The sequence below is a fragment of the Chelonoidis abingdonii genome, chromosome 2, assembly GCF_003597395.2.
Source record: "Chelonoidis abingdonii isolate Lonesome George chromosome 2, CheloAbing_2.0, whole genome shotgun sequence".
Lineage (NCBI taxonomy): Eukaryota > Metazoa > Chordata > Testudines > Testudinidae > Chelonoidis > Chelonoidis abingdonii.
In genome coordinates, this window is record NC_133770.1 from 64,508,597 (window position 1) to 64,652,775 (window position 144,179).

General features: G+C 43.2%; 3 protein-coding genes across 12 annotated transcripts; 2 read left to right on the top strand and 1 right to left on the bottom strand.

The window, feature by feature from the left end:
- Positions 1 to 12,112: 12,112 nt before the first annotated feature.
- On the bottom strand, positions 12,113 to 69,679 carry TRA2A (transformer 2 alpha homolog). Of its 4 annotated transcripts, none has more exons than XM_032773877.2 (9): positions 69,504 to 69,679; positions 47,966 to 48,099; positions 42,883 to 43,054; positions 38,291 to 38,353; positions 31,045 to 31,233; positions 14,732 to 14,847; positions 14,103 to 14,219; positions 13,242 to 13,309; positions 12,113 to 13,039 (listed from the first exon to the last, which is right to left on the bottom strand). In XM_032773877.2, the coding sequence occupies exons 1-9, from the start codon at positions 69,537 to 69,539 to the stop codon at positions 13,029 to 13,031; spliced, it is 906 nt and encodes a 301-aa protein (XP_032629768.1). In that variant the 5' UTR covers positions 69,540 to 69,679; the 3' UTR covers positions 12,113 to 13,028. The 4 variants fall into 4 exon arrangements, with proteins under 4 accessions (XP_032629768.1, XP_074918505.1, XP_032629769.1 ...); XM_075062404.1 differs by lacking the exon at positions 38,291 to 38,353 and adding an exon at positions 48,379 to 48,690; XM_032773878.2 differs by lacking the exon at positions 38,291 to 38,353.
- A 26,054-nt stretch (positions 69,680 to 95,733) lies between these two features.
- CCDC126 (coiled-coil domain containing 126) lies at positions 95,734 to 107,244 on the top strand. 4 transcript variants are annotated; one of them, XM_032773873.2, is made up of 5 exons: positions 95,734 to 95,814; positions 96,304 to 96,439; positions 101,920 to 102,060; positions 102,677 to 103,072; positions 105,556 to 107,244. In XM_032773873.2, the coding sequence occupies exons 4-5, from the start codon at positions 102,835 to 102,837 to the stop codon at positions 105,738 to 105,740; spliced, it is 423 nt and encodes a 140-aa protein (XP_032629764.1). In that variant the 5' UTR covers positions 95,734 to 95,814; positions 96,304 to 96,439; positions 101,920 to 102,060; positions 102,677 to 102,834; the 3' UTR covers positions 105,741 to 107,244. The 4 variants fall into 4 exon arrangements, with proteins under 4 accessions (XP_032629764.1, XP_032629765.1, XP_032629766.1 ...); XM_032773874.2 differs by lacking the exon at positions 96,304 to 96,439 and having other exon boundaries at positions 95,741 to 95,814; XM_032773875.2 differs by lacking the exon at positions 96,304 to 96,439 and having other exon boundaries at positions 95,768 to 95,863.
- Positions 107,245 to 117,832: 10,588 nt separating this feature from the next.
- On the top strand, positions 117,833 to 142,998 carry FAM221A (family with sequence similarity 221 member A). Of its 4 annotated transcripts, none has more exons than XM_032773867.2 (7): positions 117,833 to 117,975; positions 121,701 to 121,874; positions 125,828 to 126,018; positions 128,976 to 129,182; positions 132,635 to 132,745; positions 133,498 to 133,586; positions 142,030 to 142,998. In XM_032773867.2, exons 1-7 carry the CDS (start codon positions 117,911 to 117,913, stop codon positions 142,090 to 142,092), a joined length of 900 nt encoding a protein of 299 aa, XP_032629758.1. In that variant the 5' UTR covers positions 117,833 to 117,910; the 3' UTR covers positions 142,093 to 142,998. The 4 variants fall into 4 exon arrangements, with proteins under 4 accessions (XP_032629758.1, XP_032629760.1, XP_032629759.1 ...); XM_032773868.2 differs by lacking the exon at positions 117,833 to 117,975 and adding an exon at positions 118,222 to 118,317; XM_032773870.2 differs by lacking the exon at positions 117,833 to 117,975 and adding an exon at positions 121,192 to 121,439.
- The last annotated feature ends 1,181 nt before the right edge of the window (positions 142,999 to 144,179 follow it).

The window sequence follows — 144,179 nt, forward strand, 5'->3', positions numbered from 1 at the left end:
AACTGTTAGCAATAGGGTGACCAGACAGCAAGTATGAAAAATTGGGACATGGGGTGGGAGGTAATAGGAGCCTATATAAGAAAAAGACCCAAAAATCAGGACTATCCCTATAAAATCAGGACATCTGGTCACCCTAGTTAGCAATTAGAAAGCAGAAAGGAGTGGAGGTCAGATAAGGGGATGAAATAAGGATGTGAAGAAAACATAGCACACTGCAAAATTCAACAAGTGAAAGACATCCACCTTATAGACAGCCATGTTGCTGCTGTCCACATCATGTAATAAAACACTTTCTCATTGCCCATGTGGTAGCCACTGTACTAGCTGAATATGTCCTAATCCCTGATGAAGGAGTTTTACATGATCTTTTGTAAGATTAGCTGATTAAAGAAAAGTTACCTTTTCGTAACTGGTGTTCTTTGAGATGTGTTCCTCATGTCCATTCCACATTAGATGTGTGTGCTTGTCACATGCACTGGTTCTGGAAGTTTTCCTCTCAGCAGTATCCATAGTGGACCAGCTCTGGTGCCCTCTGGAGTGGCGCCCACATGGTATAAGGGGAGCCACCGGCACTCCGAAAGTGGAGAAGAAGGGCGGGTCATGGAATGGACATGAGCAACACATTTTGAAGAACACCGGTTACAGAGAGGTAACTGTCTTTTCTTCTTTCAGTGCTTGCTCATGTCCATTCCACATTAGGTGACTCTCGGCAGTTCCTGTGGAGGTAGGTAGGTGTTCACAGCTGTGCAGATTTTAATACAGCTCTGCTGAACCTAGCGTTATCTCTGGCCTGTTGACTGATGGCATAATGAGACGTGAACGTGTGGACTGAGGACCATGTTGCGGCTCTACAGATGTCCTGGATCGGGATGTGTGCCAGGAATGCCGTCCAAGATGCCTGCGCTCTAGTTGAGTGGGCCGCGACGATTAGTGGCGGCAAGATTTTTGCTAACTCTTAACAGTCTGAATGCAAGAGGTGATCAAGGTGGGAATCCTCTGCAAAGAAACCGGAAGGCCCTTCATCCTATCCGCTGTAGTGATGAAGAGCTGGGTCGATTTACGGAAAGGCTTGGTATGCTCCAAGTAAAAAGCCAAGGCCCTCTGGACATCCAGCGTGTGCGGACGCCTCTCCTCAGCAGTCTTGTGAGGCTTGGGACAGAACACAGGCACGAATACGTCCTGGATCACGCGGAAGGAAGATACCACCTTCGGCAGGAAGGCTGAGTGAGGCCACCGCTGGACCTCGTCCTGATAAAACACTGTGTAAGGCGGTTCCGAGGTCAAGGCCTTTATTTCTGAGACTTGTCTCGCTGACTTCACCACCACCAGGAAAGCGACCTTCCAGGACAAGTACGAAAGGGAGCAGGAGCCCAGTGGCTAAAAAGGCAGGCCGCTGAGCCTGGAGAGGACCAGGTTAAGGTCCCACTGCGGGACAGGGGCCCGTATCTGTGGGTAAAGCCTCTTGAGGTCCCTTCGAACCTGACAGTCATGTCACAAGAAAAGACTGTCCGACCTTGGATTGGCTGATGGAACACAGAGATGGCCACAAGGTGCACTCTGATGAAGAGTGTACCAGATCCTGGGTCCTGAGGTGCAGTAAGTAGTCCAAGATGGACTGCACTAAAGAACGTGAGGGAGAAATGCCGGCTCTGATGCCCAACTGGAAAACCTCATCCACTTGGCCAGGTAAGTTAGTCTCGTGGATGGCTTCCTACCTCCGAGATGGACCTGCTGGACCTCCTTTGAGCAGATACAGTCCTCTGGGTTCAACCACGGAGCATCCACACCACTAGGTGTAGAGACTCAAGGTTGGGGTTTAGAGCTGACTGTGATCCTGAGATAGCAGGTCCGAGCAGTAGGGAGGGGGCCACCGCCATGTTCATGAGCATGCCGAACCAGTCTTGGTGAGGCCATGCAGGGGCGAGTACGATATCCTATGCCTTGTCCCTCTTGATCTTTACTAGGACCCAGCTGACCAGAGGGATCGGAGGGAACACATTCATCAGACCCTCAGCCCATGACAGGAGGAAGGCATCTGAGAAGGAGCCCTTGCTCAGGCCCTGTTGGGAGCAAAACTGATTGCACTTTCTGTTTCACCTGGTGGCAAACAAATCTACTTGGAGTTCCCCATCTTTGGAAGATCATGCAGGCCACCTCCATGTGGAGCGACCACTCATAGCGAGAGGTGAAGTCCCTGCTGAGCTGATGTGCTAGGGCATTCCTGTTGCTGTGGAGGTGACCAGCTTCCAGAGGAATGCCATGGCCGATGCAGAAGTCCCAGAGATGGAGATCCTCTTGGCAGAGAGCCAACGAACATGCTCCTCCTTGCCTGTTGATGTAGAACATTGAGGTCATATTATCAGTCAGGACTCTCACCACTTTGCCCTGAGCTCCTTGACATTTATGTGTAACATTGTGCCCTCTGGGGTACACATCCCCTGGGTCCGGAGATGTCCAAGGTGCACACCCCAGCCAAGGTCCGAAGCGTCCCACACCAGCTCAACAGATGGAGCGTGACAGTCAAACGGGACTCCTTTCAGGACCTTCTTGTGATCGGTCCACCACTGCAGTGAGGTGAAAACTGCTGGGGGAATGATCTTTCCCAGGTGGTCGCTGGATTGAGAATAGGTTGACACCAGCCATTGATGCAGGGGCAGCATGCAGGTCTGGCATGGTGGACCACGTATGTGCAAGCTGCCATTTGGCCTAGTAGGCACAGACACACTCTCGCCGTTGTCAGGGGAAATGCAGACACTTCTGCAATGAGGTCCGTCAAGACCTGAAACTTGTCTAACAGCAGGAATACTCTTGCCCAGGTCAAGTCGAGCACAACCCCGATTATTTCTATCCTTCGAATTGGAACTAATGTGGACTTTTCATGGTTGACCAGTAGTCCCAAGGAGCAACATGTGGCTTGTAGTATAGTGACATTGCATTGGATCTGAGCCTTGGAGCTACCTTTGACCAGCCAGTTGTTGAGGTACAGGTCAATCTGGATACCCCAAAGCCTGAGGTAGACTGTGACTACCACCATACACTTGGTGAACACCCATGGTGCTGTAGCCAGGCCAAACGCAAGGACCGCAAACTGGTAGTGAGCCAAGTCAACTGTAAAATAGAGAAAGCGTCTGCGTCCTGGGAAGATCACTACATGAAAGTATGTGTCTTTCAGGTCAAGGGTGGCATACCAGTATCCCGGATCCAGGGAGGGGATATTGAAGGCCAGGGAGACCATGAGAAACTTTAGCTTCCATAGGTACCTGTTGAGGTCTCACAGGTCTAGGGTGGGATGGAGATCACCCTTGACCTTTGGGGTCAGAAAATACTGGGAATAGAAACCCTTATTTTGGTAAGGAGGCGGGACCTCCTCCACCTCCCTCAGCTGTAAGAACCCCTGAACCTCCTGCTCAAGAAGATTCTCGTGAGAAGAGTCCCTGAACAGGAACGGAGAGGGGGGTGGAAATAAATTGGAGGGTGTAGCCATGCACCACCGTACTGAGGACCCAGCAGTCCAAAGTTATCACTGACCACATTGGAGGAAAAAGGAAAATTGGGTGCAAAAAATTGGGAAAACTGGTAGGTCGCCCTCAGGCACACTCTCGAAACAACTTTTTAGCCCCTTGCATGGAGCAGGTTGAGCCTGACTTGCCAGGGGGTGGGGGCGGGTGGCTCGAGCGCCATCTGTAACCCTTGGGCTTGTGTGTGGTGGGTCCTACCAGAGTTGACTCTCTTGCCCCTGGGGAAGTTGCAGTTTGAACGACTTACGTGCCAAGCCTGGAATGTAGAGCTCCAGAGTTTTTAGGGTGGTTCAGGAGTCCTTCAGCCTATGTATCTTCTTGTCGGTCTGAGCTGGAGAGAGAGCCTGGCCATTGAAGGGGAAGTCCTCAATTGACTGCTGAGCCTCAGAGGACAACCAAGAGAGGAGCAGCCAGGACACTTGCTGCATGGAGATGGCGGACGTCATGGTGTGGGTGGCGGAGTCTGTAATGTTAGATGCTGCTTGAAGGGACGCCCTGGCAACAGCTGTGCCCTCATCGAGGATCGCCCGGAATTCTTTACAGGAACCTTCCAGGAGGGCATTCTCGAACTTGGCCATGGACTGCCACATATTAAAATCATAGCAGCCAAGGAGGGCCTGGTGGTTGGCCATCCTCAAGTGTAAGCTAGATGAGGAATAAATTGTTCATCCTAACAAATCCAGTCTCTTGGAGTCTATTTTTGGTGGTAGTTTCGGGTTGCCTCTGGCATTCCCTGTGGTTAACTGCCTCAACCACCGGGCAATTTGGATCAGGATGGGAGTAAAGGTATTTCTTCCCCTTAGTTGGGACAAAGTACTTACGCTCTGCCAGTTTAGAAATGGGGGGCAGAGAGGAGGAGGTTTGCCACAAGGCGCTGGATATCTTCAATACCCCTTTGTGAAGGGGAATGGCCACCCTAGGAGGGGCCGTGGAGGAGGTGACATCAAACGGAGTTCACTTGCTCCTCTAACTCTTCCGCTTGCAGGCCAAGGTTGGACGTGACCCTCTTCAACAGCTCCTGATGTGCTTTAGCGTCATCCTGAGGAACCGGGTGAGAAGGCTGCGTGATGACCTCATCTGGTGACGAGGAGGAGGCGGCCAGTATCATGGGTTCTACGGCACCCATTGGTAGTCCAGCAGGCTTTTCCCCTTGGTCCACATGGACTTGCGGGAGCTTATCCCCCAGGGACTCAGGCACCGGAGGGGGTTGGGTGGTCAATGCCACAGGCCTGTCCAAGACTCCCGATGCTGAGCAGGCAGGTGGGGCAGGCTGGGTGAACCCCCATGGGTGCCAGGGGTACCACAAGGCCGGGCACTGGGCCTGGGGCCATGGGGCAGGTTTCAGTACCGACGATACAGGCTGCACTGAGGGTCTGGGAGGCTGCCCCACTGATATGGAGCCTTCTTCTATACTGGAGCCATATGCGGAGTGATTGTTACCCAGTAACCTGGATCCACTGGAGCAGCGACCCCATACCTGGCGATAATCATGGTCATGTCTAGAGGAGGACAGGTCCAAGCAGGACATGCGCCTTAGTGGGGACCTCGGTGACCAGTGGCACTCGCCAGATCTGTGATGGGAAACCAGCAATCCACACCTTGTGCTTCGAGACGGGTACCAGGATGAGGAGTGGGACCTGGAGGTATTGCAGGCCAGGCACTGGGGGGATCTCCCACAGTACGGTGACACCCGTCTTGGGGAACATTGGCGGGGCTTGTGGCTGCGGTCCTTTGATTGTTCCTGGGATGTGTAATGGCGTTCTGGTGACACAAAGGGCTGGTCCTGACATTCCTACTGGGAAGCGTGTGCCTCTATGGGTCTGCACCAGGTAACCGGCGAAGTGTGCCTCGAATCCCACTGCCAGTGCCCAAGGTCTGGTGACAGTAGCGAGCTCCGATGCATCTGCCTCTATAACTTCAAGGCATGACAGCTTTGAGCAAGTGAATGGTGGTGGGAGGTCCCCCACGAGGGCGGACGGAAAGGTACCAAGGTGGACTTACCCCAAGGTCTGGGCGCCACCAGGGCTAGTGTTGGCAGCACTGGAAGCATCAGGATTTCCTGTGCAGCCTGGAGCACTTCAGGCATCAATGGCACCTGAAATTGATGAAGGCTTGCCTCTGTGTTTGGGCTTCCAGGCAAAGAACAGGGTGGGCTGCATCGCTTGATGTGAGCTGAGGCCTGACTTCCCAACAGGGGAGATGAGCCACCTGGCACAAGTCTTAGCTCACCCCCAGCCCTGTTCTCCCACTTGCAGGGAGTAGGAGACCGTCCCCTACCAGCCTTCTTTGACATCTTGGCCAGGGCTATGGATGGGGATTGGTGCCAGCCCATCGACGGCAGCAGCAGGACACTACGCACTGATGCCATGGTGCTGGGTGCCAATTCGGATCTTTGCTCCAGGGCTGGAGTGAGCACCGACTCCATCAAGAGCACTTTGAGTCTGATCTCACGCTCTTTCTTGGTCCTAGGTTTAAAGGATTTGCAGATTCAGCTCTTATCACTTGTGTCCTTCACTGAGGCACCAGAGACAGCTACTATGTGGATCGCTCACAAGCATGGACCATTTGCAGCGACTGCAGGGCTTAAAGCGATGAAACAAACTCTAACTACTGCTAACTAACTCAATTACTATGTATACTAACTTTACAAGAACTCTAGTTTGTAAGAACGAAGCCTAAGCAACACTAGTAAGAGCAGCGAATGTTCCGTGCACCATCACTGGCAGGAAAAAGAAACTGAGTGGGGGGGAGCTGGCGGCACCCCTTATGCCATGCCATGCCAGTGCCACTCCAGCAGGTGCCAGGCCACTCCCCAACAGATACTGCTGAGGGAAAAACTTCTGGAACCAGTGCATGTGGCGAGCCCGTACACCTAATGTGGAATGCACATGAACAAGCACTCAAAGAACTACAGTTCTCTCATAGGCAGACAGTGTTTTTCAAACTTAACAAACCAAAGGCCAGACGAGACCACTGAAATCACCTAGTCTGACCACCTGCATGCGCAAGCCTTAAAACTTCCCCAAACTAATTCCTAGAGCATCTCCTTAGGAAAATACATCCAACTTTGATTTAAAAATTGCCAGTGATGAGAATCCACCATGACCTTGGGTAAGTTGTTCCAATGGTTAATGACTCTCACCATTAAAAATGTATGCCTTATTTCCAGTCTGATTTTGTCTAGCTTCAACTTCCAGACAGAGGATAGTGTTGTACTTTTCTCTGCTAGATTAAAGAGCCCACTATTAAAAGTTTGCTCCCCATGGAGGTACTTAGAATGTAGTCAAGTTCTCCCTTAACTTTCTCTTTGTTAAACTAAATACACTGAGCACGTTGAGTCTATCACTGTAAGGTATTTTTTTAATCCTTAGTCATTCTTGTGGCTCTTCGCTGAACCCTCTCCAATTTACCAACATCATTCTTGAATTGTGGACACCAGAACTGGACCATGTTCCAGTAGTGGTCACACCAGTGCCAGAGAAGTGAAATAACCTCTTTACTCCTACTTGAGATTCCTCTGTTCAGGCAGATGAGGGTTGCATTAGACCTTTTGGCCACAGCATCACACTGGAAGCTCATGTTCATCTGATGATTCTTCTCACCACCAGCCAAAAATCTTTTTCAGTCACTGCTTCCTAGGATAGAGTCCCCCAGCCTGTAAGTATGACCTATGTTTTTTTTGTTGGCAGATATATTTACATTTAACCATATTAAAATGTGTATTTTTTGCTTATGGCCAACTTAACCAAGTGGTTCAGATCACAGGATCTCAGTACAAACATATGTCTGATTATTCCCCATTTACAATTACATTTTGAGATCTATCAGGTAGCCAGATTTTAATCAATGTACTTACCAGAGTAGCTCTTGTTCTCTGTATGTATTGCCTCCACAGAACCATCCTGTAGGATTGCATGCCTGGTCTCTCAAACCTTTTGTAACTCGATGGGCAGTTTGAGCACTCACAAATTCCTAAAACTTAAGTGTCTTGACAACAGATATATCCTACACACTCTCCAACTAGCCTTCAGTCCCTTTCTTCCTCCAGGAGCTTTAGGGCTTTAAGAATGAAGCAAAGAGGAGGGTCAGTGTGGATCTGTGGAGGTGATGCTGTTGAAGAACGTGTTGGTGTGGTAGACCTTTTTTGCTGCCATAACATTGCCTCAACAGCACTATGCCATAGAGAACTAGCTAGCAGCGACAGTCAGAAGGTGGGCTGAGACCACCGCTTGTTGAACATTAGTTAAAGCACTGCCCTTGTTGAAACCAGCATCTTGTTCTTTGTGAAAATAGTGATTTGTGAAGGTGTGAACCAAACTCCATGGAGTAGTGGGTTCTTGACCTAAGATAGGGCCCCACCTCAGAAGTTATGTGAGGACTGGGGCTATCCAAGGTAAGCATACAGATATCTCCAGGAAGCAACAAAATCACAACATATGGTGCTGTAACAACAATACACAGCAATAAGAATTCCATGGGCTCAGCCTGCTCTTCTTAGCTAACTCATGCCAACAAAAGACATATCTCAAATAGTCTATTTGAGTGAGAATAGTAGTCTCTATATCCTAGACCTTCGATCAAGAAAAATGCAGTATGATTATTGCTTGAGACAAATAAGTTGATCTGAGCCACCTCCTCCATTTCTCATAGATCTTGATCAGTACTGTATATTTCAACTCAAATTCCCGTGTGGAGAGAGTTTGGTAAATTAACTAGTCAACTTGAAGGCTGACCTTGTACTGGATATGTATATCCGAGACAGGTTTCCCCACACACTGCGGGTTTGCAGAGAGTAAAATTTGATGGAATAGCTGGCTGAGCTGTTGCTCTGAAGCAGGATGAAGCTAAATTTAATTTGAGGGTTAAGGGTCTCCAACAGCACTGCCCTGACTCGTTTTTAATCTTGCTTTGTTTCTTCCTGGTCCATTTACCATGTGTGAAGACCCATTAAAGTGCCTCATCCCAACACTGATGCATCTACAGTTATCTTTGTGGGTAGCATTCTTGTACTTTCCCCGGGGGTAAATCTAGCTTGCTCCACCATCTCAAGGATGATAGTTACTTGTGGAGAGCATTACCTTGTGCCATGGATCTTCTTGACAATCCACTGTTAGGATGGATTACAGGTCTGATGCAGGATGGCTAACTGAATTGTGTCTGCACACATTAGGCAGAGAAGTTTCAGCAGCTGACAAATTGAGGCAGTTGGGATTTTGTACAGAGATCTGCAGCCTAGTTCTTAATCTCCTGCTAAAAGGAATACAATCTGGATCACAAGATGGGTTATCATGCCACCACTCCTCTTCTGTGTCCAACATTCACAACTATTCTGGCTCTCTCTTGTGGCAGGGTCTGAAATGCCAAAAGTTGGAAAACATCCCCTTAAAGTAAGAAAAGGAGGATTTATGTATGAGATGGCTGCTCTTGTGGCTGCCTGAGTAGCACTGTAATCTTCCTTTATACTATACTTAAAGACACAAGGCTTAAGTGCCTACCCTTCCACCGGGATTACTTTGGTATGGGAAAATTTGTAACTTTGTAGCCTTTAGTAATATGACTTTCTATTTTCCTTATTGTTTAGCTGTCACCATTTTTAATGTTGTCCCCAAAGAGGAATGTCTGTTAATTTGGATGTGCAGAGTATCTATTGGGAATGACTGTCAACCATCCATGATACAGCCACAATAGCCTCCAACCAAGTGGCTAGGATGCAATCATTCTGCAGAGGGTAGTGTTCTCTCTATGCGATCCTGTGGTAAAAAGACTCCCTTGTCCAAGCTGATCATGAGGTCTTTTGTTAGCAAGGCCACAGCTGTATCAACCTTAAGCACCTGCAACTTACACAACTTCTAAAATGTTTTTGTTCAGCATTAATGTTTTTCTAAGTGTTCATTTAGATCTCCTGACATTCATAAAGTTGTGGAGGAAAAATCTGCAACCATCCTAGCTTGAACAGGAAACTTACCCTTGGTTTTGAGGCCTTCTTCCTCTATCGCTAGTGTGGCATCAAATTAAGATGGAAAGAATTTGGTTCTGATTTTGTCTTGTCTGATACAGATAACTTGCCTTGTGCAAGGGCAGGTTTTATGTGTGCATAAGAACTACCACCACTTTAGGGTTTTTTCAGTACTCAAAACCTTTCAGTGTGTTTCAGCAATTATTGCTGTCTAAAGAAGCTTGTGTAGCAGTGGGAGAGTAGTATTTTGTGCTGTTCAGAGATTGTTCCCTTAACTGCTCTTAGGTGGGGCAACTGTATGTTGTACGTCCTCAACTGGGGGCAGACCAATCCAATAGAGGCACTGGGCAGTGTTCCTTTGGGGGCAGGAAGAACCACTAGGGAGTCCTGGGATCTGAAAGACACCAGTTTGCTTCCCTAAGCCAGTTAGCTCCCATTTAAGTACTTTACAAGGGACCTAAGTATACTAGGTCCTTTTCAAGTAATCTGTGTTTGGTACATGAAAAGGGTTTTGCACTGTGTTCCTTAGGTGCCCCTGAATGAGAGCTAGAGTCCTTTATGTATATTTTTCTGGGCAGGTCACCCTGAACATTCCCTGTGCTGGGGTAGAAGGGAAGAAAAAAGACTCCTCTCTAGCCTTTGAGACCTTTTGCCAGCTTAAAATGACAGATATACCCCCTCCCTCCTTTCTGATGCAGCCTGAGGACTTTGCAGATATTGTGTAGAGGACAGCATGCCTGACAGAAGGCACTCCAGGAGGGTCTGTGCTTAGGTCATTTGCCTAACATAGAAAATGCTACCCCTTGTAAGGAGCAAGGGAGAATAGGTTTCACTTGTTTTTGTTCCTCCTACCATGTCAGTGGAGAACTTCAAGGTAACACAAGATAGTGCTGTGACCAAGTGGAGTAGATGGTTAAGCAACAGTTTGAGTTTCCTCTGCAGCAAGGCACCAAACCAGTACTGCAGACTAGTGGTGCCATGAAGCAAAAATACTTGAGGTGCTGATCCCCTTTGTTGTTCATATAACATTTTACTAAGAATCAGAAGAGGGGAGATGGACAGGCCCAGCCATTCTCTTTGGTGAAAACCCTGAAACAGAAGGTCTAAGCCAAATATTTTTGAAAGTGTTAAACAGCTGAATGCATCAAGACTGCTTCATAACTCACGTTTCTTCTCTTAAAATTAACAAGTTTAAGCAACTTAGATCACTTGTATGCTTCACATGTAGTGAGACAGGAGATTGAAAACTCATGTTTTCAAGCACAAAGTATGGGTATATGGTATAAATGGCATTTTTAAAATGGTAGCTTCAGTAAAGGTATTTCCTCTCATAGCAAACATTTTTTAGGCCCAAGTACCACCAATTTTCTGAGGATTTCTGTATAACTTACTACAAACAAAATGCCAGTTGCTGTTCTCAGGAAGTACTGAAAAAATCTACATTGGTTTAATACATATTTATGCTATCCTGGGTAATTACAGGTTGTTTTAGACTCAGCCATTTGCAAAACATTTTTCCCAACCAGTACAAAATACACTAATGAACCTTTTCAGACATTAGGTGTCTACATAAAAATGGCACCTTCTATGCCTATTGTGGTCCTGCCTAAAGCCACTTATGCTCCTCATGCTAGGACTGGTAATGCATAAACATTATGCTCAGAAAAACTTACAACCAAAGCTCATAGAAAACATCCAATCCCTGACTGTCAGGTCTGCTTACTTTAGTAACAATACTTATTACAGCTTTCCTCATTAGCCCTGTAGAATTAACATAGCTATTGGATATGGATTTGATTCCTTGCGCGTAAGAATTATTCTATTGTTACACCAATGCAAGTGCAATGAGTGTTTCACAGGTGTCACTAAACACGAATTTCTACTTCCTTTTCCTGTGGGCACCCTCCCTCCTGCCCTCCCCCAATTGCATCAATAAAATGGTCATTTGCCTAACAAAGAATTACTTAATGTAACTAACTTAATTTCTTCATAGTGTTAGGCTTAATTCCATTTTTTTAAAATTCCTTTGAGAGTCTCAGTTAAGGCACTATACACATACAAATAACTTATGGTGGGAAGATTTGATGGCTTGGGAATTAAAAGCAGAGTTAATTTCAGCTCAAAATTTAGAAGTCAAAACCCTAAAAAAATTTAGTTAAAAATGCAATAAAATAATTTTAAACATTCATCCTCCATACTGTTGTGTCCAAAAATTTTGCCAGTGCACAAGCTCATGTAAATGAGGGAAACTATTTTAATTTTCTAAATTTTGTCAATGATTTTCCGATGGTTTCTTTGGAGGCATTTACTTCAAATTGGTAAACCTTTCTGCATGTGACCAGAGCTCCATCTGGGCATATGTTTTACAAATCTAAAACTAAATGAAATGCAAAAAGAAATGAAGTAAATTAACTATTACTACTTAACTATAGAAGTTTAATTAGTTGATTGTGAAAAAATTAGCAAGAAATAGTAAATCAATATAAATAAAGTGTAATCTAAATCTAGTCATGAGAGTTGTATGATTCAGGAGATTCTTGGAATATGGATCTTCTCCATCTCTAACTCACTAGTTAGAATTTAGCCCATAGTAGTAGTACCTTTTTATTTTCCAGATGACAAACAACAGACATGAAAATCCCTTTGTGTAATTAACTTTATTTTGAGGAAGAAGAGGTTAATATGTAACTGTAATTTTTCTATCCATACCAGAAACTTCAAAAGGACTGGAAACTAGAACTTCCTTAACCATCATTGCAATACTAACATGAGTTTGTATGAACAGCAAATTATATAACTAATTGCTATGTTCAATAAATATTTTTTCTCCTGCACTGATTAAGGGGAAACACTACTTTGAGTTCAATTATAAAAATCAGTTAAGATTTTTATGGGTTTAACTTGTGTAGCAGTCTAGAAACTTTTCATCTATAAAACACAACCTTTATCTTCAGTGTATAAGAATCTGTTTTTCCAAAGAAGTTAAACCAAATATGAAAATTTGCTATAGCTCTAATATTCTACACTCAAAGCAGTTTAACCAAAAAACCCGTTGGGTTCATGACTATCTAGTGAAATTCGCCATTACAGAAAAGGTTCAGAGATGTTGCTTATTTTTCAAAATTAACAACCAAGCATTAACAGAAAGATTAACAAATTTTTTTGGAAACACAGGTTTATATTAAAGTAGCTGAACGTGTATATTACACACAACATGCAAGCTTTAAAAAACATCAATACTCTCTTCTCCTCATTAGATTAGCCAGGAGTACAATTGTTTTAAAAACAAAAACAGAATGACTTACAAAATGTAATAACGCTTTGGGATTTCTATTTAGTTTTGCTTAAGATGTTTAACTACACAAAACTACAACAATTACAATTTTAAGAGTATTACAATAAAAGGGGGTGGAAAACAGCAATACTTCAACTGAAAATATGTATCTTCTAAATGAACCAAAGATCTTATAAGAGATTTGAGGGGGAGACCAAAGGGAAGCTAAGGGCAGAACTTTATTTAAAAATCATGTCCACAACTAGAATTCTTCCATTCTTCAGTAGCGTCCTGAAAAAAGATGACAATATTACTATAAAAATCATGTATATTTAAACATTCAAGCATGCAATAGCAGAATTTACACGAAGGCAAATTTTCTGTTGCCACATTCAAAATCTCTCATTCATCATGAGTCTATTTTCCATTAAAACTAACAATCAAGTCCAGATGCACTAGCATGGTTTAATATGAACTATTAACATATACTTACTCGGGCTATAGGAGCGGGATCTTGACCGTGATCGATATCGGCTATAATAAGGTGAAGGTGATCGTCTCCTTTAAAGAGAATATGAAGTTTTTGCTTTGTTATGAAATGTCTTTATACAATCACTTTTTTGTGATAGTTATTCCCCTGATGGTGGATGATTCGACTGTATGGTTGATTTAAATCTGATCTGGCAGAGACTCAATGAAATATTTAAGGCACTCCTAGCTTCTCTATTCCAAGTATTGTGTATTTAAAAACTTACGAATTTAGAATGTTTATTATCCTATATGGTGCTCCAAAAAGTGTACACAGCACTTCTACAGACATGTAGAAACAAGTCCTTTCCCCCAAAGAATTTAGTTTAACTAGACAACTTTGACAAAGGATAAAGATTTTTAAATGGATCTGACCTCATGCTTAACTACCCCTTTAGTGGCTTTATTTTCAATATGACGACATTTTCCATTTCGTTTTAATATTTTCCTATTTTAATTTCATTTGCACCCCTGCCTATTTACATGCATTCTATTAGCTTGGGCTCAGAAATCTTTTTTCTCCTCTCCCTGATTCTGAAACCTCACCTTTCTATTATATTAGCCTTTCCTCCAGTTCCCTACTGACATTATTTCCCTTTCTCCCCCCCTTATTCTCCTAGAAAGGAGTATGTGGACAGCTGAATATGTTATTTAGTTGACATAACTGCATTAGTAAGGCTACAAGGCTTGCTTTTGGTGATCTTTCTCCTAACGGTCACTTGAAATTTAAGGACACCAGATATGTATGAGAGTTGCAAGTCTCCCCCCAGCAACATATTAAAAAAAATTAAAATGAAAGAATCAAAAAATTAATCAAACTGGTTACCTGTACCGGTAGTCATATTCTTCATATCTATCATATCCTCTATCATATCCCCTATCATAGTAGGAATCACGACGACGACCTGCTCCTCCACCACCACCGCCGCCGCCACCCCCACTGCTATTTAAAAAAAAGGAATAAAATAGAAGCATATAAGTCTGCCTTCGTTCTTGTTAATTTTAAGTTCTCTAAAATTATCTTCAGTGTCCTCAAGCGACTACTACTCACTGTACACTTTGTGTCTCAGACTCAGTAGATTCCCCATTTAAAGAATCACTAAGTGCATTAATTAACCAGAGTGGGGTGAGGTTTAGACATTAAAGAGCCCTGGAACAATTTGTTTCCCCCATCTTGTTTATTTTTAATATAGTCTTCACTCGGTAAGCTCTTGGGCTTTAAGTAAAAATACCATACTAAAACAGGGTTTAATAGTGTACCTCAAGATCAACTGCAACAACCCCACCACCTCTGCATGCAAATAGATCAGAGATAAGGAACAGCTTTAAATAGGCAGACGAGAAACCCTCACAAAAATATGCTGCTGGTAGTGTCTACAGTTCAATCAGAGTTAAAACACTTTTAGTTTAACTTGATCTGGGGTCCGTTTACACGGAGTAGAGTAAATTCCTTACTGGGTTGGCCTGCCCATGTAGATGCCCGGGGTGGGCGTGTGCGCTCTCTTAGTGATGGAGTAATCCACGCGGATCCTCCTGCCGTCCAGTTCCATGCCATTTGCATGTTCCATCGCCTGCAGGGGAGACAAGGGCCCGTCCATTAGCTCGCGAGCTGCTACACCAGTTAATGAATAGGCGATAAAATGAGCGCTTCGCTTTTCAGTACGCGGCACAAGCCCTGAACAAACGTGACCTACTGAGGCTGGTAACTAGCGCCCCGCTGTGGCGAGCAACGCGTCCGCCCGCGACATGCCCGTCGCAGGCGGAGTGTTGCAGCGCTGCCTGCACTGGGACGCTGGAGCTACGTAACGCGCGATCCCTGTGCTAGCCATTAACATACTGACGCTTTCCCCACACCACTTCGACATTTAGCCAACAAAAAAGTTAACAGGCAGCAAAGCAGCTTTCCCTGTAAACTGCATCCTTCCGAGCCCCGCGGAGGGGACGGGCGCATTCAGAAGCCGCGCACACAGTGGCTTCCTGCGGGATGCATATGGCCGCATTACTGCTAGTCGGCTGCCATTTCATGCTCTCTCTGCCTCCTGCCATCTCCCTTACAAGGACCTACTCCAGCAGAGCTTAATAAAATGGCGGGTTCAGCCTACATGGATACCTAATTACAACTTTCCTCCCTACGCGCACTCTGTGCAGCTCGCTAAACCAATACACATCAGGGACTGTGCTGGAGGGCTGCGCCCCCAGACAGAGCTGGGACCCGCGCACGCTCTCGTTCACTGGCCCCCTGATACTCTCGGTTTTGAATCAATACAATGGCTCCCTAGCCCTATTCCAAATCATTCAAACTGGAATTCAACGAAGCATAACACACTTTAAACAGTTACGCGAATATAATCTAAGACTTCAGTCAAAGAGATCACAGTTAACCGCTATTATTTAAATATATTTATTAGGTTACGATTAAGTGTTATTTGCAATAAGCAGCAATTTCTGGCCCCTTCCATCTAAGGGCATTCTCAGTTAACAAGTCTTTGACCGATCAGTTCATACTAACAATTAGTTTATCTGATATAGATTGTATTTTCCTTCTCTTACCTTGAGCTAAATAGAGTGTTATTAAAATTAGCACACCAAATTGTGTTCCCATTTTATGGATTTTAAGTTAAATATCACACACCACACTTAAGGCTGTCTTGTAAATGATACACAAAGCATTCTCTTTTACAGACAAAGTAACTAAAACTGTAACCATTAAAACAAAATTAAATTCAGATGATTCCTTTTCAAGTCCCTTTTTTGGCCAACAATAATTTTATAATTTAAATGTTAAATCAATGCAATAGGAATCTACAAGATAACACCACATGGTCACTGTTTATATTCCCTCCAAACTGGAAATCACAATTCTCCACTAATTTATTTAATCCTATTTAGTTTGCTCTTTTATAATGCTGTTTAAATCTAGACAATATCGCCACCTAGTGATATCTATTCAAGCTCAAAAATAGCTAGATTTAGTACAGTGAATAGCAGAGCAAAACTATGAGGAGATAAATAAGCAAGATCTCAATATTTCAACATTACACTTAAACATATAAATACAAGGTTTTGAAGTGTTTGCATACCATAATCTTTTAAACTACTCCTATAATGCCATAAAATAAAAATGCTGTTCAGGAAAGATATACTCAGATATAAAAAAGCAACTGGCTACAGAATACCCTAGAACTCAACAGGATTCTCAAGTGATGTTATTTTGAACATAGGCATCTCAGAAACTCGATAAAGTGAAATAAGGTATAAAAGGTGGGGTTATTTTATATTCAGGTGGAAGATATTTTAACATCTCAGGAACTATGAACCAGCAATTATGGTAAAGTCTTACAAAGCAAATATGGCTGAAGTGACAGCCAGTTCAACAAATACAGACTTGATTGAGGTTTTTGTTTAACTGAAGAACTCACTCTACAGGAAAAGGGACTTCTATTTCAAATGGCCCTGTCCCTTTCAGGGAGAAATCAACCTTGAAGATGACACATTTTGAGAGCTGCTATATACCAACAACACACCTAACTGGCAAATAAGGTGTGTGTGTGTTAACTGGAACAACGTCTTAGAAATACCATTAAGATATGTACCTATGGATCTCAAGACAGTAATTCTTGTGTCTTATTGTGATCCAAAATATTAACAACTGTTTCCCCAAAGAACATTAAGTACATTACACGTTAATATAAAGATTCAAAAGTTTAATTTCTAATTCCACAGCTCTTCAGAAAACCTGACTGGCCTGTTTAGTGTCCCAAATAAATGTTTATCAAAAAACAAAACACAGACACTGTCCTCCCAAAAACCTACCCCCTCCCCCACATAAAACACAAAAATAAAAAAGCTGAACAACTGTCAGCATCATGGCCAGGATATTTAAAGTAACTTTAAAGTGATTTTTTTTTTTACCTATGTGTATTAGGGTTCTTATAAACATCTATTTACTCAATAAGCAAGAACAATGGGGCCTAGATTTTTTTTTAAAGTAGTTAAAGTCAAATTTTCATAACCTGATCCCACCTTCAGCCACTAGAAACTCTTCTTAATGATGCTGTGTACTATTTTTAACAGCACAAAACAACAGAGAAATCCATGCAATGATTGTTCATGGAGTGCTTTTGGCATCTAGGGACTAAGGATCATTGCAAAATGACTAAACAAAGGCCACTTTGAAAATCTGCTTCCATTTCCTGCTTCTAAACGGTCCACAGGTGAAAGTGTCTTAAATTTGCACAGACATTATTGCCAGGGACACATATTAGGAATGGTAACAACTTTTGATAGTTTGCATTTCTGTATCTCAAACACATCAGTTTGTACTGCTATTTTGTATTTGTATGCAAAGCATATTTTTATTAATTACTGTAAAGCGTATAATAAAAAATGTTTAAAATGTTTACTAGCTTAGGGAAAGTTCCCCACAGTTAAGCAAATTCTTTAAAACATTTGTAGCAAATATATTTTCAAATAGGATTGCATATCCATATGGCACAGTTTCAGAAATTCACTTTTTCGTCAAACGGGTGAAAAACAGTATTGATTTGAATGTCTGGAAAATCTATAACAGATGCCCAAATTTAAGAGGAAAATTATTATAATTTAATTTTGGTTTTAAACATCACTGTTTACTACCCTTTCCGAGCCATAATATATTTTCCTCTATTGATTCTGTCCTTTTCTATTTGAACTCTGATTTTCTCCCCAATTTCTGAACATTTCTAGAAGACCTGAAATCACCATGGCTTTTATAAGATGATGTAACAGACAGCTCTTCCACAGAAACAAGTTTTAGTAGTTTACTTGGGTGGATTCCATGGGAAACACTTTAAGTCACTGTCTTCACAGGGGGAGAAAAAGAGTGGAAGTATATGAACATTGGTAATGGCATGTGAATCCTTCAATTCTAAATTGTTAACTTAAACCTGGATCAGCTTAGTACTGTTTATATCCTTACAGCTGTTCAGTGGCCTATTAACTTTAAGTTGGTAGTCTGTGTAGATCCTAGTGGACTGGTATACCACCTTTACCCTAGGTGACAATGGCCAAGGATTCAATAGGTAGAGACTCAATTACTCTTTCATCCTCCTAGAACAGAGGTTTCCAAACAGTGGTATGCATACCCCTGGGGATATATGGGAGAAATTGTGCAACAGTGGATTTTATTTATTTTATTTATTGCATTTTGATAATAAAATGAGTCAAAGCTTTAACAGTGGGAATTTGTTATAATACAGTAGTTGATTTACTCCAGATGTACCAAAGAGAACAGTGAAATATGGACAGATGACTTAAAGACAGGTAGTATTTAGAACACAAAAATTATCAATGATGAAAAGGCTAGAGGTATGCAGACAGCTGGTAGATCCAGAAGGGGGTATGTAATAAGAAGAGTTTGGGAATTTCTGCCTCAGGAAAAAACAACCCAGGGGAGGACTGAGGCACATAGGAGGACTTACGCCATCTGTGTGTGTTGCACTTATTCAGCAGATAGCTCTACAAAGTGAAATCCTCTGTCAATATACTTCATGAGACCTAAAGTCACTAAAAATAATTGTGCCAATTACATGATTGGTTTTGAGAGATAGAACCCAAACTGCAAACAGATCAAACATTAGAGGCCTTTATTTGATAGTGTCTCATTAAGTGCTATGTACAGCTTCAAGAATTTGTGAAATCAATGAAGCAGGCCAAGCATAGTTAGTAATTTACTACGTCAGTTGTAAAAGCAATACCCTTATACACAGTAAAAATGTTTTAAATAAAAAACTTCCAGCTGTAACTTCTAAATAGTAGTTAATGACTTTTGGGACACATTCAAATATTTCTACATATATTTATTTTCAGTATTTCTTAAAGAATTGTGATTACTTACATGGAAAGGATTTCTACTAAGTCATTGGCTTCTGTTGCCTATTTCTTACCTGATGTCCTCCTTATGTCAATCACTTCCACAAAAAACAATTGTGATGCAATGAACAATATTAAAACGTGATAGGACCAGACAGTCACAATGAATGAATTAAACAAGCTTTTGTGAAACCAATATTATTTAATATCTCATTCAGATCAGAATAAAAAATGCAAGCACATTAAGCATATAAAAATAGCTTTTTTATTTACTGTAATCTGTCAAGTCTAACATTCAGGACTACTTCCTTGTAAGAGTCTGCATCAGTTTCCTGCTCTGGTGTAAGTATTTCTAATGTTAAATGTTAGAAATTGAAAGCAAGCCTGCATTTTACATATTTAAACATCCTGCTAAGAATTTGGGATCCTGTTTTTTAAAAAGCTTTAAAGAATTTAAGGGTAGATAAATACAGGATATAAAGCAAAATTATTTCTATTCGGAATACTATTCTAATGTTTCTATGAGTGTGTCAGCAATGTCAGTACATTTTACAATCAGCAAATGTTTTTAAATCGTAATCCCATAGGTCTCAATCTCTGCTGGTTCATTTTGTTCTCAAGAGTGCCTTCTGTATGATTTGTTTTTGTTTTTTTTAAATGTAAACAATTTCTTTAAGCATTCACTGAATAATCCGTATGAGAATTTTTGAAGTCTGTAATAATAAACGATGTAAATTTATTTCTGAACAGACCGATAGGCCAGCACTGTAGAGAGTAATTAGTATTGATAATTAGTAACACAGTTAACAGTGGTCTTAAGTAATGTAAATATTTGGTCAGAATATTTGTGGTCTTTTTGGATTTAAGTTCATGTTTCAGTGCTTGGGAAAGGTGATGAATTGATCACCCTTAAGTTCTCTATCTGCAGAACGGAAACACAAAGTACATCTAGCAACAATGTCAAGTTCATGCTTTATTAATGTGTTATGCTGACCCAGGGAAATTAATTTATAAAGGTCTAAAAAGCAGTGCAGTCTCTATGCCTACACAATCCTTGGTGCCTTTACCTAGACTGCCAATAGTGTAAATTACCACCACTTCTAAAAGTAGTTTTATAAGATTAACGCAACAGGACATTCCATAGAACTGGCATCCATAAAATTGAAAAATCCATATAATTACCAATACCCTGAATTATCCAGTCTCTCACAGTTAGAAGTTTCCTGACACATTACTAAACAAATATACAATGTTCTACTTCCCCACATGTACAGCATTGTTACTGAAAAGTGGTTTAGCTATGAGTGTAGTAGTAGTTTTTCCCCGCTGCTACATATATTATTAGTCAACATAAACAACATTCCTGAGGATGGATTTTTTTAAATAGAAAAGTGAACCCCAAAACGCAAATAGGTGGATAGGTGAGAATGGGCTAGAATTCCATCAAGGTGTTTCAGTGACAATGCGGTAAACAAATGAAGGTAGAATGATTTTTCGTCAGAATTTTATGGTGGAATGCCAATCCTGTGAATTATCTCCAAACGGAGAGGATTGCAAATGTGATAATCCCTTGTAATAAAATGCTATTCCTTAAACATCTCAATCTTTGAGACTGAGTAACTCAGGAAGATCAAACACAAGTGACCACATACTGCAACAGACAAGACACAAAAACAAATACCAAAGTTTCTTAAGAAAAGATAACAAGTGATAAAACGTCTCCTTTCCTCTTAAAAAAAAATCAGACAGAACCTCAAAGATTGTGCCCTCAGAAACAATCCGTGTTTTACAATTGGCCTCCTCAAATAAACATCCTGAAAAGGACAAAAAATACTCTAGCAGGTGGAATAATCTGGGTACCTCTGCTTTGAAAATAGCAACTAATGACCGAACTGGACCCTTAAAGATTCTAAGCAACATTGTTTTGAAAAAGCATGCCAGAAGGACCACATGTAAACTCTGCATATACTTGGAAGAAAAACAGGTCTTAGGTTGGCAAGTGAAACAACTCTGCTTATATAATAGCATGATAGTACAGGACTGCTAAAAGTTTATAGCAGCAAGAAATGCACTCAATATAGCCTTTGTAGTAACAGCAACACCTATTAAATTGGTGTCAGATACAAGAAGCTGGGTGGATTAAGGCTGTTCAACAGCTGATCTTTTGGAAACACTGGAATATAACTGTGAAGTCATGTATTGCATCTGTTGAAAACGAAGATGGATTTGTTAGTTGACCCCATAGCGACTTGTAAGCTCAGCAAGTAGATCTTTACAATACTCTACATGGGAACTTTTTGGGAACAAATTACTCACTTTGTGAAGTAACTGTGGTTCTTTGAGACCTCTCCCCCTTCAGGGGCACATTCAGCCCTCAAAGCCCTTGATCAGAGGCAGTTAGTACTGTCCACTCAGCCCACGCCTCCTCACCCAGTACCAGAGCTACTGAGGGGCCCGCAGGTGAATTGCCCTTTCTTCTCCACCCAGAACAGGAATAGTCTGAAGCAGAAGGGAAGAAGAGTGGGTAGTGGAGCACCCTTAGAGACATACTTCTCAAAGAACTCAGGAATGCTGGAACAAAAGAGGCAAGGGGGCCACGGCCCTATCCCTTTTAAAAGTGCGAGGGCATACCAGCCACATAGGCAAATGACCGGGGGGGGGTGGGGCGGGGGAGAACAGGGTCATGATGGAGAGGCCATAGGGGAAGGGGTCACAGTTTGGGCGCTAGTGGTCCCCATAATTTTACGGTGCTTCTGCCGCTCCTGAAATAACCAGTTACTGCACAAATTCACCAACATCTTCTTCTTTGAGAAGTGTCCCTATGAGTGCTCCACTTCAACTAACTTCTGAGCAGTACCTTCAATGGAGGAAGGAGCTTCAGAAGAGTCCAGAATTGAAGACAGTACTACAGAACCAAGCATGGACAGCATGGAGCAAGGCGTAATATTTTGAAAATGTATGTACTGAAGCCCATGTAGTAGCCCTACAGTATTTCAGATACTAGTACACTCAATCAGTAATGTCGCAGATATTGCCTGCGATCTGGTTGAATGTGCTATTACCCTGGGTGGGGTGGGTGGGGTGTGGATGACCACCCACAGCATCGTAAGTGATAAATACATCTAGATATCCATCTTGATAGCCTGAGTAGAGATTGAGAACTGTGTGGATCTATCAGCAAAGGAAATGAAGAGCCTAGGTGTCTTCCTAAATTGCTTGATTCCATCTAAGTAGAAGACCAATGCTCTTCTAACATCCAGGGTATATAAACAAAAATCCTGTAGAGAACTATAGAGCTTTGGAAAAAACATCCACAGATGAATGGCTTGAATAAGGTGGGACTCTGATAGAAACTTAGATAAGAATTTGAAGTGTGGATGTAAAGAGAACTTACCCTTAAAGACCACCATAAATGGGGGATAGAGAAAGGGAATCTGCCATCCAGGATCCAATCTCCCTGACCTTATGGCTGGTGTGATGGCTACTAAAAAGGCTGTCTTCATAGACCAACGCAACAGAGCAGGTTGCTACTGGTTCGAATGGAGGTCTCATAAGGTACCAGACTGAGGTCTCAGGTTGGGGCAGGGTTTCTTATCTGGAGATAGACATTCCTCAAACCTTTAATAAGCCTAGACCACACTGCTTGAGCAAATATGGAAAATCGTTCTAGTGGAGGATGGAAGGCTGATATTGCCTTAGTATATCTGAACTCCTGTGGTACCGAATAGAGGATCAATACCAACATGATAGCGGAGGCCATGGTTGCCAAAGTTGATGGTACCACCAATGGTAGGCATACTGAAATAAAAGCCAATGGTGTGTGGTGCTGTTGCTTGCTGTTGCTGAATGCATGGGTGCTGACAGATGGGCTGAACTTGATGGTGACAGTTCTGAGTGTCTGTGCTTGCCCTGCTTGCTGGTAAAAGGTACCAAGTCCCGACTGGACCTCTCTCTCTCTCCTTGGTGCTCCAGGACTTTACAGCCCCTCTGGTACTGGATGAGGAGTCCTTTGATTCAGTGGTACTGAGTCAAGAGGTAGCTCCTTCAGAGGCCATAGATCTCACCAAGGTCCTCAACTTGTTTTGGAGCTGGGTCCTTAAGGTGAGAGCCAATGTTCTTTTTAGAAGCATTTCCTGAAGCCTCCAAAGTTTTTCCTTCCTTAGGAGAAGCCTGTGCTGAGGTAAGAGGGGTGCTGGATCTCTCTGGAGACAGTTGTACTGTGTGTGTGTCCGTCTCTCTCTGTCTCCTGACCTGACACAGGAACTGTCTGAAGGGAGTGTTCCATCATTAGCAGACTGAGTTTAACCTCCTTTTTCATTTCCCTGGATTTGAGGGCCAGGCAGAAATTGCACTTCTGGCAGACTTGGAACTTCCCAAGCCCGACACACTAAGGCCTGGTCTACATTACGCCGTTAAATCGATTTAAACAGCGTTAAATCGATTTAATGCTGCACCCGTCCACACTACACTGCTCTGTAAATCGATTTAAAGGGCTCTTTAAATCGATTTCTGTACTCCTTCAAAACGAGTGGAGTAACCCTAAAAATCAATATTACTAATTTGGAATAATTAGTGTGGACGGAAATCGACGTATTGGCCTCCGGGAGGTATCCCACAGTGCACCACTGACCGCTCTGGAACACGTCAGAACTCAGAGGCACTGACCAGGTAAACAGGAAAGCCCGCGAACTTTTGAATTACATTTCCTGTTTGGCCAGCGCGGAGCTCTGATCAGCACAGGTGACCACGCAGAGCTCATCAGCACAGGTAACATGCAGTCTCCTGAGAATCGAAAAGCACCAGCATGGACCGACAAGAGGTACTCAATCTGATCGCTATATGGGAGAGGTCAGTGCTAACAGAACTCCGTTCGACAAGACGAATAAAAATCTTTGAAGAATTTCAAAGTCTATGACGGGAAAAGCCACAGCAGGGACTCAGTGCAGTGCAAAGTAAAAGTTAAGGAGACTCAGACAGTCATACAGAAAACCAGACAAGCAAACGGAAGGTCTGGATCAGGCCGAAAACATGCCACTTCTACTTGTTGTGAGCTGCTTGCAATTTAGGGGCTGCGCAACCAGACCCCACCCTGGCCGTGGATTCAGAGTTCGGGTTGTATATCAACCATGGATGAGGATCCTGTGGAGGGGAAGATGAGGAGGAGGAAGAGCTTGCTGAGAGCACACAGCACTCCATTAGCCCAACAGCCAGAAGCTGTTGTGACCCAGAATTACCCTCCCCGCCCACCACCACTAGCCCAGACAGTGAAGCCATGGAAGCGACCTCGGTGAGTGTACTTTAAATATCCAACATGGTAAAAACAGCGTTTTTATGATGATTTGCAGCAGGGCTTGTATGCTATCACAGCCAGTAAAGGTTACAGGAAAAGTTCATTAAACATGTCTGGGATGGAGCGAAATCCTCCAAAGAAATCTCATGAATCGATCTTGATGGTACTCAAAAGCCTTTGCAGAAGATTTCTGGCAAGGCAGCCTTATGCCGGTCCCCCATTGTAGGACACTTTCCCACGCCATGCATGTTAGCATAATATTCGGAATCACTGCTTCAAAACAAGCACAGCTGCGTAGCTCCTGGTGATTGCTGGCATTCAAGAAACATACGTTCTGCATCTGCGCGGTTATTCTCAGCAGAGTTATATCATCATTGTACCTGTGAAATTCAGAATTTATTAATTAGGAGGGCAATCATGGCCGATTTCCTACTGGGCTGTCCCTCTGAAGATAAAAAACAAAAATCCTTCCTTGCAAGTAGCAAAGGGGGAGGGAGGAAGGACTAGCGCGAGCTTTTCTGCGCATTTTTTTTTTTTTTTTTTTTTTTTTTTTTTTTTTGCAAGAGGAATCTTTCCCAGCTACCAGCCAGCGGGGGGGGGGGGAAAGGAAGGAGGAGATGATTACCATGATCTTCATGATAGCAGCAGCAGTGGGGGAAGAGGAAAGAGGGGGGGTGGGGCTGCTTGGTTCTCTTAACAGCGAACAAAGGCATCATAGGTTCATGGTGTTATATGACGCTGCGTGAGAAGTCAAACAAAGCTTACACATGGCCGCATGGAACTGTATATATAGCTGACTGCATCGTGGGCATTCTGCACACCATAGAGCACAGCCTCCAGATTAAACGATGCAAATCGACCTTGTATGTGAAATCACATTTCTATGTAAGTGATAAGTGTATTCACTGTGAAAGAGGTCAAGCATTTTCTGTAAATGTACTTTTTACACTACTTCTTCCACTTTTCCCTCCCCATGCAGCTGCAACAGTTTCCGTGCTGCGCTCCCTACCCCATCCCGTGAAGCGAGCTCAGATAAGGCGAAGAGAAGAGAACTCGGTAAATTTCTCAGAAATCATAGAAGTACACCGCAATGACAGAGCTCATCAGAACGAGGGAAGATGTCTGGCAAATATCAGGAAAGAGCAGTGAACGGGAGGAATAGGAGATGACACTCGAGCTGAGAGGTGGGGAGGAAGTATCAGAGGTGTAGGCACAGGAAGATCAGCGGTGTGATGCAACGCTGGAGCTGCTGCGTGTCCAAACTAGATATCCTCAGATGCATGGTGGATCATTCAGGAAGAGGCAGCGGGGTTACAGAGTCGCAGCGCAGCCCATGCTTAACCACTCTCGACTCAACAATGTCCCTATCTTCCTCACCCAGACGTGTTAGGAACGCGAGAGGCTTTGCACCCGCCCACTCCACCCCATGGACAGTCGACCAAAAAGGGCTGCATTGACATTGAATGTGCTTAATGGCCTTCTCCCGTTCCCTCAACCTCCTCCCAAACCAACAGCAGGCAGGGGATACCTAGATAATCTCTGCCTCTTTTATAATACTTTTTTAAATAAAGAATAATTCAAAGGGAGGGTGGTTGCTACAGGGAATGACTTTTGAGAAAGATACATGATATTTAAACAAACTAAATGACTTTTAATAAGAACAAATGATTTTAAATGATCTGACTTATTCCTCAGCAGAGCTGTAATAAAGGGAGGTTGGGGTTGCTACAGGGAAGATCGATCGAAGGGGGAGAGGTTCCATCAGGGGAAACACAACACAGTCTACAACCGTACCCTGGCCCGTGCTGAAACTCGTTTTTCAAGGCTCTCTGATGCCACCGCCGCCTGGTGTGCTCTCAATCGCCCTGGTGTCTTGGCTGCTCGTAGTCAGCCGGCCAGGTGATTGCCTCAGCCCCCACCCCGCCATAAAGGTCTCCCCCTTACCTCAACAGAAATTGTGAGCACACAGCAAGCAGCAAATTGAACGAAACGGACCACTGTTTGGCTGAGTCGAGCGAGCGAAGTAATGTTCGCCAGCCCCTTTTAAAACGCCAAATGCTAATTCTACCACCATCTCTGCACTTCTCAGCCTTAGTTGAACAGCTCCTGACCACTGCCAGGCTGCCTGTGTAGGCTTCGAGATGCCAGGGCATCAAGGGTAGCTGGGCACCCAGGATAACAACAGATTCAACATCGCCAACTGTATATTCTGGTCTGGGAAGTAATTCCTTGCTGCAGCCATTAAACAGAGTGGCCTTCTGAAGACGCAGCGTCATGACCTTCCTGCCAACCAGTGATGTGTGAAACGTCCCTTTGATCCCCAGTGCGTGCAGCACCATTGAAAAGTACCCCTTGCAGTTTACGTACTGGGGGCCCGGCCGCTCGGGGCCAAGATAGGGATATTGGGTTCCATCTATCGCCCCACCACAAGTTAGGGAATCCCATTGCAGTCAAAGCCATCCCTAGAACCTGCAGTTCCCAGATACAACCTTTCGTAGCAGCAGCCTTAACGATTTGCTTTGGCTATCTGCATCACAGCAGACCCCACAGTAGATTTCCCACTCTAAATGATCCCTACTGACCGGTAGCTGTTGAGTTGCAGCTTCCAGAGGCTATTGCCACTCGCTTCTCCACTGTGAGGGCTGCCTCTCATCTTAGTATCCCGGCATTCGGGAACAGGGAAAAGGCAAGTCACAAAGTTCAAAGAAACGTGCCTTACGCTTGCGAAAGTGTCAGCCACTGCGAATCGTCCACACCTGCAAAACTAGCGGCTCCCACCATGCGGTGCCTTTTTCCGCGCCCAAAATACGGCAAATTCAATGCGGAGAACCCTGCCCATTACGCCATAGCTTCAAAAGGCAGGGGCCCGCGGTTAGGGAGAAATCAGTGTCCATTCGTCATCGCTCTCCGGTCGCGGGCGCTGCCGTAGCTCATCCTCCCATCCGCCTTGCAGTTCATGGTCACCAATGAACAAGACGAGAATGCGCGAGGTGTTTACAGAACGTCCACGATGGCGTTACTGGAATCTCACGCAGGGTCCATGCATTGCCTGTGCTATTAGCGTTGGCATTCACCCACGAAAAAGGCGGAAATCGGTGGCTGCGGCTATCACAAAGGAAGGGAGTGAGCTGTCCCAGACACCGGCCGACATATGATTTTGCCCGCATCAGCACTGGCTTTCAACCCGGAATCCAAGGGCGGGGCGAGAACGAGGGAACGATAGATTTACGCTACTACAGCTTACCCACAGTGCACCGCTCCAGAAATCGACGCTAGCCTTGGACCATGGACGCACACCATCGAATTAATGTGCCTAGTGTGGACGCGCACAATCGACTTTGTAATATCAGTTTTCTAAAACTGATTTTAGCTAATTCGATATTATCCCGTAGTGTAGACGTGGCCTTAGAGAGGCCATCTTGCACAAATACAGCCTCTCAGCAGGAAAGGCAACGTTTGAAGCCTGGTGAGCCAGATATGCCCTGCCAGGAAAAATAAGTCTTCCAGAAGGTAAAGACAGTAAAACTATTCTCACTACTTATCTAACTAAATCTATACTAACAACTATAAAAACTATACCACTATAGAAATATTAGAAAAGCCAAGGCACACTCAAGGAGGACACACTAAGGCTTCGTCTCAGGCTGAGGCGATTGAGAAGGAACTCAGGGTTGTTGCCCACACCCCCCAATATAGCCTTGGTATCTGGCACAAGGAGGCATAAGCATGGATGAGCAGACTGAATGAACACTGCTAAGTAAAAATCTCCAATCATTGGATCAATAGGTGCATGCGTGCCTAAAGTGGTGCACCCATAGGGACACCACTTGAAAAAAGAGAAGCAGCTTTCTCACACCTCTATCTGGGTCCTGTTCAGTTGGAATGAGTGTAGTGATATGCCATCTACTTTAACTACGTCATGCAATAATAGAATCAAAAACCAAAGTAAGGCTGAGGTTTTGCTTTTATCCCTTGCTGGAGAGTGGCCACTAAATTACTGCTACAAGGACTGCCTCTCTCTCAAGACCTATCTGAAGTCTGACAGAAAAATTCAAGATGTCCACAGACATTAATTATATGTAATTTCATACTGCCTATGAGATGTACTCATGTACCAGGACCCCACTGTGACAGCCGCTTCATAAACACAGAACTAAAAAGAAGGTTCCTGCCCAAGGAGCTTACAATCTAGTTGTACAACAAGAGACAGAGGGTTTCAAAAAAGAGCACAGGGAAGCAATTAAATAATATTGGCCAGCCTCATTGGCTACTGGTGTGCTGAGATCTTAACCCAACTGTTGTCAAGTTTTTTGGGTGCATCATGGCATAGGAGAGTATTAAGGAGGTATCTGAAGGAGAACACTGAAGTGGTTTTGCAGATGTTTACAGGAAGCTTCTCCCAAGCAGGAGGGGCAGCATGGGAGAAAGCATGAAGGTCCTTGTTTGAAAATCTAACATGTGGGTAATGGAGGCTAGTATCATGAGCCAATCAGAGGTGGGAGTCAACATCTTGATACTTAATGAGAAATTATACAGTGGGGCTACTAAGTGATGTGGAGTTTGGTTGTTACCATCTATGATATTTTTACTTAAGTAGAGGGAGACTGGATAGCATATGGAGAGATGGCAGTTATGTGTACTCTGAGACATGCTGAATGGACCCAAATTCTGCAGTGATTCTGGTCTCTGTAACCAGTTACTCAGTAGCAGAAAACACAGCTACTAAATAACTTTAAAGCTGATCAGCTTTGCCAGGGTCACATTAAAAGCCCAAAGGAATCTTAGTGAATTTCAGACATGTCACAGTGCACATGAACCTGATAATGGTCCAAAGAAACACTTGTTTATTCTGGACTAGTTCATGAAAGACTAAAGCATAGCTGTTTACATGGATCACTTTAAGGGACACATGCTGGCATGCATGACTTCTACATATGGCAAGTAATTCCCCAAACCTATGTAAAATAGTGCTCTTCTTCCAGTTACTTCAGCCGAACTGGCGAAGAAGAGGGAGCACGGTCTAGTACAGTGGATATGAACTGTTCCCACCGAAGATCCAATCAAATCACACTTCTTACTGCAATCCAAAATCCCAGAAAAATTTGTGGGCACAAAGAAGTGCAAATATGGGCTCCACAACAAGAAACTGGACCTCAGTTTGGAGACTGGGGGCAATGTGTTAAGGTGCTGATAATAACTATGAATTCCTCCATTCCCCAACTTCCTTCCATCCAACTGTTTCAAGTTATTGTGGAATAACAGAGTGAAGTAACTACAAGAAAAAGAAAGTTTCTCTCTTCCTCACTCCTAAAAGCTGCAGCCTTTGATAGCTTTCTTCCTAGCTCACATTCTTGTCATATGAGTGCTTAACAAAAAAACATTAACTAACTGATGTTATACACCCACGAGGTAGGTTCATTTTACTGCAATTCCTGAATCTATTATCTCCATTTTACAATCAGAAAACTTAACCTGCAAATTACTCATCTGTAGTTACACTAGAAATCTGTGGCAGAACCAGGTACGGAATCCAGATCTCTCAAATCCCAGTCCAATGTTAACCACTAACCCACCCTTCTTCCTCTTTATCAAAATCTCTTCTACCTTAGCAAAGGAATTTTTTTTTTTTTCCTTGGCCCCTGGAGTGCAACCAATCTGGTAGCTACTCCCTCATGACCCACTTGGGGGGAGAGTAGAGGAGGTGTCACATTCCAGCATTTGAGAAACTGATTTAATGGAAGAAGCAATGGCTGCAAACTTGAAACTGCTGATTTGGTGTCTATTTTTCTTCATTTTGACAGAGCACTGTTTAGAAAAACTGGAGATACAGTATCTTTAATTGAGGTGCCCTCACAGCCATAGAAGTTTCAATACAATTTCCTATCTAGGAAGAAGTAACAACACACCTCTTTTTAAAAAAGACACTGCTTTTCTATGGTGTTCTGTACCCCTTGTGCAAAAATCAATTTAGATTCTTGGTTTCCATTCTTTCCTCCTCAATTGACCGTATCATGGATGGAGAATGATCAAACCCAGCAGCAAGGTGCGTCACAAATGTTTTGCATTGATTAGTAACCCACTGACCAATAAAGGTGCACAGTGATGAGTCAAAGTAATCTGTCGAAATCTTGTTCCTTAAAATAATGACGACAGACAAAAGCTCAAGACTATGTGAGAGAAAACAATGGTATTTCTCATGATTCTGACAGATAAGAGACTGCTCAGGGAAGAGAAGTAACTTTTTAAAGGCAGATGTTTAAAAAGTTTCATAACATTAAAAAAATCTATGCCCCTTTAAAGATTTTATTTCCATTTTGTAATAGATGTATTGAGGCAAACAGGGCTTGCACTAGTGGGTAGTTATGGTTGTGTTAATGGACGTATACTGATTGCACTTCACAGCTGTCAAGCCCAATGTTTGCTTAAACAGTATATTTGTATATAAAATTGCAGTTTTATAAACACTAAAACATTACTTCTCATGAATTTGACCAATGTACTATTTAGACAGTGATTTTCAGCATTTATGAGATTCACAAAATAAAGAATTTAAACGTATAAAAATGTGAAGCTTTTTACAAATGTAATAAAAATGAACTACAGTCAAGAGCAATAAACATGAATTTACCTCTTTAGAATCATCTATTCTCTCAAAATAAACAAAAGCGAATCCTCTTGATCGTCCAGTCCGCTGATCATAAACCACATTGACGCCACTCAAAGGTCCATAACGGGAAAAGACTTCACGCAAGTCTCGCTCAGTGGTATACAAACTGAGGCCAAACACTCCAAGGCATGTGTTAGGATCTGGATTAGCCTGTTAAAACAAAAAAGTTCAAAATATATTCCATTAAAATGTTATGACTATCATATCAGCCTACTATTTGTTTTCCTGGTTATTCAAAGCTTAGCACTTCAACCTTAATGAACTAAAAGATATTTTCAAAAATCAAACTTATTTTTTTTGATAAAATCTATTACAGCAAATTAAATATTAGCAAGCGATGCTGAGTTCACAGTACTGGAAACTGAAGCCCTTTGTTCCCCTACAGAACAAGTATAACGTAGACAGCTGCTCCGGAAGCTTTCCGATACTGCCCCTCACTAATATGCTACTGACCTGATTTGGAAGGACAGACACTAGTGGTCAGAGTAGCACTACTCTCCATTCAGATTCCATCCTTGACATCTCTGCAGGGACTGGAATATCATTTAACACTCTATTCATGAATATTTAGCATAGCGGTGCATGAATTCCTAATTTATCTTTGCTAGATATGGACATCTCAAGCATTAGTATATCTGTAATCTTCTCCAAAGATTGTGACTATTGCTGTCATTCCCCCCCAACAATAGTTTTATGTCTGTAAATAAAAGGCTCAATTTAGGTTCCTAAGGTGCATCTCTGTCCTATTCCTCTAAACAGACCAAGATCACAAGCTCATTTTATCTAGATAGTATAGATGTGAACTATTTTAAAGGGACCTTGGCACTCCAAAACCAGTAGGACCACAGTTCTGCAGCAAGATGCCAGGATTCTTACATGGTAGACTGGAAATTCTTTGGCACCTTCATTTCAATTGAATGTTACTACTTTTACTTTACCTACTTTTAAAAAATATAACATTGACCCACACACAATCAGTACAGTACTTTTTATTACATTTATTTTATGTTGTCCCCACATTTTCATTTTTTGATATGCTGGATATTTTAGTTTTAATACAATGCATTGTAGAAACTTTTGGCACATTCGGAACTGTCGGAAGCACTTTAGGACTGTGGGATTAATTGCAGTAGCTGAATGTTTCAGCTACAATTATTAGCAGTGAAAGTTAATAAGGTTGAAATTTATTTAATCATTTTTAGATAGAACAATGAAGTGAATGGGGCAGTTCACACCTTTCAGAACTATGGTTTCAGATTTTCCAGCCACAAAAAGTGCACTGGTTTACATGTTCCTGATCCCTGGAGCTGTGAAGAAAATTACATTCAATTTTTCATTTTGGAGCATAATTCCACAGCCATGGAATAATTCACTGACATTTTCAGTGACCACTAACTTGATGCAAGTCATTGACTTACATAAAAAAGTGTAATTTCATTCCTTAATTCCCTAAGGGATCTCATATCTATCTCTACAATTGGCATGAACCTCTTATTCATGTCAGTTATTCTAAAAGAAACACTCCTTGTGACAATGTGTGGGCCCTGTGCAATTTGAAATGAGGTTTCCATCCTGTTTAAGTGAATAAAGCCACTTTAAATTTAAAAATCAAACATCTGTATGATAATTTTGTTCTTGTCATTGTTAGAATTTAAAATTACTAACTAAAATTTTAGTGAGAACATTCTTTTGTACCTTCAGTTGGTTTACTTTATTCAATAATGTCAAATGCACAGTTTGAATTATTTCTGTTTGTGTAAATCTTATACAATAAAAGTGAAAGTTTAAAAAGAAAAATGTGATTGTACATGCTATAAAAATTGACAGGGGATTCCTGGAAAGATATGAGTTCCAGAACTACTACTTTAATTGACCAGATCACAAACTGATGGTGTTTCTTTAAGCTTCTCATGAATAAAGCATTTTCTACCTGTTTATAATTTACAAAGCTTAAAATTTTCAGTGTCTGAGTGTAAGCTCATTTACAATATTATACCGAAATATTTATAATTCATGTGAGAACTGATACAGACACAGATTTAAAAGCCAGAACGGACCCTCATAATAATCTAATCTTACCACCCGAACATCGCAAACCACAGAATCTCACTCACTCCTGAGTTACTGAAGTCCTCAGATATTCATTTAAAGACTTCAAGTTACAGGGAATCAAACATTTACTCTAGTTCAAATCAGCAAGTGATCCATGCCCCATGCTGCAGATGAAGGCTAAAAATCCTGTCACGCTCACCTGGGGGAAATTCCTTCCTGACCCCAAATATGGCAACTGGTTAGGCCCTGAGGATGTCTACAAGGCCCAACAGCCAGATACCTGGGAAAGAATTCCCTGTAGTAACACAGAACCCTCCCCAGCTAGCGTCCCATCTCAGACTGCTGGGGATAACTGGTACTAGCAATAGCAGAAGGGCCACTGCAGGCTATCGTTATACCATCCCCTCCGTCAACTTATTAAGCCAAGTCTTGAAATAAGTTAGGTTTTTTGCCCCTCACTATTCCCCTTGGAAGGCTGTTCCAGAACTTCACTCTTCTGATGGTTAAAAACCTGTGTCTAATTTCAGACCTAAGCCTATTTATGGCCAGTTTATATCCATTTGTTTCTGTGACAACAATGACCCTTAAAGGCCTCCTCTCCTTCCCCAGTGTTCATCCCTTTGATATATTTACAGAGAGCAATCATAGCTCCCCTCAGCCTTCATTTTGTTAGGCTAAACAAGCCAAGCTCCATAGGTCTCCTCTAGCAAGGCAGTTTCTCCACTTCTCTCATCATACTAGTAGCCCTTCTCTGCATCTGTTTCCAGTCTGAATTCATCTTAAACATCAGAGTCCAAAACTGCACACTGTAACCAGATGGTCTCGCCAGTACCCTTGCACAATGGTAATTCCATAGCTCTACTGGAAATATTTCATCTGATGCAGCCTAGCACTAGCCTTTTTCATGGCCGCATCACACAGATCACAGGATGACTGAGCTGCCAATCAGTATACCCAGGTCTGTCTTCTCCTCAGTTGCTTCCAATGGTAAATCCTCAGTTTACAGCAAAAATTCTTGTAATTAGTCCCTGAAGTGCATGAGCTTGCACTTTGCAATATTAAATTTAATTCCATTTCCATTACTTCAGTTTTCAAGGTCATCCAAATCTTTTTGCATGTCCTCCTCAGTACTGACAATATGTCCCCACTGCATCATTCAGTTTTTATTAGCACTCACTTTTTGTATCAAGGTCATTAACAAAGATGTTAAAATAAGCTTGGTCCCAAAACCAATCCCTGAGGAACTCCACTATAACCTCCCTCCAACCTGCTAGTTCACCTTTCAGCATGTCCTGTTGTAGTTTCCTCTTTATTTAATCAGTTCCTTACCAATCTTTTGATTCTCATATTAATCCCCATTTTCTTCAATTTAACTAATAATTTCCCACCTAGAACTGTAACAAATGTTTTACTGAAATCCAGGTAGATTAGATTACTACATGCCGTCATGTAATGGCAGACAGCTTAAACGGGGACAAGTTTTTAAAGTGCTTTAATAAAATGAGTGAACTGAAGTGCCTTGCATTAAATGAAGATATTAATACAATAAGCATCACAGAAACTTGATGAAATAAGGATAATACGTGGGACACAGTAATACCAGGGTACAAAATATACTGGAAGGCCAGAACAGGTTGTGCCAGTGGGGGAATGGCACTGTGTGTGAAAGCATAGAATGAAGTGCAATCTTAAATGAACCAAACAGTACCACAGAATCTCTATGGCTAGTAAATCCATGCTCAAATAATAGAAGTATAGCAGCAGGGATATATTACCAACCACCTGACCAGAATGGTGATAGTGACTATGAAATTCTCAGGGAGATTAAGAGGCTATTAAAATAAACTCAACAACAGGGGATTTCAACTATCCCCATATTGACTAGGTACATGTCACCTCAGGACAGGATACAGAGATAAAAGTTTCTTGACACTTTAAATCAGGGGTGGGCAAACTTTTTGGCCTGAGGGCCACATCTGAGTATGGAAATTGTATGATGGGCCATGAATGCTCTCAAAATTGGGGGTTGGGATGTGGGAGGGGGTGAAGGCTCTGGGGTGGAGCCAGAAATGAGGAGTTCAGGGTGCAGGAGGGGATTCTGAGCTGGGGCAGAGGGTTGGGGTAAGGTCACTGGCTGGGGGTGCAGGAGAATTTTCTGGGCTGGGACCTAGGGGTTCGGAGGGCAGGACGGGGATCAGGGCTGGGGCAGGGGGTTGGGGCACAGGCTCTGGGCGGCACTTACCTCAAGCAGCTTCTGGAAGCAGCGGCATGACCCCCTCCGGCTCCTAAGCAGAGGTGCGACCAGGCATCTTTGCACGCTGCCAATGGCTGCAGTTACTGGCCAATGGGACCTGTGGGGGCAGCACTTGGGGTCGGGGCAGCATGTGGAGCCCCCTGGCTGCCCATTTGCGTAGGAACTGGAAGTGGGACATACAGCTGCTTCTAGGAGCCACACAGAGGCATAGCAAACGTGGAGCAGGGCAAGCCACAGACTCCACTTCCCAGCAGGAGCTTGACGGCCTGATTAAAACATCTGAAGGGCTGTAGTTTGCCAATCCCTACCTTAAATGACTGGAACCCACCAGAGGAGAAGCAATTCTTGATTTAGTCTTAAGTAGAGCACAGGATCAGGTCCGAGAGGTGAATATAGCTGGACCGCTTGGTAATAGTGACCATAGTATAATTAATTTAACATGCCTATGGTGGGAAAAACACCATAGCAGCCCAACACTGTAGTATTTAATTTCAGAAAGGGGGAGTAAACAAAAATGAGGTTAACAGAAATGAAAAGGTACATCCCCAAAAGTAAAATCCCTGCAAGCTGCATGCAAACTTCTTAAAGATACCATAACACAGACTCAACTTAAATGTATACTCCAAATTAAAACACCTTGTAAGAGAACCAAAAAAGCCACTATAGCTAAAAGATAAAGTAAAAAGCAGTGGGAGGCAAAAAGGCATCCTTTAAAAAGTAGAAGTTAAATCCTAGTGAGGAAAATAAAAAGGAACAAACTCTAGCAAAGGAAGTGTAAAGAAATAATTAGGAAGGCCAAAAAAGAATTTGAAGAACAGCTAGCCAAAGACTCAAAAAGTAATAGTAAAAAAATTTTAAGCACAGCAGAAGCAGGAAGCCTGCTAAACAACCAGTGGGGCCACTGAATGATCAAATGATAAAGGAGCACTCAAGGAGGCAAAAGGCCATTGTGGAGAAACTAAATGAATTCTTTTCATCGGTCTTCACAGCTGAGGATGTGAGAGAGATTCCCAAACATGAACCATTCTTTTTAGGTGACAAATATGAGGAACTGTCCCAGACTGACCTGTCATCAGGAGGTGGTTTTGGAACAAACTGATAAATTAAACAATAAGTTACCAGGACCAGATGGTATTCACCCAAAAATTCTGAAAGAAGTCAAACGTGAAATTGGAGGACTACTAACTGCCATCTGTAACTGGTTAAAAGATAGGAAACAAAGTTAAGAATAAATGGTCAGTTTTCAGAATGAAGAGAGGTAAATAGTGGTGTCCCCCAGGGGGCGATACTGGGCCCAGTCCTATTGAACATATTAATAAATGATCTGGGAAAAGGGGTAAATAGTGAGGTGGCAAAATCTGCAGATTATACAAAACTACTCAAGATAATTAAGTCCCAGGCAGATTGTGAAGAGCTACAAAAGGATCTCTTAAAACTGGGTGACTGGGCAACAAAATGGCAAATGAAATTCAATGTTGATAAATGCAAAGTAATGCACATTGGAAAACATAATCCCAACTATACATATAAAATGTACCACTCAAAAAAGATCTTGGGCGTCATTGTGGATAGTTCTCTGAAAACATCCACTCAATGTGCAGCGGCAGTCAAAAAAGCAAACAGAACATTGGGAATCATTAAGAAAGAGATAGATGACAGAAAATATATATAATCCTTTGTATGCCCACATCTTGAATATTGCGTGCAGGTGTGGTCACCCAGTCTAAAAAGAAAAAAAATATTGGAATTGGAAAAAGATTCAGAAAAGGGCAATAAAAATGATTAGGGGTATGGAACAGCTGCCGCATGAGGAGAGGTCAGTGAGACTGGGACTTTTCAGCCTGGAAACAAGACGACTAAGGAGGAATATGACAGAGGTCTATAAAATCATGATTGGTGTGGACAAAGTAAATAAGCGTTATTTACTCCTCAAAACACACGAACTAGGGCTCACCAAATGAAAACAACAGGCAGCAGGTTTAAAACAAACAAAAGGAAGTATTTCTTCACACAACGCACAGTCAACCTGTGGAACTCTGCCAGAGGATGTTGTGAAGAACAAGACTAACAGGGTTCAAAAAAGAACTAGATAAGTTCATGGAGGACAGGTGAAACAATGGCTGTTAGCCAGGATGGGCAACAAGTGATGGATCACTTGATGATTACCTATTCTGTTCATTCCCTCTGGGACACCTGGCACTGGCCACTGTCAGAAGACAGGATAGTGGGACAGATGGACCTTTGGTCTGACCCAGTATGGCCGTTCTTATGTTCCTTCTATTTAGAAAAACCGGTTATCTTCTCAAAGAAAGATCAGGTTGGTCTGGCCTCAGCTATTATTTGTAAAACTACGTTGCTTTTTTATTCCAATTACCATTTACCTCTATGTCTTTAATTACGCTCTTTCAAAATTTGTTTGAAGACCTTGCATACATTTGAAGTCAAACAGGCCTGTAGTTTCTCAAGTTACTCCGCCCCTCCCCCTTTCTTAAATATAGGCACTTTGTCTATAATTCTCCAGTCACATGGTATGACAGCTGAGCTTATGGATTCATTTAAAATTCTTGCTATTGACTAGCAATTTCAAGAGCCAGTTCCTGTAATATTCTTGGATAGAGATTAGCCTGGCCCCTCGATTTGATCTCATTAAGTTGTTTTGAGTTTGGCCTCCCTCTACAATGTGGTAGTTTCTACTTCCATATCCTCATTCCCATCAGCAACCGTATCCCTCCCCCAAGCACTTCATTATCCTTATTAAAAACTGAGGCAAAGTATTTGTTTAGATTTTGGGCCATACTTAATATTATTTTAACCTCCACCCTGTCATCAGTGTTTAGCAGTCCCACTTGTTTTCTTTTTGTTTATATGGCTAAAGAACCTTTTACTATTGATTTTAATTACCTTTGTAAGGCCCAGCTCTGCTTGACTTTTGGCACGTCTCACTTTATCACTATGGTTTCTGACCTACATTGTTGGATCAAGGAAAATTGTTCATTCTCTCACATAGACAAATAAATGCAAAACAAGTCTATTCAAAGTATTTAATGGGAGATATGAAGAAATATTTAGACCCATTCGTAAAGTTAAACAGAAGAAAAAAATGCGTCAAAAATGCACGTCATGTACAATTACAGGAGTAACTGGTGGTAATCTCTATATTTCCGTTTCTTTACGCTTTCCATTGTATCAGATTCTTGTAATTTTTTCCAGAAGCTATAACACCTACACTGTTCACAGCAGGCTTTTGCAGTTTGGCAACTAGAATGCCCTTGGGTAGAGAAGTCCCTTTAATCCCATGAAATTCCTTTCAGCTTTAGCAGAGTTATAAACAGTTAAAATAATTTCCCTTCTTTCATTAACATTCCTCAGGAAAAGTCTGTCTGCATGCCAAAATATTAACAGAACACATTCTAATGAACCAGGCTGCCACAGCATACGATGTATTAGGAACACCTGGGCCCTACCAGAGCGACTCCAGTAATGGGTTTATAGAAGGAGCTAGACCAGGCCCCCTAATTCTCCAACCACATCACATGGGTAGAGCCCTGCAAATCTGCAGATATCCGCAAACCATGTCTGTGGATTGGACACAGAAACAAACACTGGATTCTGAGGCCATGATCTAGGTCGATTGCCATCAGCCTGCCTTTGCGGCCATCATATTGGGGAGGAGCTCCCTCAGCTCAGGGGGCAATTGGGAAGGGAGTGGAGATAATCAAATCAGGATCCCCCACCTACAGCACTGACTGCACATGGCACCTGCAGCCCATTCCTGCTTTCGGATAACTGTCTCCTCCTGCTGCCGGTTAATATGGTCAGTTCTCAAGTAGTAGAAATTTTGCTGCACTGCTGAGGGTTGAGGTCTCAAACTTTCTTGATTATCCGTTATGGTGATTGTTACAGCCCGCTTTATATTTTTCCCTTTAACAAACCTAGGGAAGTGCAATACAAAAAACTGCTTCAAAAGAAAATTGTTTAGATTACGAAACCAAGAATGCAGAAGTTAAGAATGTCCAGATTTACAGTTGCCTGTGCAATCGCATTTGCACAATCTTTAATCAAATCCTCCCCACATCCCAAGACACCTACCTCATTTAGTCCACACACTGTATGCACAAGGGGGAAAAATTTAGGTTGCATGGGCAACTGTGAATCTGACACTCCCCAACTTTCAAGTTCTTTGCTTTGTAATCTAAATAATTAAGTGCAGATTTTTTTAAAATGTAATTTCATTGGGTGTTTGTTAAAATACTTTTAAACCTTAAATAACCTTTTTAAATGCATTTTTGTATGCATTCTACACATATATATACTACTCAAGTGTGAGTGCCTAAAAAATTACCACGTTGTACACATGTTCTAGGCTGGATTTTATACCTAAAATATTGTATTGTGCAAACTAATAAATGAAATGGGTATACTGCCATATGCAAAATGCTTTCCTCACTTGCACCTTTTAAAATATTTTAAGCTAGCGAGGGGTCAATAGCCACTTTTGATATGGAGAAATGTACTGTCTTATTTTGGACTGAAGTTAGCTACCATGGTTACATAAACTAATGTATTTCCCAAGTTGCGCAATTTAGACTGCTTATTGCTAACTCCAACAATAATGTAAAGAACACCTAATCAGACAAACTGAAGGCAAATGAAATCAGGATCATCAATTTGGAACATCCTGATCATTTCTACCAAATTGGTGGTGATCAGAATCAGAGCCTCTGAACTTAGTTTCTTCAGGACACAATGGATCAGAGAGAAAAAAGTGCATCTTATATGAACTTCCTAAAGGATCAGGAGTTGTCCAACCCCCTTTTTCTTTGTAGTAAGTGGATAGCAGGGCAGCGTTGGTATTCTTAGTAGTCACAAATAGATTTGGAGGAAAAGCTCGTTTCAACTTTCATTCCCCCGCCAGTAAAGACTTAAATCATCCATTTTAATTGGATTGAGCCTGCTGGCTTGGTAAATCATCTCACGCAATACCAAATGGCATATTGCCCAGCCCATCAGTATCATAGGTTCTTGTTCCTGGTGTCATCAGTCTTGTGGGACAGATTCTGTCTTGAAGGAGAGTCAAGATCCTATGGGCAAGCTTGCCACAGAATAGATTAGGCATACGCCGGTCACTGTAGCGCTCCATGTTCCAGTTGTATCTTGCTTCTGCTGGCAGAGCTACGGAAGTGCTGAAGTTAAGAGTACTTGAGTCACTAAAGTAACTGTCAACAGGAGCGGAGAGACAGAGGATTACTGATAGCAGGGGCTCTGCTGTGGGCTAAAAGCCTATACAAGAGATAGAGCTACTTGCAACAACATAAAGAGCAGCACCTCAGATTTCAACTGACAGGTTCCTTCCAGAAACTAAAGTCAGACAGGCACTGATGACTCTTGATCATGATCAAAGTGATCCATCAAAATGTATGATAAAAAAATAAACCTTATCCAATTCACATTTACGTCAATGCTTGATATTCCACAGACATTTTTGAGTACTTTGCCTTTTTGTTATTTCCTTTGATCCAGAATGGCTTCACTACTTTATTCAATGTTTCAGTCTCGTTTTGCCATGCTCAATCTGGGTAATTTGAACAAGGATGCCAACTCCTCCTTTGCATCAATTACACTGTTTAAGCATTTTTTCTCCTGAAGTTCAGCCTAAGTTTTACCTGGCTCCATTTCATTCCATAATTTCCAGTTATTCCTCCCCATATTAAGCAATTTCCTCTTTATTCTTGACACCCTTAATTATTTGTGTTTGTTACAGCATGCCTTTAGTAGTTTTTTTTTTTTTTTTTTTTAAGCTTAAAACATATTTCTTCTAGCTTTTCTTCATGGGTAAGCCCCTCTATATCTACTGCTACCTGTACTGCCCTTCTGTAAATCTCCTATTTGCACATAGTATCCCAAAGACAGCTCAACCATTGCTATTACCTTTCTAATATGTGACACAGAGAGCTAGGTATAACAATAACTATGCCACTGTATAATAGGTTACAATCCCCAATACAGGAGGGATTCATTTAACATTGCCTCCCATCACCATATTATGGGAGAAACCTTTCACATAAAACCAATGGGAATGGTGAAATCCCTACTGGTTTTGATGACATCTCTGGTACTTGTCCATGTATAGAAAAAATTCTACTTGGGCATTTTGTTTTCAATTTTTTAGATTTTATAAATTACTTTTTTGGAAACTGTAGGAGTTTTATCTGGGCTGGAGGAGGATGAGGGGGAATCTGTGTTGTGAGCGTCTCTCATGGTGGAAAGACCTTTTTGAAGAGGAATGATTTGCAGCATCTTTCCTAAAGTAGCAGCAGAATTTACTCTTGCCTCTCCCTTCAACCCTCATTTAAGATGATTAGCATGTTTCCTAAAATTCATTATCAATTCCAGCCAATTTTTCTAAGTGATATAAACACATTCTCAATATTTTATGTGTATACAACTCCATTTGGCATTGTCATCTGCAAATTTAATTAATTCTTCAATAGATCATTCATAAAATATGCTAAAATCAATTCCTACACTGACATTTCAAGAACTCCTACTAAACAGTTAATTCAGACAAGATGTTCAAGTCAAATAAGATGCAGAATTACTCGTTACATCCTGTCATCTTTTAATCCTTTTAATATTGTATTTGCCCAACAGAGTGAAATTTTATTAGATAAAAATTAATCTGAAGCATAGTCAAGTATGTCAGAGAAGTCTAGATATCTTTCATAGGAAATAATGTCTAAGGTTTAAGCAGAGAACCAGGAATCATGATCCTATCCTACCAACATAATGTCTAATCTTAGGTAAATAATTTTAATCCCTCTATTATTCCCCCTTGCACATTTTTAAAACAGGGGTTTGGTTTGTTTGTAAAGTGAGATACTTAGATATTGCTTTTCATAAGTATACATAATAAACTAATGTTTACACTGTAGCCAAATAAAAGTGTAGTTTATTTCAAAAAAATTAAAACAATGTTTATTCTTCAAAAATCCATGCCACTTTTAGTCATCAAACACCAACAGATTTGTTCCCCTAACATGCTATCATGCTGCAGATGGGACTTTGGGGCAAGGCTAGATTCTTTACTCCTCTGGCTGGAACCATTACATAGGCAGATTCCTGCATTATGTTTCCACATCCCATCCAGACAAAGCACTTAACTGAACTGATTAACTCCATATGCACCAAGACATGAGCCCACAGAGCACCTCCTTCACCAAGAAGGCACAAGAAATGCACTCTAATCATAGCCCTTCTTTACTTAGGCATGAATAGTCAATCCAGGAATCTCTTACTCCTTCAGTCAGTCTTAGAGGCAGACATCTCCTGGAGGTTCTCTTGCCTTATTCATCCACTTCAACTAAGAAAACATAATAAATTCATAAGCATTTTAAAAAAACCTAGCCTCCCTTATGATGTAAAGAATAAACTCCCTGTGGACATTTCTATCAGTTATTTATTTAAAATACTCATCCTTGATTAATACCACATACTCTGCTGCCAGTGTGCCTTCTTCGGTTAGACATTGGAGAATGACTGCGGCTCCTTCGGCGACGATATTCGGGCGTGTACGATCTGCTTCGAGATCGTCTCCTATGGGAATGAGAATGAGAATGGGACCTGGAGCGAGTGTAACGTCTGTGAGAATGTCTTCTCGATCTGGACCTTCAGTGAAGAAAAAAATTTTCAGGTGTATACACGTGTGAAATACATGCAACAAATTAAAAAAATTACTTGTCCCTAAAGAAAAGTTCACAAATTCACTATCACCACACACACAAATTACATTTAAAATATTGTTTAAATTCTACTTCTTAATGTAACTATAGATTGACAATTGCAGATCTGTAGTAGTTTAAAATTGCATTGAGACTGATCAGTAATGTGATTCAAACTCACACAGCAAGTACACTTTTGACATGTGAACTAGAATATATTTTAAATTAAAGAGATTTTTAAGCTTACACACACAGCATGTTAATATAAAATGACACCTATAACATGCAGTGATATGGAAGCCTAATGTACTATGTTTTAAGAAACAGTCTTACATCAGCAGGGAGATGAACAGATCTAGCAGAGCTTTTCTGTCTAATTTCTATGATTGAGGTAAGCCTAGGCTCAACAGTAATACAAAATTAAGGCCAGAAGGATCATGCTAGTTTCAGATCAGTAGGTTGTTCTTCACATCATTCACACATGTCCAGCTGTTCTCAGTAAAATGGTACAAAACTGTTACAAATTATGTTGTTTCACACACAAGTATCATAGTCACAGGTAGGGTACAACCCTCACTGCCTAACAGTCCAAGAAAAACATACTGCAACAGCCAAAGAATGCCTGACAATTTGCATGGTTCAATTCATGGTTTTTTGGCATTCATATCATTCATGCTCCTTATGAAACCTATGCTCTAACACCTCACAACTACCTGCAAGTCAGAGGACCTGCAAAGTTTTGGCAAACCACAGAAATTATTGTCTGACAGTAATAATGAAGAAACCAGTGTGGTATGATTTGAAGTATTTGATTTCATTCTTTACTCCAGTCTCTGGTGTAGAAACTCTGAAGTAGAGGGGAAGAGGAAAGATAGTGGAACACCCACAAGGACAATCATCTTGAAGTCATCTCAGTTACTGCACAGGGCCAGTAACCTCCTCCTCCTCAAGGATTGTTCCTTTGGGTGCTCCACTTTAGGTGACTGTAGAGCAGTGCCTGTTGATGGAAGGGAGGGGCTTTGGAGTTGCAGTGGTACAGCGTCTGATGAGTGCAGCTCTGTGACATAATGCTGGGTGAATGTTTGGACTGATGCCCAGGTTGCTAGCTTTGCAGATGTACATAATAGGCACACTGTTAAGGAAGGCTACTGATGTGAAGAATGCTCTGTTGGAGTGTGTATGGGTCCCCGGGGGGGTTGTAGATATTGATGGCAAAAGTCAATGCAGTTGGGAGATCCACTTCCACAGCCTTTGTTTGGATCTGGCATCACCTGTAGATCCTTCCGTGATGGAAAGAAATAACTTTGGTAACTTCCTGAAAGACATTGTCCTTTTAATGTAAAAAGCTAGTGCCCTTCGGACACCCAGGATATCAAGTGTTTGTTTCCATGAGGTTTTGGGAAGAATGATGGGAGATGGATGGGTTCATTCAAATGTAATGATGAAACTATTTTAGGTAGGAATTTGGGATGTGGTCATAGGGTAACTTTTTCAAAAATTTTGTGTATGGGGAATGTGCCATGAGGGTCTTCAGTTCTTCTGCTTGTCAGGCAGATCTGATAGCAACAAGGATGTCCACCTTCACTGAAAGATGGAAAAGTGAACAGGTCACTAATGGGTCAAAAGGGGCCCCCATAAGGCATTGCAGCACCCGCCTGAGGTCTCAGGATGGAATAGTGGCTCATATTATAGATTAAAGATTAGAAACACCATTGAGGAAGCATTTTAGTGGTAGGGTGGGAAAACATCAAGAACGTGTCCACTCTGTGAAGGAATGCCGTGATTGCTGTGAGATGTACTCTGATCGAGCTCAATGAGACACCAAATTTCCTTGAGATCTAGTAAGTAATCCAATGCCACTGGTAAAGGAGAGGTAGTTGCCATTTTTTGCCTATTCTGGCATCATGTATAGAATCTTTTCCATTTGTGAAGGTAGGTATATTGTGTAGTCAGGGCTGGCCTTAAGGAAAATGGCGCCCTGTGCCAACTTATATTTTGCCCCCCCCCCCCCCCCGGGTGTGACGCTTCCCCCACTGCCCCAGGTATGAGATGGTTTACCTCCTGTCATAGTAGGTGTTGATGAGAAGGATCCCTAATGAGGGACAGAGAGAGTGGGTAGAGAGGATGGAGGCAAATTGGACAGAATAGCCAGTCTCGATGATTTCCTGTACCCATTTACCTGACATGATGGGTCTCCACGCTGGGTGGAATGGAGTCAGACGGTCTCTGAATGAATGGATTGTGTTGGATGGTTCCAGCAATAGAAAATGTTGGCGGTATCTCTAGTCCTCAACCAAATCCTTGAAACCACTGTTTAGAAGGAGGCTGTTGGGTTGTAAGGGGCTGAGAACAGAGTGGTCTCTGTGGGTCATATTGCCTTTGAGGTTGGATGTAGGGTGTAGATCTTGTTCTTTATGCCAAATAATACTTCGTTTTTTCTTTTGAGAAGGTACATAAATGCTCAACGATCTGAGAGTCACACTGGAATCTTCTAACGTGTGAAGAGACTCATCAATCTTGGCTGCCAACAGCTTTGGGTCCTCAAACTGGAGATCCTCGAAGGTAGATTGTACCTCTGGGAAAAAACAGAGAAGTGGAGGCAGGAAACTTGTCACATGACTATGGCTGTGGCGATGGCATGTGTTGCCCTGTCCAGAGAGGCTTGTCAGACTGTTCAAGTGAGAAGGTGGCCCTCCGACAAGGTTGCTTTGAATTGCTGTTCTTTAGTCCTCAGGGAGATGATCCATACATTCAAGATATTTTTCAATAATTTGTGTAATTGTATTTGGCCATCAGTGCCTCGTAATTGACAATCCTGAATTGTAGGGTCACTGAGAAGTAGGCCTTATGCCCAAAGACGTCTAACCACTTCCAATCCCTATCATACGGGGTGGTTCTAGAGTAGGGTGATCAGCTAGCAAGTGTGAAAAATTGGAAAAGGAGGTGGGGGAGAAGGGAATAGGAGCCTATATAAGAAAAAGCCCCAAATATCAGGACTATCCCTATAAAATTGGGACATCTGGTCACCCTAGTGATGTTGCCTGCCCTGCTCATTCACAGCCTCTACCGCCGGAAAGTTTGATGTGGGATGGGAAAACAAAAATTCCGTTCCCTGGAAGGGGACATAGTATTTTTTGTCCACTCTCTTACAAGCGGCTAGAATTGTTGCCAGGGTCTGCAGGATCGTCTTGGCCGTGTCCATGAGAGCCTCGTTTATTGGTAGGGCAATCTCAGAAGAGGCTGAAGTCTGAAGGATGTCCAACAACTTATGTTGGGACTCCGCAGCTTGTTCCAGTGGAATTTCTAATAAATCTGTGATTCTCTTAAATAGTTCTCGCATGATAGCTTCATCCAGACAGGAGGATGAAAAACTGGTACCTGGAGTGACTCTCGATCTGAAGTCACCTCCAGTTCCTCAACTGCCTCTTCCGGAGGTTCAGAGAGTACAGGAACAAAGGGTGATGAGGAATGCCTCACCCTCTGTGTGTGTTAACTGGGAGGCTGACAGTGTTGGCAGTACACTGCCCATGAGTCCCAACAAGACCATTGTGGCGGGAATGGCAACAGTGGCAGCATTCATGGGTGTCTATACCATCCCTGAGTTACAAGTATGAGTTGGTACTCCTGTTGTAGTGGACCTGGTCTGATGGGGGTAGACAAGGAGTGGTGGGAGGAGATTTCCCCTTCATCATCATTAGCCTCATTGCTGGATAAAAGAGGAGCTGATCTGGCTAGTGTGGTAAGTTGGCACTGTACCAAGCATACTGGAGTAAGGTCAGTACTCAGAAGTGGAGATTCTGGTGCTGACGAGACTAAATTGCTGCGGTACAGAGCACTGATACCAAGGAAGGTATTGTCGGTGGTACCAGCACCTTTATTGCAGTTGTCGGTGCCGAGGACCTTGCACTATGCACTGCGTAGGCAGGAGGTAGTGCCATAGATTGTAGTGGTGCCAAGCTGCTTAGTGCCACATTTGATCAGCTTTAGCACGTACCGAGGCACAGATTTTCCCCGTTTTTACCTTTTTCTGAGCCAGCCCTCTTCGGGTCATTTGCTCGCACAGTATCGAGTGGTCCCACTACCTTAGAGATGGATGGTCTTGGTGCGGTCAACACTGATGTGTCTGAGAGGCCGGAGAAAGTCTCTTTTTGGCAGCTTCCTGAGACAGGGAAGGTGGAGCCTGTTTCTGTGTCGCTTTTTTGGGGAAGTGCTCTTTCCTCTGAGAGGGTGGTGGGGAGAGTCGGTTATGCCCTTTAGAATAAGGTTCTCCCATAAGGGAGGGTTACTATATTACACCAAGGGGTATACTAATAACTGAAACTTAAACCCCTAAGATAAGGAAGAATTATTAATTTTTTAAAGAAAATCAGGGAAAAGATAGAGCAGTTAACTATGAACTAACTAAATGGGTTATACATTGGTACTCCGTGAGACAAGGACAGCGCATGTGAGACCCAACCAGGCACTGATACTAAAAATCTCTGATTCCAAGCACAGGCATGCAGATTCACCTAAAGAACCCACAGGAACACTCCTCAAAGAAGAACATGGTGCTGTCTGAAAAAGCACTACATTAAAGTGCACTAGGGAATTTAGTGCAGACCAGCACGGCCCAATTAATGCCCAACATGTTAAGCAACAGTCTACATTACTGCTTCATGTAGAAAAGACTTCAGATACAAGTAACCATTTCTGGTGTTTTTCCACTGTTTACTGGGTGTAACAGATTTCTGTATTGGAGAGTTTTAATGTGTTTCTTGGTCGAAACTGAAAATCAGAAGCTCTAGGTATCTTACATCATACCCACGGATATATGATGCAGAATTAATTTTTTTTTTTTATCAAAATCAGTACATACCTGGATTTTGACCTTGACCGGGAGTGCGATTCAGAATGTTTGGACGCCCTCGATGGACTACGAGATCCTGACCTGCTCTCCGATTTTACACGAGCAGGACTCCCAGCTGGAGATTTTGACTGGGAGCGAGACTCCTAACAAAAAAGATAGTATTACAAATGGCACTGGTCACATAAATGCCTAACTCCTAACATTTAAAGTACCGTAATTATATTATTTTGATTGCTCCTGAAAGACAAATGGTTAGGCAATACCCTCCAGAACAAATTTCAGTCTGTTAACCCACTGTTAATATTGTATGCTTTCCTCAAATAATTCCCTACTTGAACCAGATCACCAATTCTCTATTAACTAAGTAATCATGCAAATTCATCTACAACTTGATCATACAGACACTGGAACATAAACCATACATTTACTTAACCTAGGACCCATTCATTCTTCCAGATTCTTTTAATTCTACTTCACTCTTGCTTTCTACTTTTCTTCATTCTTCATTGAGTTTTTCATTTTTCATACTTCGTGTATTCTTCCCCAATTCAAACAATTCATTATAGCCTTAAAAAAACATTCAAGTGCTTCTATCTGACCAATCTTCTGTTCAATTTTTTCCCCCATTCAATTTTAATTTTCTGATCTTTAATACTTTTCATTAGCCTTCTTTTATCTTGATTTATCTTCCACAATCTTGGAAAAAACTCTTCAATTTCTTCACGAACATTAACCTTAATGGAAAAAGAACATTTAGTATATTTAAGCACTAGGGATTATAAAACTCTGCTGGAGTTCAGAATGTTATCTATCAAAATTGAAAAGCCAGCAGGTAAAGTGCAAGTAACTATTTTATAAAAACATTTTTTTTTAAAAAAAAAATCTTTAAAATTGTATTATTTCTAGGTTCTGACAATGAGTTAACTGATTTTCTCAAAATGTTTCAAAACTGCCCTCCTCCCCTTTCAAATTACAGAATTATCCTTATTTTTTAGAATTTCTACAAGATACAAACATGTACTAAAAACTTAATCTGCACAAATATATTAAGATGTTCTGATATAAAATAGTTTTCCTAATATTAAATGTTCACTTTGATATCAAATACCTAAAATGCTAGTCTTGTAATAAGCTCTTATTAAGCCATGTTTAGCTCAACAGAATGTTAAAGCACCACTTCCCAATCAAAAAAAATTCTATGCACATAGGTACATACAGTGCTCAAACTAAACCTAAAGTGAATGAATGTCTAAATTTTCTTCTCTTCCTTATTGCTATCCTATTTCCCTTGAGTATTAAAGCCATATTTAAAATAAAATGTGTATTTAGTACAAAGCAACCCATGAAGGGTCATTTTTACTTGCATGAACACACACAAGAGAAATAGCCAGGAAAACAAGCAAACAGAACAGGATAGGATTCTCCCTCCCCCCCACATACTACTTTTTTCCAGGGAGCGTGGCCATATGTGGCTTAAATTTGCTTTAAGTAATTCTAAATGTTTAGATATGGAGAAGTATTAAATATACACAAAATTTAGCAAGATTTCCCCCAACTTTCAAGTTTTCAAGAACCTTTCAAGTTCTACTGAGCCTCATAACATGTAACCTGAGCAAGCTTCCCCAACGTACCTCAACAAGAATTCAAGAGAAAGAAGGGAGAGCTACATTCAGAATGCTAACTATTCAGAATGCCCTCCGATGACTATAGGAGGCTTCCACAGAGATCACAAGGTGGTGGTGGCTTATGTACCTTTATTCTATTCCATGCCTTATTCTCACATCCAGAGCTCACTCAGAAAACATGCTCCCTTTCAGGCCCACAACTATTCCTGCCTTTTCTTTCTTTCTTTCCTATCCTCCTTACTCTATTTCTCTGCCCCTTTATTGTCTGAGAGCCTCCTCTATTCTTTTCTCTACACTTTATTCCCTGTAGCAATTCCCAACATCTACAGCAATCATTCCCACTGCCTTCCTCATCAAAAGTGATCAGCGATTAAAGTTAATTGCAGAAGTGTCACTGACATATCAAATTAAAAAGGGAAGGATGTGGCCCACAGGCTATATGTTTGACACTTCTAATATAAGAGGTTATAGTTCAGTATCCCTGTCCATTCAAACTTCAAACTCTGCTGACACTGCCAACATGGTTTCCAATTAATGTCATATTGACATGAATATATCTGCCAGATATTTGAAAGGAACCACCACCTCATTTCATACAGATCAGACTATAATCCATTTGTTTTATTTTTAAATTATTTCATAGACCTAGAGAATATCAGGGTTGGAAGGGTCCTCAGCAGGTCATCTAGTCCAACTCCCTGCTCTAGAACAGTTTAAACTCACAGAACAGTTCAACTGTTCCAATTTTCAAGTTGCAGTGAGAGCACAGGTCCTTACAAGTTTCAAACCTCTTCAATTTCATAACAATTGGTGATGTGGACTGCAGCTGAGGAGACAACTATTATCTATCAACAGGCTGCATGTCAATGCCAGGCATTCAGTTTTCTGATATAACAGAACATTACTCTCACAGAACTTCAAAGGGAGTATTAAAGGAATCTATATAATGGTTTTATGAGATAGTTTAAGGAAAGCAAGGCAGCTAAGAAAATATTTCCCTCTACTTATAGTCTTTTGCTGAATTAGAACAGGTTTCCAACCCCTGGTGAGTTACATAATACGAGATGAAGTCTTCTGCTGGGAAGGATTTTTTCCAGAAACCTCACCATTCCTACCTTCTTTCCCCAAACTCTCCTCTCCCCCTACCTCAAAAATCAATACGGCATCTTTAAAGTTTTATCATCTACAACGCAAACAGAGCAGACCTGATGGTTTCGTACACAAGCATTTTATAGGATGGATATAACCCACAAACCTCTTATATTATGCGTTGTCCTACAATATAACCCCTGTCCCAAGAAGTAAGATTTTTCCTTAGCACATAATCTTCAACGAATGGGGAAAAAAATCTCCTAGGATTATTTGAATTTTCTATGCAGTCACTAGGTTATAAAAATGATAAAAAGCATGCCAAAAATAAGGGCTTGTCTACATTAGAGCAATCAGTTATTGCTCTTCAAACGGTCGTACAGCACTGATGGAAATACCAACACTTGAGTCCACACTCGCCTCCCCAACTGGTTTAAGTTTTGCCCTTGTATCCACATTCATCATGGCAAACCCTAAATGAATGTGGCCTTGCAGATCAAAAACCACCTGCATTGATTTGAATTCACATAAAGGCTGCCCTAAAATAAAGATGTGGACAGTTATCTTTGACTGCCACCTAAGCCAGCACATATCCTTACTTGCCAACTAAGAGTCCCTTCTCCACTGTCTTCATCCTTACAGTATATCCTGCTCCACAGAAATGCCACTGAGCCATGCCCTCCGGCCTGTTCTTGAAGGTCCTCAATTTGTGACAAACCACCAGTTAGGGTTCTATTTCTTAAACACCATTAACCTTCCAACCCACTGCCACCATTGGACAGAACACCTACACTAATGCCTCCCCCTCTGTCTGCTACTCAATGAGTCATTAATGGTTCATCAGTCAATCCTCTTGCTCTAACAAACTACAGGTAGTTTGTTACAGTGAATGCTTCAGACATCAATCCACAGATGATTCTCCAGCTCAAGAGGCAGCAAGAAGAACACAACTACTAGCTGCGCTCCTTATAGTACCTTAAGTACCAGATTCTCCCTAACACTCCAAAGCTAACAGAGCACCTTGACCAACTCCACTCTCCCTGTGGCAGGCCCACATTATGGCTGACATTCTCACTCTGATGAACCAAAAGCAAGCAGTGGCACAGTTAGAGCAGGGGACATTACTGGAGGTGAGTGGACAAGCTACAGAGTACAGTTTCAGCTAATGATCTACAGGTGCTTCAACAGATGAAGACATGCAGAACCACAAGTATTTCTAAAGGATACAGGAGGGCTCTTCTGAGAAGAGAGGAAACCAGAAGCGGAGAGAGGGCCCACCAAGGGCAGAGAGGGAAAACTCACAATCAACAAATTGAAGACCATTCACGAGCTGAGGATATTGTAATCTCCGACAGGTATCGGTTAACAGGGCACCGTCCACATTGCTACACAATTGGTTGAACTATGGAGTTTATCCTTACAAATTTCAGATAAGCTACACTGACTGTTGCCTTCCCAATAATCCATGTTATTTTCTCCAGTACAGATAAGGCTTTAAAACAAGCTTTCAGAGTACTTAAACTATCCCACTGAATCTTTTGCAAGGTTTTTAAAAAAAATGCTCTTTCAAAGTTCCTGGGGTGGGCAAGAGAATGAGGTAAGGCAAAAAGGGGAGGAAAAAAAGCCTTGAGGGATGGGGTATTTATGCCCCCTCACTGACCACTTGAACATCTCCAAAGTGTGTCAGAATGAGTCTGTCAAATGAATATTAATGGATCCCATTTCTGAGATAAGATATTAAAAAAGATAAAATAGGGCATAGCAGTGTGTGCATGAAAAGTAGAATAGGGAAGGAAAAACAATTCCATGGAATTTCACTATGGCTATGTCTCATAATAACCCCATCTCTCACCCTCCTCCCCCGCATGCCAAAATACAGTATGCTTGATTTGGTTAAAAAGAAAACATACATATTACACGCAGAACAAATGAAATCAGTCTCAGACTTCTCTGCAGCTAACATTTCACTTGTAAGAGCTGCACATACATCAAGGTTTTATCTGATGTAACGTCATGTGAATTCCATTTTCACCACCTCAGACACACTTAAAACGTCCACTGAGCCAGCCTTGCCTACGCTATTATTCTCAAAGTCCTTCCCTACTGCAAGAAATAGCATAAGTAGCGAAGTAAGATTGACAGTTCTGATTATATATAATGCTATTCTATTCTTACTTAGCCAGGAAAGAGTACCACCACAGGCTGGGCCTGTACTGTATGAGCCTTTATTGTTGGAGAGTATCAGCAGGCTCAGCCCTAGACAAGAGACAGGGATAAGCACAAGGATGTGGGGTGCTCTCCAGCAAGTGATGCAAGCCAAGTCAACTGAAGGAGAAACATCAGTGGTCTGGAGCCAATGGAAGGACAATCCTATGTACTTCCCGGGGAGTTTCACCAGACGCTTCCCCAAGACAGATAGATAAAAAGGAAACACTAGAAAATAAAGAGGGAGTGAAGAGAAACACAGCCCTTTAAAAGGAAAGGAAAAATAAAAAGGGAGATGGATGACCAGAAAAGGAGATTTTAAGGAATGTATTGATAGCAGCCTGAGTCTGTAGGATAAAACATCAACAGGGTAACAGCTAACACATGAGTCCCTTCAGTGACAGTTATTTACTCAGGGATCAATTGGAATATCTTGCCACAGAATACGGCCAACTTTGCTTTAAATGGAGAAACAGATCTCTTAATGGTTACTTTTTTTTCTTATACCCTGTCAAGAGCGTGACAAATCAAAATGTAAGACTGTAAATTGTACAATGTGATCTGTATATTAAGGTGTCTATGTATGAGTAATTCAACACATATGGGAGAAAGATGAATTGCTGCTAAAAAAGATAATTTGCCAACTATACCGTCCAACAGAAAATATACTGATAAACAGATTCAACTCATAATGTTAATGAGTTACATGATTATCAATAGATAACCCTTACCCTTCAGTGTTCAAAAAATTAACTGGAGCTAAAAGGGCTTTGAAAATACTCATATTTACGGTTATAACCAAAAAGAGAAGTTCTGTGCTCTATTAAGGGTTTATTTAGGTGAGTATTTTTGCAGAAGGATTGTTTTCAAGTACTCCTCTATAAGGTAGGGAAGACAGGAACAAATCTCCTTTTCTGAAACCTAAGAGTCCTGCTGTCTACCATGGCATGAATAGCAGTCTAGCAGTAACTACCAGCATTACGCAATAACAAGACGAAAAGCCAAAGGGAACAAACATTTAACAACAAAAAGTTACCCTCGTTTTTCATACTCTTATAGACTCAGACCATGGGATTATCAGAGCATCTCCCAAAGAACTGCTGGACTACTCATGTGTGAAAACTGTCATTGCCATCTCCAAAAGCTGCAACAAAATACACCCATACTGTATTCCTCTAAAAATTCTTGTTGGGAGTGTCTAGTCTCTACTGAGGCAGTAGACTGCCCTTGGAGAATATGTTCTGACCCCAACCAAAGGTTACAGATACAGCCTTCCCTAAAATTATCTTTGAGCCAATGAGAGGACTGCAAAGAGAATAGATGACCAGATTTCCTTAACCTGTATGTTTTTAAGATATATCTGCAAAGTATTCTTTTCAAGCCAATACTCCTTTCACAATTTCTCTGATCCAGCAAAGCACATAAGTAACCATACTGACTTCAATGAGACTGCTCAGGTGCTTAAAGCTACATAAGTGCTTAAGCACTTTTTTGGACTATGGTCAATGTTAGGATTTATACAAAGTAGGAAAAGATCTCAATTAAAATCAAAGGTACTGACAAACTTAGGAAGATGAGAAAAAAGATCTGACTGCTACTTTGACCTGGTGAAAAACTGAACAGGCATATCTTGTAGGAATTTCTATCAGTCCTTTACTAGCAAGGTAAACAACTGCTGAAGACACCATTTTTTTAGGGAAAGAATCCCAGTTATCTATGTCTAAAAGAATGGTTTTATATATTACATATGAAATGACAGGGGTTGAGTAAATTGTTGTATACCACTACCTCGATACAACGCGATAAAGCAGTGCTTAGGTGGTGAGGGGAGGTGCGCACTACGGTGGATCAAAGCAAGTTCAATATAACATGGTTTTACCGATAACGCAGTAAGAGTTTTTGGCTCCCAAGGACAGGGTTATACCAAGGTAGAGGTGTACTGCATTTTTACATACTCCCCCTGCTGTGCATAGGATGTTTTCAGGATGAAATAAAGAATATGGGCTTATTCACCTCTTTGAAACAAAACAAACCAAACTTTCCGGTTACTCAATTCATCTAGATCAATGTTTCTTAACTTTGGGGTTTCAGCCAGAGGGGAGGGGGGAAGAGGACTCATCAAGAGATGGGTTGGGGGGGTCACAAGTGCAGAGCCAGCTTTAGGGGCTGGCAAGCAGGGCAACTGCCCAGGGCTCCATGCCACAGGTGGCCCGGCAAAGCCGTTACATGCTTCAGCCCCAGGCAGCAGGGTTCAGTATTCAGATAATGCTCACGAGTGAAAAATGGTCTCAAGTATCACACTGAAAGTACAGTAAGTATAATATTTACTGTAGGAATGATCCCAGGCCCACAGGCCTGGATCCTTATTATTGAGGCATTTTGTTCTTGTCTGCAAACTGGGCACACCCGGTTTCTTATCTCAGGAACTTGGCCTTCCTCCATCCTCCCCTGTACTTTCACACGGACGGCCCCGTCTGCATCTGGCGGTGTTTTGTAACTTCCCCCCTTTGCTTTTTCCCAGACTGCTGCGTTTGCAGGTGGGGGTGTTTTTGCAGTTTGCTATTGCGTTGAGCTCGTGATGGGAGATTTTTGTAAGAAAACTTGATTTGTGCTGTGCAATTGCACATGTGTAATCTTAGATATAAAAGAGGCAGGTGAACTCAGAAAAAGCAGCTTTTTCACCTCCTCGTTTATCCTACAAATTGGTGTCGAGTCTTTCCTTCATCTGGCGCCCGAACGTGGGGCCCGAGCAACTTGGAACAGAGGCCTTAGGCGGTGACCTGAGGGCCTTTCGCTCACCACGCCCAGCAAGGGTTACAGACGCGTCATTCATCCGACTCTTGGATCTCGGTGAGTATGGGAGCTTCCCTATCAGCAACGCAGCTAAGGCATGGGGATGACTTGTCTTATTTGCTCCGTAAGGCTCATCATTAATGCAGTGTTAAAGAACTTTCTCCTATGCTTCAGCTAATAGGGGAACAATGCTTAGTATCCGGAGGGGCGGGGCCCTCCGATTATCGGACTGGGAAAAAATTGGCCGTACGTTTGCATGCTGAACCTAGGGCACCGATTGAGGTGCTGCACTTCTGCATCTCTGCAGGGATGTGGTGGAGCACTTTGCCCCTCCAGAAGGCTCAATCGTTGCTTGAATGTGGCTCCAGCAGCCTTGCCTACTATCTCCCCTCTTGCACCTGTCCTAAACCTAATAGTACCCCCTTCTGTACTGCCCCGGCCTCTCGCGGAACAACCCCTTTGCCCCTCAATGCCCAGGGCCACCTTGGCCAGTCCCCGTGACACTGGCATCTTCCTGTAAGGCACCGCAGAACTGCTATTCAAAAGATGGGGCTGCAGCTAAGTTGTCCCCTGATTTATCAGCCTCAGAATTAGCTGACCTGACAGTTGTATGCCCTGTGACCTGGGCTGCAGGGGACTTGACGTGGACGGTAATTCCTACCGTTATTGGCACCTGGGCTGCACTACCCTTTTCTGTTGTGAGAGAGATTCGTAAGGCTATTAACGAATTTGGATGGCCACACTTATGTTAAAGGACTTATTGAGGGCTTGGGAACTGGGTATGCCTTAGTACCATATGATTGGAAATCACTCATGAGAATGTTGCTCAACCCTGGTCAGTATGTGATTTAGTTAGTGAGTTTCGTCAGATGGCTGAGTATCACGCTCAAGTCCCAGCCAATGTTACCCGAGGGTGGGTGTTTGATCATTTGGCTGGGAAAGGGGATGGGCGAGCCAGAACAGCCAAAGTCGCTACCCCTGCAGACATTATCCCCCTCATTATAGCTTGTGCGCAGCATGCCTTTAAAAAAGGTTCCCACGGCAGGAAAGCCAGCTAAAAGCTTCGCCTCCATTCGTCAGGGGCTACAGAATCGTTTTTTAGATTTTAGCAGATCGCCTGCAGGAAGCTATAAATCGTCAGGTTGACAACCGGATGCTGCGCAGGAGATTCTGTTGAAAATGGCCATAGAGCAGGCTAATGAGGATGCAAAAAGGCATTACAGGCAGCTTCTGCTAACAAAATCTTTCACTCTCAGACATGCTGCGTGCCTGCCAGAATATTGGATCTCAGACTCATAAGGCGGGTCTGTTGCAAGCTGCCTTAACCCGGAAACAGGACAGGAAAAAATTGTTTAAGTGTGGAAGCCAGGACATTTCCAGTGGGAGTGTACAGTCTGCCTATTAAATCAGACAAAAGACCGTCCAAAAGTGCCGAAGTGCCAGAAGGGATATCATTGGACAAATCAGTGTCGCAGTTCAGGGATCTGAGACCTCGGGAAACTGGAGAGGGGGTCAGCCCCAGACCCAGGGACAAAGAGGGGCGTTCCCTCTGCAATCCGATCCCACGGAGCAGCCAAGCCAGTGAATTAGCTACGGGCTGCTACGGTAGGGCAGCGCTGGGTTGGATTTGATTATGCAGCAGAACACAGATTCACTCTCCCTGGTGAAGTACATGTAGCTGAAACACAGGCTAAAGGACCTCTTCGGCAGGAATGGTAGGTCTTGTACTCCACGATTCCATGGGGTCGAAAGGGATTTTTTGTAATCCCAGGGTAATTGATGCAGACTATCAGGGATTATCAAAGTGCAAGTTTGGACAAATCTCCCTCAGATTCTGCCCAAGGATCAATCTATTGCTCAGCTCATTTTAGTGCCTTATTCAGTTCCTGGAGCGTACAGCAAGCAAAGGGGGATGCCGGCTTTGGTTCAACCTTGATAGGACTGACCACGATGGTCACTGGCACCCGGCCTACGTTGGCATTAAATGTGAATGCTCGCGTTTTCCTTGGTCTTCTTGACACAGGAGCCGAAGTGACTGTCATTCGCCTGCAGAGCGCCGTCTTCCTGGCCTTGAGCCCACAAAGAGTTGTGGGGCGTAGGAGGGAATCAGGCAGCAAGGCAAGTCTCTCCTGGCTTTCAGTGTACTCAAAAAGAAGGTAGTAGCGACTATTGTCCATTTACATGCACCTGCCCATTAATATTTTGGGGCAGAATTTGTTGGAGAAACTTGATGCCACCATTGAGTTAAATCTGTAGTCATGGGAACGCGTTGCTCTTACGTGGTTATCAACAAATCCTGTATGGGTGAGCAGTGGCCGCAACCTAGGGAGAAATTGGGACACTTGCATGCCCTTGTTGCAGAGCAGCTTGCAGCAGGGCATATAGAGTATTCCACTAGCCCCTGGAATGCACCGGTTTTTGTAATACAGAAAAAGTCAGGAGGGTGGAGATTATTGCATGATTTAAGGGAAATTAATAAATGTATTCAGCCATGGGCCCTCTTCAGTTTGGTCTCCCAAATCCTAATTTGATTCCTAATTCTTATCAATGTGTGTTATTGATCTTAAGGATTGTTTTTTCACAATTCCCTTGTAAAGCAGACAGGGAAAAATTTGCATTTACTGTGCCAGTCTATAACCATGCCCAACGACACAACGGTATCAATGGAAGTTTTGCCCCAGGGTATGCTAAATTCACCAACGCTATGTCAACTTTTGTTGATCTGGCTTTGCGCGATTTTCGCGTACACATCCGAGTTAGAGATTTATCATTATGGGATGACATTTTTGCTGGCTGGAGTTGTTGTTGATGACCTTGTTTTGACAGGCATTAGAACAACACTTGCGTTTGTTGGCCTTGTAGTTGCCCCAGAGAAGTTCAAAGGGAAGCACCGTTTTTATATTTAGGGCATAACATGCTATCCACTTATGCTCTCGGCAGCCCCTGAAGTGGTAATTCCCACCCCTGACACTGGTGGGGTTGCAACGAATTATAGGGCACCTTAAATTGGATTAGGCCTTTTTTTAAACTGCCACAGAATGTTACACCTCTGTTTCAGCTATTGAAGGACCCAAACATCAACTGATGTGATTCAAATTACTCCAGCTCTTACAGCTTGTGTTGATAAGTTTGAATGTGGCTTTAGCTGATGTATTTGTTGATCGGCCTCCAAGCTTCGGCCCTTTAAATTTAGCTCTGTTAAGACTGCCCACACAACCTACAGGGTGTTATATGTTGATAAGGAAAAAATTTCTGTGTATATTATTGAATGGATGTATTTGCCTTCGACCCCCCCACCACGGAATATATACCCATATATGGATGCCTTGGCCGATTTGCTTCAAAGCTCGCATCGAGCTTTGCAGTTAACTGGGTTGATCTTTTTAAGGTCTGTCTTCCAATCACCCGGGACGAATTTCACCATTTACAGCAACATTCCCTTGTTTGGCAAATGGCCTTTTATGATTGTGGAGAATATGCATAATTTCCCCTAAGGATCCTCGTTTAGTAGTGTACAACAGGTTCCACTTACGCTCAAATCCAAGCTTTCCCCTGTACCTTACAAACCATTACAGTATTTACTGATGGTCCCCGCACGTGGGGTTGTAGCCTACGGGCACCCTGATACTAATGCCATGGCAGACTCGGTTTAACCCTGCCTCAAAAGTCAGCCCAACGATCAGAGATTGCAGCAGTTATTTTGGCTTTTGGCTTTTTAGTGATTAACCATTTAATTTGGTAGTTGATACTGTTTATGTTTATCAGTTGCTGGATTACCTTCCACATTCCTTTAACCCTCACTTGGATGGATTTTGTTGTCTCTGTTCCTTCCTTGCAATACTTATTATCTCGACGACATTATTTGGTGTTTGTCTGTCATGTCAGAAGCACACCGCTTCTGCAGACATGCTCACCAAGGCAATGCTTATTGCTGATTAGCATTAAACAACTACGTATGCATTCCTTGTTTTCTGATCCTATTGATAGTCATGCTTTTTTCATCAATCTGCTAAGGTTTTGGCTAAACAATTTAATTTTCCGCTCTCTCAAGCTCAGCAAATTGTCCGGTCTTGCCCTCACTGTGCCATGATTCCTGTTGCCTTCCCTCACACGGTTAATCCCAGAGGGACAGAGGCTAACCAGTTGTGGCAGATGGATGTCACAATGGTTCCCTTTTTTAAGCCATGTAATCATGTTCATTTACCTGTTGATACCTTTTCAGGATTTATTTGGGCTACAGCCAGCGCGCGTGCAACAGTGACCCAGGTTAGCAATCACGTTCTGCACTGAATTGCATCATGGGGAGACCGAAGAAATTGAAAACTGATAATGCTCCTGCTTATGTTTCTCGACAATTTTCAGATTTTTTCTCATGGCAAATTCAATTGTCACATGGTATTCCCTATAATTCTACTGCCAGGCTATTGTGGAACGGGCTAACCGCTCCTTCAAGACACTTTTGGAAAACAAATTAAAACAGGGGAAATCCTAGGACCGTAAGGGAGGTACAGCAGAAATTATATATTTTTTATTTACTTTAAATTATTTAACCTTGAATTCGGATTCTTATTGTCCTGCGGATCGCCATTTTAAAATTTCAGTGCCCATGGAAGGACCCTTGGTATAATTATCGACAGCTACGGACCCTAGTGAAGGGCCCAGTGCCGCTTATACATGGGGACGAGGGTATGACTCTGTTTCCACTGATACAGGTCCAGTGTGGGTACCAGCACGGTGCGTGAAACCAGCGGTGAGGCATGGCGTGGCACCAAGGCCTGAAGAACCGATCCCGAACTTCCAACTGACATTGGGGGAGGAGGACTCAGAGACCGGCCTGACCAAGCGCCGGCAGCGACCTGAATCCCTGCACGCCGTCCAGTGACTTTGGGTGGCTACCGGATTATATTGGCTGAGAACGGCCTTTGGATATTGCATAATTTGGGCTTGCTGGACTTGTGGGCTGTTGCTGTTTATTCAGTGCTTTCCTTCCTTGTATCAATGCTGTACAGCTACTTGGTCCTCAACGGCCAAAGCTATAAGGCTGTCTGCTGACGACGTGGCCACGTCTTAAGAAACAGTTGCGTGGTACCGTGACCCGCAGTTTTATTTAGAATGAAAGAAAGGGGGATGTAGGAATGACCCCGGGCCCACAGGCCTGGATACCTTATTATTGAGGCATTTTGTTCTTGTCTGCAACTGGGCACACCCGGTTTCTTATCTCAGGAACTTGGCCTTCCATCCTCCCCTGTACTTTCACACGGACGGCCCCGTCTGCATCTGGCGGTGTTCTGTAACTTCCCCCCTTTCTGGCGCCCAACGTGGGGCCCGAGCAACTTGGAACAGAGGCTTAGGCGTGACCTGAGGCCTTTTGCTCACCACGCCCGGCAAGGGTTACAGACGCGTCATTCATCCGACTCTTGATCTCGGTGGGTATGGGAGCTTCCCTATCAGCAACGCAGCTAAGGCATAGGATGACTTGTCTTTATTTGCTCCGTAAGGCTCATCATAAATGCAGGTTAAAGAGCTTTCTGCTATGCTTCAGCTAATAGGGGAACAATGTCCTTGGTATCCGGAGGGCGGGACCCTCCGATTATCGGACTGGGAAAAATTGGCCGTACGTTGCATGCTGAACCTAGGGCACCGATTGAGGTGCTGCACTCCTGGCATCTCTGCAGGGATGCGTGGAGCACTTTGCCCCTCCAGAGGCTCAATCGTTGCTTGAATGTGGTCCTCCAGCAGCCTTGCCTACTATTCTCCCCTCTGCACCTGTTCCTAAACCTAATAGTAACCCCCTCTGTACCTGCCCGCCGCCTCTCGCGGAACAACCCTTTGCCCCTCAATGCCCAGGGCCACCTTTGCCAGTCCGTGACACTGGCACCTTCCTGTAAGGCACCGCAGCAAACTGCTATTCAAAAGATGGTGGCTGCAGCTAAGTGTCCCCTGATTTATCAGCCTCAGAATTAGCTGACCTGACGGCTGTATGCCCTGTGACCTGGGTTGCAGGGGACTTGGACGTGGACGGTAATCCTAACGTTATTGGCACTGGGCTGCACTACCCTTTTCTGTTGTGAGAGAGATTCGTAAGGCTATTAACGAATTTGGATTGGCCAGCACTTATGTTAAAGGACTTATTGAGGGCTTGGGAACTGGGTATGCCTTAGACATATGATTGGAAATCATCATGAGAATGTGCTCAACCTGGTCAGTATGTGATTTGGTTAAGTGAGTTTCGTCAGATGGCTGAGTATCAGGCTCAAGTCCCAGCCAATGTTACGAGGGTGGGTGTTTGATCATTTGGCCGGGGAGGGGAGTGGGACGACCAGAACAAAGTCCGTACCTGCAGACATTATCCCCTCATTACAGCTTGTGCGCAGCATGCCTTTAAAAAGGTTCCCACGGCAGGAAAGCCACTAAAAGCTTCGCCTCCATTCGTCAGGGGGCTACAGAATCGTTTTTAGATTTTAGCAATCGCCTGCAGGAAGCCATAAATCTCAGGTTGACAACCCGGATGCTGCGCAGGAGATTCTGTTGAAAATGGCCATAGCAGGCTAATGAGGATTGCAAAAAGGCATTACAGGCAGCTTCTGCACCACAAATCTTTCACTCTCAGACATGCTGCGTGCTGCCAGAATATTGGATCTCAGACTCATAAGGCGGTCTGTTGGCAGCTGCCTTAACCCGGGAAACAGGACAGGAAAAATTGTTTAAGTGTGGAAACCAGGACATTTCCAGCGGGAGTGTCGGTTGCTATTAAATCAGACAAAAGACCTCCAAAAAGTGTCCGAAGTGCCAGAAGGGATATTTGGGCAAATCAGTGTCGCCAGTTCAGGGGATCTGAGAACCTCGGGAAACTGGAGAGCGGGTCAGCCCCAGACCCAGGACAAAAGGGGCTTCCCTCTGCAATCCGATCCACGGAGAGCCAAGCCAGTGAATCAGCTACGGGCTGCTACGGCAGGCAGCGCTGGGTTGGTGATTGACAGCAGAACACAGATTTCACTCTCCCTGGTGAAGATATGAGATTAGACAAGGCTAAAGGACCTCTTCCGGCAGGAATGGTAGGTCTTGTACTCCCACGATCCATGCGGGTCGAAAGGAGATTTTTGTAATCCGGGTAATTGATGCAGACTATCAGGGATTATCAAAGTGCAAGTTGGACAAATCTCCTCAGACTCTGCCCAAGGATCAATCTATTGCTCAGCTCTATTTAGTGCCTTATTCAGTTCCTGAGCGGTACAAGCAAGGAAGAGGAGCCGGTTTGTTCTACCTTGATAGGACTGACCACCATGGTCACTGGCACCGGCCTACGTTGGCATTAAATGTGAATGGTCGCGTTTTCCTTGGTCTTCTGACACAGGAGCGACGTGACTGTCATTCGCCTGCAGGAGTGGCCGTCTTCCTGGCCTCTGACCCACAAAGAGTTGTGGGCTAGGAGGGAATCAGCAGCAGGCGAAGTCTCTCCTGGCTTTCAGTGTACTCCAAGAGAAGGTAGTAGCGACTATATGTCCATTTATAATGCACCTGCCCATTAATATTTGGGGCAGAGTTGTTGGAAACTTGATGCCACCATTGATTAATCTGTAGTCATGGAACCGCGTTGCCTCTTACGTGGTTATCAACAAATCCTGTAGGGTGGAGCAGTGGCGCTACCTAGGAGAAATTGGACATTTGCAGCCCTTGTTGCAGAGCAGCTTGCACAGGGCATATAGAGTATTCCACTAGCCCCTGGAATACACCGGTTTTTGTAATACAGAAAAGTCAGGAGGGTGGAGATTATTGCATGATTTAAGGGAAATTAATAAATGATTTCAGCCCATGGGCCCTCTTCAGTTTGGTCTCCAAATCCTAATTTGATTCCTAATTCTTATCAAATGTGTGTTATTGATCTTAAGGATTGTTTTTCACAATTCCCTTGCTAAAGCAGAAGGGAAAAAATTGCATTTACTGTGGTCTATAACCATGCCCAACCGACACAACGGTATCAATGGAAGGTTTTGCCCAGGGTATGCTAAATTCACCAAGCTATGTCAACATTTTGTTGATCTGGCTTTCGCGATTTCGCGTAACACCCGGAGTTAGAGATTTATCATTATATGGATGACATTTTGCTGGCTGGATGTGTTTGATGAATGACCCCGGGCCCACAGGCCTGGATACCTTATTATTGAGGCATTTTGTTCTTGTCTGCAAACTGGGCACACCCGGTTTCTTATCTCAGGAACTTGGCCTTCCTCCATCCTCCCCTGTACTTTCACACGGACGGCCCCGTCTGCATCTGGCGGTGTTCTGTAACTTCCCCCCTTTGCTTTTTCCCCAGACTGCTGCGTTTGCAGGTGGGGGTGTTTTTGCAGTTTGCTATGCTGTTGAGCTCGTGATGGGAGATTTTTGTAAGAAATCTTGATTTGTGCTGTGCAATTGCGCATGTGTCATCTTAGATAATAAAAGAGGCAGGTGAACTCAGAAAAGCAGCTTTTTCACCTCCTCGTTTATCCTGCAAATTGGTGTCGAGTCTTTCCTTCAATTTACATTCCAATCAATTTATTTTATAAGTCTATTTAAAAAACGAAAAAGCAAGCAATTTTTTAGTATTAGTGCTGTGACACTTTTGTATTTTTATGCCTGATTTAGTAAGCAAGTAGTTTTTAAGTGAGGTGAAACTTGGGGTCTGCAAGACGAATCAGATTCCTGAAACAGATACAGTAGTCTGGAAAGGTTAAAACCACTGGCTTAAAGTGTAGTTTGTACACGGCTTTGAAAAACCTCACTATGAAGCTACATCACTGGATGCGGAATACGTTGCTAATGACAACCAGTTGAATATGAAGGGAACAAAGACTCTAGTCTTAAATTCTCTGTAATTTACTAAGAATTTGCACAAACTTTGCATAAGAGGTGAATAAGCCCATGTTCTTTATTTCTCTCTGAAAACATCCTATATGCAGCAGGGGGAGTAAGTTAAAAATGCAATACTACAATTTACTCAATCCATGTCATCTCATACATAATATATAAAACCATTATTTTAGACACAGATAACTGTGATTCTAGTGAAGTATTGTCCCTGAAACAAGGAACAATACTCCCCTGACCCGAGGAAGGACAAAAACTTAACAGTTTTGGGAACCAAAACATAACAAAGGCCAAACGAGCTACCAGAATGAAAACAGTTCTTTCGTTTGTATATGAGCCTCCGGCAGTGGTTCTCAAACTGTGGGTTGGGGCCCAGTTTTAATGAGGTTGCCAGGACTGGCATTAAACTTGCTGGGGTCTGTGGCCAAGGCCAAAGCCAAAGCCTAAGCCTCACTGCCCAGGACCCAAACACAAGGGCTTCAGCCCTGGGCAGCTGGGCTCAGGCTACAGGCCCCCCAGCCTGGGGCCGAAGTCCTGGGGCCTCGGCTTTGGACCCCTCGCCCAGGGCGGTGGGGCTCGGGCAGGCTCAGGCTTCGGTCTCGCCTCCTGGGGTCATGTAGTAATTTTTGTTGTCAGAAGGGAAGACCACAGTAAAATGAAGTTTGAGAATGAGCAGAAAATGGAACTATAAACCAGACAAATCCAGGGATATGACAAAAAATCCACTCTTGACAATCCCCTGAACCTGGAAAAGGAAGACTTAATCTCAGCATTGCAATTAGCAACCACCATGTTCACTTGGGAAGGTCTTAGTGTTTGCCACATCAATTAGCACCTTAATTGAAAAGCTGAGGGTATTTAATCATTAATAAAGGCTTCCTTTATATATTTATCCAAAATATCAGGTGTTAAATAGATTTAGTCATTACAAATAAAAATCCTTTTACTTTTCAAATTGCTCAACTTCCACCATTTCGGCTATAATGGGGTCAACATTTCAGTAGTTTCCCAGTTAGTGTCTTTCAGCATAGAGATCTTCTGTCATTTTTAACACAAAAAAGGCAGAATATTTAAAAAAAACCAAAAACACACTTTCCTAGTCCTCCATATACATCAGGTGTTCTCAAGCTGGGGACAGGACCCCTCAGGGGGTCGTGAGGTTATAACATGGGGGATCACAAGGTGTCAGACTCCACTCCAAACCTTGCTTTGCCTCCAGCATTTATAATGGTGTTAAACATATAAACAAGTGTTTTTAATTTATAAGGGGGTCACACTCAGAGGCTTGCTATGTGAAAGAGGTCACCAGTACAATAGTTTGAGAACCACTGATATACACATCATATATAAAAAATGCACATGCCCATTTTTCCTCTTAGCAGATCAACTTTAAGAGAGATATCAACTGGGAATCTACTCAGCTTCAACAACATAATTTTAAATAGCTTCAATTGCTATAATTGCCAAGTTATGGAAATTTCCCTAATAACTGTATTAAGGTTTGCCATGACTCGGTTTCCATAGCAGCATTCCTTTACTAGTTCAAAGGCCACTTGGTGCAAGTTGCATCCAAAAGAGCAATATAAGAATATATCCTTATATTCTATATCCTAACAATAATACAGTCATAAGCATTGGCCAACATGCTTACAATAAGTTCAGGGTTCAGAGACATCTTCCCTCATCATGCCATGTCTCCGGAAGGGTAAAGAAAACTGACAACTGCATAAAAAGTAAGCAATATCACTGCTGGTTATTGGACCTTAGCTAAAATCAGCTGAAGCAATTTAGGGCTGCACCATACTTTCTTATCTCACTTTGCCATATTTTCCCCTAACTGCAAGACTTGACTAAGCATTTCTAACTTATTATTTACTGCATCTGGTGCTCAATTAACCATGTTTTCTTTATTTCCATTGCTTAGCTCAAACCCTCAATAACGTAACAGTGATATTTCCAGGGCCATTATAAGTTTTAACACAAACAATCCTTCTCATTTTCTCTGGCTGCATGCTTCAGACTTACCACTTAGGTTAAAATCAAAACAATGTAAAATCATAGTTTACTTAGGTCTCATGTAGGCCTATATTCCTACACCAAGACGTCCCAATTTTGTGGCGTCACAAATCATATTTATCTTAAGCGTGTGTTCTAGCCTACAATGTGGATGCATAAGACACCTCTATAAGTGTTATTCGTTATACAAGGATAAAAGTGAAACTGACTATATATACATAAAAATGCAAAGTAAAACTGACAAAGCTAGAGAATTATTTTTCTAATATTTCAAGTACAGTAAACTTAAGTGTTTTCAGCAATAGTGCATAAAATAAGTTCAGAGAGATGTGTGATTTTTTAAAATTGAAAGTCATTTTAAATTGTATGGTTTATCACACATTGTTGCGCAATTCTTAAGGCAGTCTGCAACACTTTTTTTAAAGTTACTTTATCGTAGCTAGGCTTTTATGACATCCACAACAGTAGTAATTCAGTTCAATTCATATTATTTTAGAACACAACAAAACACTCAGAAATGCATGTATCAAGGACACATGATGATTAAGGTATGGCTGGTTGGGTTAAAGTAGTGAAGAACACATACTTAACTAAGCAGCATCATACAGTACTTCAATTTTATTTTAATTAACTTTAGTGTAAGTGACTTTTGTTGGATTTGGGAGAAGTGTTCAACAGATGGATCTTCAAAATCGCTCACAAGCGAAAACGTAAGGCACAGATTTACTGCATCTTTAAAATAATGTTTGATACAAAGCAAAACAAATGAAAAATAATTTTAGAATACTCCTAGAGTAACAAGAATTACTGTTTGTGATTTGTTTTCTGTTCTGATATATATGAACAAAAGAAAATATATCACTAATTTTCTCTACCATTGCATTCCGCTGCATAGAAGACCATAAAACGGAAAATAACCACCATAGCAAATGGCAATGTAAGAAATGTCATCATCATTGGAAAAAGCTAAGTGTACTCCCAAAAGAACTGAAGTAAGGCTAATGGCACACACTGACAAGTAAACTTTCCCCTCTAAATAGAGAAGGGACCAACTGCAACAGCAGTCACAGAAATGTAGCTTCAGAAATGCTCAGAGTAGATCCTCCTATTTCAACATCGGGCAGTGGAAAACATACAGTAACTCTGAAGCTCATCAGTTTCATCACCGCCCTAACAACTGTTCTCTTAAACTAGAGAAACTGATGAGAAAATCTCTTTGAAAAAAAAAGCAAGATACCAAAATACATAGTAAAAATTCATGGTAAACTACTGCTCAAAGAACATCAAACACTGTAAAGAAAGCACATGATTGTTACCCAAGTTTTTCAAACTGATATCTAAATATATAAGTTCATTTTCCATTTACTCATTATTTTAATTAAATCAGAAATACACAGCTAACAAAGCCATTTTTGCCAGAATAATCCACACTAGAACTGTTTTTATTTACCTCACCTGAGGAAGCAGCAGCCAATACTATAGCAGTGTATTGTGCTTCTAGCCTAGGGACTATTTTTATTTAGTGTTACAAAAGTAACACTATTTCAGTAGAAATACTTGTTGGAATACAATACTGCACTGTCAGAATTTCAGTGGCCATTTCCCTAAGCAGCATCAGGTTACTGCAAAAGCTGCTGCCATTGGTTCATCAGAGGAAGTCACAAAAAACCTCCTCAAGTTCTCTTCAAGAGCAACTCTTGAGAGGACACTAAAGATTTCCTACAATAAAAGAGAGGTAAACAGGAATGGGATGAGGGTAGTGACCACATGGACGTGAACATCTGTCCCATGTTTCAAATAGTACCAAGCAGTTTCTAATTCCTGACTTTGTCAATCACTAAAAAGTGTATAGAGACCATTCACACGTGTACAGAGACCATTCACACGTGTACAGAAAGACTGCAGCAACCATTAGAGCAGGGGTTCTCAAACTGGGGGGTCAGGACCCCTCAAGGGGTCACGAGGTTATATGGGGGGGGTCACAAGCTGTCAGCCTGCATCCCAAAACCCACTTTGCATCCAGCATTTATAATAGTGGTGAATATATTAAAAAGTGTTTTTGATTTATAAGAGGGTTCACGCTCAGAGGCTTGCCATGTGAAAGAGGTCACCACTACAAAAGTTTGAGAACCACTGCATTAGAAGGTCAGTGAGGTGCTCAGCCTAACAAGGCGAGGGGCCACCACATCCCAGTAGATGGCACAGGGGAAGTGGTGGGGTACAATCGGATCATCAGTGAACTACACAGGGCAGCAGCGGAGACCTCAGGAGGCAACGGGAATCTGGCTCAGAGGAAAACCCGATCACGGGCCATCGGAAGGGAAGAGGAGGCTGGTCCCTACGCTCCTCAGGCAGTGACACCGCCCGTCTCTCACACAGGCGCAGCCATTAACTGCCCGACAAAGAAAGCATAACCAAACCAGAGCTGACACGTCGTGATCCCCCGCCGCCCCAAGGGCTGGCACCGCGCCGCCTCCGGCGCCCAAGCTCCGGGTAGAGGAGCTCCAAGACTGGGATTCCGCAGACCTGGGACCGCGGGACGGGCGAGCTGGACTCGGAGCCCGAGAAGGGGAGAAGAGAGAAAGAGCGAGCGCGCTCGCCGGGGCTGCGGATGAGAGGAAGGGACCCCAGGCGGGCTCAAAGGAGGTGGGCAGGTAGCACGGCGTATCGCCCGCATCAAGAAATGAGAGTGGCGGGGCCAGCAGAGCAGGGCGCCCCGCGGCTAAACTGTGGGGAGCAAGGGAGGGGGCAGGGTGAGGAAGGGCAGCGGGGTGCGGACAGCGGCCCAATGAAGAACCCGCCGGGGGTACCGGCGAGAGGCATCGATGGCTCAGCGCCGCCGAGGGTCGCCATCTTAGGGAGAAGCTAACGCGCCTCCCGGCCCGCCGGAAAAGAGCGCCTCGCCCCTCCCCCACTCCCTGGAGGACCGGGGCGGCCTCCCCCAGCACGGCCCAGGCGGGCTCGCCACTCACCCTCCCCTCGAAGTTATTCTCCTCCACGTCGCTCATGGCGGCGGGGTGCTGGTTGCTGTGCTCAGCGAACGGGGACGCGAGTCCCGGGCAGCGGCCTCCTTCCTGCCTCCCTCCCTGCAGAGCCTCCCGACCAGTCCTGCAGGCAACGGCGGCAGCGCAAAATGGCGCCTCTCTCTCGTCTGCGCCCGACACCGCGCAGGGGGGCGGGGCCGCCCCGCCAATCACAAAGGAGACGCCCGGCGGAGGGGGGAGCACTGGGGTGAGGGCCCGCCCCCAGCCTTCAGCCAGCCGTCCGTCCGGCCCGCGTTGCGGTCGTGGGGGAACAGTGTCACCATTTACCCGCTTCTTCTCCCTGCGGCGCGGCGCCTAGTGCGCGCACCCAGGCTTTGCACCGGCCCCCTCTAACACACGGGACTTGTACGATTCCACTACCCCCGCCCCCCCGCTCAACACACACCGCTGCGTATAAACTCCCCCTCCACAACACGAGCCGCTGCGTACGTGACCGCCCCGCTGTTTGTACCGGCTACCCCCAAACACACAACATATACCACCACGTATAAGCCCCGCTACACACAACACATAGCCGTTTGTATGAGCTCCCCCCGCCCTCCGCCCAACACAGCGTGGTGAGCTGGGACTCCTGCATCACACAGCGTGTGTATGAGCAGAAAGTGAGATGAGAGCTTGAGCAGGCCAGTGTGTGCGGTTGGGGGGGGGCTCTGTGCATGTGTATGTCTGCGCAGGTTTTTTTTGGGGGGGGGGTTGTGTATGCTAGCGTGTGGGTGCTGCTGTGGGGCCTTTGCACCTGGCAGTTTGTGGGTGCATTGAGAGCACTGTGTGCAAGCAGATGTGTGCGTGTGAAGAGGACACGTGGTGCATGCTGATGTTAGGGTGACCAGACAGCAAGTGTGAAAAATCGGGAAGGGGGTGGAGGAGGTAATAGGTGCCTATATAAGATGAAGCCCTAAATATAGAGACTGTCCCTATAAAATTGGGACATCTGGTCACCCTAGTTGGTGTAGACTTTTGTGCATGCCTGTGTGTGTGTGTGCCTTATATATGCCAGTGTATATTGGGGGAAAGTGTTGTGCATACCAGTATATGCCCCTTTGCCACACACATCAGTGTGTATGAGCCCCCTGCACACTAGTGTGTACAAACCTTGGCACCCTACACACACATCAATGTGTATGAGCCCTCTACCACCTGCACCCGCATCACATGCATCGGTGTGTATGTAACCCTTCTGCCCCTCTGAGTTGGCAGCAACAAGGGCCGGGTTCAGTATCCAGGGGTTCCATTTCAGTAACACAATGCATAACCGGCTCGAGCCCCCACCCAGTGACCTGGGACACTTACATACCACACCCTCCCCACAGAGACACATGCTGATGTGCACAGTCCTCCTCTTCCTCACAGAAATGTCCACAGTGTTTCCCTCAACATATACATCAGTGTTAGGGTGACCACCTTTGCTGGATAGAAATAAGGGAAAACCACATGAAAAATAAGGGTCAACGCTTTATTTTAAAAGACATTTTAAGGAAACACTTTTTTTCCTTAGCATTTCATGTATTTTTCTCTCACGTGTATATTTCTACTGCCCTCAAGTAGACAATGCAATTATCTTAAGCTTCAATTTAATGTTTAAAATGGTACTTATTAGTTTTAATACATTTCAATTCATCTTAAAATAAAGGATGGATGGTAACCCTAAGGAGCAAGTCAATGAAATAAGGGATGGTCCTTTAAAATAAAAGATGAGTGATCATCCTAATCAGTGTGCAAGAAGCCCCCCCTCCCCAACAGTGTGTGTGTCCATCCTCTGCACACACACACACACACACACAAACACACACACACACATATATATGCTGGCATGAATGAGGTCCCACCTTTCTCTCCTCACCACACACTAATGTTTATGAAAAAACAATGAGGAATCTTGTGGCACTTTAAAGACTAACAAATTTATTAGTGCATAAGCTTTCATGGGCGCTTTTTTTTCATAGCCCACGAAAGCTTATGCTCTAATACATTTGTTAGTCTTTAAGGTGCCACAAGACTCCTCACTGTTTTTGCTGAAACAGAATAACACAGCTACCCCTCTGAAATTTATGAGGCTCCCTTAGACAAACACTGGTATGTACAACACGCTACTCCAACATACACTGGCATACATATGGCACACACACACTGGCATACACAACACTCTACACCAGCATGAACAGCTTCTCTCTCTCTCTCTCACACACACACACACATCTCCCTGCACACAGTGCTCTCTTCAATGCATCCACATGCTGCCATATGCAAAGCCCCCAAAACCACACACATACGTTAGCATGCACAACCCCCACAAAACCGAATGGACATACACATGCACAAAGCCCCCTACAATCGCACACACATACTGGCCTGCTTAAGCTCTCACTCTCTTCTCATACACACATAGGGCTGACAACTCTCCAGGATTCGCCTGGAGTCTCCCAGAATCAGCATCGATCTCCCAGTGACTATTAAAGCAATCCGGGAGATTTTAATGGGCTATTTTAAGAAAATGACATCATGTCATGTGGGGGGAAAAAATCTCCCTGAATAGCTTCAGTTAGAGTTGGCAACCCTATACACACACTGTGAGATGCAGGAGGCCCAACATGGCATGCAGGTGGTCCCCTTATTCCTGCAACCCCCAACATACCAACACCTTCCCTGCCCAGGTGTGTACATATCCATCTTACCTCACACACATGCTCCAGTACACACATCACCTATACTTTCTCCTCATCTCCTTATCAATGTATTTAAATCTCACCTCTGTGACGGGTTCAGTCACAGGGGCCCCCTTGGGACTGTCACCTGATGTGCTGAAATTACTTCTGAGCCTCATTTCCCTGCCAGCTTGGGACTTCCAGAATCCTGTCTTGTTGAGCCAAACACATTAGCCTGCTACAACACAGACCCAGGGTTTGGTCCACGCCCCCAAAGCTGCAGACTAACTGAAAACAGCTCAGGAGGTTATGTGTTTCCATCACCCAGTTTCCAATGGGATCCAAACCTTTCTATCTTTAAAGTTTTAGGGTTCACACAGGGAGAGGTGACACACACACACTCCCGTAGACCTCTTTCACACAGGGAGGGTGGCTGACCGACTCGACCTTCTCTGCCCAGATTTCTGCCAGGGTTCACACCAGAACATGGCCAACAGCAGCCTTTTGGCTTTTGCCCCACACACTGCATCTTTGCCCTGCCATCAGCCTTGCACCCCCATAATTGGCCGCTGGACCCCCCCACTCACCCTGTGTGGGTAGGTGGTGAGCAGGGATCTGGCCAGCAGCAGGACCAGCCGGTACTGAGGGGGGAGGGGGACAAAATATATGGGACAATTTGCCCGTTTTTAAGAAAAAGTCAGGACACCGGCAGGAGGGCTTAAATACGGGACTACCTCTTTAAAAATGGGACCTCTGGTCACCTAACTTGAAGAGTTAATATAATAGGCCTCACTATAACTCGGTGGTTCTCAAAATTTTGTACTGGTGACCCCTTTCACACAGCAAGCCTCTGACTGCAACCCCCTTTATAAATTAAAAACACTTTTTTATCTATTTAACACCATTATAAATACTGGAAGCAAAGCAGGGTTTGGGGTGGAGTCTCATGACCCCCCACATAATGACCTTGTGACCTCCTGAGGGGTCCTGACCCCCAGTTTGAGAAACCCTGCTATAACTGGAATTAGTGCTAAGTAACTGTCATTTTGTTATTATTCTACCTAGGGCTGTCTCTAGGTTAGTGCGGGGCCCGGTACAATCCCTCCCCTCTGGCCCTGCCCCCACTCCTTCCCTTTCTCCAAGACCCCAGCCCACCTCTTTCCAGCTTTCACCCCCTCCCCCAAATGATGCAGGGAGCTGGCAGGGTGGAGCGGGGCAGGCTGGGGCTGGGCTGCTCGTTGCTGGCAGTGCCAGGCCCTCCGCTAAACCCCCAGGCCACCCTGGACCCTGCGTCCCAAAGTGTGGGGCCCTCAAAGCGTGGGGCCTGGAGCAATTGCCCCAGTCCATCCTATGGATGGGACGGCTCTGACTGTACCAATAAAGCACTTACATCATTGTAAGAACAGTTTTCTCTGATCCTTTCTGACATGGTATCAAAACAGCCCCAGGCTGGAGAGCGGAGTCCCAGGCAGAGGGCCGGGAGCAGGCCTTCGAGTACAGATATAGCAACTGGGTCATGGGGACAGCCCTCAAACCAGGGAGTGGACTCCTGGGCATGGGGCCAGCAGCCCCACATAAAACCTGGGGGTGCTGCAACACCCCCCGCATCCCTACTTTCCAGGCCTATGGCTGGGATAATAGTAAAAGTAGAAAAGCTTAAGGTGGTAATGGCTGAAGTACCAGGCTAGAAATAGATGGATCTACCCCTAGTCAATGAATGTAGAATCCATAAAAATAGTACAGTCCACAAAACACAGAAAAATGCCCAATCCTTCAGAGGGATGGGCCACTTGCAGTACATGGTTTGTGCCCAGCTTTAGCAGTAGTGTTACATCTATTACAGGCGTGTATGAGGCCTGGTCTACACTTTGCGTTTATACCGAAGTTAGCAGCGTTAAACCGAATTAACCCTGCACTCATCCACACAATGAAGCCCTTCATATCGATATAAAGGGCTCTTAATATCAATATCTGTACTCCTCCCTGACGAAGGGAAGTAGCGCTCAAATCAGTGTTACCAATTCGGAAATAGGTTAGTGTTGGACCGCAATTGGGACGGTATTGGCCTCCGGGAGGTTCCACAGTGCACCATGGTGACCGCTCGAACGCCAATTCTGGAGTCAAGATGCACTGGCCGAGGTAGACAGGAAAGCCCTGTGAACTTTTGAATTTCATTTCCTTGTTTGCCCAGCGTGGAGAGCTCGATCAGCCCAGGTGAACCACGACTGAGCTCTCAGCACTGCGTAACAATGCATGCTGAGAATGAAAAAGAGCTCCAGCAATGGACTGCATGGGAGGTAACTGGATTGATCCTATGTGGGAGAGGATTCCAGGCTAACAGAACTCCGTTCCAAAAGATTGAAATGAAAAAAAAACTTGTGGGAAAAATTTACCAGGCCATGATGGAGAAGTGCCACAACAGGGAACTCGTACGAGTGCCGTGTGGAAGTGGAAGCGGCAGCTCGACAAAGCTACTGGAAACCTAAGAAGCCAATGCGAAGGCCCGGCGGCAGAGCCAGCAAACTGCCTGCTTCTACGCTGAGCTGCATGACATTTCTTAGGGGGTCGCCACACTACCCCACCCTGTCATAGGATGCCGAATCAAGGGTGGCGGTAATCTCTTAGCGTGTCTGAGGATTCTGCGGCCAGGGAAGATGAGTAGAGGAGGAAGAGGTAGGACGAAGCTTGGAGCACACAGCACTCATTTCTCCCCAACAGCCAGAGCTTTTTGTCAGCCTGGACAGCAGTACCCTGCCGCCTCCCAAGCACTATCCAGACAACAGGACAGCAGGAAGGAAACCTTTGCGTGAGTGTAACCTTGTAAATATAAAACATTGATTTTAAAACAAGATTTTTCGTAATGATTAATATTGCCCTAAGGCTTGGGTGCATCACGCTCGTACAGTTACTGTAGTAAGTCTTGTTAACATGTTGGGGATGACGAAATCCCTCCAGGACATCTCCCATGAAGCTCTCCTGGAGGTACTCAAAAGGCCTTGGCAGAAGTTCTGGGCAGGCAGGCCTATTCTGTTCCTCCATGGATAGGACATTTCACCACGCAGGCAGGTAGCAAGCATCTGGTATCATTGCCATGACAAAGCCTAGCGGGTATGGTCCCGGTGCTTGCTGGCATTCAAGCAACATCGTTCTTTATCTCGCTGTTTATCTCAGGAGATGATATCGTCATGGTAACCTGGTTGAAATACAGGAATTTAAATTAAAGGGACAGAGACTGGTTGGGCTGTTTGCCTGTGGGCCTTAGATAAATTTTCCCTGCATTTAGCCAGCGGGGTGGTGGGGGTAGATTGGCGCTGAGCTTTTTCGAGTTTGCTAGCTGAGCATCTTCCCTGCTACCAGCCATGCAGCTGGGGAGGGTGGGCTGCGCGGATCTTCCATGATATCACTATGCCAGTGGGGAGGGAAAGCGTCACCCGAGATTGGGATGGGGCGCGGTTCTGGTGGCTGCACCTGTTAACAGGAAAGAGCAGCACTCAACGGGCTTTGTTGCTATTTGGGGAAGGGAGCGCGGCTGGGATTATGAGGGCTGCAAAGCCGAAAGACATTGGCTTGCCAATGGCCGATGCAACCGAATTCTGCTGCCTGCACCTGGTCTGTGATCTCTAACACCAAAGCCACAGGCATCAATATTAGATGCAAAATGTGACCTTAGTGTAGTGAGATCCATGTGCTATGTAAGGGGAATAGTTGTTGTTCACCGTGAAAGAGATATAACCATTGTTCTGTAAAATGGATCTTTTAAATACTTCTTCCCTTCTTTTCCCTCCCTTCTGCAGCTGCAAATTTTTCAAAGTCTTCCTCCTCCGTCCCGAAGGCATATATCAGATTAACGGGAGCGAAAAGAAGACGCGAGACGACAGGTTACTCGGAAATCAATGAAAGAGCTCATCTGAATGCAGTGGAAGGACGTGGTATTCAAAGTATCAGGAAATGCCATGAACCATGAGGAGAGGAGGAACGCTCGAGAGTCGGATGATGAGGGCAGCAGGAAGATCAAGAGGAGGCCATGATGCAACGCTGGGGTGCTGTGTGATCAAACGGACATGCTCCGGCATCTGGTGGAGCTTCAGGAACAACAGCAGGATCACAGAGTGCCGCTGCAGCCCCTGTATAACCACCCTCCCCCCTCACCATGTTCCTTAGCCTCCTCACCCACCAGACGACTAAGAACGCGTGGGTGGAGGCTCCGTGCACCCGCCCATTCCACCTCAGTGGACAGCCCAACCAAAAGGCTGTCATTATTTTGAAATTTTTTTAGTGGCCTTCTCCTTCCCTCCTATCCTCCTCCCAAATCCCACCCGGGCTACTTTGTCAGTTCTCTCCCTCTTTTTATAATTAATTAATAAAGAATACATGATTTTTAAACGAGAATGACTTTATTTCCTTAGGAAGCAAGCGGTAATCAAAGGGGGAGGGTGGGTGGCTTACCAGGAATGAGTCAATCAAGGGGGAGGGGGATTTCATCAAGGAGAAACAAACACAACAGTCACACCGTACCCTGGTCCATGATGAAACTGGTTTTCAAAGCTTCTCTGATGAGCACCTCTTCCTGGTGTGCTCTTCTAATGGCTCTGGTGTCTGGCTGCGCATAATCAGTGGCCAGCTGATTTGTCTCAGCCTCCCATGCCGCCACAAAGGTCTTCCTCTTACTGTCACCAAGATTGTGGAGCACACAGCAAGCAGCAATAACAAAGGGGACATTGGTTTGTCTGAGGTCTGAGCGAGTCAGTAATGTGTGCCAGCGTGCCTTTAAATGGCCAAATGCACATTCTACCACCATTCTGCACTTGCTTAGCCTGTAGTTGAACAACTCCTGACTTCTGTCCAGGCTGCCTGTGTATGGCTTCATGAGCCATGGCATCAAGGGGTAGGCTGGGTCCCCCAGGAGAACTACAGGCATTTCAACATCCCCAACTGTTATTTTCTGGTCTGGGAAGTAATTCCCTTGCTGCAGCCGTTTAAACAGAGTAATGTTCCTGAAGATGCGAACGTCACGAACCCTTCCCGGCCATCCCACGTGGTTGTTGGTGAAATGTCCCTTGTGATCCACCAGTTTTTACAGTACCATGGAAAAGTACCCCTTGTGGTTTATGTACTGGGTGACCTGGTGCTCCGGTGCCAAGATGGGGATATGGGTTCCATCTATCGCCCCACCACAGTTAGGAAACCCCATTGTAGCAAAGCCATCCATGACGTGCATACTTCCAACGTCAACAAACCTTATCACAGCAGCAGTTAATGATTGCTTTGGCTATTTGCATCACAGCAGGCCCCCACAGTAGATTTGCCCACTCCAAATTATTCCCGCCGTACCAGGTCGGAAGCTGTCTGAGTGAAGGAATCATTTGGCAAGCTTCCCGAGTTTACTGGAACCATTGTCTACAGGCAGTCGACCACTCGCTTCTCAACTCTGCATGAGGGCTGCTCTCATCTGTATTCTGGCGATTTCAGGCAGGGGATACCCTCGTTCTCAACTGTTCTATGAAAGCTGCTCTCATTTACGCCATGCTGGGAAAACAAGGAGGGGAAAGGTCGAAGTCACCAAAGTGTCCAATGAAAGTGCCCTTACGCATGCGAAAGCTTTGCAGCCACTGGGAATCGTCCCACACCTGCAACAATATATGGTCCCACCAGTCTGTGCTTGTTTCCCGGGCCCAAAATCGGCATTCCATGGCTAGAACCTGCCCCATTATCAGCATGATCTCCAAAGTGCAGGGGCCCGCAGTTTGAGAGAATTCTGTGTCCATGTCCTCATCATTCTCGTTGCCCCGCTGCCATAGCCGATTCCTCCTCGTCTGGTTTTGCAAGTCCTGCTTCGGCACAAGAATGCGCGGAGTGTTTACAACGTCCATGATTGCTGTCTTGAGCTGAGCAGGCTCCATGCGTGCTGTGCTGTGGCGTCTGCACAGTTCACCCAGGAAAAAAGGCGTGAAACAGTTGTCTGCTACTTGCATGGAGGGAGGGATGAGGCTGTATCCAGAATCACCTGCGACAATGTTTTTTGCCGCATCAGGCACTGGGATCTCAATCCAGAATTCCAATGGGCGGGGGAGACTGCGGGAACTATGGGATAGCTATGGGATAGCTACCCACAGTGCAGCACTCCGGAAATCGACACTAACCTCCATACATGGATGCACATCACCGAATTAATGTGCTTAGTGTGGCCGTGTGCACTCGACTTTATACAATCTGTTTTAAAAAATGGTTTCTGTAAAATGGGAATAATCCCGTAGTGTAGATATACCCTAAGAAGGTAGTTTAAAGAGACCACTGTCAAGAGGCCTTCCATTTTTTGGAACAGGAGCTGTCTAAAGACCTAGTGCTAATTAACCTAGATTTTGACAAATCCTCCCTGGTGCTCACAGATGCTTGACACTGGTTTAAGGGCTCTCCTGATGTAAGTAAGTATAGAGGGATAAGGAAAGAAATCCTATACAGTGCATGGATCATCATTTTGTTCTGTGTTTGTGCAGTGCCTAGCACAATGAGGTCCTAGTCCATGATGGCTCCTGGCCTCTGACTGGGATTTCTAGGTGCTATCACAACATCAATAATAATAATAATAATGATAACAACAATAACAACTATAAATAATCAGCTATGCCAAAAATACTATTAAGGGAGAAAAACTATGCTACTGTTGAAAAAAAGTGTCTTGTCATAATGCAGGGTCTAAACATACTACAGCTATCTCATTATGGGAGGTGGTTTACTGAATAGATAGACCCGCAATCATATGATCACATCATATGAAAGGAGAATACTAACTTGTTGTGAAGCCTGAACTCCACAGATCAGCAGCCATGCTGTGAAACCTAGCTCTCCCTGCCACCTGATTAGTGGTTGAGAGTGTGTATGTAAGCAAGCAGGAAGCTGGACTCTCCACCCTCAAAGCATTCTGATTGTCTAGAGAGCTGGCAGGTAATTTTGCTTCTGCTTCCTACTGCCAGCTCTCCTAGGACTGGACAAAGAATTCAGTGGGCTGTTGGAAAGGGCACCTGCAGTTGGCTGCTGGTGAGACATATCAGACCAAGAGTCTGAGCTCTAGATTAGGGGGAAACAAGGCGAGGGAGCAGCCTAAACATGTGGTTTCATTCAGTAAAATAGCACCATATGCGAGATTCAGCTAGAGCCCACAAACAGGAAGACAGTATCCTGAGTGTCTTTAGAGTAGCACTGTATCTGTATCTGCAAAAAGAACAGGAGTACTTGTGGCACCTTAGAGACTAACATTTATTTGAGCATATGCTTTCGTGGGCTAAAACCCACTTCATTGGATGCATACAGTGGAACACTTTGCTGATAAAGCTGACTGTTGCTGATACATGATTGTCTGTTACTGATAAAGGAGTTGTAGTGGCTTTTGGGTGAATATTTGCCTCTCCAAAGACCATAGGAGGGCCTTAAGCCCAAGGGGCTGGGAGTTTGGAACTGGCTACCACAGCAGGGAGCTCCCACCACACTGGTGTCTAGACTACAACACGGACAAAGTTCTGTCTCAAAGAACCAAAAAATAAACGTGTTGTTTTCAGTTGTGAGCTTAATGCAAGTGAAAGTCCCTCTAACACTTATTAAGATGCAGTCTAGCATGTTTTAAGGCATATTATCTGGCTGGGTTGCTGCCTAGGCTACAACATAGCCAGCCAACATGCCTTCATATGTATTATACTGTTTTAATGAGTGCTGAAATGGTTTTTCAATTGTGTTAAGCTAACTTGATGGAGAATTTTGGTCCATCAAGACAGGACCTTGTAAAGGGGAAAGAGTATGACAAATCCATTATCTTGTCCATTATTCATATTAGATATGGAGTACCATTAATGTTAAGAACAAATTATACATTTATGTAAGCCCTGCATCTTTAAAAGCAGACTGACCTGGCTTTAGGATGACACCTTCAGGCAAGACAATTCACTTGCCAAGCCGGTACAAAAGGTCATTCTTGGAGACAAGAAGCTAAATTGGGTTGATAAGATGCAAAAGTGGAGCAAAAAAAGAGGAACTGAAATTGTTTGTTCTCAGCACTGAATACTATTCTGAATGAATTTGGGAATGGACCCTCAGATACACTTCTTCTGCATACAATTTCATTTGTTTTAATCTGATCTCCTTACATGATTTTTAATTAAACCACTTGAAATTCAGATCATTCTGGACAGGTGACAAATTTCAGCCTCTAAAAACAGTTTAATGAAAAGCATCTGTATGATGCTCTTCTCAGGATTCTCATCACAAGGGCATAAATGAAGGAGTCCTCTCTCATTAGGTGTGTCACTTAATATTAAATAAAAATAAATTACACAGGATTTATGTAGTTTGTTATAGTACTTTTTTTCCTGGTCCTAAAAAATATTGTAATTAAATCACTACAAACAGAAGAACTGACTTTGGGGTGTTGGATTAAAGTTTAGTTACTCAGCAGATGAGTCTAACAAATATTTATTAAGGCAAAACACTCAGAGCAGTGATCAATTACTCACAAGTGCCAAGCTCACCGGGGTGATCTCATCACAGTTACCTGCAGCACTGGACAATACAGCTTCAATCTCTCTTTGTTACACAAACTTATTTATAACTTTTTGTTATCTTTTCTTATACATATGTATTAGCCTCTCATGTCCATGTTAATTCTCCTCCCCTGTCAGTAGAAATTTAGTATTAGTTCAAACTATTCTTTTCTAGCTTTTTATTTACTATATATTTTCTTGTTTTCCCAAATATGATTACTCTGCAATTTCTTACATATGTGCAATGCTGAACATAATTATTCTGCAGTTTCTTACATGTACACAGTTCTACTTATGCTTATGCTGTTAAACATTATCAGAACAGATTCTTAAAATCCACAGCAGGCTTCTGCCAGGCCTAAATATGCCTTCACTCCCAATACAGGCATCAGTGTGAAGATTTTATGTGCACATATTTCTAAAATGTCTAATCACATGCCTGGGATAACAGGGCAGCATATCATTTAATACGGTGACAGCCGTACCTTCATAATTGAAAAAAAGTAACAAGAGCATGACTATCAGCCCAAAGGAACAAATATGAACACCAAGAATTTCCCTAACCCCCCCCCTGAATTTCCCCAACCCCACAGTTTTGTGAACTAATTACATGCAATGTTGCCAATTTAGTGATTGTTTGGAAATTTGAATTGAATTTAAAAGATTAATACACACTTTAAAAGCATATACTGTGTATAATAAAATTAATGTAGCTGAAAAAGTATAATAGATATGATACACAGGTAGCCTCCCACCAACAGCACTAGAAGAAGAACTCCACATGGACTCCTCCTGAGGGTAGAAATGACAGTCTGGACCTATACATTGAATGCTTCCGCCAACGTGCACAGGCAGAGATCGTGGAAAAACAACATCGCTTGCCTCATAACCTAAGTTGTGCAGAACGCAATGCCATCCACAGCCTCAGAAACCACCCTGACATTATCATCAAAGAGGCTGATAAAGGAGGTGCTGTTGTCTCATTGAATAGGGTCTGAATACCAACAGGAGGGCTGCCAGACAACTCTTCCAATACCAAATTCTAAGGCCACTTCCCTCAGACCCACTGAGGAATACACTAAGAAACTGCACATCTATCAGGACACTCCCTACACTAACACCAGAACAAATCAACATACCCTTAGAGCCCTGACCGGCTTATTCTATCTACTACCCAAGATCCACAACCCAGAAATCCTGGACGCCCCATCATTTCGGGCATTGGGCACTCTCACTGAAGGACTGTCTGATATGTGGACTCTCTACTCAGACCCTATGCCACCAGCACTCCCAGCTACCTCCTGGACCACCGCTGATTCCTGAGGAACTACAATGCATTGGTCACTTCCAGAGAAAACTACCATCCTAGCCCACTGGATGTAGAGGCTCTCTACACAAACATCCACACACAGGATGGAATACAAGCTGTCAGAACAGTATCCCTGATGATGCCACAGCACAACTGGCTGCTGAGCTCTGTGCCTTTATACTCACACACAACTATTTTCAAATTTGATGACAATATATATCTCCAGATCGTGGTACTGCTATGGGCACTGCCATGGCCCACAAATATGCCAATATTTTTTATGGCCGACCTGGAACAATGCTTCCTCAGGTCTCGTCCATCTCACGGCCCCGCTCTACCTACGCTACATTGATGACATCTTCATCATCTGGACCCATGGGAAGGAGACTCTGTGGAAAATAGTCCACACGATTTCAACAGCTTCCCACCCCCACATCCAGCTCAGCCTGGACCAATCTTACATGGGAGGTCCACTCTCTAGACACCCGGTGCAAATAAGGGATGGTCACATTAACACCCCCGTATATCGAAAACCTACCGACCGCTATGCCTACCTTCATGCTCCAGCTTCCATCCCACACATCACACGATTCCATTGTCTACAGCCAAGCACGAGGTACAAACCGCATCTGCTCTAACCCCTCAGACACAGAACAACACCTACAAAATCTCCACCAAGCATTTTTCATAACTACAATACCCGCACGAGGGAAATTAGGAAACAGATCAACAGAGCCAGACATGTACCCAGAAGCCTCCTTACTGCAAGACAAACCAGAGAAAAGAAACCAACAAGGACTCCACTGGCCATCACATACAGCCCCTCAGCTAAAACCCCCCACGCATCATCAGGGATCTACAACCCATCCTGGACAATGATCCACGCTTTCACAGGTCTTGGGTGGGCAGGCCAATCCCTGCCCACAGACAACCTGCCAACTGAAATGTATTCTCACCAGCAACTCACACCCTACCATAGTAACTCTACCTCAGGAACCAATCCACTGTAACAAACCTGCATGCCAACTTCTCCACATATCTACACCAGCGACACCATCACAGGACCGTAACCAGAATCCACATACCAATCACCGGTTCATTCACCTGCACGTCCACCAATGTAATATACTACGCATCATATGCCAGCAATGCCCCTCTGCTATGTACATCGGCCAAACTGGACAGTCACTACGGAAAGGATAAATGGACACAAATCAGATATCAGGAATGGCAATATTACAGAAACTGTAGGAGAGCACTTCAACCTCCTGGCACACGTATAGCAGACCTTAAGTGTGGCCATCCTGCACAAAAAAAAACTTCAGGACCAGACTTCAAAGAGAAACTGCTGAGCTTCAGTTCATCTGCAAATTTGACACCATCAGCTCTGGACTAAACAAAGACTGTGAATGGCTTGCCAATTACAGAACCAGTTTCTCCTCTCTTGGTTTCACACCTCTACTGCTAGAACAGGGCCTCATCCTCCCTGACTAACTAACCTCGTTATCTCTAGCTTGCTTGCTAGGCATAATATATACCTGCCCCTGGGAAATTTCCACTACCGGGTCTGACGAAGGTATTCACCCACGAAAGCTCATGCTCCAAAACGTCTGTTAGTCTATAAGGTGCCACAGGATTCTCTGCTGCTTTTATGGTGCTGTAGGTATGCTGGCATAAACCCATAGTGAAGACACAGCTTATGATGACGGAAAGGTTTTTCCAGCTCTGTAGGAACATCACCTTCATGAGCAATCGTAGCTAGGTTATCAGACGAATTATTCCATTGGCCTCGCTGCATGTACACCAGGAGTTGAGTTTGTATAGCTATGGTGCCCTGGAGTGTGGACTTTTCATGCCCCTGAGCATATCTATGTCAACCTAAATTTTAAATGGAAGACATTGTGACAAAGTGGGAGACTTTCTTGGGTTTTTTTCCTTGTTTTTCCAATGGTTTGCATGCAGAGGGAGTGGGACTCAGTGTCCCTGGTTGTTACTGGTTTAATGAGGTGAGGGGAGAGGGAGTTTGTTACAGAGGACTGGAGAGGGAACTTGGGACTCCAGCCAATGACCTGGAAGACGGATACCTTAGCGACTGGTGTCCTGGCGACCTGGAGGCCCAGCTCAGGAATCACAGCCCGTTCTGGCCAGTGGGAGGACAATGGGCTATAAAGAGAGGACCCAGGTGACCTAAAGAGAGGACCCCGATGACCTAATCAGCCGGTTCCAGCCAGAGGGGGCCAGAGGACAGAAGAGGGGAGAGGAGTCCCGGGCGACCCTTTTTGATGACCCTATTTACCTGAAGAGAAAATAATGGACAGAAAACTTGGGGCCGTGATATCAGATGTCCAGCTGGGAAGCAGGGGGGCTCTGGGCTGGAGGGAGGGGAGCAAGCAGAGCCCACCTGGATGCAGGGGAGACTTGGATGCGCTGTGCTGAGGGACACCAGGCCTGAGGCCCTGAGAGTTTCCTGTGCTGCGTTCAATGCTCAATAAACCCTCCTGTTTTACGCTGGCTGAGAGTCACTCTGGTCTAGAGAACAGGGTTGTATCAACCCCTTTGGGGGGGGGCATGGCAAGAAACAGGTGTGCTAAGGCTCAGGGAGGTGCAGCTCCAGGAGGTGGAGGGGCCTAACCCCGAGAGAGAGTGGACCCCCAATAAGGGCTGTCTCCCTGAAAGGGGCACCGCCCACAGGGCCAAGAGTGGGCATGATCTGTGAGTCCGTGACAGATAATCTCAAATGAAGGCCACTTTACTTTTGAATGAGAGAATCCACACAAGGGTTTAATAAGCTTGAACTTCACGCCTTTAGCAAATTTGTCTTAACTTTCCTGTAGGGCTTGTCAAAACAGGATATTATTCTGGAAGGAGGGGTTACTCACTGTGACATTGCATTCCATATTTCTTATTCATATCATAAGCATATTTTCATGTGACATAACTGAGATATACTTTATACCAGATGGTTCATGTGAGATATAATGGAAAAGATTATGATTTACTGAATGTGATTATCCAATTTGTATGCCATCATTTCTGTAAAAAGCAACAAAGAGTCCTGTGGCACCTTATAGACTAACAGAAGTATTGGAGCATGAGCTTTCATGGGTGAATACCCACTTCGTCAGATCATTTCTGTATCTGAAGTTGGGAAATTTACTATGTATCTGTATTTCAACTATGCTGCTTTGGGAGATGCCCACTGCTAACAATTCAGGTACAGCAATGGAAAAGCCAGACAGGGTGGATGGTCCATCAGCAAGGACAAAAGACTGTGAAAAGCTTGGCCTTCCTGTGGACACTCCATACCGCCACTGACTTATGGACACTGTGATCCTACAGAGTCAGGTGGTCTTATCACCTGACACTAAAACATTACCTGGGGCTTTTTGTAACTTTCCACTGTAAGAGAGGGGAGGGTCAAGTTTGGGAAACAAAGGATTCCCTCCTTACGTAAATCCTATTTAAGGGTGGGGAGGAAGGCAAACAAGACTCCTCCTCTCAATGGCCTGTCTGCCCAAGAAGAAAGACCGCAAAAAGGAAGGAAAGGGGGAGTTCAGGCTGAAACAGGGGTCCAGTCTGAAAAGGAATATAACTGGAACTTTGAACCACAGAAACTTTGCAAACTGTCTGCAACACTATCTAGGGTGAGAAATACTATTTGTAACCAATTTCTTTAATGAAACTAGCTTAGTTTGTGTGCTTGATTTCATTTGCTTAGTAATCTGTTTTGTTCTGTTTGTTATCCCTTTTATCACTTAAAATCTGCCTTTTATAGTTAATAACATTTGTTTTGTTTATTAGTAAACCCAGTTTCTGTAATTTCCAATGGGGGAACAATGACAAATTTCATAATATATCTCCACATTGAGAGAGGCAGCAAATTTCATAATATATCTTTGGGTTGGCACTCCAAGGGAGGTGGACATCTGAGTACTGAAGCAAGTCTTCCCAGAGCTGATTTGCAGCTGGGTGTGGCCCTGCCTGTGTGTGTGTTAGAGGAGGTTTTAAGAGCCTGGCTCAGCAAGACAGATTAAAGGGGGCCCATGCTGGCAGAACAGGTAGACTCAGTGGTATCTCAGCACATCAGGTGGCTTCCCAAGGGGTCAAACTCATCACACTCACCTTGTGTAATAACTGGAATTCTTTGAGATGTGTGTCTCTACGGGTGCTCCACTTGAGGTGCACCTGTGCCTTGTGCACCTTCGACTGGAGATTTTCAGCAGCAGTGCATGTGCCCTAACTATCTGTGTACCCCAAACTGAGAGTATACAGGGCAATCTCAGACGAATTCCCACACAGTCCCATGGAGACAAGACTACAAATCAGAGGGAAAGGAAGGTAGGTAGTGGAGCACCCAAAGGGACACACATCTCGAAGAACTTGTTACTGAACAAGGTGAGTAATTTTTCCTTCTTCTTCAAGTAGCGTCTCTCTGGATGCCACTAAGCAGTGCTCTTCAAAGGAGGTGATAGCTTCAGAACATGGTCTAGAATAGCAGAACCGAAGGTAGCATCTGCTGTAGAGGCATAGTGCACTGAGGCATAGTGTCTTGAAAAGATGTGAACCGAGGCCCATGTAGTAGCTTTCCAGATTTCTGTGATAGGAATATCTTTCAGCAGAGCAACAGATGGGGACTGAGATCTAGTAGAATGGCTTATGACCCTAGGAGAGCATGGCACATTAGCAACTGCATAGCAACAGAGCAGGGGTCGGCAACCTTTCAGAAGTGGTGTGCTGAGTCTTCATTTATTCACTCTAATGTAAGGTTTCGCTTACTAGTAATACATTTTAACATTTTTAGAAGGTCTCTTTCTATAAGTCTATAATATATAACTAAACTATTGTTGTATGTAAAGTAAATAAGGTTTTTAAAATGTTTAAGAAGCTTCATTTAAAATTAAATTAAAATGCAGAGCCCCCTGGTGGCCAGGACCAGGGCAGTGTGAATGCCACTGAAAATCAGCTCGCGAGCTGCGTTTGACACCTGTGCCATAGGTTGCCTACCCCTGCAACAGAGGATGCAGCCAGAAACCCACTTAGGAAATTTTTGATTGGACACTGGCATTCCTTTAACTCTGTCTGCAATAGAGACAAATAGCCTTGGAGAAACCTGAAAAGGTTCAGACCTGTCCAAATAATATGCTAGCACTCTTCTAACACACAAAGTGTGAAGGGCAGCATCCTCCTTAATTTGATGAGGTTTAGGGTGGAAAACCGGTAGATGAACTGTGTGACTGATATGAAAGTTCAAAATGACTTTGGATAAGAACCATACATATGGTTAGAAGGATACTACATCCTGGAAGAAGACAGTGTAAGACGTGGGGTCAGTTATCAAAGCCCCTAATTTCCCAATTCTTGGAGCAGAGGTAATTACCACTAAAAAGCAGTTTTCATGGAAAGGTTTAAAAGGGTACAGAAAACTAGTGGCTCAAAGGCAGGTTTAATTAAGTTCAAGTCCCAAACTGAGGTGGGCTCTCTGACATTTGGGAAGACGTTTAATAATCCTTTGTTGAATCTAAAAGTTGCAGGGAGAGCTAATACTGAGAAACCTTCCATAAGAGAATGAAATGCTATGCTGGCTGCTAGGTAAACTTTAATGGAGCTCAAAAGGAGACCTCCTTGCCTCAGTGAAAAGGTGCACCAGTGATAAAATCTTTTCCATTTCTGAAGTAAGTTTCCTTTGTGGATTCTTCTACTGTTCAACAGGACTTCCTGTACTTCTCTAGAATAGGAGAGTTCTAACCCTGAGGAGGCATCCAGGTACCAAGCCCTGAGTCATAGAGTGTTCAGGTTGGGGGGATAAATGTTCTCCAATTTCTGAGTGAAAAGATTGGGCGTTAATGGGAGATGGATGGCCTTGAGAGTTGTTCTATCCATTGTAAAGGTAAGAGGGAGGACTTTGCAGTATTGAGCTGAAGGCTGAGCATATATAAAAGAGACGTAGCCTTCTTTACCATTGTTTGAACTTCACTGTAGGTGTGACGCTGCAGTCTGTATGGTTTCATAAAAATATGCTAATGAGTGAAGATAATGTAACTGGAATATGCTTCATGCAAAAGGTCTCTTGTAAGGTAACATTATGTAAGCCTTCTGCCCCTCTGAGTTGGCAGCAACAAGGGCCGGGTTCAGTATCCAGGGGTTCCGTTTCAGTAACACAATGCATAACTGGCTCGAGCCCTCCTGGGACACTTACATACCACACCCTCCTGGGCGCCTCTAGGAGGCAATACTTCCCCTCTCGCAAGCACGGAGTCTGAGTGTAGCAAAATCTTTTTAATAAAGGAAGGAATCAATGCAGCATCCCATTGGAGAAACACCACAAACAGAGTTATAACACAAACATAAACAAAAAAACCCCACCCCCAAGTACATTTGGCAATGTCCTTTTCTCCCTTAGGTCTTAAGTCCAATCACTCAAAGTCCAACAACCAAAAGTCTCTGGTCAATGCCACCCAGATTCAAGAGTCTATCTGTAGAGGTCCCTCCCTCAGCCCGGGTGAAAGGGGCACCTTACGTGGGCAGGGCCAACTGCCCTGCCTCTCCGTGGGTCTGCTCTCGCCTTCTCCACAAACTGCTGCCTTACCAGCCGCTCCACTCGCTCTGCCAGCCATCCTCACATGCTCCGCTCCACCAGCTGCCCCGTGAGCTGCTCAGTCATCCCTGACACTGCTCGGCCGCTCGCTCTGTGGCTGCTCACCCGTCCCACACCTACTCCGCTCTCCAGCCGTCATCCACATAGCTGTCCCATGTCTGCTCCGCATCCCCACAAACTGCTCCACTCCACAGCTGCTCTGTTCCGCAGCATAGCTTCAGGCTCCCACTAGCTAGCACAGTACTCAGTGCTCCCAGCTCGTAGTAATTTCAGTCTTAGTGTTCTCAGCACATAGTCGGAAGCCCCAGTGCTAGTGCACACATTAGCCCAAAGTGAGTTCAGCTCAGCAACCTGTATCTAGATTCTTAAGGAATAAAAAAAATCAGCTCTGACATTCCACAGTGAGAGAGGAGGGGGTGGAACTGGTGCTTCTGGCTCCACAAGGAGACCACACCACCAGGCACAGATACCTATCCCCAACCTCTCTCATTCACTGGGTTTTGGAACCCATGTCCTGTTAGCAAGTGTCATTTAATTTATATTGAGACATTTCTGTTATAAAGCAGTCTCGGTTCCTCATTCACATAATCAGTGCCAACATTTTATTTATCCTGCCCCATATATGAAGAAAATTGGGGATCCCAGAATTGTCAAATAACACATCCCCAGGCTCTCCTTGCTGGCTCTTGCTGGGCGTGCCTATTCAAATATTTGAGACTTCATATTCCAGACATCTTTCCACAATTCCATAATTCACCACCAGATGTCAGGGTACAGCTCATCCTGACTCTGCTTACAATTACCAAGCTTACAATGTACTGAGTGTGATAATCCTATTTGTATAAATGTACCACTCTTGTATCTGAAACTAGAAATATGAAATATAACTCTTAGGGCCTATTGTAATTATGCAAAGTGTGGGCCATTAATGGTGGTTTGGAATCTTGATGACTCCCATTAACCAAGACAATTGTTTGCAGATGGGTGTGTTTTACCTGTAAGTCTTGCTGTATATGTGTGTGCTGGCAAGTGAGCAATGAAGTCTTGCAGTGACATGTGAACATGTCACCTGAACTGGAATCCATCTTTAACTTGGTGTCTTTCCATTGAGGGTCGGGGGTGGGAACCCAGAGAGGGACAAAGAACTCCTGCCTTATGCAAAAGATATATAAAGGGGTGGAAGAGAACAAAGGAGGGAGAGAGCCATCATGAAGAATCCTCTAGCTACCACCCGAGCTGGAACAAGAGCTGTACCAGGGGAAAGAATTGTGCCCAAGCCTGGAAGGTGTCTAGTCTGAGGAAAAACTTCCTGAAGCATCTCTGAGGGTGAGATTATCTGTATTCAGTTGGGTTAGACATAGATTTCCGCATTTTTTTAAATTTTGCTTGGTAACTTACTTTTTTCTTTCTGTTACTACTTGGAACCACTTAAATCCTACTTTCTGTATTTAATAAAATCATTGTTTACTTATTAATTAACCCAGGGTATGTATTAATACTTGGGGGGCAAACAGCTGTGCATCTCTCTCATCAGTGTTATAGAGGGCGAACAATTTAAGAGCTTATCCTGTACAAGCTTTATACAGGGTAAAACGGATTTATTTGCGTTTAGACCCCATTGGGAGTCTTGGCACATCAGGTGGCAGCTCCCAAGGGGGTTTCTGTGATTCAACCTTCCACAGTAGGAATGCCCTTTAAGAAGCCAATTGTCAAGATGGGAAGATGATTACTCGTGTTGGTGAAGCATCTACTGTCATAACTTTTGTAAAAACTTTAGGGGGGGTGGGCAGTAGAGAGAAAGGGAGGACTTGATACTGATAGTGGGTCCTGACTATGGCAAAGCATAGGAATCTCTTGTGAGAGGGATGTAAGTCAACGTGAAAGTATGCATCTTGAAGGTCAAGAGTCACAAAATAGTTTCCTGGATTCAGGGATGGGATAATAGCTGTGAGTGTTAACATCTTGGATTTCTATACTTTGACAAAGGTATTCAGAATACTGAGATCTGTTTTGCAAACCAGAAAGTACTTGGATTAAAACCTGCTTCCTTTGTACTTAGTGGGAACTGGTTTCACAGCTCCTAAGCAGAGGAGGGAGAGAACCTCTTGTCTCAGGAAAGACTCATGAGATGGGTTCCTGAAAAGGGATGGGGGAGGAGGATAGGAAGGAGGTATGAAGTGAAAATAGATGGAGTACTCTGATGTTACAATCTCCAAGACCCATATGTTGGAGGTAATCTGCTTCCAGGAGCTGTAGAAATGGAAGAGATGATTTCGAAAAAGTGGGAGTATGAAGCGGGGCAGGGTGGTACAGTCTCAGATTTAGATGATACGGGTGATCATGGCCCTTGACTGAGGCATCAAAACCAATGCTTTGTAGATGGTGACTGCTGCATCGATCCAGGTGCAGTGGTTGAGAACTTTCCCCTCTGTATTCTGGGTTTCTGTTTAGGTGTGCAGGCCTGCAGTATCAAGAAATGTGCAGGAGGCACTGATAAGGATGGGCAGAAAGGGGAGGCAAGTAGGATCATGGCCCCCCTCAATGATCAGTGGGGGCACAGAATTCCTCTGCACAAGACCCCCAGGCTGGGGCCACACCACGCTGTGCCACTGATGGGCACCAGGTTTGTAAAATTTTTGGTGGGGCCCAGGACAGGTCCACAGAGCTGTCCTGTCCATAGGACAGACCACAGCAACCGCCCCAGGCCCCGTGCTTTGGAGGGCCCCGAACTTTAGGGGGACGCAGGGTCCAGGCAGTATGGGAGGTTAGCAGGCGGCCTGGCGCTGGCGGCAGCAAATGACCCAGCCCCACCCTGCCCCACCAACTCCCGGCATCACTCAGGGGAAGGGGTGGAAGCCGGAAAGAGGCATGGTGGGCGCTTGGGGAAAGGGGTGGAATGGAGGTAGAAAGGGGGCACAGCAGGATGGGAAGAGGCAGGGGCTTTGGGGAAAGGATGGAGTGGGGGTGGGGCGGGGGCAGAGCAGGGGGAGGAAGAGGCAGATCTGGGTGGGCAGGGGCTGGGTCACTCGCTGCTGCCAGCACCAGGTCCCCCACTAGTCTCCCAGGCTGCCTTGGACCCCTCCTCCCCTGAAGCATGAGGCCCCCCAAAGTGCAGGGCCCAGGGTGGTTGCCCCTGTCCATCCTATGGACAGGAGGGCTCTGAAAATATAAGCCCAAACATTGGTGGAGCTGGGCCCATGTTCCTGACTATTGGTGGAGCATGGGCACCATGGGCCCATATAACTCACTGCCTATGGTGCCGCCCATCCTCCCAGCACTGGGGGCACTCTGCCTGCCCGATGCGCTGGGGCTGGGGGCACACAGAGGGGCAGGGATGTGTGCTCTGGGCTCTGGTGGGGGAAGAAGTAGGGTTGGGGCCTCAGACAGAGGGGCAGGGGCCTGGGCTAGCCTCCTCCAAGAGCATGTTCACCCACTGCCCATGTTCATGTTTAATTGCTATCAAAAGCTGTCAGAAATATGATTTGTGGCTATTGCACACTTCCATAATAACTCTGGTTTCTCTTCAGATCGTATAAATCTTTCGCCTTTTACTAGTAAGTTTTAGTAATAACCCATGGACTGGGGTATGCAGGACTGCATACTACCCTCATTTCAGCATAGAACTCCCATTTGGAAAGTGTAACTGTTAATTGGAAAAGTAACTAAACTTGCAGTTATAATTTATTAATTTCCTGTTGACTAATGCTTTTGTATTCAGCATCACTCACTGGGAAAATAGGCTTACCTTTAGGATGCCTACTTTTTCTCACCTTGGGTTTGTCTGCACATGGAACAGCTGTTCCTGCATAATTCCATTTGTGGACACACTTATTGCAGAATGAGTCTACATCTACACCATGGGCTTTTGCCAGCATAGTTATTTTGGTCAGGGGTGTGAAGAGGTGTGACTTGTGGCCAACATAGCTGTGCCAGCAAAACCTTCTAGAGTAGATGCAGTTATTGGAGCAAAACTATGCTGTCACCAGTTTAGCTTGTTTCGCTCAGGGTGATGGTGAAATAAGCTGTATTGGTTAGCTTTGCTGGTATAACTATTTCCACACTAGAAGCACTCCGCTGGTATATCTATAACAAAAAATGATCCTAATCTTGACATGGCCTAATAAGGCCTGATCTACATTTAAAAGTTGTTGGCATACCTATATCAGTTAGGAGTGTGATTCTTGTATGGTTAGGTCTGGTCTACAGTACTAAGTTAGGCTAATGTAAGTTGCCTTGTGTTAACTTATTTGCAAGTGTGTCTACAATGAAATTTATCTCTAGACGACATAGTGGCCCATTACAGCAATGCTGTAAAACCACCTCCCTGAAATGGTGTGGAACCATGGTCAACTTACTGAAGCCGATGCAGTGCGACTGTTGATCATGTGTGACCTCTATCAATTCTAACAGTCCTATAGCAGTTGTCAGACAATGCCCCATTCCCTGCAACAGTAACTACACCTCTACCTCGATATAACGCTATCCTCGGGAGCCAAAAAATCTTACCGTGTTATAGGCGAAACCGTGTTATATTGAACTTGCTTTGATCCACCAGAGTGCGCAGCCCCACTCCCCCAGAGCACAGCTTCACTGCATTATATCTGAATTTGTGTTATATTGGGTCGCGTTATATTGAGGTAGAGATGTACTATGTCACAACTTTACACTCCACTGCCCAGAGATCACAGAGCCCAGAACTCTGCCCCTCAAGCCTCCCCATGTATTTTTGAAATGCCTTTTCCTATTTGCCCACCCTGCTCTAGCAGTTCAACCTTGTTGTGTGCAGCTTCTCAACTGACCACGGTGGCGCCCCACACTAGTCATGTTCCTGCCTGGAGTAGACAGGAAGTATTGGCTCTCCTGGGCTTGTGGGGAGAAGAGGCTGTGCCAGCACAGCTATCAGCTATGGACCAGCTGTACACTAGACCTGGTGCTACCCCACAGATGTGCTGCTTTCACAATGAGCTGCATGTGCACTTGGTTGGACCCCTGCCAGCAGGGCCAGATCAACCTTCTGTGGGCTTGGCGCCAAATATATTTGTGAGCCCCCATGGAGGCAATGGAGCATAGCATGGGGACATCAATCCCCAGAGCGAGGGGCCAGCCAGAGGCAATGGGCATGGCATGGCAAGGGCACTATTTACAAACTGGCAATTGCCATATGCATAGTGGCTCACCTGGCCCTGTGCTGCCAGCATGCCCCATCCTCTCAGGGGCAGGCCTATGCCATGCCACACAGCACCCCCAGCCAACACCGGAACAACCCCCCAAAGTTTTCTATAAGCTGTATTTCTTATGGCCAGAGCCCCCCTGGACCCGCTACGCCCAGCATCTTCCCCAACCTTCCCACAAATGCACAGCACCCTGCACACCACCTTTGCTCAGTGCCCCCCTTCCCACAGCCCCACCACCAGGGCCATCCTTAGGATTTATGGGGCCCTATGCAGTATTATTAAACTGATGCCCCTATGCCCAACTTGGGGCACAACCACCACCCCTGCCCACGGACTCCCAAAAGAACCCCCACCCAATACTGACACACTGAACTTCGTACACAGCAGATGCTGCGGCAGCCTGGGCTCGCAGCCCAGAGGGGGAAGGACAAGGCACCAAAGGATAGTGAGCCACCCAGCCTGCCTTAGGGCAGCAAAGAGTCACAGTTCCCTGCAGAGACCCCCATACCCTATCCCTCATGCAGAATGTGCCGCGCTGGTGCATTTGGCTCTGTGAATACAGGGCCTGCCTAAGGAGACTACAGCATATGCTGGGTGTGCGGGAGCCAACCCGCTCTTATTAGCTGTCCCAGTGATGCCCCAAATTTTTGGGTGCCCTATGCAGCTGTGTATGCTGCATATGCCTAATGACGGCCCTGCCCACAACTGGCCAGCACCCCCCATAGATCTCTATTCCCTAGTGCCCCAACACACACAGATCTTCCCTGCCACCTCACAGCCCAGCACCCTCCAGAGACCCACTCCCCACTCCCTGCCTCCCAGATACACTCACCGGCCCTGCTAGTAGGTGACTTTCTGCTGGGTTGAGCCAGCAGCGCAGCCAGAGCTAGTCCCGGGGTCGGGAATCACTCTGGGCCCTTAAGAGTGATATGATCAGCCAGGCCAGGGCCTGCCCCATCCGGGTTCCCACAAGACCCACTTGCCTGGAGGGGACGAGCCAAACCCCCCCCCATTGTTATCCCCCTCCACCTGGCTGAGATTGGCCACGCTTCTGCACCAGTTCCAGGCAGCTCAGCTCTGGGGAGACAGGCAGGGCCTCACAGATGGTGGGAAGCAGAGACTACCCAAAGCCGGAGGTGCACTGGGGTCAGCCAGGGGGAGAGACGAGCAGGAGGGTGAGGTGAGGAGCTCTCAACCTGAGGAGCAAGTGATGGGCGGTGAGGAGCCAGCAGGCTGGCAGGGTCTAGTGCTGCAGTGCAAGTGGAGCAGGCCAGGGCCCCTTCTGAGCACCGGCCCGGCTCCATGGAGCTACTGGTGCCATTGTAAACCTGCCAGCACCCCACAGATGGCTAACTTCGCCCAGCACCAACATCAGAGCCACAGAAGCACACACCCAAGGGATATACAACTGAGATGGTAACATGCACGGACCAGTTTGTTGGCTACACATTGCTTGAGACTAACAGGGCATGGGGGAGTTTAACTCTGCTGAGCTAATGTTTCAGGTTAACCCCCGCTCAAGAATTAGTGGGGACGTGCTCGTCACGCCCCTGAAGGTCAGGCACGTCGTTTTCAATATGAAGGCTAGAGCCCCACGCTGCGCGAGGCTGCTACCTAGACCCGCGGCCGAGCCGGGCTGGCTGCTGGGCACCTCCTGAGCAGCACAGAACAAAGGCACCCTGGCCTGTGCACACACAACCACAGATGGCAGAAGCGCACGGAGACCCAGCAAACGCTGCGGAGGCGGCTCCTGTGCTGCGATGATGGTAGCGATCCGGCAACCAACCGACGCGCGCGCCCTGCAGCAACACACAGGCACTTCCGCCCGCGTCCTTTGGCTAGCGCGCAGAAGAGAACCCAGACCGCGCACGCGCTTGGCGAAGGCTGTGGGATCCGTTTCCCGGCATTCGTTGGGGCGGAAGGACTCGGGGGGCGGGGCTGTGGGATGAGCGGAAGCGCGTTGGGGAGCCGGTGTCGTACGTGTCAGCCAGGTAGGGAAGAGGCGAGAGCGTCGCCGCTGGGGAGCCCGAGCCTTTGTTGGTAGGGGTGGCCCCGTGCCCCGGGGGCCGTGAGGGGGGGAAGGGCGGCTCCGGCGCCCGGGCGTGGGGGGACAGGGCCGGCCCCGTTCCCCTGGAGGGTGTTTGAGAGGGGGCAGGGATGGGGCGTAGCGGAGCGGGCCCAGTTCCCCGGGATGTCTGCGAGTGCTAGAGCGGGACAGGATCGAGAAGTGAGAGCAGGACTGCGCTGTGCTGGGAATTAGGGATATGATGCGATGCGGGGGTTTAGGGAATTGCAGGCAGGTCTGAGATCGGGATTAGGGAATTGTGTGAGTTCTGTGAACTGGGACAGGTATACGTGTGAGTTTGAGAATGCATATGGGATGGAATTTGTTATTCTAGGTGTTGGGGGTGGTCGCAGTTGTTGAGTAAAGTGAGGTTATTACCTCATTATCAGCATCTTATTTTGATTCTTCTCTATAGATGTCTCCCTGGTCCAGGTCATGCTCTTCTCCTTCCTCCCCAGCCAATCTGTACATGCAATGATCTGCTTTTGTTCTGATTTGTCCTGTTGCAGCAGTTCCTGGTACTGGACTGTATGAGCACTTGGATTCTGATGGTAGGAGCAATCCCTTTTCCCTCTCTCAAATCCCCATCGTTAATACCAATGTAATATTGCCCGTGTGCTTGTAAGGGGGTTGTTGCAAACCTCTCTTAGCAGGGCCTCTGTGCAGTGTTCCATGGGAGCTAGCTGCTTTGACTCAGCCTTATTCTAGCATGGATCACTCTGTTGCACATCTGTGCTGCACTGACCCTGAGTTGTCCTAGCGTGAGTCAGCATTTTACTATGCATTGTGCACTGTTAATAATGTATACTTTCCTAAATTGTCCTCTTTGGGGTCACAAGATCTGATGATTATCAATTTTAGGTATATATAGAGCCCTTGTTATCATAGTACCTGAAAATGTCACAATCTTTAAATGTATTTATCCTCACAACACCTCTGTGAGGTAAGGAAGTGCTATTACTCTTCTGTGGCTATGTCCAACTATAACAATAGGTTATATAAACTATTGTTTATACTGAATTGTTTTGTGGAGAATAAGGGATGTATTGAGGGAATGGTGCATCAAATAGTTAAGTCTTTTCTTACTACCCAATTCTAGAATTTACTCAGGGCCGATAGATTGGTGCTTCCTTAAAAATATTTTTGTGTTGTTTCCTTCTGCATTTGCTATAGAATCACAGTTTTTACCCCATATACTTCCTAAACTTTGAGAACTGTACTATGGCTGCTGTGACTCTGAAAAACTAATGTGTTTGCTGTACTGTAAGGACCCAATCTAATTTACCAGAAAATCAAAGCAATGAGTCTTCTGTTACTGCTTGGTATCCTATTCCACAGCCTACTATACCACACTGTCATCTGTCTGTCTTTATTGTATGTAAACTTTCACTTATATAATTCAGTTACTTCTAGTGGCAATCCCTTGTACATTCTTTAAATAATATTTTTCTTTCCTTGGAATTTAACCTTTCAGATATTTATAGATTATCATCATGTCTCCTGTTTTACCAAGCTATATATATTCACATTTATTAAACTTTCTCTAGAAATCATTCACTCCAACTTCTTAATCAACCTTGCTAATCTTCTCTAAACTACTTTTTGTATACCTCATTACTGGAAAGATACAGATAACTAAATGGAATATAATTTTCCAGTGTGACATAAAGAAAGATTTTTCTCTCCGTTCTATGATAATGACCTGGGGTCTACTTAGGGCAGTTTTCAGCAATTTAGTAATCTGATGCTTTTTTTTGGTGGATCCAATCTTTGCTCCATAATCCAGGTTACAGTATGAAAAATAAGGCACTTAGGTGTTACATTTGCCAACACCACCTTTAGAATAGGAACAGATTGTAAACTGATGAAATTTTAGTACACAGTTCTGAGAGGTGAGTTGCTGCAGTTAATCTCTGTGTAGTATTACTTCTGCAGCTAAAATATGATTTAAATATCACTTTTGTTACTATCAGGCCTGTCAAGCGATTTAAAAAAAAATCATGTGATTGACTGTGCTATTAAACAATAATAGAATACCATTTATTTAAATATTTCTGGGTGTTTTCTGTATTTTAAAATATATCGATTTTGATTACAACACAATACAAAACGTACAAAGCTCACTTTATATTCTTTTTGATTAAAAATATTTGCACTATAAAAATAACTAAAGAAATAGTATTTTTCAATTCACCTAATACAAGTACTGTAGTGCAATCTCTTTATCATGAAAGTTGAACTTACAAATGATGTACAAAACAATAACTGCATTAAAAAAATAAAACAATGTAAAACTTCAGAGCTTACACATCCATCCACTCAGTCCTACTTCAGCCAAACACTCAGAGAAACAAGTTTGATTACATTTACAGGAGATACTGCTGCCTGCTTTTTATTTACGGCACCTGATAGTGAGAACAGGCATTTGCATGGCACTTTTGTAGCCGGTGTTGCAAGGTATTTACGTGTCAGATATGCTAAACATATGTATGGCCTTTCATGCTTCAGCCACCATTCCATAGGACATGCTTCCATATTGATGATGCTCGTTAAAGAAAAAAGTGTTAATTAAATTTGTGACTGAACTCCTTGGGGGAGAAGTGTATGTCTCCTGTTCTGTTTTACCCGCATTCTGCCATATATTTCATGTTATAGCAGTCTCAGATGATGACCCAGTACATGTTGTTCATTTTACAAACACTTTCACAGCAGATTTGACAAAACTCAAAGAAGGTACCAATGTGAGATTTCTAAAAATAGCTGCAGCACTCAACTCAAGGTTTTAGAATCTGCAGTGCTGTCCAAAATCTGAGAGGGATGAGGTGTGGAGCATGCTTTCAGAAGCCTTAAAAGAGCAACACTCAGATGCAGAAACGACAGAACCTGAACCACCAAAAAATAGAACACCTGACTCAGATGATGAAAGTGAATATGCATCAGTCTGTTCTGCTTTGGATTGTTATCGAGCAGAACCTGTCATCAGCATGGACATATGTCCTTTGGAGTGGTGGCTGAAGCATGAAGGCACATGTGAATCTTTAGCACATGGAAATATCTTGTGATGCCAGCTGCAACAGTGCCATGTGAACGCCTGTTCTCACTTTCAGGTGACATTGTAAACAAGAAGCAGGCAGCATTATCTCCCGCAAATTGTAATCAAACTTGTTTGTCTTAGTGATTGACTGAAGTAGGACTGAGTGGACATATAGGCTCTAAAGTTTTACATTGTTTTGTTTTTGAGTGCAGTTATGTAACAAAAAAATCTACATTTGTAAGTTCAACTTTCATGATAAGGAGATTGCACTACAATACTTGTATTAAGTGAACTGAAAAATACTATTTCATTTTAATATCTTTACAGTGCAAATATTTTTAATAAAAAATAATATAAAGTGAGCACTGTACACTTTGTATTCTGTGTGTAGAAAAACATTCAAAATATTTAATAAATTTCAATTGGTATTCTATTAACAATATGATTTAATTTTTTTGAGTTAACTGTGATTAATCGACAGCCCTAGTTTCTACTTTATTTCTGAGTAAAGTATAGAAGAAACAAGAGGAACAATATGAAGATGAGCACAATCCACTTGGAGTAGTATCTCATCATGAGCGTGTGGATTTTGGTTTGTAGGTGGAATGTGGAAAATTGCCACAACTCTTGTCCCATTTTGACCCACAGGATGTGATTCAGCCTGTTGGCCTTGTGTGCACAGCCCGTTGGCCTTGTGCTTTCTTATTTCTTGCATTGTGTATTCATGTCTAATTTGTTAATTATTTATTTGCAGTTATTTTACAGCTCCTGAGAATTATGCAATGGTTTCTGAGTTCTCTGGTCTAGTAAACAGGGATATTCTCCAAAACCTTAATAGATAAGTGCATTTAAACTGCACTCTTATTGTTGGGCCCTTGTGTTCCCTTTCCTCAAAAAAACCTCATCCTATGTTCTAACTTGTTGGTGATTCAGTGGGAGACTGTGGTCTTCCTTCTGAGCCAATTCTGACCAAATGATTCAGTAAGGTATTAAAGGTCACTCTGCTATTAGAAGTGACATCTTTCACTGAAGAGAGATAATGAGGTCATGAACACTTATATTAAAATCCCATAACACTTTTTACAAGATTTAGGGGTGTTAATCCTTGTATCCTGTCAAGTTATAACTTGAGTCATTGTATGTTGTCTACTGTAATTGCTATAGGCCTGGTCTACAATATCTGAAGACTAATGGGTGCTGGAGATAGTCAGCAGAGGGTTTACAATAGAATTTATCAGTGCTTCTTGGGGTTTAATAGTTAACAGGTAATGCTGAACAAAATTAATCTTGGTCTAAACTGACTGCTAAAATAGGTTCAGTGTTGTGTAAGTTAGCATGGACAACCCTGTTCAGATGTGGGTGAAATCTAACAGTGTGGTGTAGGCTGTATCTTTTCATTTCCTCTACCAAACTTTTGCCTTAGGACTGTTCACTGTTAAACAGCTGCTGCATTCCATCCAAGTATAGAGGAATTGATTAGAATATAGAATATTAGGGTTGGAAGGGACCTTAGGAGGTCATCTAGTCCAACCTCCTGCTCAAAGCAGGGTCAATCCCCAACATCCCTAAATGGCCCCCTGAAGGATTGAGTTCACAACCCTGGGTTTAGTGGGCCAATGCTCAAACCACTGAGCTATCCCTCCCCCCTATATGTATTCTCATACATAATATTTATGAAGGACTTTAGGATCTTTTGTGATTTAATACTGCTTTGTAAATGTAAGATATGGTTATTAATTTAAGTCTAAAATAGTGCCAAATCATCTATTTAAGTTTTCAAATGTTTTGCCATTGAAACAATCTGTTTTGCCCTTATGGTCAGGGGGAAAGGGGTGGGGTTTATCTTTATTATTCCTGAGCCTTGCATGTGTTATGAACAACAAAATACTTTGTCACTCAAACCACTGTGGTCCCCATATTTAGCTACTTTTTAATGTGATCCTGGCTTTATTAAGATAAATTGACTAGTTCACCTAGTCAAGCTAGCAAGGATAGTCCCAGAGGAACCGAAAGCACTGTCTTTAATGCCTACTGTATGATTAAAAAAAAAAAATCTTCTATTGGGTCAGTAGGCTGTGTCAGAAGTAAAACACATTCGAAAGAGAAATTTTAACTACTTGTACACTTTAGAGGATTCTAAATTAACTTTGTTAACTCAAGAAAGGTACCTGGACATTGCTTTGGGCAGCCCAGTGAAGACCTTGACTCAGTGTGCAGCTATGATCCAGAAAGCCAAGATGTTAGGATGCCTAAGGAACAGGATGGAGAATAATACGGAAAATACGATGCCATTATACGAAATATTATACAATGCTGTTATATGAAAATACGATACTGAAGCCTCTCCTAGAATATTATGTGCAATACTGGTTACCTAATCTCAAATGGGATATTGCAGAATTGTAAGAGTCCAGAGAAGGATTACACATGATTAGAGGCATGAGGAAAAACTCATTTAAAGAGAGACTGAAAAGATTGGGTTTGTTTACCTTAGAAAGGAGACAAGTAAGAGGGGATATGATAAAAATATGTCAAAGGTAGATCCAGGTTTCTGTACTCCTTGTCATGACACAAAACAAGGGGATGTTGTAATGAAATTAAAAGATGGAAGATGCAAACCTTATGGAAGGAAATATTTTTTTCACACATTATTGAACCGTGGAAGTCATTGCCACAGGATACTGTAGAGGCCAAATCCTTAGTAAGCTTGTAAACAAGGATTTTAAAAGGCAAAGTAGCTGCTTAAAAGAAGAAATCTTTGCATGCCTTTCAAACAGAAGTGACTTTATGTATGTGAAATTTGTGTTTATATGTATGTTAAGCCATGGTATCCAGTTCCAATCACAAATTTAGTAATTTTGGGTTTCTAGTAATTTTGGGTTTTCAGACATAGTTATTTACAATTAGGCACTGCTCAACTGGAGGCTCCTCCTTGAAAATGTTGGTCTTAACATAATATGCAGAACTTTATTTGAATAAACTTTGCTTGACATGCAGAGCTCTCTTTGAAGATCTATGGCTGGTACTACTCCATACCCTCAGAAGCTGGATATTTGGTTTATAAGTACTGATATGTTCCTGCTGATCACTTCCCATCTGAAGTCCTAATCTGTAGTGGCATCAAAATTGGTTGCTACGGTAAGGATTACATAACTAATGGATAATTATTAGCCAAAGTGCTATAAGGAGGTGTAACTTCATTATTTTTTATTAAGACACTGACAATGTGTTTGATGCTGTACAAAAGCAAATGAGGCCCTTGCCCAAGAAACTTAGTTTAAATAAATTTCATGTTTGAGTTTCACCATAGCCTTGTGACTTTCACTGGGGAATAAGCAGCAGCTGCAGATGAATTTGCAAGGACTTTTTTTTGTGAAAATATGGCATTATAAACAACAGTCCAAAAAATATTGCTTGCAAACTGAATAGTTTCTAAACGGATGAGTTTTTTACAGTTTTCTATTAGATGACACTTGCTTCTTGAAATTGAACCCAAATGCACTTTAAAAAGTTAATTACAATTACAGTAATTTAAAACTGAAGCAATGATGGTGGTATTGAAGCCTTGACTTGATGCCAAAAAGCTAACAGAGGCAGCTGTAGAAGTAGGTGACGTGGACAGGTATGTTTCTGCACAGATATGAATCCACAAAGAATTTCTAGAATATCCAATATTGCTGATCTTAAACTGTTTTTTTGTTCCTTTTCCTGGTGAATGAGCATTTTGACTAATCTTGTAATACTTGAAATTTAGGAATCAAGTGACATGGAGAAAATGTGTTTAAGATGGTCCATCCAGAAGATTTGTAACTTTGTGAAGATCTTGCTTTTGACTAATATGTAAATACCATGACAACTTCAAATTGAATTATTTTTCTTGAAATCGAGACTCATCTGTTGCCTTCATCAGAAATGTTTTTAACATTTTCAAGAAAAAGCATGTCCCAGAAACTGAGTTTGTTGTTGCTGGTGTTTGGATTCATTTGGGGCTTGATGTTGCTGCGCTATACTTTTCAGCATCCAAGGCACCAAAGCAGTGCTGAATTGCGTGAACAGATACTAGACTTAAGTAAAAGATATGTGAAAGCCCTGGCAGAAGAAAATAAGAACATAATGAATGGTGGTAATGGAGCCTCAATGGCAGGATATGGTAAGATTAAATAAACCTGGCTATACAAACCTTTTTGTTCTAAACTGCTTTTGGTACAACATTTAAATCTTATTTTAAATGGTACATGGAACTCTTCAAAATATTTCTTTATGTACTGACTGTGTTTGCTCGTTGATAGAAGTTATGCCTTAAAATTTATGCCTCACACTTGTTCTTTAAACATAGTTGTATGTATTACAGTAATTCGACTATCAGCATCAATATTAGGTTGCCTCGTTTCTCCACCCATTGCAAATAGAGCTCTGGGGGGTTTTCTCCACAGTAACATGAAGTAGTACATTCATAATGTAGGAATTAAATGTAAAATTAAAACACTTCACTACCCAAACACTGTTACTTTGTGTGTTATTTCTACCTTTTTATTGCTTTTATATCTTTTTTTCCTTTAATTTTCTTCTCTTCCACTATTAACAAACGATGAGAAGCAATCATGATGGTGGGGGCATGATTATGTATTTAGCGGAAGGCAGTAGAGTGCTCCAAATCTTGAGCCTCCATTGTGTTTGCATCACCATAATCCCTTCTGACTTGACACCACTGTGCCTTGTTACCTGTGCACCTGCTATATGTCTATAGCCCATGCTCATCTAGAATGCAAGAGAGATCTGTGTGTGATTTAGTTATTGAGATCTGTTTAATGTAAACATTGAAAATTTCTCACTTCAAAAAGGTAACACTTTAAACTCTGCAACTCCAGTCTTATGATTTGTCTAGGTGTTCTAACCTGCCATTTGACAAATACAATCTACTTAAATTTCCTACACTATTCTCCAGTGTTTCATTCACACTTAAATTTCTGAGAACTAGATAAAATAAACTCATTGACAGAATACAGGCAGACATCCAAAACAAAAACTTCTGTGATAACATATGTAATATAGACAAACGAATTAGTTTTCAGAGAAAGAGCTAAATTAGGATTTTACATACAGAGAGACTCATTACTATACTTACTGCCCCTTCTTAGAAGGAATTCTAGTTGAGGGTAAATCTCTCTTTCAGTGTGTAGGTCAGGTCCAATATTTTAGGGTGTCAAAATCTTTAACTCAACAAGACCCTTAAAAGGGTGGGAAGTACATCTATAACTGGATCTATATTTCTTGGTTCTGTGCAAAGGAATTTATTTGAAACATATTTAGAACAATAAAATTCATTCGTTTGTTCACTGATGCAGACTCATCATCAGAGGTTTGATTTGAGAGAATAAGATAAATCCAAATAATGAAGAATTTTGCACAACTAAGTGTCAAATTTGGTCAGGCCAGATGGCTCTCAAACTGTGAGGGAATGAACTAATTAATTCTGAAAGAATACATACAGCAAAGTGTTGAGGTTTTTGTTGAAGTAATGTTGATTACTGCATTGTTTGTTTAGTAGTCTTGCCTACTGGTGTTCTTCCATCCCACACCTAGAGTAACTTTTTATAATAACCGTAAGGTCTTCTTCCACCCTGCTTTCTTTTTCTCGATATATAGATAGGTGCCTTTATGAATCTTTTTTACATCAACTTAAGTCTAAATCTTTACATCCAAGAATTTTTAACATAGGAAAGAAACTGTATCCTTTTTTCTGCTTTAAGAATTACACTGTGTATTACAATAATGCTTTACCTTGTCCTTGTGGCAGACAGCAAGTTCTGAACTTGTAGAATAATTGGGAAGGAAATAATTAAGATCTATCTTATCTAAGGGTACATCCAGACTACCTGCCTTATCAGCGGGTAGCGATCGATTTCTTGTCGGGGATTGATATATCGTGTCTCATCTAGACGCGATATATCGATCCCTGAACGTGCTCCCCGTCGACTCTGGAATTCCACCAGCGCGAACGGCGGTAGCGAAGTCGATGGGGGAGCCGCGGACGTCGATCCTGCGCCGTGAGGACCCAAGGTAAATCAGTCTGAGATACTTCGACTTCAGCTCCACTGTTCATGTAGCTGAAGTTGCGTATCTTAGATCGATTCCTCCCCCCCGCCCCAGTGTAGACCAGCCCTAGGGTGGAAAAACATAAGTGCTTTCCAATGCTGCCCAGTGCCAGAAGTTGTTATACAGATTAAATTTATTTCCTCTCTACTGCTGCTGAGGGTTAAAGTCCAAACTGTTAGCCTTAAATAGTCACTTATCTTTTAAAAAATAAAATGAGGGGAGAAGGGGAGACTAATGTTGTTTTTATATTCCGTGATTCAATGGGCCAATTCTCAGCTTGCTACTGTGGTAGTATCTTCTAGTATGCAAAAAAATAAGAAATAGTACTTTAACTATATGACATCTAGAATTCATATGTAGGAGAATTAAAGCACACTCTACCTTTCCTCTGTCCTCTCCAAACAAGTCCAGGAAAAAAGAAAAGCAACTTTTGAAGATATAAATTAGATGTCCAAATCCCCAAATTTCTCTCTCACTGCTGATGATAATATAAATGAACAGTATTCAATGCTACTTTCTTTGTTTTGTCTTCTTCAGCTGATCTCAAAAGAACAATTGCAGTTCTTCTGGATGACATCTTACAGCGTCTGGTGAAATTGGAAAACAAAGTTGACTACATTGTTGTGAATGGCTCAGCAACAAATACCACCAATGGAACCAGTGGTAATCTGGTGCCAGTAACTACAAGTAAACGTGTAAATGCAGCAAGCAATATTAGATAACATACAAGATCACCTTATGCTACTTTATCATAGATTCAATTTGATTCAAGAAAAGCTTTTTACCTCTGGGTAGGCAAAGCAATAGTTGACACTAACATGTCGTACACTGTTCTGCTATAGAATGTGCTGGGAACATGCAGTCCCAACTTCTGTACATAAGGTTCTCAAAGGATTAATTTGTTGCTTTCAGACAGTTCTGTTAAAGCAGTGCTGTACAATATCGTATTTAAAGATATTCTGGTAACTTGGCTGATACAGTATGTCAAATGGGTCATACTTTGTAATGTTTGAAGTTAAACTAAAATGGAAAGATATATATTCACTTCTAAAATATATTTATTTAAATAAAAATTTAAACATCTTTTTGGATAGATTGATTATATAGCTTAATCATTTTTTGTGTGATCTGTTTTAAACAGGGAACTAAGGATAATGTAATGTTAGAAGATGTGTATTATTTACAGTACAGTATTTTGTTACTTATTAATTTGCTAGTGATATGTTGAAGATAACATTGAGATAATGTTTTAAAAATTGCAACCCAAAGAATGTCTTTATTTGCACTACCTGCTAGAATAGCTAGAGAGAATTTATTGTATATTAAAAAAAATCAATTATAATGAAAATCTTGGGTAGCAACACTGTTCAGATATCTTTGCTCCACAAATAGATCAGTTAGATTATCAAAGGCAAAACAATCTCTGATATCATGCATAGCTATTTCATAGAAAGATATTTGTGTGTGTATTTTGTAACTTCAGGTAAGTTATTTAAGAGATGGAAGTCAGTTTTCAGAGGTGAATATCTTTATTTATTGCTGTTTCTTTTTAATATTTAAGTATCTTGTAGCGTGTGACAAATATAGCGCATCATCTCCTTAAGTTACTTTTTTAAACAGGAGGGAGTAGGTAAATTAAGTTGAAGGGAAGCAGTGCATCTTGGCATATATAGTAAAGAGATGCATGTGCTAATGGTGTTTTATGAGGGACATAGGTGGAAGCTAAGGTTACATTGCCTTATATCCACGTTAGCCTTACAGCAATGAAGTTTGCAGTGAGGGTGCACTATATTCCAAAATGTGCTTTCTGCATCATAAATGCTAAAATGAAAGTGCCATTCAGCCCTAAGTTTTTTAAAACTATATTGAGTGGTGGTTGTGTTTTTTGGTTTTTTTTTTTTTTTTTAGAATTATGTTCAGTAATATTTGCTTTAAATATGCTGTGTAATAGCTTTTTAATATTTTATTTAAAAAAATGGAATAAGACCAGAAGTGCTGGATGACACATGGTCTCAAGGTTTTCTGCTTTTCTCTCTGATGATAGTCGGGACTGGTCTAGAGGAAAGTAGAATATATAAATAAAACTTGAGTTAGTGTCCAACTTTTTCTTATTTTATGTTTGACATACTGAGTGTAAACTTTTTTTTTCCAGGAAGAAAGAAAATAAAATTTGTATTTGTGAAAGTTTTTTTTTTAATTAAATGATTTGCCCTTTCCTATTTTCTACACGTACTCTCCACGTACCTTGAGACTTTAAACTATTGATCTTAGTAATTTATCACTAATCATAAAGTCTGCTATTTATCTTATAGGCTATATAAGTAGAAGAGAGTATAATTCACTTGGTTTTGGAACCTCAATATTTCTCAAAAACTTTGCCTAGTTTGGTGGGGAGAGAAGAAAATATGACTGTGCAATAGTTTTGGAGTGAGGAAGCTTTCAAAGGCATAGAAAACAGCTAGACACGTAACTCCTGTTGATGCATTTGAAAAATCTCTGACTAATCTGAAGGCACACTATTTTTCTGGATACTGGTTGATTTCACCAGGCCAGTTTTAGTAATATTTAGTAATGCATATATAAACTTTTGATTGATTGCTCCTCTTGAAGAGCATGAAGTCCAAAAGAAAATTGTCAAGGACTACTGTCAAGGAGTGTCAAAACTGTCAAGGAATGGTGAAAGTTTCAAAAGTAGGCAGATGTATGTCTTAGAACATAAGAACACCCATACTGGGTCAGACCAAAGGTCCATCTAGCCCAGTATCCTGTCTTCCGACAGTGGCCAATGCCAGGTGCTCCAGAGGGAATGAACAGAACAGGTAACCATCAAGTGATCCATCACCTGTCACCCATTCCCAACTTCTGGCAAACAGAGGCTAGGGACACCATCCCTGCCCATCCCGGCTAATAGCCATTGATGGACCTATCCCTCCATGAATGTATCTAGTTCTTTTTTAACTCTGTTATAGTCTTGGCCTTCACTACATCCTCTGGCAAGGAGTTGCACAGGTTGACTGTGTGTTGTGTGAAAAAAGACTTCCTTTTGTTAGTTTTAACCTGCTGCCTATTAATTTCATTTGGTGGCCCCTCATTCTTCTGTTATGAAAAGGAGTAAAGAACACTTCCTTATTTACTTTCTCCACACCAGTTATGATTTTATAGACCTCTATCATATCTTAGTAGTCTCTTTTCCAACCTGAAAAGTCCCAATCTTATTAGTCTCTCCTCATACAGAGGCTGCTCCATACCCCTAATCATTTTTGTTGCCCTTTTCTGAACCTTTTCCAATTCCAATATATCTTTTTTTTTTTGAGGTGGGGCAACCACATCTGCACACAGTATTCAAGATGTGGGCATACCAGGGATTTATATAGAGGCAATGTGATATTTTCTGTCTTTTATTATCTATCCCTTTCTTAATGATTCCCAACATTCTGTTTGCTTTTTTGACTGCCACTGCACATTGAGTGGATGTTTTTAGAGAACTATCCACAGTGACTCCAAGATCTCTTTCTTGAGTGGTAACAGCTAATTTAGACCACATCATTCTATATGTATAGTTGGGATTGTGTTTTCCAATGTGCATTCCTTTGCATTTATCAACACTGAATTTCATCTGCCATTTTGTTGCCCAGTCACCCAGTTTTGAGAGATCCTTTTGTAACTCTTCACAATCTGCCTGGGACTTAACTATTCTGAGTAGTTTTGTATAATCTGCGAATTTTTCCACCTCACTATTCACCCCTTTTTCCAGATCATTTATTAATATGTTAAATGGACAGGGCCCAGTATCGACCCCTGGGGGACACCACTATTTACCTCTCTTCATTCTGAAAACTGACCATTTATTTCTACCCTTTGTTACCTATCTTTTAAGCAGTTATCAATCCATGAGAGAACCTCCCCTCTTATCCCATGATAGCTTACTTTGGTAAGGGACTTTGTCAAAGGCTTTCTGAAAATCTAAATACACTATATCCACTGGATCCCCCTTGGCCACATGCTTGTTGACCCCCTCAAATAATTCTATTAAATTGGTGAGACATGATTTCCCTTTACAAAAACCATGTTGACTATTCCTCAACAAATTATGTTCATCTATGTATATGACAATTTTGTTCTTTACTACAGTTGGTGGCTTACTGGTCTGTAATTATCAGGATGACCTCTGGAGCCCTTTTTAAAAATTGGCATCACCTTAGCTATCCTCCAGTCCTTTGGTACAGATGATAGTTAGTAGTCCTGCAATTTCACATTAGACTTCTTTCAGAATTCTTGGGTGAATACCGTCTAGTCCTGGTAACTTATTATTGTTTAGTTTATCAATTTGTTCCGAAACCTCCTCTAATGACAGCTCAATCTGGGACAGTTCCTCAGATTTGTCACCTAAAAAGAATGGTTCAGGTTTCGGAATCTCCCTCACATCCTCAGCCGTGAAGAGTGATGCAAAGAATTCATTTAGTTTTGCCACAATGGCCTTAGCCTCCTTGAATGCGCCTTTATCATCTTGATCATTCAGTGGCCCCACTGGTGGTTTAGCAGGCTTCCTGCTTCTGATGTACTTAAATTTTTTTTTGCTATTACTTTGAGTCTTTGGCTAGCTGTTCTTCAAATTCTTTTTTGGCCTTCCTAATTATATTTTTACATTTCATTTGCTAGAGTTTATGCTCCTTTCTATTTTCCTAACTAGGATTTAACTATCACTTTCTGAAGGATGCCTTTTTGCCTCTCACTGCTTCTTTTACTTTGTTGGTTAGCCACGGTGACTCTTTTTTTGGTTCTCTTGCTGTGTTTTTTAATTTGGGGGTATACATTTAAGTTGAGCCTCTATTATGGTATCTTTAAAAAGTTTGCATGTAGCTTGCAGGGATTTTACTTTTGGTGCTGTACCTTTTAATTTCTCCTTAACTAACCTCATTTTTGTGTGGTTCCCCTCTCTGAAATTAAATTCTACAGTGTTGGGCTGCTGTGGTGTTTTCCCCACCATAGGCATGTTAAATTAATTATATTATGGTCACTATTACCAAGCGGTCCAGCTATATTCACCTCTTGGACCTGATCCTGTGGTCCACTTACGGGTAAATCAAGAATTGCCTCTCGTGGGTTCCAGGACTAGCTGCTCCAAGAAGCAGTATTTAAGGTGTCAAGAAACTTTATCTCTGGATCCTTTCATATGGTGATATGTACCCAGTCAATATGGGGATAATTGAAATCCCCCATTATTGAGTTTTTTATTTTCATAGTTTCTCTAATCTCCCAGAGTATTTCAGTCACTGTCACCATTCTGGTCATGTGGTCTGTAATAGATACCTACTGTTATATTTTTATTATTCAAGCATGGAATTACTATCCATAGAGATTCTATGGTACTGTTTGGTTCATTTAAGATTTTTACTTCATTTGATTCTATGCTTTCTTTCACACATAGTGCCACTCCCACACCAGCATGACGTGTTCTGTCCTTCCAATATATCTTGTACCCTGGTATTACTGTGTCCCATTGATTATCCTCATTCCACCAAGTTTCTGTGATGCCTATTATATCAATATCCTCATTTAAAAGGAGGCACTCTGGTTCACCCATCTTATTATTTAGACTTCTAGCACTGGTATATAAGCACTTTAAAAACTTGTCACTGTTTACCTGCCTGACATTACATAATGTAATTGAATGGGACTTCTTTTCATGTGACTGTTTCTCCTTAGATCCTACCTCTATTTTGTCTTCCATCTCCTCCTCCTTATTAGGACATGGAGATTCTCTATGTATAGATCCTCACCTAAGGGATTTCCGAACCACATGCTCCTCTGCACCTGTCAGCTTTCCCCCCAATCCTTAGTTTAAAAACTGCTCTAAGACCTTTTTAATTTTAAATGCCAGCAATCTGGTTCCATTTTGGTTTAGATGGAGCCTATCCTTCCTGTGTAGGTTCCCCCTTTCCAAGTTTCCTCAGTTCCTAATAAATCTAAACCCTTCCTCCCTACACCATAGTCTCATCCACGCATTGAGACTCTGCAGTTCTGCCTGTCTAACTGGCCCTGAGTGTGGAACTGGAAGCATTTCAAAGAATGCTACCATGGAGGTCATGCACTTCAATCTTTTACCTAGCAGCCTAAATTTGGCCTCCAGGACCTCTCTCTTATCCTTCCCTATGTCATTGGTACCTACGTGTACCACAGCCACTGGCTCCTCCCCTACACTACAAATAAGCCTATATAGATGTCTCAAGAGATCGCAACCTTTGCACCAAGCAGGCAAGTCACCATGCAGTTCTCACAAACCCATTTATCTATGTTTCTAATGATAGAATCACCCATTACTAATACCTGTCTCTTTCTAACAACTGGAGTTCCCTCCATTGGAGAGGTATCCTTAGTGCAAGAGGATACCACATCATCATCTGGAAGAAGGGTCCCAACTATTGGATCATTTCTCTCTGCTCCAGTTGGATGTTCTCCTTCCCTGAGAGCACTGAGGTTGTCAGACTCAGGGTGGGACTGTTCCAGTCTCCTGGACAGTCTAATCTATGTACCGTACCTCTGTCTCCCTTAACTTCTCCAGCTCAGTTACCCTGGCCTCCAAAGCCTGTACACGGTCTCTGAGGGCTAGGAGTTCCTTGCACCAAATGCACACATACACCACCTACCCATAGGGCAGGTAATCACACATGCTGCATTGGGTGCAATGAACTAGGTAGCCCCACTCTGTTGATGGACTTCTGCTTGCATTTTCTTTTTATTCCTGGTTCCTTGGTGGTTGTTTTTATCAGGGGATGTTTTTAGCTTAAGTTTAAAGAAGTGTATGGAATATTAAGTGTACGTAGTCCCCCCACACTCCCCCTGTAAACTCCCTCACAAAACTTCCCTGTTAACCGCTCCTGTTCACTAGATCCTCTGGTCACTTAGGAGCAGGCTTTTTAAAGCCCTGGTCTTCCTGAGTAGCCCTGCCCTCTGGTTAAGGGTTGATGGGTGCTAAAGGGCTTACGGATCAAAGCCTTGTAAAGAAGCTCGCAGACTGCTAGGCTCAGCACCTGTACAGTCAGCACACGGTCCCCCAAACAAAGAGACCACACGGTATGTTTCAGTTCAGCAGCAAGCACACCACAACAAACACACACATACACCAGATAACAAACTTACCCCAAGGGTCATGTAAGCGCTTCTCCTTCACCTGGAGAAGTCCCTCGCAAAACTCCCCTGTTCACTAGCTCTTTGCCCAGGCACTGTGGATAAGGGATTTTGATGACCGATGAGCTTGTATAGATGTGTGCAATCATACCACTATTACAAAGCAGTTTTGTAGTAAACACTCAGTTGCACTATCAGCTTTGTGTAATACACATACTGGATATAGCTTATAAAAATACTAAATATTTAAGGAGAACATGTAGATAATTATATAACAAATATTAAATTACTTTTGTGGATGGAACAAATGTCTTACTACTGTTTTAACAATATAGTGTTATACTTCTAATTTGAGGTTATGTCAGAAACCACAAAAGAATTGGGCTGTTTCAAATTGGTACAACACAGAATTTATTTGTAAATAATGTTTTTAGCTGGTAACTACTCTGATACCAACTGATTTATTTTAAGTTTTAACTGTGTTTTTCTAATGGACCTGAATTTTCCTAATCACAATGTTTCATGCCCCTTTTGGGCATAAAGTAATTCAGGTATTCCTGCTCTTCAATGATTGGCTAACTTGGGCAGGGAAAGCTAGTGAGGTCAACACCTAAAATAAAAGTCATAACTTGCTAGATAAGAATAGACGAGGAGGAAAAAAGTAGTCTTGGCAACTGCTACCTAGATGGCTACAAGCACCTGGGAATCCAATACAATCCCCAATATGTTCCAGACCTGATTACTATAGGAAGCATACACGTCCGATCAAGGCAACTGAAAAAAAATCTCTTATTTTTCTGTTGCCTTCTCCAATCTGTGAATTACTTCAGTTTTATCCTGTTTGAGTCCAAGCCCGCTAGCCTTCATCTAAGCTCCAATCTCACAAGCCCATGGGTCAATTGCTCAATTTTCTGTCATCTGAAATGGAGACTTTAACAAACTGCAGCCCCCATGCAACTACTTCTAACTGGTTTATGTTGGTGTGCATACAGTACCTAGCACAATGGAGCCCTGACCAAAAGTTGGGGCCTCTAGCTGTTGTTGTAATCCAAATAATATATGTTGAACAGGAGCAGTGGCAGAGCCTTGAACAGCCCCATATTAGAGAATCATTGGAGCATATAAAATGTCCTCCCTCACAAAAAAACCCTCTGGGATCTGTCTTGAAGAATCCCACCATTGCTATTAGGTCACAGATGCGTGCAGATCTAGTTTTATTTTTTTAATAAACAGAGAGATGTAGACCTAAAAGTAAATCTGGCAGAACATCAGTCTCCTGGGCATCCAGGCTTTAGCACTCCATTCTCCCTCTTTAATTGGCTCATTATTTCTTGGGTACAATCTTCTTCTTTCTAAAGCTGTTAATTGTTTGCCAGAATCTTTCTGTAAGGCTAGGTTAAAATATATTATAAATATATAAAAATAGGGAAAAAATATATTAGTTCACCCTGAGAGCACTTGCTAGTGGAGAAAACTCTTTTTTTTTAAATAAAGAAGAGGCTTAAATTCTATTGCATAACCAAAAGCCTGCAAAATTATCAGAATACTCCATTCTACAATATGGAGATGAACTGAATAAATGAAGTCATTAATACATGAAGTCATTTCAACTGCTTTTTAAATAAGCAGATATAAGCTTAGTGCAGTTTTCAGTTTGCATCTTTAGGTGCCTAAATACCTTTGAAAAATCTGGCCCTGTGTCCTCTTCCTCTTGGTTTGTGTTCATAGATCAGAAGAGGAAAATAAGTTTTTCTGCTTTATCAACTCCCAATCGGTTTCTCATCTTTGAACTAGTTCAAATTAAGAAAATATTCTGAACCTACTAGCTAATTTGAAACTAAAAGCTTTGGGCAAGAGCTTTTCTACACAACAGAACTGAGAAAGTACTTACATTTGCAAAAATGTAAATACCATAATTTGCTCCATTGTACAAACTGAAAATATAGATACTTAATGTAGTACAGGCTATTGTGACATTTATAAAACTTGAGTTGATCTCAAAAGTTAAACATGTTTTCTCTCTGACCTATGCAGAAAGTCTAAAAGAACTTGGGCTTGTTTAATCCTGAGAAAAGAGTAGGTGGGACCTGAAACTAGTCTTCAGATATGTTAAGGGCTGTTAGAAAGAGGATGTTCTCTATGTCCACTGAAAGGAGGACAAGAAGTAATCTGCTTACTCTGCAAAAAGTGAGATATAGGTTGAGATATTAGGAAAAACTTTCTAACTATCACAATAGCTAAGTACTGGAATAGGCTTCCAGAGTTCCAAGGGAGGTTGCAGAATTCCTCTCTGCCCAGGAGGCTGTTGTGACCACAGAAAAAATCTCCTGGTGGCCACATTTGAGAAACGTTGGAATAAACACCTGTCAGCAATGGTCTAGGTATACTTGGTTCTGCCTCAAACCTGGGGCTGGACTTGATCTCTTGATGTCCTTTCCTGCCCTACCTTTTTATGATTCTGTGAAGCAGGGGATGCTGACTACTGAAAAGACTACACACAAAGCAAGCACACAGTAAAAATATTTCCCCCCTTGAAACCTGATTATACTAATCGTAGGGTTATTTGTAAGTGCACTCAAAAATAAAATAACTTCACATAAAACTATGCAGTGTTGTAGTCATGGTGGTCCCAGAATATTAGAGAGACAACGGCCATAGGTATTAGGATGACTCCACAGTATGCCAACCTTTTCATGGGCCACCTTGAAGAAGAATTTCTGGACAAATGCACCATTAAACCAATTAAATACCTGAGATACATCAATGATATTTTCAGCCTCTAGTCTGGACAAATGATCGAAACTCCCTCATAAATTTCCACCACAACTTCAACTGCCACCACCACCCATCTTTTAAACTCTCTTTGGAACATTCCCACAACAGCATCAACTTCCTCGACACCGTGATTAGCTTCAACAATGGAACCCTACAGTCAATTATATACAAGAAATCCATGTATCACCACACCTACCTTCTTAGATCCAGTGACCACCCCAAACACGCCAAGAAATCTGTTCTCTACCGCCAGGGACCCACAATACCACAGAATATGCTCCAAGGACAAAGTCTGGGATATGCACCTTAACACACTCAATACTACCTTCACCAAACAAGGATACTTGGCCCATTAAAATTTGCTCCTGGATCTCCTTCCTCTTCTGCCTATTTTATAATTTTCATTTACAGTCTCCTTCCATATCCTGTGGTCTTGTTTTTCAGTATCTGAGGATTGGAGCACCTCTCGGAAACATGTCCTCTTTGCTCCTTCTCTGTCACTTCCTTATCTGGCGGAGGCGCTCTTCCAGTGTATAAGAGGTTCCACTGAAGACCACATCTGCAGAAGCACAAGAAACAACAAGCAGAAACATGTCTGTTAGTGCACTAACTGCATCAAATCATTATAGTAAAATACATCTCTTTCTAACTGTTCCTTGGCAAGCACGCAGCTTGGCAAACAGCCTAAACGTGAGTTTGGCATGGGGATGGGCTCAAGATGGGACAAAGGGTCTAGGAAATTTTTTTAAGGGGATCACTGCAAGCAACTAGGGTAGGGTGACCAGACAGAAAATGTGAAAAATCGGGAAGGGTGGGGGGTAATAGGAGCCTATATAAGAAAAAGACCCCAAAATCGGGACTAGGCCTATAAAATCGGGACATCTGATCACCCTAAACTACAGACAAAATTGTAAAGTCTGTCACCATTTTCCACAGGCAGGGGTCATTGAAGCCAATATCTCACTCCTGAGGGTAAGCAAGGATGCAAGGGTGCATCTCCTGCATGCATGTGGCTTCAGACTCGGTCCCTATGCTGCTTGCTTATGTGCTGCTTTGGTCCCTGCAAAAGTGATTGCCAATTGGCATGGGAAAGTTTCCTACAATGGAGAAGGAACAAAGTAGCTCTGCCAAGGAACCTTTGGCAGAGAATTGGCAAATACCTTCAGGAAAGTTTTCTAGAGATCTCTGGAGGAGTATCACGAAATCTCAGTGTGTATTAACACACTGTTCCACCCCACTGCATAGCTGCACAGTGGAATGTGAAGCACATTCAAACACAGCTAATCTTGTTCATTTCTATCCCTTAACCTACTCCTAGCATATAACAAAGCAAAGGACAGCTCTCTCTCATATAAACCAGCAAGATCAATTAAAAATGGATCACTTACCCGTTCTCTGCATCATACACATCAAAGACAGAGTGCTGGGACTGGCTTGAACCCTCCTTGGTCGAGAAAAGGTCCCGGCTTGCCATGGTACTAGATGACCCTGTTGTCTGTCCCATCTTGTCCTCCAACTCAACCTCCTTGTCCACCACTTTGTCCTCGGGTTCAGTCTGCTCTCTCCCCTCCCCTCCTGAAGCATCCACAGGGCTCTTTGTGATGGAGGTGGGATTGGTGCCGAGGATGGCATCCAGCTCTTTATAGAAGCAGCAGGTCTTCAGCACAGCACCAGAGCAACAGTTTGACTCCCTTGTTTTCTGAAATGTCTACTTATGCTCCTTTATCTTTGCATGGCACTGATGCATATCCCATTTGTAGCCCTTATCCAACATGCCATGAGAAAACTGCCCATAAGTATCAAAGTTCCTACTGGGGTGGAGCTGGGACTGCATAGCCTCCTCTCCCCACAAGTGAGCAGATCCAACAATTCAGGTGTGCTCCAAGCGGGAGAGCACTGGCTGAGTGTTCAGCTGGGAAGATGCGACGTGAGCTGTCCACACTGTGCAAACAAAGTGGAATTAAAAAAATTCCTGGGCCTTTAAAGGAGGGAGGGGCAGAAGCTTGTGTACCTGGGTGCAGGGCAGTGGAGTTCAGAAGGGTTAGGATGGGCATTGTGGGACACCTCCTAGAGACCGTTTACAGTGACATAACCAAGTGCAGTGTCTACATTGACACTTTGTCAATATAACTTTTCTGCAAAAAGCTCTACTTCTCTCGCTGAGGTGGTTTTATTATGTCGGCATGGGCGAGGGGAGTGTTTCAGTGTGTACAACTCCACCGTTTTGTCCACGAAAGTTGATTTTTGTCGATAAAACTCTAATGTAGCTAAACCCCTAATGTGGACCAGTCCTTATACTGGCATAAATCCTTGTCTACAATGAAAGCCTTGTCTACGCTCAGGCGCGGCTCTACGTATTTTGCAGCCCCAAGCACGGCAGTCAGGCGGCTTTTGGCAGCACACCTGCAGGAGGTCCGCTGGTAATGCGGATTTGGCAGCATGCCTGTGTGAAGTCCCAAGGTCCCGCGACTTCAGCGTACTGCCACCAAAACTGCAGGACTGGCAGACCTCCCACAGGCATGATGCCAAAGGCAGCCTGACTGCCACCCTCACAGCAACCAGCAGGCTACGCCCCACGGCTTGCTGCCCCAGGCACGCCCTTGGCGCACTGGTGCTGCCCCTGTCTACACTAGAAAGGTTTTGCTGTCAAAGCTACATCCCTGTGGCTATATCACCAGCCCTTCCACCTGGTGATCCCTCTCCCCCCGCAGAAAGACCAGCGGGGATAGAACTGCCTCCCCGGGGGGTGGGGGCTGTACTGTGGTACCCGCCGCGGCTGGGCGGGAAGCTCTGGGAGGGCACCGTTGGCCAGTCCCCGCTGGAGACCCGTTGAACCGGCGCCAGCCTAGCAACGGCCCAGGAGCGCGAAGGGCGGGGGTAACCGCTCGTCTCCCGCCTGGGCCGCCTGCCCCCTCGGCTGGGAGGGAGGCGCTTCCGAGCGGGAAGCCGGCACTGCGAGGCGGCCCTAGGGCCTGGAAGACCGGCGCGGATGGAGCGGCTGCGGGTGCAGGCGGAGGGCGCGGCGGCGGTGGACGAGTACGTGGAGTACCGGAGGTGAGGGGCCGCCTGCGCTGGGGAGGACAATACCGCACTGAGCGCAGGGGCTGCGGATAATGTGAAGGCCCTTCCTGGTGTGGCTGAGGCGTGAGTCACCGCCACTCCCCCGGTCCTAGGGATGGGGCCGCAGATGGCTGCTGTGTAGTTCGCAGGCTCTTTCTCCTGCCCCCGTAGGGGCCGGCCTAGGCGGGGAGATGGCTGAGGGGAGATGGGGGGCGGGGGTTGCTGGTTGAAGCAGCAGGAGTCACTCTCCTCGGGGAAACATTTTATTAAAGCTGAAATGCCGTTTTACAAGAGAATGAACGTGAATCCCTGGCGGGGCTGCTTTGGAGAATGCAGGTAGGGGAATCCTCTAAATTAAAAATGTTGGACACTGGGTAATTTCTCAGCCAAATCAGCCTCTGCTGTTAGACCCCTGGGAACCTGATGCCATAATGCAAAATTATACCAAATATTTGATCTGAAAAGATTTTTTCTCATCCACTCCCAAAGATCTTTAGAAACCTGGAATCTTCCTTGTTTGGTTTTTTGAGACATAGGGGAAGGACGCTTTTTTCCTCCATGGAAACACCAAAGCAACAAAGCTTCTTTCTTAGTAAAGGGGAAGGAGTGTTTTGTAATTAAAAATGTTATTTAATACTCTACCCGAGGGTATAATCCTGATGTTATCTTCCTTTTGCTGTTAGACTTCTTTTTCTACTGTGCAATATGCTACTAGTGATTTTTAAGTTATCATTCATTGAAATTCTGGGTAGGAGAGCTCAGCAAAGTTTAGGAGTCCAGAATGTTTTCATGAGTTCTGTGGCTATGTCAGAACACTTTAGAACTTAAAAAAATGTTTCTTTTTCAAAAGGCAGGAGGAGGGAAATCTTCCAACTTTCCTATGCAATGCCTTTGTCTCTGATGTTATGGCTCTGTGAATATGTCTCTTCTAGCTTTGTCTGTGACTATTTTGACATGCAAGTATCTTTTTTGTTGACATGTTGTAACTGGGCACAGACTCACCCAGCAGCGCCTCCTGCTGGTTGTCCTCAGGAATCAGCATCCAGACTCCAGAGCACCCTCTTCAGGCTAGTGTTTCACCACCACTGCTGGCCCTCTATGTCTCCCCAAGGACCCCAGTGCCCTTTTAACTGGGTGCTGCCCCCTGGCAGTACCCCCACAGTTCTAGGTCTCCCCCTCCTAGGGGAACCCCCCCACACACTATTCCCACTTCACCTCAGTCTTGGCTCCTGCCCCATCTCACCCCCATTCACTGGGGCAGACTGCAGAATAAACCACTCATCACTGGCAAAGGAGTTCAGACCTGCTGCTTCTGCCTACCTATGGGCTGCCCCATTGCAACCCTGAACCTATTCAGCCTATAGTAAGGCCTGCAGCCTGGCCCTTCCCCAGCCAGGTATCTTGCATGGGTCCCTGCAGCCAAGCCCTTCTCCCTCTACAAACAGAGGGAGACTGAGTGAGCTTCTGGCTCACAGCCTCTTATAGGGGTTGGCTGGGCCTGATTGGAGCATGGCCACAGCTGAGCCTACTTTCTTCCAATCAGCCCAGGCTTCTTGCCCCAGCCACAGCCCTCTCATCTTTTAGATATTATATCTCAGTTTAAATATGATAGTTGAAATCATGTTTCTGTTTCCCCTGCCCAGGCGTGCTTGTATGCCTGCCATGTGCCCAAGAGTAAACTTTTGTGAAATAGTTTAGGGGGACAATAAGCCAGTTCTACTATTTTTTTCAGGAAATACAAGTTGACACATTTTATTTTGACAATTATAAAAATGTCCCCATTTATAAGAATCTATAGGTGCATCTTGTTAAAATAATAACTTTAAAAAAACAAAACAAAGTGATTTAGCTCCTGTTTTACTGAGCATACATGATGCAATAGCTTGCACACTATTTTTAGCTTAAGAAAACATTCAGTAAAATATGAAAGATGCAGGTAATCATACTTTTTATCCATATATGTTCAAAATGCTTTAAAAAAGAGGGTAACTTTCAATAAATTGTGATATCAGGTGTTGATGGAATGTATTAGCACATATTGCTGTGATATTGTACGTTACTGATATATTGTGAATTTGCATATGTATATTCACACTGTAGCTTACTGCAAAACAAGCCCATGTTATATCTATTGTAGAAAGTATTAACACATGCAACTTATCATAATAATACTATAAATTTTTATAGCATTTTATAAACATGAATGAATGAAATTTAACAACTCCGTGAGGCAGATAAATATTATTCCTGTTACACAAATGAGGAAACCGAAAGCCTTCTAGGGCTTGTTCTCACTGTGGAGTTAACTAGAATTATAACTTGAGTGTTGCCCCTTGAGTCCTGTACACATACACAGATCTGTAACTCGAGCATAGTTAATTCAAGCTGGCTGGCCTGTTGGGATGTAGGTTACTGTTCTGGTTAGCACGGCTCATCAGCTGCTTATAGCAGTGTTTCTCAACCGGGTTATGTGTACCCCTGGGGGTACACAGAGGTTTTCCACGACGTACATAAACACGTCTTGATCTTTGCCTAGTTTTACAACAGGCTGCATAAAAAGCACCAAAGTCAATACAAACTAAAATTGAATATAGACAAAATGAGAAAATAAGCAATTTTTCAGTCAATGTGCTGTGACACGTGTATTTTTATGTTTGATTTTGTTAGCAAATAGTTTTTAAGTGAGGTCAAACTTTGGGTATGCAAGGCAAATCAAGACTTCTGAAAGGGGTACAGTAGTTTGGAAAGGTTGAAACCTACTGGCTTATATAATTTTGTGCTGCTAATATACTATTCGATACAACTGGAGTGTTATTTCATGGTGTGGCAGCTCTCATTCAAGCTGGGTTAACGTCAGAAGAGTTAACTCAAGTATAGATAACTCTGGAGTGAAGACATAGCCATATAGCAGTGGCACCTGAACTTTTTAGGGTCATTCCTCCTTACCTCTGTCCGCACCTGCCCCCCCCACCCCGAGCCAGGGACAGGAGTGGAGTCACGTCTCCTGGGGCAGGTGAGGACATGGATAGGGGTAATGGAATGAGACTTAGAGTGGGTCTGGGGTTGGGAGTGAGCCAAGGCCGGGGCTAAGCGAGAGGCTAAGGCTGGGTGCGGGGGTGGAGCTGCAGCTGGGCTACGATAGGTGCAGGGCTGCAGTGAGGCTGAGGCCAAGGCCAAGGCCAGAAGCTGGGGATATGGCTGGGGGAAGGGCCAGAACAGAGTTGGGGAGTTGTGGTGCTTCCTCTCCACCCTCTGTGGGGGCTGGCCTGGGAACCATCGCACACCACTGAACATTCCTCTATGCCCCCCCAGGGGGTTGTGCCCCACAGTTTGGGGACCTCTGCTGTAGAGAGATGATGTGACTTGTTAGAGGTCATGCAGGAAGTCTGAGTCAGAGCTAGGAAGATCCCAGCATTCCTGACTTGCAGTCTGTTTTCTTCAATGAAAAAAAGAACTTGGTAGGTCGCCTCTTGACTCCATCCTTCGAGATACTTTTCATGGCATTAAAACCAGTTTATAAGCATTTGTTTAAAAACTTGAGTACAGTTCCTTACAAAGGCCATCTCTAGGGTATTATTATGGAAGATAAAATAATGTTCAGTGTTGTTTACTCGTGCATCATTATATGTTTTCAGAATTGCAACCTACCTTTGCCTCCCTCGATTTTACTGAAAGTTAAATGTAATTAAAATATTATGAAACACAATTACATGTTGCAGAATTGTAGGTGATGACGACGGAGGGAAACTCTTTACCCCAGAGCAATATGAAGAATACAAAAGAAAAATGTTACCAATACGATTACAGAACAGATTGTATGTGAGCTGGAGATCCTCAACTGGGATGGACTGTAAACTTGTGGGCCCGGAGACACAGTGTTTTTGTACCCATAGGTGAGGTTTTTTTCCTTGCTGCTGAACTTTCTTTTTACTTAGAAAATGTAAAATGCTTATAAAAAGCACTGTCATACCAGTAATGAACTTGAGAATCTAGAGATGTAAAGATTGATGTAATTTAAGGAAGTATTTTTGAGATGACAGAAATCATTCCATAGTGTTCCATAAATACATAAGAATGGCTGTACCGGGTCAGACCAAAGGTCCGGCTAGCCCAGTATCCTGTCTACCGACAGTGGCCAATGCCAGGTGCCCCAGAGGGAGTGAACCTAACAGGCAATGATCAAGTGATCTCTCTCCTGCCATCCATCTCCATCCTCTGACAAACAGAGGCTAGGGACACCATTCCTTACCCATCCTGGCTAATAGCCATTTTATGGACTTAAACCACCATGAATTTATCCAGTTCTCTTTTAAATACTGTTATAGTCCTAGCCTTCACAACTTCCTCAGGTAAGGAGTTCCACAGGTTACTGTGTGCTGCGTGAAGAAGAACTTCCTTTTATTTGTTTTAAACCTGCTGCCTATTAATTTCATTTGGTGATCCCTAGTTCATGTATTATGGAATAAGTAAGTAACTTTTCCTATCACTTTCTCCACATCACTCATGATTTTAATATACCTCTGTCATATCCCCCCTTAGTCTCCCTCTTTCCAAGCTGAAGAGGCCTATCATCTTTAATCTTTCCTCATATGGGACCCTCTCCAAACCCACAATATTTTAGCTGCCCTTTTCTAAACCTTTTATAGTGCCAGTATACCCTTTTTGAGATGAGGATACACACTGTATGGAGTATTCGAGATATGGGCATACCATGGATTTATATAAGGGCGATAAATATATCTCAGTCTTATTCTTCTATCCTCTTTTTAATGATTCTAATATCCTGTTTGCCTCTGCACACTGCGTGGCCATCTTCAGAGAACTATCCACGATGACTCCAAGATCTTTTTCCTGACTCACATAGCTAAATTAGCCCCTATCATATTGTAATATAGTTGGGGTATTTTTTTCCAATGTGCATTCTTTAACATTTATCCACATTAAATTTCATTGCCATTTTGTTGCCCAGTCACTTAGTTTTTGTGAGATCTTTTGAAGTTCTTCACAGTCTGCTTTGGTCTTTAACTATCTGAGCAGTTTGATATCGTCTGCAACTTTGCCACCTCACTGTTTACCCCTTTCTCCAGATCATTTATGAGTAAGTTGAATAGGATTGGTCCAAGGACTGACCCTTGGGGAACATCACTAGTTACTCCTCTCCATTCTGCGAATTTACCATTAATCCTACCCTTGTTCCCTGTCTTTTAACCAGTTCTCAATCCATGAAAGGACCTTCCCTTTTATCCCATGACAGCTTAATTATGTAAGAGCCTTTGGTAGGGACCTTGTCAAGGCTTTCTGGAAATCTAAGTACACTATGTCCACTGGATACCTCCCCTGTCCACATGTCTGTTGACCCCTTCAAAAACTCTAATAGATTAGGAAGACATGATTTCCCTTTACAGAAACCATGTTGACTATTGCTCAACAGTTTATGTTTTACTATGTGTCTGGCAATTTATTCTTAACTATTGTTCTACTAATGTTCCCGGTACTGACGTAAGACTTACCGGTCTGTAATTGCTGGGATCACTCTAGAGCCCTTTTTAAATATTGGCGTTACATTAGCTAACTTCCAGTCATTGAATACAGAAGCCGATTTAAAGGACAGGTTACAAACCTTAGTTAATAGTCTGCAACTTCACATTTGAATTCTTTCAGAACTCTTGTGTGAATGCCGTTGGTCCCAGTGACTTGTTAATGTTGAGTTTATCAATTAATTCCAAACCCTCTTCTAGTGACACTTCAATCTGTGACAGTTCCTCAGATTTGTCACTACAAAAGCCGGCTCAGGTTTGGGAATTTCCCTAACATCCTCAGCCGTGAAGACTGAAGCAAAGAATCCATTTAGTTTCTCCGCAATAACTTTATTTGCTTTAGCGCTCCTTTGTACTCGATCATCAAGGGCGTCACTGGTTGTTTACCAGGCTTCCTGCTTCTGATGTACTTAAAAAACATTTTGTTATTACCTTTGGAGTTTTTGGCTAGCCGTTCTTCAAACCCAACGGTAATACAAAACACCATTAACACCACCTATACCGAAAAGCTACCGACCACTATGCCACCTTCATGCCTCCAGCTTCCATCCTGGGCACATCACACGATCCATTGTCTACAGCCAAGCACTGAGGTACAACCGCATCTGCTCTAACCCTCAGACAGAGACCAACACCTACAAACTCCCACCAAGCATTCTCAAAACTGCAATAACACAAAGCTCCCACAGAAAATAAGGAAAGAGATCAACAAGCAGACGTGTACCCAGAACCTCCTACTGCAAGACAAACCAAGAAAGAAACAGACAGGACTCCACTGGCCATTACATATAGTCCCAGCTAAAACCCTCCAACGCATCATCAGGGACTACAACCCATCCTGGACAATGATCCACACTTTCACAGGCCTTGGGTGGCAGGCCAGTCCTCGCCCACAGACAACCTGCCAACCTGAACATATTCTCACCAAACTGCACACCCCACATAGTAACTCTAGCTCAGGAACCAATCCATACAACAACCTCGATGCCAACTCTGCCCACAATATCTACACCAGCGACACCATCACAGCGACTAACCAGCAGTCAGCCATACCATCACCGGTCATTCACCTGCACGTCCACCAATGTAATATACGCCACCATATGCCCAGCAATGCCCCTCTGCTATGTACATCGGCAAACTGGACAGTCTCTACGCAAAAGATAAATGGACACAAAATCAGATATTAGGAATGGCAATATTCAAAACCTGTAGGAGAGCACTTCAATCTCCTGGCCACACTATCGCAGACCTTAAGGTGGCCATCCTGCAGCAAAAAACTTCAGGACCAGACTTCAAAGAGAAGCTACTGAGCTTCAGTTCATCTGCAAATTTGACACTATCAGCTCAGGATTAACAAAAGACTGTGAAATGGCTTGCCAACTACAAAACCAATTTCTCCCCTTGGGTTTCACACCTTCAACTACTAGAACAGGGCCTCATCCTCTCTGATTGAACTAACCTCGTTATCTCTAGCTTGCTTGCATATATATATTTGCCTCTGGAAATTTCCACTACATGCATCTGACGAAGCGGGTATTCACCCACGAAAGCTCATGCTCCAAAACATCTGTTAGTCTATAAGGTGCCACAGGATTCTTTGCTGCTCTATCATTAGACTCTCCTCTAAGAGAAGTCTGTGTCCGATCCAAATGCTCCTCTGCAGCAGTCGGCTTTCCCCCATCTCCTAGTTTAAAAACTGCTCCACAACCTTTTTAATGTTTAGTGCCAGCAGTCTGGTTCCAGTTTGGTTTAGGAGGATCCCATCTCTCCTGTATAGGCTCCCCCATCCCAAGAGTTTATAAATGCAGTTTATGCTTGAAACCGTGAGTCTATCAGAGACTGAAATGGTGAGAAGTAAATTCAAGAGTTTAGAGCTTTGAAGCTACTGATATATTTACACTTATTGTGTGGATCTATAACCATGTGATTCGATCGCCACATACTGATTTGAATATATATACTTGAAATGGCACCAAAAACAAATGTAAAGGTCTGCCATATTTTTTCACTAGGGTATAACTTAAAGCACTTGAAACCCCACACAGCGTTGAAAATTATCTTTGGTGAGAATGAGCACTTTTTTTGTTTGTAGAAGAACTAATTGTATCTCTGCATTAAACTTGAAATCTAAATTATAAATTCCTTAAATAAATTTTTAATGGTAAATGCTGAATGACTTTGAGCTGTAATTGTTTGCAGTATTGTTGCAGCCGTGTTGGTACCTCACCGACCTTATCTTTTTGAACTATAATGGTATTGTTATAGCCAATATGCATATGTACTGATTTATTTTTTTCTGTTTTTAGGTATAAACAACACAAAACAGATTATGAAGAGATTCCAGAAGATCGTCCTATTTGTGTACCCTGTCGAGTGAGCTGTTGCCAGTGCAAATCCTATCACTATGTCCCTCTAAATGGCACTCAGCCCATTCGTTGTAGATGCAAGCACTTTGCTGATCAGCACAGTGCAGCACCTGGATTTTCCTGTAACTCTTGTAAGTTAGTTTCCTATAAATACACATACAGTATTCTTTACTGCTAATTTAAGAAGCATACGCTTTAAATACAGGTATATTTTCTAAACTTAGCAGGAAATAGCACTTCATGCCCATGCAAGATTATTGGTAACACTGATTTAACGTACTAATGGTTAAATCCTGGTATCACTGAATTCAGTGGAAGTTTTGCTATTGACTTTAGTGGGACTAGGATTTGGCCCTAAAACAGGAATTATTAACATCAGCAGTTAAACTACGTACTCAACTATCAGAAGGGTAGCTGTGTTAGTCTGTATCCACAAAAACAACGAGGAGTCCGGTGGCACCTTAAAGACAAACAGATTTATTTGGGCATAAGCTGTTGTGGGTAAAAAACCCGCTTCTTCAGATGCAAACTATGTACTGATTTTCTGTCTTTTAGATCTCTTGAAATGATATATTGATGGATATTTTTAGCCAGATTTCTGGATTGTAATTGCATGAAGTATGTGAAACAATTTATACGAGAAGGATCTCATAAACCAGTTTTGCTTGCAGAATGGGGAATAATATCTAACAGAATAATATACAACACTGGTCTCCCATGTTTAAGAAAGATGAATTCAGACTGGAACAAGTGCAGAGAAGGTTTACTGTGATGATCAGAGGAATGGAAAACCTACCTTATGAGAGGAGGCTCAAGGGGTTTGGCTTGTTTAGCCTAGCCAAATGAAGCCTGAAGGGAGATATGATTGCTGTATCAGAGAGGGAATGGAGTTATTTAAGTTGAACACCAATGATGAAACAAGAACAAATGGATATAAACTGGCCATAAATAGGTCTAAGTTTGAAATTAGATGAAGGTTTCTAACCATTAGAGGAGTCAAGGTCTTGGACAGCCTTCCAAGGGCAGCAGTGGGGCAAAAAGCCTAACTGGTCTAAGCTTATGGAGGGGACGGTATAATGAGACTGCCTAAAATGGCATATGGCCCATCAGTGACTGCTAGTACAAATATTCCCAATGGCTGGAGTTGGGACACTAGATGGGGGCGCTCTGAGTTACTACAGAGAATTTTTTCCTCAGGTTTCTGGCTGGTGAATCTTGCTGACATGCTCAGGGTCCAACTGATAGCCAATTTGGGGGTTGGGAAAAAATTTCCCCCCAGGTCAGATTGAGAGAGACCCTAGAGGGTTTTCACTTTCTTCTGCAGCTTGGGGCGTGGGTCACTTGCAGGTTTAAACTAGAATAAATGGTGGATTCTGTGTAACTGGAATCTTTAAATCATGATTTGAAGACTTCAGTAACTCAGTCAGAGGTTATGGGTCTATTACAGGAGTGGGTGAGTGAAGTTCTGTGGCCTGCAATGTGCAGGAGGTCAGCCTAGGTGATCACAGTGGTCTCTTCTGGCTTTAAAGTCTATGCCTGTAAATAACTTTCCCAAGGTCTCACAGGGAGTCTATGGCAGAGCTGGGAAGTGAACCCAGGTTGCTAGAATCCCAGACCTGTGACTGACCAATTAGACCATTCTGTATCCTGGTTTAAGTACATGAATCCTTCTTGGCTAGGCATATGTTGGGCTGTATGCTGCTGCTTCTGGGTGACTCTCTGCCCATTCCACAGAACAGCCAGATCCAATTGGCAGGGGAGGTTAAGAAGTTAGATAATGGTTGCTGCCATCTGGGGGAGCATTACAGCAGTGGATCTCACTTGCTAGTTGTTACCTTAGCTCAGAGGTGGGCAAATTTTTTGGCCTGAGGGCCACATCTGGGTATGGAAATTGTGTGGCGGGCCATGAATGCTCATGAAATTGGAGGTTGGGGTGCAGGAGTGGGTAAGGGCTCTGGCTGTGGGTACAGGCTCTGGGGTGGGGCCAGAAATGAGTAGTTGAGGGTGCAGAAGGGGGCTCTGGGCTGGGGACGGGGATTGGGATGCAGGAGGGGGTGAGGGCTCCGGGGTAGGGCCAGGGATGAGGGGGCTGTGGGTGGAGCAGAAGGGTTTGGCGTATGGGAGGGGGCTCTGGGCTGAGGCAGGGGATTGGAGTGTGGGAGGAGTACAGGCTTAGGGCTGGGGGTGCATGTTCCAGGGTGGAACTGGGTATGAGAGGCTTTAGGGTGCAGGAGGGGGCTCCGGGCTGGGGGTTGAGGTGTAGGGGGTGAGGGTTGGGGCATGGGGGGAGGTCAGGGATGCAGACTCTGGGCAGCGCTTACTTCAAGCAGCTCTTGGAAGCAGCAGCATGTCCCCCCTCCGAGACCAGCTTCTATGTGGAGGCACAGCCAAGCAGCTCTGCAAACTGCCCCACCTGCAGGTGCTGCCCCCGCAGCTCCCAGAAGCAGCAGCATGTCTCTCCTCTGGCCCCTACGTGGAGGGACAGTGCTGGCCAGGCAGCTCTGCATGCTGCCCTGTCCACAGGTGCCCGATTGAGCCAATGAGAGCTGCAGAGCCAGTGCTTGGGGCAGGGGTAGCATGCGGAGGCGCCTGGCTACTCTGACATGTGGGGGCTGGAGGGGAGGACATGCTGCTGCTTCTGGGAGCAGTGTGGAGCCACAGCACAAGCAGGGAAAGCCCCCAACCCTGCTCCCTGGTGGGAGATGAAGGGCCAGATTAGAAGGTCTGACAGTCTGGACGCAGCCTGCGGGCTGTAGTTTGCCCACTCCTGCCTTAGCTGAAGCTGCCTCCAACTTGTTGAAATTGTTTGATAAATTGTGGGAGCACAGTGCACAATCAATCCTTTGATTTGCCTGGGACTGATTCTAGGAATGGAACTCAGATCTCCTGATTCCCATGATTTAACCACGTGTTCATCCTTCCTCTTGTAGAGCTTCCAAATGGGAAGTGTGATTGGGTACTTACACATGGAAGGAAATCAGCAGTGCTTGAGAAAGCAGCAATTTAGGGAAATTCTCTACTATGTGTGATAATAAATGAACAGACTCAATTATCATCTCACTCTGAATACTTTTTATTTTTAATTTAGGTTCCAAATGTTCAGGATTTCACAGCTGCTTTACCTGTGGGTGTGGTCAGCCAACATATGCACATGAAACGGTTGTGGAAACCAAACAAGAGCGCTTAGCCCAGGGAAAACCTGTGGGACAGGATGTTCCGTATGCTGCAATGGGAGGATTAACTGGCTTTAGTTCACTGGCCGAAGGCTATATGAGACTTGATGACAGTGGAGTAGGTAAGTGCAGAAGACTTGAGATAACATTTTGATCCTTTGTCTATTTAATTTTCATATTTGAAAATCTGTTGAATATTAACTTTCAGGGCAAGTTAGACCTTCCCATAGGATGGGGACTCCAAATCACTGATTTTTTTTTTCATAGATTTAAAGGCCAGAAGAGATCATCATGATAATCTCTGACTTCTTGTAGAAAAGAAGCTATAGAAATTAGAGGCTATGACATAGTTGGCATCACAGAAACTTGGTGGGATAATATGCAGGACTGGAATATTGGTATAGAAGGATACAGCTTGCTCAGGAAGGATGGCAGGGAAAAAGGGAGGAGGTGTTGCCTTAATATATTAAAAATGTATCAGAGGGGTAGCCGTGTTAGTCTGGATCTGTAAAAGCAGCAAAGAATCCTGTAGCACCTTATAGACTAACAGACATTTTGGAGCATGAGGTTTCGTGGGTGAATACCCACTTCCGACAAAGAATGGCACAATAAAGCCAATGGATTTCAAGAAGACAGACTTTAGCAAACTCAGGGAGTTGGTAGGTAAAATCCCATGGGAAGCAAGGGTAAGACTGTTGGCAGTTTTTCAAAAAGACATTGTTACGGGCACAAGAGCAAACTATCCAACTGCGTAGGAAAGATAGGAAGTATGGCAATAGACCACCCTGGCTTAACCAGGAGATCTTCAATGATCTAAAACTCAAAAAAGAGACTTACAGAAAGTGGAAACTCAGTCATATTACAAAGGATGAATATAAACAACACAAGTATGTAGGGAAAAATTAGAAAAGCCAAGGCACAAAACAAGATCAAACTAGCTAGGGACATAAAAGGAAACTAGAAAACATTCTACAAATACAGTAGAAGCAAGAGGAAGACCAAGGACAGAGTAGCCCATTACTCAGTGAGGGGGGAAAGACAATAACAGATAATGTGGAAATTGCAGAGGTGCTTAATGACTTCTTTGTTTTGGTTTTCACCAAGAAGATTGGTGGTGATTGATGGCTAACAGTGAATGCCAGTGAAAATGAGGTAAGATCAGAGTCTAAAATAGGGAAAGAACAAGTCAAAAATTACTTAGACAAGTTAAATGTCTTCAGATCACCAGGGCCTGATGAAATACTAAAATACTCAAGGAGTTGATTGAGGAGATATCTGAGCCATTAGCAATTATCTTTAAGAAGTCATGGAAGACAGGAGACATTCCAGAAGGCTGGAAAAGGGCAAATATAGTGCCCATCTATAAAAAGGGAAATAAGGACAACCTGGGGATTTACAGATCAGTCAGCTTAACTTCTATACCTAAAAATATAATGAAGCAAATAATTAAGCAATATAACAGTCAGCATGGATTTGTCAAGAACAAATCATGTCAAACCAACCTGATAGTCTTCTTTGACAGGGTAACAAGCCTTGTGGCTGGAGGGGTGAAGCATTAGATGTGGTCTATCTTGACTTTAGTAAAGCTTTTGATACTGTCTCACGTGACCTTCTCATAAAGAAACTAGGGAAATACAACCTAGTTGGAGCTACTATAAGGTGGGTGTGGAACTGGTTGGAAAATCCTTCCCAGAGTAGTTATCAGTGGGTCACAGTCATGCTGTAAGGGCATAACGAGTGGGGTCCCACAGGGATCGGTTCTGGGTCTGGTTCTGTTCAATATCTTCATCAGTTATTTAGATAATGGCATACAGAGTACACTTACAAAGTTTGCGGACTATACCAAGCTGGGAGGGGCTGCAAGTGCTTTGGAGGATAGGATTAAATTTCAAAATGATCTGGACAAACTGAAGAAGTGGTCTGAAGTAAATAGGATGAAATTCAATAAGGACAAATGCAAAGTACTCCACTTAGGAAGGAACAATCAGTTGCACACATACAAAATGGGACATGACTGCCTAGGAAGGAGTACTGCGGAAAGGGATCTAGGGGGTCATAGTGGATCACAAGCTAAATATGAGTCAACAATGTAATGCTGTTGCAAAAAAGGCAAACATTCTTGGATGTATTAGCAGGAGTATTGTAAGCAAGACATGAGAAGTAATTCTTCTGCTCTACTCTGCGCTGATTAGACCTCAGCTGGAGTATTGTGTCCAGTGCTGGTTGCCACATTCCAGGACAAATGTGGACAAATTGGAGAAAATCCAGAGAAGAGCAACAAAAATGATTAAAGGTCTAGAAAACATGACCTATGAGGGAAGATTGAAAAAACTGGGTTTGTTTAGTCTGGAGAAGAGAAGACTGAGAGGGGACATGATAACAGTTTTCAAGTACATAAAAAGTTGTTACAAGGAGGAGGGAGAAAAATTGTTCTTCTTAACCTCTGAGGATAAGACAAGAAGCAGTGGGCTTAAATTGCAGCAAGGGCAGTTTAGGTTGGACATTAGGAAAAACTACCTAACTATCAGAGTGGTTAAGCACTGGAATAAATTGCCTAGGGAGGTTGTGGAATCTCCATCATTGGGGATTTTGGAGGCAGCTTGGACAAACACCTGCCATGGATGGTCTAGATAATACTTAGTCTTGTCTTGAGTGCCGGGGACTAGACTAGATGACTTTGAGGTCCCTTCCAGTTCTGTGATCCTATGAAATTCATTCATTAATTTCTGTATCCAGAAGAGTACATTCTGGTTGAATGACATTGACATTCAGTGAAGACACTGAAAACTTCTACTTGATATTCCGCTGCATATATATTCAAGAACTGAGTTGGCCCTCTTAGCCACAGAGTTTTATTGGGATCTCATGTGCCACTTGGTTATCTAACACATAAGTATAAGTCCTTGTCAGAAGCACTTCTTTCCAAGATACAGTCCCCCATCCTGCATGTGTAATCTAGTTCTTTGTTCTTTAGATGTCCAATTTTGCATTTGACCATACTGAAATGCATGTGATTTGAATGAACCCAGATTACCAAATTATTCAGATAAATGATTTTTTTTTCCAGTGTAAGGCACAATTCATAGTGGGATTTCAAGCTTATTTGTTACAAGTCTACAATTAATACTCAGTATATAAAATTGGACAAATGTAGAACTGAGCTGTTATCTTACACCACTGGTTCTTAGAGAACTTCTGATTCTCTCTATTCCTCTGTAATATAGTTTTGAATATAGGAGTCTTTATTTTGAAATACTGTTGGTATTTAATTATATTTTAAATTCTGGGTCTGGTCTCCACGATCTTTCTGTAATGTAGTTACTGTATAGTACAGTCACAGCAACAGAAAGAGAAGAGCTCAGCCATTTCATTTCTTTTCAATCCATACTTTGGTTCTTTTACCACACCTATTTTCTTCTGGTATTCTGGATGATACACAATGTGTAATTTTTTCGTATGGTTTACTACATATCAGCATTATTTATTTTAAGTGATAGGTATATTTGGTTTCCATCATGTATGACTCCTAACGCTTCTTGTGAAGCTAATTTTTTTCCAATATGTTTTCTTTTAGGGGCACCCTCTGCTGAATTTCTAGAGTCACCTAGTAGTAGCATGGACCATCCATTTCTAAAAGCATTCCAAGGCCCCTCCAGTTCTGCACAAGCCAGCTCACAATTAACAGGTGGTAATGAAATGAACTGACCATTTTTTTATTTAATTTTTTTTTAAATTGTGGTATATTATTATACTCACTTAGTATAAAGGCACTGTATAATGTTGACTTTTTGATGAGTTAAGGAAAGCTTAAAGGTGTACATTAGAGTTCAAAACTAAAGCGAGTATTTAAGATTATTTCCTCTAAGAGGATGTATGTAATTAATATACAAACTTTTCTGTAATCAAGATTTTCAAAACAGAAAGGTTTTTTAATTGTTGTTTTAGAAAATCTCTCTCCCATTAGTTTAATATGAAACTAGATTTTCTTGATGTTGTTGCCCTCCCCCTGCACCTGTTTCCTTCCTTAATAATGGAATCACCTATTCACTGGAGTACCATCTCTCCGTTTTTGTTTCCCAGTAAGAGATCATTGTCTGAAACGCACTATATATGTATTTACTCAGTGTAATATTGTGTAGCTGGTTTCTCGCTATATGGACATAGCTGTGAGGTCACTTCTGCCCAATTATGTGCCATGGCTAGTAAGATGGTAGTCACAATCTAGCTCCTCTGAGGCCTTTCAGAGAAACTGCCAGTCTTTTCATTCCAGACCTAGTTAACAGTGCTGCTTACTTGGCTGAAAATATTGCTTTTAAGTAAAATAGGACACTTCTCCCTTGTGCAGACTGAAATTTATTTGAAAATATTTTTCCAAACTGATTTGAAATCAATAAAACAAGTATTTTAAATAGACATTTGTTTTGGTTTTTTTTTCAGGTGGTTCTAATGCAGCAAAGCAAGTTTCTAATTTAAGGAGTTCTGAAGAAGATGACATGGCTTACTTTGAAAAACAGTACCAGGAACGGGTAAGTCATTGTATTTAGAGCTTAATACAGACATGTTCCTTAAAAATAAAGTGGCTGAATTTAAGATGAGTAAAGTTAAAATTGAACTTGCCTACAATGGTTCACATTGCTTTAACTGCTATTCTGATCCTGAAAAAATGTATTAGCATTTCAAAATGAGGATTACAACATAGTGACCTAATAGTGTAGATCCATAGGCCAATCATATCTGGAACAGTTCAGTGACCTTCTTACCTAGATCAGGCAGTTTTAATTTAACAACTTAACTTGCTTTGGCCAGAGGAAAGCAAAAGCATAATTGCACCAAAATATCAAACAATCACAGAAAGAAAAAACTCAGTAATTGTTTTGGGCAACTAGGAGAAACTGTGTAAAAACAAACAAACCCCCTTCAGATACTCAGGAAAGCATGAACTGCTACTCTCAGGCACAAAACTTCTTAATATCGCTTTAATTTATATGTTGTCATTCAGATTCTGGTTTAACTCAGTATTACTTTATTCCACGATCTTAGCCAGAAGTGAATTCTACTCATTTACCAACTCCTCTATAAAGTAATATTTCACTTAACTGTTATGGTTGTTTCTTGCATCAGGTGGTTTTTTTTCTGTCGGAACTGGTCTTTGAAACTCTGAATCTTTTCTTGAGAAACATTACGAAAATAAAGAAGAAATGTGCTGCAAATTTTGCAAATGTAATAGTTTATAGATATAGCATTACTACTAAGTCTCAAAACTTTTTCCAGTATTTTCTTTTCCTTGGTGAAGAGGCTGAAAGAATTTCAGATATTTCATCCAATCCTGCTAAGACTGAGGCATGTGTTTTTTTTGAGCACATGAGTAGTCCCACAACAGGACTACTTACCCATGTGCATGACTTTAAGCTTGTAGCTCTTTGCAGGGTGCCTTACTCACTTTTTTGTCAATCTTCTCCATCTTCCCAATGGGGATCCACCACCATGGCAGCAGCGAGGTCCATCTCTAGCTGGCCCCTCACACACCAGTACCAGCAGAAACAGCAGGGGAGTACCTTCGATCACTTACTACTTTCGGAAAATTTCCTTTAATTTTCAAAAGATTAAAGTGAGGCTGTGACTCCTCTCCCAATCCCTCCCTCAGCTCAGGAACCATCACCAGGAATAAGGCAGCCTAAGGGCTTTGTTCTTTTAAAAGGAAGGAGCCCCATCCCAGCTCCTCTAGACACTTCTCCACATGCTGGCCAGGAGGCCACTTTTCAGCTCTTACGCAGACAAGACTAAAAGGTAAGTGTTATTTCTCATCCTCTACATCTCCCTCCCAAAGCAGGTAAGAGCAACAGGGGTGTCATTACCACACAGACAGTTTATTTCAAGGAAATGGATATCTGATCCCATTGACACTTCCTCTTACGGGACTCAGCCCTATTATTGTCATTTATTACATTTTCCATTCCTGTTATGCCTCCATGCTTCTAGCATACCCACCACTGTTCCAGGAACACACTGGGCTCCAGCTCTATCCCTTCCCAGGACTCAGCCAAGTTACAGCTCCAAAATATATCCAACAGAGCTGTCTTTCCTATGGCAACTGGTGAACCAGAAAACTGTTCCTTCACTTGGAACATCCCATGGCAACATTTACTTCGTTACCTATCACAGTTCAAATTGGGAGAACCTGTCCAAGAAAACAGGAAAGCAAAAATAAGAAGCTAGATTTGAGACATAACACACCTGTATGCTGCACAGGTCCACTACATAGTCCACAGGCCAGAAACAGACAGCACAAGGCATCACAAACTGAAGCTGATGTTGATCAATGCAAGACCTGCCACTAGGGTATGTCTACAGTACGAAATTAGGTCGATTTAATAGAAGTCGATCTTTTAGAAATCGATTTGATACAGTTGATTGTGTGTCCCCACTGAGCACATTAAGTTGGCAGTGTGCGTCCACAGTACCGAGGCTAGTGTCGACTTTCGGAGTGTTGCACTGTGGTAGCTATCCCACAGTTCCCGCAGTCTCCACTGGCCATTGAAATTCTGGGTTGAGCTCCCAATGCCTGATGGGATAAAAACATTGTCACGGGTGGTTCTGGGTACTTGTCATCAGGCCTCTGCCTTCCCTCCCTCAATAAAAGCAATGGCAAAAAATCGTTTCTCGCCTTTTTTCCTGGGTTACCCATGCAGACAACATAGCACGGCAAGCATGGAGCCCGCTCAGCTCACTTTCACCGTATGTCTCCTGGGTGGTGCTGGCAGATGCGGTACTGCAGTGCTACAGCATCCTCTTGTCTTGCCTTGCAGATGGCAGATGGTACAATACGACTGCTAACCGTTGTCGTCCCGTGGGTGCTTCTGGGTGACCTCAGGTAGGTTGATCGGGGGCACCTGGTCAGACATGGGTGCTCCTGGCCAGCCTCGGTGAAGTTGGTTGGGGGTGCCTGGACAAAAATGGGAATGACTCCAGGTCATTCTCTTCTTTAAGTTTTGTCTAATGGAGATTAAGTCCTGCCTGGAATATCATGTCAGCTGGAGGCTTATGCCTCAGGCTGCTCTCCCAGTAGGCAGCACTGCACGGTCGCACCTACCCCAGCCTACCCCTTGCTCCCATGGCTCATGAAGCCTGGACAGTAGTAAGGAGCAGTTCAACTATTGGCTGAGCAAGTGCATGATCGTGGTATAATGTACCTTTGAACATTTAAAAGCTCGCTGGCTCAGTTTACTGACTCGATTAGACCTCAGCAAAACCAATATTCCCATCGTTATTACTGCTTGCTATGTGCTCCGCAATATCTGTGAGAGTGAGGAGGAGATGTTTATGGCAGGATGGGAGGTTGAGGCAAATTGTCTGGCCACTTATTACGTGCAGCCAGACACCAGGGCGGTTAGAAGAGAACAGCAGGGCACGCTGCGCATCAGAGAAGCTTTGAAAACCAGTTTCATGACTGGCCAGGCTACGGTGCGAAAGTTCTGTTTGTTTCTCCTTAATGAAAACCCACCCCCTTGGTTCACTATACTTCCCTGTAAGCCAACTGCCCTCCTCTCCCAACTTTGATCTCCACTTGCAGAGGCAATAAAGTCATTGTTGTTTCAAATTTATGCATTCTTTATTAATTCGTCACACAAATGGGAGGATAACTGCCAAGGAAACCCAGAAGGGGTGGGGGAGGAGGGAAGCACAGGAGTGGCGTAGTTGTAGGGGCACCCCCTAGAATGGCATGCAGCTCATCATATAAATGGCATGTCTGGGGCTCTGACCCGGAGTGGCTGTTTGCCTCTCTGGTTCTTTGGTAGGCTTCATGCGGCACTGCTGCGGGTCCCTGTTATAACCTCTGTCTTTCATGCCCTTGGAGATTTTTTCAAATACTCCAGCATTTTGTCTTTTGAAACGGAGTTCACATAGGGAGGATTCGTCTCACCATTCAGCGATCAGATGCAGTACCTCCCATTCGGTCCATGCTGGAACTCTTTTGTGATTCTGGGATTCCATGGTCACCTGTGCTGATCAGTTCGCTACGCTGGCCAAACAGGAAATGAAATTCAAAAGTTTGAGGGGCTTTTCCTGTCTACTTGGCTTGTGCATCTGAGTTGAGAGTGCTGTCCAGAGCGGTTACAATGGAGCACTCTGGGATAGCTCCTGGAGGTCGATACCGTCAAATTGCATCCACACTACCTCAAATTCGACCCAGCAGGGTCGATTTCATTGCTAATTACCTCGTCAGGGACGAGTATAGAAATCGATTTTAAGAGCCCTTTAAGTTGACAAAAATGGCTTTGTCGTGTGGACGGGTGCAGGGTTAAATCGATCTAAGGCTGCTAAATTTGACCTAAACTTGTCGTGTAGACCAGGGCTGACAAACAATACATTACCTCATCAGTGATGAGGCATCTGATATAGCCTGCTTCACCAAGACCTGGCTGGATGACAGAGCAAGTCCTGTACTAGCCAACGGCATTCTCCCACGATACTTGGTACACCCCTGACCTAGAAAGGACAAAAAGCCAGTTGTTACTCCATTCATTTTCTTTGCAAATGTCAAATGCAAGCGAGGAGCCTCAGATAAGACAACTTTATTTGAATTCATTCATCTGACAGTCAAAACCAGAGCAGAGAGTGTGTGTGTGTGTATAGATTTTATGCTGATTTACAACCACTGCAGAAAAGGGTTCATGAAGGAACTCACTGGCATGTGGTTGGCAGTGGTGGTGAAATACCCCAGACTACTTGTCCTGGGAGATTTCTGTGTTGATACTAACAAGGCCACAGATACAACCCCCTCAAAACTCATCATCTCTCTTGTCTCCCTAGGACTTTCATAGGTCATCTCTGGCCTTTTGGTTTCAGTTTTTACCAAAAAATTCTGAGTTTTACAAAAGCAATTCCCCCCCAAATATTGGAAGGGTCAGAACTTCCCAGCTCTCCTCTCTGGAAGGTGAGGTGGTGGCTTGGTAACCTGGGTGGCCCTGGTTTCTGATACACCATCTCCTTTTCCAGAGTGGAGGGGATGGATCAGAAATACTGGAATGACTTGAGTGCTGATGTATATACTGCTGTCAATCCCACACCCATCACATACATATTACCTGCTCTATAGATAGCATGGATGTTTATAGCATTCAAAGCAAATAAGTTAGTGAACTACTTTTCATGCCAAAATTAGTCAAAAATGAAAAATTGTATTTGACTATGTTTCAAAACATAAGGACTGTTTTGGATGTTAAAAACACAAAAACAGGAGAGAAGAGGAGAGAGATATTTACAGAGAAAACTGCAAATTCATTTTTTGCACTGATTTTCACCCATTTTTTGCAGGGCCACCCAGAGGATTCAGGGGGCTTGGGGCAAAGCAATTTCAGAGGCTCCTTCTATAAAAAAAGTTGCAATACTATAGAATACTATATTCTCATGCGGGCCTGGGGCAAATTGCTCCACTTCCCCGCCGCCCCCCGGGCAGCTCTGATTTTTTGTAATAAACATTGATAAATTTCCAGGAAATTTGAAACAAAAACAGAAAATTTAGGGCCTTACCCACATAGCTAACTCATATTCCAACGAATTCCAAAGACTGCTAAAGGATAACGGCACCCCGCCCACGGGGTGAGGAATCAAGGACCTGGTCAATCATTATCACTCTACTGCCTCCGCCATTGACATATTTGCCCCCAAATAGCCTCTTCTCCCCATTGCCCACACAGATTATCTTGATTTTATGACACCCTGTGCCGGATGAAGAGAGAGGGTGGACACTCAAGTGCTAATGGCAGAATACAAAGACTGATTCCGACAGGATGAAACAAATTCCTCAAAGCCTGTACTGAGGCTGCATTACAAGCCGAGAGAACCTTCCTATCAGCTTTCTTTGAGGCTGCCAAATCCCACCCCAAGGGGTAAATTCCTTCAATCCTGAATGCCTACAATCTGCATCAGAGCCAAGAACACCAAGCACCACAAAAAAACTATCATCCTACTTCACTGAAAAGATCATGCACATTCAGGAAGTCGTCTCAAACAGCATGCATCTGCTCTGCCTGCACTCACTAATCAAGAACCAGCTGCATTCTCAGAATTCAGTAAATTGACTCATCAAGAAGTTCTGGACACCCTAAAGGAGTCTTGATCCAAGACTTGTTCATCACTCTTTCACAAGCCATGAAGGGCATAGGTCAGATTCGCAGCTAGTGCCACTCCTGAGTGAAATAGCCAATGCTTTGGTCATGCTGTCTAGAGTGGTACACGACTGCGTGCCAGCCTCAGGGCAGACAAACTGACAAAAGCAGGACAGATATCCCAAACTAGTGGTATGTATTATAATTAGATTTTAACAATCCAGTAACAAATGTGAACTCCTGGATCACTGTAACAGTCTTACCATGGAGTCACAGACCATGCCCTTGGGCTCGGCAATCTGTCTTGCCACGCAGGCAAGCTGGATTTAGTGATAAATGGTCACTTACACCAGAAATCGTAAAACATTTAGGTTGCAAGCAGTCACTCACCCCAAATCAATTTGTACCTTAGATCTCACACCAAAGACAATGCTGGTAGCTAATCCCATAGTAAATTAACAGAGGATTTATTAACTAGGAAAAAGAGATGAGAGAATTATTTACAGTTAAAGCAGGTAACATGTATACACAAAAGAGTTCGGCCTATGGTTCCATGTCAACTATCTTTATTTCCCTCTTGCAGCATTCTAACTCATGGGATGAGGCATTCTGCATGTGCTTCTCCCTGAGTGGATGGGGTAATCAACAAAGCTTTTGTTCTACAATGGCCCACAACTTTGATAGCCCTCCTGGATGAGCTGGGGGAGCCACTCTTCCCATGTGAGTTCACAAGTTCAGAGCAGTCATTTTTAAAGTTATAAAACAAACTTATATTTTACCTTGTAGCATGGTATATAGACATTACAATTGTAATGTTAATGCATGAAGCAACTTAGTCATTTTATAGCATCTAAACACATCCTTACAAGTCTAACACCTATCTAGAACAATATTAGCATGCAGGTGAGCTGGTCTGGTTTCCAGCTATGAATTTCTCAGTACTCAGCTGACATCTACAGACTCTGCAAGAGCTGGCACTTGGTTTATCAGCATCACAGCCTCATTCAGAGAAGGAATCTTCCTTTCCTCCTTCAAACACAGAATAGTCTGACCAACATTGAAGAAACTCATGCTGGCCAACCCAGTACTAGCCAACTATCACATAGTGTCAATCGTCCTGTTCCTGAGCAAACTCAGAGAAACTAGCAAAGGGGACAACTACAAATCCATCTAACAGAAGCTAACACTCTAGACCTGGCACAGTCTGGATTCAGGCCAGAACACAACTGAAACTGGATTAGTAGCACTGATGGATGATCATCTGCTGTCAGTGATAGAAGACAGACATCACTTCTCATCCATTGCAGCGTTCAACACTGTTGACTGTGAGGTACTGCTGTCTCACCTGAGAGAAACAGAGCTGCAGCTTCCTGTTCGTGGCTGGGCCCTCCAGCCAGGTCACTAAGGTCCTTCCCTTCCAGGGAAATCAAAGTCCTTCCAGACCAGCTGTCTGGCTGGTGTCTCCAATGGCTGGAAGGGGAACCCAGGCCCACTCTCTACTCCGGATTCCAACCCAGGGACCCTATAACAGTGGCTCTTAACCTTTTCAGGCCACCGTACCCCTTTTAGGTGTCTGATCTGTCTTGCATACGCCTGAGTTTCACCTCACTTAAAAACTACGTGCTTACAAAATCAGACATAAAAATACAAGTGTGTCACAGCACACTATTACTGAAAAATTGCTTACTTTCTTATTTTTACCTATAATTATAAAATAAATTGGAATATAAATATTTGTACTTACATTTCAATGTATAGTATATAAAGCAGTATAAACAATATATTGTCTATGAAATTTTAGTCTGTACTGACTTTACTAGTGCTTTTTTTTTGTAGCCTGTTGTAAAAGTAGGCAAATATCTAGATGAGTCCCCCTGGAATACCTCTGCATACCTCAAAGGATGTACATACCCCGGCTGAGAACCATTGCCCTGCTGGAATCGGGCCCCGTGCCTTAGGTGCCTTTTTAATTTTTTTACTCACCCCGGCTGCCGGGGTCTTCTGCGGCCCCTCTCCAGAGTGCCGGCCAGAGCTCGGCAAGCCCTGCGGCCCTACTCTCCTGGCCGGAGCTCCGGCTGGAGTGCGGCAGCCCCACGGCACCGTGACCCTGGCCGGAGCGCAGCAAGCCCCGCAGCCCCGCTCTTCCAGCTGGAGCTTCGGCCGGAGCGCAGCAGCCCCATGGTCCCGCTCTCCCGGCCGGAGCTGTGGCCAAAGCGCAGCAGCCTCTCTTTGATTTCTTTTTTTCCCCTGTCTCTCAAGGCAGTGCAGTGAACATTGATGCACTATAGATCCACACACTTTCTCAATACAATTATTCAAAATAATGTTTAATGTACCCTTGAATCACACTCCTGTGAGTGCTGTACACCAATTACTGACTTCCAAAGTTATGGAATAATTAAAGTAATTATTTATTATCCTTCAAAGTAATTGAAGGAGTTGCCACAATGAAATTGCAATGGGATGAATATAAATCCACAATAAAAATGGTAGTCAGGTACATATTTTGATAAATCAAAGCATGCAGTAAGAAACTAGTGAAGGGAAAATCAATTGGGAGGAAGAATGACCTTGTGGTTAAAGCACCAACCAAGAACTCAGGAGAGCTGCCTAGACCTTCTTTGTGACCTTGAGCATACTAGTTAGTCTTTTGGTCTGTGTTCTACATCAGTGAAGTGGTGTTAATAGAATTCCTCTTCATCTAATGGGTATGAGGATAAACTCATATTTGTGAGGTACTGTGGTGTTGAGGGCCAGGTAAGTACCTAGATTTCTATTATAAAGTAGTAGTTTAATTAGTACTGCATTGTTCATTTGTTGACACTAGTGCTCGTACCATTGCTGTTTTTCTTTATTACAGCTGAAAAAGGAGAAGGCTGCTAAACAGAAAGTTAAAGGCCTGCTGCTATCAAAGAATCCATGAAGATTAATGAAACAAAGGAGTTTTTGTAATAGAGAATTATCATTTTATTTAAGGGTATTTTCATGGTATTTATTGCACACACATATTTTCTAGTTTCTCAGTATTAACACTGCTATATTAAAGTATTGATGAAATTCATTTAAAAATACTTGGTGATTCTGGTTCTTTCAAATAAAATTATTCCTTTTTATCAAAGCAGCTTGACATACTATCTAAGCTCTCAAATATTGCTGCATGGATCTTACCTTTATAGTAGAAGACGTGTCATGTGTAGTAGAAAATGATGGTTTTTAGAGACTTCTAGAATTTTTCATTTAGGCTTTGATCCAGCAAACACATGTTTAAGTGCTTTGCTGAATCAGAGCCTTAGGACATCAGGTAAAATATACATTATACACCACATCATATCCTCGGACTTCTATTATGTACTTGCTTCTTTATATGTGGATTTAGAATTCTTGTTCCTAACTTTCTACTCACTGGGGTTGTAGTACACGTAAGGATGACACGGAAAGTCGTGAAGCGTTCCATATTTTTAGGACACCGTCAATACCACACTGAATAACTGAGACCGCAGACCAGGGAAATAACCCACTTCCTTCCCTGACGAACCAAGGGACGCACCCCACCCATGTACTTATCTGCTACACCGATACTAACTTGGACTCCTTATTCATTCCAGGAGTGGCGAACCCGAGCCCACTTATCCACTGACACTTTAAAAACCCTTGCACCCCAATCTGGATCTGTGCATGTCATGCGATATGTGTGTATCTTTTCATCCTTGCAAATGATATCTGTAACCCCCCATAACCAAAGCCTGATCCCAGATGTACAGTACCTTCCCTCTTAACTCATGTATATTTCATTTTAAACATTCACTTTAATAAAATGTTTAACACTGGAGTTTTAATATTTTCTTAAAAGACACAGACACTGCTCCCTTCACTGGCTTCACATCTTCCACATCAAATTCAAATTGATTTTCCTCACCCTCAAGCTTCTGCAAGCTCTGTCCATGCCAACATATATTCTTCTCTCACCTCAGGCTCTGCATTCAGCTAATTCTGCTTCCCTTCATGCCTGTTTTGTATCCTTCTAATACACTCACCTCTGTGTTTTTTCCTGACCTTTCTCTACATCACTATAATCCTCCTTGAGCCTTTATGTCGTACAGCCTCCCCAAAATGACCATCATACTCCTGCCATACTAATCAAATACAAATTAGCTCTCCCAGCACTGTAAAAAGACCATCCCCAGTAGGAGAGTAGCTACTAGTCCTGCCATTTTATAGCGCTGAAACTTTCTCGCCCAGGGGTGTGAAAAAAGTATAGATAAGGCCTAAGTGGGTCTTTTGTTGCCATTTTTAAATGTCTCTCTTATCCTTTGCAATGTTGTAGCTGTGTGGGTCCCAGGATCTTAGAGACACAAGGGGGTGAGGTAATATCTTTTATTGAACCAACTTATGGTGGTGAAAGAGACAGTTTTTCAACCTTACAGAGAGCTCTTCACATCTGGGAAAGGTACTCAGTATCAGAGTTAAATACAAAGTGGAAGAGACTGTTTAGCAAGTTAATTAATGCATAATGTAAGAGACCATTCAAAGTGTCTTGTTAACACCCCTGCAGTCATAGAATAAAAAAAGGGGCAGTGTACCTTCAAAAGATGAGTCTGGAAGCTTTACATTAATAACTACTAAACACTAAAAATCATAGATTTAATAAAACCACTGGATTTATGGCTTATTACAACACTCTGCAAGCCACTAACTCCCCCAACACACCCTTTTTTTGTCCTATGGCTGCAGAGGCGTTAACTGGCCACTTTCATCTTGAATGGTTTCTTACAATATGTGTTACCTACTTATGCTAAACAATCTGTTTCACTTTGTATCTCGCTTTGACATTGGCCAAACCGGACAGTCTCTATTCAAAAGAATAAATGGATACAAATCTAACATCAGGAATCATAACATTAAAAAACCAGTAGGAGAACATTTCAACCTCTCTGGTCACTCAATAACAGACTTCAAGATGGCAATTTTGTAACAGAAAAGCTTAAAAAACAGACTCCAATGAGAAACTGC

Bases quoted from the DNA above. Each gene is read 5' to 3' on its own strand.
- TRA2A (XM_032773877.2), bottom strand. From the start codon at position 69,539: ATGAGCGACGTGGAGGAGAATAACTTCGAGGGGAGG. The intron at 31,234-38,290 runs GTAATTAAAATC...TTGTTTTAACAG, and splicing joins CAGAGCTGGGCCTTACAAAG to GCTAATCCAGATCCTAACAC. The intron at 14,848-31,044 runs GTAAATTCATGT...TCTCCCCTGCAG, and splicing joins GAATAGATGATTCTAAAGAG to GCGATGGAACATGCAAATGG.
- CCDC126 (XM_032773873.2), top strand. From the start codon at position 102,835: ATGTTTTTAACATTTTCAAGAAAAAGCATGTCCCAGAAACTGAGTTTG. The intron at 103,073-105,555 runs GTAAGATTAAAT...TGTCTTCTTCAG, and splicing joins AGCCTCAATGGCAGGATATG to CTGATCTCAAAAGAACAATT.
- FAM221A (XM_032773867.2), top strand. From the start codon at position 117,911: ATGGAGCGGCTGCGGGTGCAGGCGGAGGGCGCGGCGGCGGTGGACGAG. The intron at 117,976-121,700 runs GTGAGGGGCCGC...TACATGTTGCAG, and splicing joins GAGTACGTGGAGTACCGGAG to AATTGTAGGTGATGACGACG. The intron at 126,019-128,975 runs GTAAGTTAGTTT...TTTTTAATTTAG, and splicing joins TGGATTTTCCTGTAACTCTT to GTTCCAAATGTTCAGGATTT.